This window comes from Oryctolagus cuniculus, chromosome 12 (genome assembly GCF_051225735.1).
Source record: "Oryctolagus cuniculus isolate XC-2025 breed Fujian yellow rabbit chromosome 12, ASM5122573v1, whole genome shotgun sequence".
In the NCBI taxonomy this organism is placed as follows: domain Eukaryota; kingdom Metazoa; phylum Chordata; class Mammalia; order Lagomorpha; family Leporidae; genus Oryctolagus; species Oryctolagus cuniculus.
This window is the reverse complement of record NC_142878.1, coordinates 100182304-100323631: the sequence shown is the minus strand read 5'-3', so window position 1 is coordinate 100323631 and position 141328 is coordinate 100182304. Positions and strand designations below refer to the sequence as shown.

The window sequence follows — 141328 nt, the reverse complement described above, 5'->3', positions numbered from 1 at the left end:
AATGACACTGGGGTCTGAAGGGAGCGACGGGGCTCCTGTCTGGCTGTGGTGTGCGAGTCCCCCAAAGGATCCCGCACTGGGTTCCCAGCACGCTGGTGAAGCTACAGGATGTGGGGCCTGCTGGCTGGTAATTAGGTCACGGGAGCACCACCATCGGAAGGGAGGGAGGCCAGGCAAGCTGGTTCCTGTGAGAGGGGTTGCTCCAAAGTGAGGTCACCCCTGGGCGTGGCCCCTTCTGCACCAGGCCACTGCCCTTTCTGCCTCTCTGCCATGCCGGGGCCCAGCTAGGGGCCCTCCCGAGGCTGAACAGACGGGGCCACCAATCGGTGACTTTCAGCCCCCGGAACTGTGAGCCCCTTTTCTTTATAACATCCCCAGCATCGGGTCTTTTGTTACAGCCACAAAAAATGGACTAAGACACACGGCTGGAGTGGGAAGGCCGCCTGACAGGGGCCAGGCCCTTGATCGAAGATGGTAGCCTCAACTTATAGACAGACAGACAGACAGGGAGCTCCCACCCACCCATTCACTCCCCAGATGCCCACAACAACCAGCAGGGCCAAAGCCAGGAACCAGGAATCAATCCAGGTCTCCAACGTTGGTGGCAGGAACCCATGGCTGCCTTCCAGGGTGTGACAGTCGGCGCAGCTATCCCAGGCACCAGGCACTCCAGTATGGGACACCAGCATCTTGCCCTACGTCTTAACTGCAGACCCAACACCACTGGCTCTGCACTCCCACTCTTTGATCTCTGGCTGATGCCTGACACCGGCCAAGCCCTACCTCCTGGTTCACAGCAAGGAGTGACGAGCACCTGAAAGGCCAACAGGAAAGAAATCTGGTGCACGCCACCGCGGTTTGGCATCTAAAAGTCAGGGCGTTTCATCTCATTTAGCAAGATTTCCTCCACAGTGGGAGCTGTTGTCTTTCTCCTCTGCCCTCCCCCATGCTCAGTGCTTTCCTGGTCCCCCTGCTGCAGGGGGCTGGCACTGTGGTACAGTGGCTTAAAGCCCCAGCCTGAACTGCCAGCATCCCATATGGGCACTGGTTTGAGCCCCAGCTGCTCCTCTTCCAATCCAGCTCTCTGCTATGGCCTGAGAAAGCAATAGAAGATGGCCCAAGTCCTTGGGCCCCTGCACCCATGTGGGAGACCCAGAAGAAGCTCTTGGCTCCTGGCTTCAGATCAGTGCAGCTCCGGCCATTGAGGCCATCAGGGGAGTGACCCAGCAGATGGAAGACCTCTCTCTGTATCTCTACCTCATCTGTAACTCTGTCTTTCAAATAAATAAAAATAAATCTTAAAAAAAAAAAAAAGGCTGCTGCAGGCCCCAGGTGCTACCTTCAGGCCCAACAAAGAGAACGACTCCTCCTGGGTTTCTGACTTTTGTTTTTAAGGATAAGGAAACACCTCGGAAGCCTCCCCATAAGATTTTTTTTTTCCTTCAAGGGGCAAGCATTTGGCGCAGTGGTTGAGGGGCTGTTTGGATACTTGCATCCCTTACCAGTCCCAGCTCCTCTTCCAATTCCAGTTTCCTGCTAATGCACACCCTGGGAGGCAGCCGGTGCTGAGGGCACAAGTTCTGGGGTCCCTGCCATTCAGAGGCGAGACCTGGATGGAGTTCCAGATTCCTGGTGCTGGCTTGGGCCAGCCTTGGCTGCAGCAGGCTTCTGGAGAGTAAGTCTGCCGACGGGACAGCTCTGTCTCTGCCCTTCAGTTCTCACTAGCTACAACTGCATCCGTGTCCACGTGGGACAAACCCCCTGTTTCACGAACATTCGCCCCTAAGCTGGGGATAATGTCAGGAAGGGGGCGTACGTTGCCATCTGCACAAAACCAAGATTCTACTCAAAGAAAAGTGGGGTAGGACCTGTGAAGGCTGTGTGAGGGCAGAGGGGCGTGAAAAGCCCAGCAAGACAATTAATAGGTTTTTAGTAGGTTGATGCAGGCTGGGGAGCGGCTGGGTGTACTGGGGGATGTGCCTACGGGTCATGTGGCCACCAGAGACAAGCGAATTGTGGCACTCAAACAGTAGACAAAGGGAGATGTAGTTGTGGTTTGTAGGAAACTAGTGCCTGATAGGCAGCCCCAGCTAGCAGGAGCCAAGAAGAGAAGAGAAGCAGCATTGGAGACCGAGGTCCTGGCCCAGAGTGCCGGCAGGGGCCCCGCCGCAGGGGGCGGTGTAGCAGGCAGCAGTTGGTTGCCTCTGTTAGGCTGGGTTTGTACACTTCCGGCCAGGTTGATTTTCAGTGTTCCGAAAGAGTGAAGCACTTCCAGGACTTGTTAAAGGGAAGTCAAGCCTGTCAGGGCATTTCACACGGCTCGCCTGAGTTAGGTGTGACGCAGGCTTTGTGGTTGAAGCCTGTTTAATGCTGTCAGCGCAGGCGGGGGAGGGAAGGGAAGGGAGGCGTTTGTGAAACTGTGGGAAGCCGGGTCCCCTGAGGTCGGCCAGAGGAAAGTGACTGTCTCTTTCTCTCTCGCCGATGTGTCACGTCCCAGTGCTGGGCCTCGGCCAGGCATAATTGTGATTTACAGTAGCTGTTTTGTGGTCCTTAAGGACGCGAGAAGAAAGGGAGATTAAGAAACGTCCTCGGAGGCCTTTTAATGAGAGGGAGGCCACTCGCCGGCCGAGAACACAGCTTCCAGGAAACATTCCGCTTCTGGAGTCGCTTTTAAGAAATCGGCAGTGCAGGGGGCCCGGCTGAAGCTGCCAAACACGCGCGTCGGGATGCCTTCCTTCGGAGCCCTTATTGAAGGAGGGGAAGTGCTTTTTATTTTTATTTTTTATTACGATAAATCGACAAGGAGGTGAGAACTGAAAAGACAAGAGCAGCACGTTTTTGGAAGCTAGGAAATAGAAAAGCGCTTACGGCCCCACAGACCCTCGAAGCCGCAGTAGGCAGCGTGTTCCAGATAAAGAGAAGCCACAGGAAACAATAGAGGGAGAGACAGACGGACAACGGACAATAGACAGCTGGCTCAAGGGCCGTGTGGCACCAGCAACCCATTTGGATGCAGGTTCCAGTCCCGGCTGCTCCGCTTCCAATCCATCTCCCTGCGGATGCGCCTGGGAAAGCAGCAGAAGATGGCCGAGTCCTTGGGAAACCCAGAGGGAGTTACAGGCTCCTGCCTGCTGCAGCCATCTGGGGGAGTGAAGCAGTGGATGGAAGGGCTCTCTCCCTCTCCCGGTCACTCTGCCTTAAATCTTTAAAAGGAAGAAGGAACTGGCTCGCAGGCTGGCATAGGAGACTCAAAGGCCCTCAGGGAGGGAGCGCTACGGTATCTGTTGGAAGGCGGGTGGGCGGGAGGAGCCGACGCTGCAGATGAAGTCCAGGACAGCTTCCTCATGGGGCAGGGGCTGCCTCTGTGCTAGAAAGGCTGGCCGGAGCCGTGGCTCAACAGGCTAATCCTCCACCTTGCGGCGCCAGCACACCGGGTTCTAGTCCTGGTCGGGGTGCCGGATTCTGTCCCGGTTGCCCCTCTTCCAGGCCAGCTCTCTGCTGTGGCCAGGGAGTGCAGTGCTTGGGCCCTGCACCCCATGGGAGACCAGGAAAAGCACCTGGCTCCTGGCTCCTGCCATCGGATCAGCGCGGTGCGCCGGCTGCAGCGGCGGCCATTGGAGGGTGAACCAACGGCAAAGGAAGACCTTTCTCTCTCTGTCTCTCTCTCTCACTGTCCACTCTGCCTGTCAAAAATTAAAAAAAAAAAAAAAAAAAAAAAAAAGAGCAGCCAGGACCGTAGCCAGCGGCCCATATGGGATGCTGGCATTGCAGGTGGTGGCTTTACCCACCACACCACAAAGTCAGCCTGACTCTTTTTTTTTTTCCCACTGCTTTCTCTTTCATGGGCTGTCAGGCCTATCCTATTCATTTTAGTTATTAGACTTTATAGTTCCAGAATTTCTCTATGATACTTATGTAAAATGTCCATATTAGCTTGGTTTCCCATGAGTTCTCTCATTGAGAACATGTTGTCTTTTAAATCTTTGAATGTACTCTCCTCTGCATTTTGAATTTACCATCATTTCCATAAAGCCTTTGCTAAACCCAACGTGTGAAACATCTTGATGCCAGTTTCTGTTGAATCCTTGGTTTCACTATGAATCGGGTTTTCCTGTTTCCTTACATATCCGGGAACTTCAGGTTATTTGTTGATCCCCCGTGGAGGCTCTGGATTCTGCCATCCGCTTGACTTCTGGCAGCTGCTCTGTCCCCACGGAGGCCGCCTCAGTCTCCCCCACACACGTCTGTGCATCCCAGGCCTCAGCCAAGAACTCACGGACACCGCGCACGGGATCTCTGCCTCCCCCGCCCGCAGCTCCATCCTCTCCACTCCCAGGATCAGCTGCTCCGGCAGCTTTGCGCCCCTAAATGCCTTGCTGTGCTGTGATTGGAAAGCTGTTCCCCAGGAAAGAGCCAGGGCAATTGTGGGGTGCATCTCGCGAGGCCTGCAGGCTATCCCGGCGCTAGGAATTCCGTCTGAGCCGGACCGCTGACCAGATACGTCTTCATTTTCTCCCTTCCCCTCCTCGTCATCCACTGAGACAAGTTCTGTGTCTGAGAGACGAAGCGGCAGCGAGAGGAGAAAATGGTGCAAAGGTACAGTTTCTCCAGACGCTAAGCCCGTGAAGAAAGTCGGGCTCTCTAGGGAGACCACCCAGAGAAAGGAGGAGTCGACATGTGAGAGCGATGGTGGGGGGCTCAGATTCCCGGATGGCCTCCGCTGTCCCCAGGAATTGTGCTGCTCCTGGGAGATGGCCCTGCTGCCCACAGCGTCTAAGCCGGCATTGCCACCAGCAGTCTCATCACCGTTCTCATGCCCCTGTGTGGCACTGAGGCAGCAGGAAGAGTCCCACGGCCCCCAGCGGAAGTGAGCGGAAGTGGAGGGGGAACGCCCGCCACCCCAGGGCTGCAGGAGCACGGCGATGCTTTGCTGTGACCTGTGAGAGACGGTGTCCCTCCAGCCCACGCCTCTGCAGGACGTGAGCCCTAGAGCACACGCACCCTCCAGCCACACGGAGAGATTAGTCTGCCTCTCTAACAGACGAGAACTCAAACCGTAACTTGCTATGTACAGATAGACAGAAGTCTGTTCATGGCACACCTCAGTTGGTAAGCAGAGATTTGTGTCCCGTGGACGAGGACTTTCCTGCAAGCTGTACGTCCATTATCTTATTTATTAAAAAAAAAAAAATATATATATATATATATATATTTGAAAGGCAGAGCAACAGAGAAAGAGAGAAATCTTCCCACCATCGATTCTCTTCTCAGATGGCCGCAACAGCCTGATCTGAGCCGGCTCCAAAGCAGGGGCCAGGAGCTCCATCCACTTGGGTGGCAGAGGCCCAAGGACTGGGGCCATCCTCCTCCGAGCTCATTTATCGGGAGCCCATTACCTCATCCTCCTCCGGTGACTCCTACGACGTGGAACGCTCATGACAGAAACGTACACCTACTTGGCACCAGGAGTTAATGCGAAGGATCTCAGTCACGTCGTCGTCATCCTAAACCTATGCGGCGTGTCCTGCCAGCTCCACTTTCCAAGTGTGGAAGCTGGAATTCGGAATTGCGAAGTGAGCATGGTATTTAGATCCCAGCCCTCTGGAAGCCACTTTACATCGCTTGCAATCAAGGAAACAAGATCTAAGGGCCTAACAGGAATATCCACAATATGATTTACACAGTGAGTTTCTTTACATAACTTAAGCCAACTCCCTTTTATTTCCCATGACAAACATTCTAAGATCGGATGGATAATCTTTTGAATAAATGTTATATTCTAAGGAGACATTAAACAAAGCTCTGTAGCTGACACTGCTCTTCCTTTCATACTTTGCTTTGGATTTTTTTTTTTTTTTTTTTTTTTTTTTACTGTCCTCTCCTCGCCTCGCTCAGCGCTTGCCTCCACTCTGTCCCATCTGAGCTCAGCTCATCTGAATGCTTTATTCACAATGGATCTGTCAGCTCGTGAATGTTCACTTTTTTAAAAGATATATTCCAATTCTTGGTTGAAATGCGCTGTCAGCATTTTTCCGTCATTCCCTCTGCTTGCTTTAACACAGTAAAACTCTTGGCGAGGGGAACTGGCATTGTGGTTAAGTGGCCATTTGTGATGCCGGCATCCCATTTTGGAGCATGGGTTCGAATGCTGGCTGCTCTGTTTCTGATCCAGCTCCCTGCTAATGCACCTGGGAAAGCAGCAGAGGACGGCCCAAGTGCTTGGGCCCCTGACACCCATGTAATAGAAAGTCAGAGTTACAGAGAGGGAGAGTCAGAGTCCATTTGCTGATTCATTCTCCAAATGGCCACAACAGCTGGGTCTGAGCCAGGCCAAAGCCAGGAGCCAGGAACTCCATCTGGGTCTCCCATGTGAGTGGCAGGGGCCCAAGCACTTAGGCTATGTTCCGCTGCTTTCCCAGGCCTTCAGCAGGGAGCTGGTTTGGAAGTGGAGTAGCTGGGACTTGAACCCGAGCCCTTACAGGATACCGGAATCACAGGCAATGGCTTTACCCGCTATGCCATAATGCCAGCCTTGACATTTTATTTTTACAAAGATTTATTTATTTGAAAGGCAGAGAGAGAGAGAGAGGGAATCTTCCATCCACTAGTTCACTTTCCAAATGCCCACAACAGCCAAGGCTGGGCCAGGTTGAAGCTGGGAGCAAGGAACTCCATCCTGGTCTCAAACATAGGTAGCAGGGGTCCAAGCACGTGGGCCATCGACTGCTGCCTTCCCAGGTGCATTAGCAGGGAGCTGGATCAGACGCAGAATGGCCAAGATCCGCACTGGTACTGCAACACATTGCTGGCCCTTAAATCACATTTTTTTCTGTGAATGCTCTGAAGTATATTCACTTTGTAAATACAAGGTGGAAGGTTAATCATGTTCTCTCCCAGAACTTCTTCCCCCGTCTCTGTTACACAGTGTTACTTAAAGGGACGGTGCCTCAATCCAATTGGAAATTGAGCTGAGTGGGGTGAGTCGCAGCTCCAGCTGGACTTGAGCCATCTGCTTTCCCTGATCTCGAGGACGAGGTCTCTCCTGTGCTGTGAGAGATCTCCCTCCACCTTTGCAGCCCCTGTTCTGGCTCTACCCCAGCACTCAGCAAATACACAACTGGGCAAACAAGACCTCTGTCTGGGGTCTGGGGTTCCTGTAGATTCTACAACAGCCTGCGTGGCCATCAGAGGTTTAATGTAGGGACAGGCAGGGAGCCCGGGTGTTAAGACACCTACATCCCACATTGGAGTGCCTGGGTTGGATACCCGGCTCCAGCTCCTGACTCCAGCTTCCTGCTATTGCAGACCCTGGGAGGCAGCGGTGACAGCTCAGATGACTGGATCCCTGCCACCCACGTGGGAGACCTGGATTGCATGGCACACTTTCAGCTCCAGCCGAGCCCTGGCTGTTGCAGGCCTGTGGGGGGTAAACCAGCAGTCAGCAGCTCTCTTTCTGTTTCTGTCTCTTTACCTCTGTTTCTCTGCCTCTCAAATAACAGAAGAAGTCTAATCTTCGGCCTTGACAAAGGCACTCAGGTTGCAAAAGGCCAGCAAGGCCACCTCACGGAGTTTGGGTGTTTCCTTCTCAGCTCCTGCTGCTTTCTGATACCATGTGTGGGGCTGGCGCTGTGGCATAGCAGGTAAAGCCTCCAATTCCAGTACCTTCACCCCATATGGGCACTGGTTCGAGTCCCAGCTGCTCCACTTCCGATCCAGCTCTCTGCTATGGCCTGGGAAAGCAGTGGAAGATGGCCAAGTGCTTGGGCCCCTGCACCTGTGTGGGAGATCTGGATGAAGCTCCTGGCTCCTGGCTTCGGATCAGCCCAGTTCCGGTCATTTTGGCCATTTTGGGAGTGAACCAGCAGCTGGAAGCACTCTCTCACTCTCTCTCTCTCTCTCTCTCTCTCTCTCTCTGTAACTCTACCTCTCAAATAAATAAATACAACTTTTAAAAAAACACCATGTGTGTCATTTATCCTGATTGTTTGGTTTGTCCTGGTTATTTGAGTGTAACAATGTAACAATGAGTTACCCTCTCCTAGCTGGAAACACACTCCTGGAGGATACCGCTGAGCATGATGGGAGTACCTTCACAATCACCCCTGAAAATCAGAGACAGCTTCTTGCATCTTCTCAGCAAACATCACAAAGACAGAGGACGTGTGGTGGAAAGTTTAATTAAGATCTGTCTCTACCTCCTTGTCTCTCGGTAGTGTTCCTCGTTTGCTCAGCTCCAGAGCGGCTGGGTGTGTAAACACACTTATCTTACTAGAGAGAGCTTTGAAAATGCAATTGTTTGCTGTAATAGGATTTGCTCTTCCTGAAGTTTATAACATACCATTACAACTCCTAGGGTTTTGTAAATTTTTTTTTACAATTTATATTTAATATTGTGAATAGATAACATTATCACATGTTCAAATGTTACCAAAAAAAAAAAAAAAAAAAAAACAAACCACACTAGTCTTTCTAGAACTCTTTCCTTTCCTTTCCTAGTTCTTATCCCCAATAGGGATTCATGATTTTTAGTTTCATTTTAAAAAGACTTCTCTATTTATTTACTTTAAAGGCAGAGTGGCAGAGAGAGAGGGAGAGGGAGAGAGAGAGAGAGGGAGAGGGACTTCCCATCTGCTGGTTCACTCCTCAAATGGCTGCAACACTCGAGACTGAGCCAGGCTGGAGCCAGCCAGCCAGGAACTCTACCTGGGTCCCGCACGTGGGTGGCAGGGACTCAAGGACTTGAGCCACCACCTGCTGCCTCCCAGCATGCATTAGCAGGAAGCTCCGTGGGAAGTCTAGTAGCTGGCCCTGAACCAGGACTCTGATGTGGGGTGCAGGTGTCAACACCAGCCCCTGCAGGAAAGATGAAATTCATGTTCAAGCCAATACACGCAAACATTGTCCCCCCCCCCTTTTTTTTTTACTTATTTGACAGGCAAAGTTAGACAGTGAGAGAAGCAGAGAGAAAGGTCTTCCTTCCACTGGTTCACCCCCAAAATGGTCGCTAAGGCCTGCGCTGTGCCAATCCAAAGCCAGGAGCCAGGTGCTTCCTCCTGGTCTCCCATGCAGGTGCAGGTGCCCAATCACCTGGGCCATCCTCCCCTGCCCTCCCTGGCCACAGCAGAGAGCTGGACTGGAAGAGGAGCAATCGGGACTAGAACCCAGCGCCCATATGGGAGGGATGCCGGCGCCTCAGGCGGAGGATTAAGCAAGTGAGCCTGGGCGCCCCCCCCTTCTACACAAACAGTAGCACACCATGCTGCATGCTTTGCACCTTGAATTTTTGTTGTTGTTGTTCTGTCTGAAAGGGAATGTGTTGGCCTATGGCACTGCGAAGTCCAGCGCTGACAGCACCACAGGACCCAGGATCTAAGGCAGTTGTGTCCAAACTCAGTTTCTTTCCTCCTGCCTGCACGCTTCTCTATGGGGGCCTCATTCTCAGACCGGCTTCCCACTCCCCACACCAGATGCCCCCTCGCAGCCCCCAGCCTAGGAAGACCTCAGTCTGGCAAACCCAGAGAAGGCACACCTGCTACTACGTTCCCAGTAAATCCTAGTACAAGTCCTGGGGAAGGCGCTCATTGGACCAGCTGGTATCACAAGCTGCTCCTGAACCAATCACCAGGGCCAAGCCAGTGGGGTATCTTCACTGGCCCAGCTCAAGTCACATGACCACAAGGGGAGCCCTGGGCTTGAGCAGCCAGTCCCAGCCTGGTGCGAGTTTCACAGGGCGAGAGCTGGGAAGGGCAGCTCCCTAAAGCGATGTCAAGGAGATGTGGGCAGGCCAAACCCACGGAGGGCCGTGGTGCAAGGTGCTGTTTGCACAGTGCTCATTATTCTCGGTGCTTTCCTCTCTGGACGCTGTTGTTTGGTGCCGAACTCACACGCAGCTGAGGCACACGTGGCCCCTGGGACTGGGTCAGCGTGGGGAGGGGTGGTTCCACCTGTGTTCTCACAGATGGTGTGTGCGTGTCACACAATCACAGGGCACCCTGACAGCCCACGTTCCTTCTGGTTCCCCTGGGACACGGCTTTTGTGGTTGCCCCAAATCCTATTTCAAGCCCTCCAACCAAGCCTGAGGCCAAACCTCCAGCCACCTTCCTCACCTAACTCTCACCAGGCCAGTACTTCCCCCGCCCTCAACCTCCCCAGCAGGGACAACCGGGGGCAGCCCTGAAGCCGCACAGCCCACCCGCAGCATTCTAGCCAGCCAGTCCCCAGCTGTGACCCTGCCCTGCCCGGCCTTTGCCACGGGAACTCCCAGACAGGCTCTGGCTTGGCCCTCCCCTCACTCCTTTCTGCCTCTGCCCAAGCCTGCTGCTTCTCCCTGTGGCCCGGGGGGGCAGGGGGCGTGGTGTGCCCCTTCCTCTCGGGAAATGCACGTAAGTGATTCTCCTGTCCACAGCGCTGACGTCTTCTGTGGTCACTCAGTCAGCCACAGAACTGAAAATCCCCAGAACAATGGGGACAGCCGGCACAGTGAGCCGGGAGGCTGCTTCACGGTGGAGGTGGCCCCTGGCCCACTCCTGGCCACGGCTATGGGGAGGCCCGGCGCTGTTGGCACACTTACTCCCTGGCTGCCGCTCCTTTGTATGCACCTGCTGTTGGCTGCCCTGGACTCGCAACCTCGGCAGCTGCAGGACCCTGCAGGGGTCTCCTCTGGCTTAGCGGTGCCATAGCCTATGTCGATAGGCAAAGAAAGACCCGGGCTTTGGTCCCCGGCATGCTGCAGGGATCCATGGGTAGCCTGGGGTGGGGACACTCCCGCTCATGACAGCCACACACAGCAGAGGCTGGAATGTGACTTTAAGGGACATCCCTGGGGGCCCATGGCTTTCTGTTGAGTGAACAAGGGAGCAGGGAGGAGTGCTGCATTCCACTCTGCTGTGACACCTGAGGGAGTCTCACTGCTCATAGGAGAGTTTGGACAACCTGGCCAGGGTGCGTGGGTGCTCCAACAGCTGCTCCTGTCAACGTGCTAAGAGCTTCCTCTAAATTGTTAAAGACATTGCTTTGGACTGAGCTCCTGTGCTAGGCCCCAACGGACCAGACCAAATCAAAATGGAGTCACTCACACTCAACAGCACATCATCAAACTTTTTTTTTTTTTGACAGGCAGAGCTAGACAGTGAGAGAGAGACAGAGAGAAAGGTCTTCCTTCCTTTGGTTCACCCCCCAGATGGCCACTACGGCCGCAGTGCTGCACCGATCCAAAACCAGGAGCCAGGTGCCTCCCCCTCGGTCTTCCTTGCGGGTGCAGGGCCCAAGGACTTGGGCCATCCTCCTCTGCACTCCCAGGCCACAGCAGAGAGCTGGACTGGAAGAGAAGCAACCGGGACAGAATCCAGTGCCCCAACCAGGACTAGAACCCGGTGTGCCGGCGCTGCAAGGAGGAGGATTAGCCTAGTGAGCCGCGGAACCGGCCACATCATCAAACTTTCAGGAAACAGATGAATCCCCAAACAGACTGGTTTTTCCTGAAAACAGGAGGTTCCAGCCTACCTGAGTCACTGCAGTAAGTCCCCTCCGCTTTACCCTAACGGGATCCGAGGTTCACTAATCCACTTTTTCTCCATTGTTCTGTTTCCTGGTTTCCGCTCACAGAGCTCACTCACTGCTCGGCTCTCCTGTTTCCTAGACTGGATGACGTCCTGGTTCATGGGCCGTGAATAAAAGCCAATTAGATCTAAAACTAAGTTCATCACTATTTTCTTTTACACAACTGAATGTTGTAAAATCAGGATGTGTCACCACTGCCCCCTTGGAAGGAGACCCTAGACCCTCTGAGGGTGACCAGGACAACTGGGAAAAGGGGGCCACTGCTCACAGCCCAGGCCCCCTGGGACCCCCGGACGCTTCTCAGATAAACACCGAAGGGAAATGGCCAGGGACAGAGAAAAAGAAAAAGGGAAAACCTGAGCCCCTGGAAACACAAGCTGCTCTCAAGATTTCATTTAAGGGGAAGGAAGTGGGATGGGGAGGAGAAGTTGGGTGGAGGCATGTTGGGGGGACCCCATCCCCCTTTCCTCCTCTCAGCCTGAAGTGGAAACTGAAGCCTTCCCCTGCAGGAGGCAGAAGGCACGAAACGGGGGAAGCAGAGGAGCCTGCGAGAGGAACAGAGACACAACCCCAGATCCAGGGGAGAAAATGAGAAGTAAGTAAATCAATTATGCCTAGAGATACAGCAGGGTAACTCAAAAACTTTCTAGATAATGGAATGGGGGGGCAGAGCCAGTTAAGCCGCTACTCGGGACACCGGCATCCCGTATCAGAGTCAGTTCTGGCTCCTCCGCTTCCGATCCAGCTGCCTGCTGGTGCATCCTGGGAGGTGACGGGTGATGGCCCAACGTCTGCTCAGCCTATTGGGACACTTATTCTGTCTTATGGAATGAAGTGTTGCTTCTTCTTTTTTGTTAAAAAAATTTTTTATGCAGAAGGCAAACAGACTTTTCCATCCGCTGGTTCATTCTTCAAATGCCTGCAACAGCCAGTGCTGCGTGGGCTAAGCCAAGGGACCCAGAACTTGATTTAGCTCTCTTGTGTTGGTGGCAAGGCTTCAAGTACTTGAGCCATCACCTGCTGCATCCCAGGTGTGCGCTGGCCAGAAGCAGTGCCAGGACTCAAGCCCAGGCACTAGGATATGGGATGTGGGCATTGTCACCACTGTGTCAGATGCCAGCCCCCGTTGCTTGATTCTTCAACCTCAAAATACAGCCCATCACGATCTTCGAATTGGGGGCCAGCGCTGTGGCGTATTGGGAAAAGCCACTGCCTGTGATGCCGGCATCCCATATGGGCTCCAGTTCGAGTCCCAGCTGCTCCTCTTCTGATCCAGCTCCTTGCTGATGTGCCTGGGAAAGCAGCAGAAGATGGCCCAAGTGTTTGGACTCCTTCCACTCATGTGGGAGACCCAAAAGAAGCTCCCAGCTCTTGGCTTTGGCCTGACCCAGCCATTAGGGGAGTGAACAGCAGATGGAAGATCTCTGTCTCTCTGTCTCTTTAACTCTGCTTTTCCAAAAAATAAGCAAATCTTTTTTTAAAAATCTTCAACTTGTTGTAATTTTGACAACATATGTGCCCATCACAGCCAGAATTTCAATGATCTACTGGAATAGATCTGGGACTACCTGAAACTAGCGAGGATGGACACCAAACCCAAGGGCCAGCTACCAGATTATGGCCCCCAGCAGTGCTGCCTTACGCTGGGAGGACAGTGGAGGATTTCCACACGAAGAGTCACAAAATCTAATCAAACAGTTGAAATGCGCTCTGGTTTGGGGTCTCCCAGTGAAACATTAATCCTCAAAAAGTGGGTAAAGACCACAGACTGCAGGATGAAGATGTTATTCAGAGAGTGAAGAAGTGAAACCTTCCCTTTTCCCCACCTGCTGAGCCAGCCACAGTGGCCTTCCCCATGACCAAGCACCTATCCGCGAGCCTGCTGGCACTGGCAGCCACTGGCTCAGGACTCAGGTGAGGGAGAGGAAGGCAAACAATCTAACTTCACCTGTCTTATCCTGGCGTCACCTGGTACAGTGAACTGCATGAGCGATCTGGTAGGCTTATCAAAACACACACACACACACACACACGCATGCACACACACACTTACACACATGTATACACACGCACATATACACACACTTGCACACATGTACACATAAAAATCACACACATGTGGGCACACATGCACACACATACACACGCACACAGTTGCACAATGTACACTTGCACACACACACCCTGACTTCGGCCAGTGTGCTCTCAGTCAGGCAAACTTGGGCCTAAGAGGAGCAGAGGCAGCGGGGCCTGGCAGCCACTGTGCCACCCACAGCACGGCCGCTCCCACTCTGTGCTGTGTCTAGGTGATTTTATTTCTTTTTTTTCTTTTTCTTTTTTCTTTTTTTTTTTTTTGACAGGCAGAGTGGACAGTGAGAGAGAGACAGAGAGAAAGGTCTTCCTTTTGCCGTTGGTTCACCCTCCAATGGCCGCCGCGGCCGGTGCGCTGTGGCCGGCGCACCGCGCTGATCCGATGGCAGGAGCCAGGTGCTTCTCCTGGTCTCCCATGGGGTGCAGGGCCCAAGCACCTGGGCCATCCTCCACTGCACTCCCGGGCCACAGCAGAGAGCTGGCCTGGAAGAGGAGCAACCGGGACAGAATCCGGCGCCCCGACCGGGACTAGAACCCGGTGTGTCGGCGCCGCAAGGCGGAGGATTAGCCTAGTGAGCCATGGCGCCGGCCTTGGTTCATTCTGAAGACTGCAACAGCTGGGGCTGGGCTGAGCCAATGCTAGGAGCCAACATCCAGGAGCTGAGAGCTTCTTCCAGGTCTCCCACCTAAGTGGCAGGAGCCCAGATACTTGGGCCATCTTCCGCTGCTTTCCCAGATGCATTAGCGGGGAGTGGATCAGAAGTGGAGCAGCGGGAATCCAACTGGCACCCATATGGGATTCTGGAGTCACAGGCAGTGGCTTCACTTGCTAAGCCACAGTGCCGGCTCCCCACATGCCGGGAGCCAGGAACTCCACCTGAGTCTCCCACACGGATGGCAGGGACCCAAATACCTGAGTCATCACCTGCCCTCCCCCAGACACATGGGCAGGAAACATTCCTCGCTTTCAATTCTGCTTCTGTAGAAGAAATCAACAGGCACTCGCATTCGTACCCCCAGAGGCTCCTTCACCACAGGGCCTTCATCAATCTCTTCTCCTGGCTCCTGTGGTCCTCAGATCCCAGGACTTCTGATGAAGACTGGTGGGGGCATTTGGCCCAGCCAGTAAGATGCCACTTTGGGGGCTGGCACTGTGGCCTAGCAGGTAAAGCTGCTGCCTGCAGTGCTGACATCCCATATGGGCACCGGTTAGAGTCCTGGCTGCTCCACTTCCGATCCAGCTCTCTGCTATGGCCTGAGAAAGCAGTAGAAGATGGCCCAAGTCCTTGGGCCCCTGCACCTGCGTGGGAGACCTGGAAGAAGCTCCTGGCTCCTGGCTTTGGATTGGCGCCATCTCCTGGCTATGGATTGTCCCAGCTTCAGCTGTTGCAGCCATTTGGGGAGTAAACCAGAGGATGGAAGACCTTTCTCTCTGTCCCTCCCTCTCTCTGTCTGTAACTCTGCCTCTCAAATAAATAAAATCTTTCAAGAAAAAAATAATGCCACTTGGGACGCCCCACTCCACATCCCAGTGTCCTACTTCCAGTCCTGTCTCCACTCCCAGTCCCAGCTTCCTGCTAGTGCCCCCTGGGAGGCAGCAGGTGATGGATGGCTCAAGTAATTGTTTCCCTGCCACCCAGGTGAGAGACAGAGAATGGGTACAGTGCTCCCGGTTGTTGTGGTCATTAGAGGATGGGAACTGTCTGTCTGTCTCTTTCTTTCATAATAAATAAATGTCTAGTGTCTTGCCACAATGAATTAGACCACTGCTTGCAACGCCAGCATCCTATTTGATTAGAAGTGGCTGCTCCACTTCTAATCCAGCTCCCTGCTAATATGCCTGGGGAGACAGTGAAAGATGGCCCAAGTGCTTGGACCTTGTCACCCAAACTGGAGACTGGGATGGAGTTCTGGGCTCCTGGCTTCAACCTGGTCGAGCCTTACCTTTTGCAATCATTTGGGGCATGGACCAGTAGATGAAAGATCTCTGTCTCTCTATCTCTCTGTTTTTCCCTTCCTCTCTGTCACTTTGTCTTTCAAATAAACAAATAAATCATTTAAAAAATAAAATAAGCAAGTTATTTTGGTACAATATTTTGAAATCCATACATAGTTTTTTTTAAAACACCATTTTCCATGAACTTTTTGGAGATCCCTCATATGGATGGATTTCAAATTTTTTTGCACAGAACAAACGCCATCTTTTAACCCCATTCTTCCATGGACTTTTTTTTTTTTTAAAAGATTTATTTATTTGAGGTCAGAGTTACACAGAGAGAGGAGAGGCAGAGAGAGAGAGAGAGAGAGAGAGAGAATCTTCCATCTGATGGTTCACTCCCCAGTTGGCCGGATGGCTGGAGCTGCACCAATCCAAAGCCAGGAGCCAGGGGTTTCTTCCGGGTCTCCCACATGGGTGCAGGGGCCCAAGGACTTGGGCCAACTTCTACTGCTTTCCCAGGCCATAGCAGAGAGATGGATCGGAAGTAGAGCAGCCAGGACTAGAACCGGCATCCATATGGGATGCTGGCACTGCAGGCAGCGGTTTTACCCCCTACACCACAGCGCCAGCCCCTCTTCCATGGACTTTCTCAAGTTCCTTCGAAGAGGCGCTCGCAAGCACAGAGGCTGGGATCCTCCATACCCAGCTGTCACGTATGCCTTGGGTCATGCAGACAGCGCCTCACAGCTCAGCACAGCTACTGAAGCCTCCTTAAGACAGGACGCTGCCAAACCTGGGCCCTCACGCATCCTCCCATCCACACGGGAGACCTGAGTGGAGCCCCAGGCTCCTGGCTCCAGCCTGCCCCTGCCCCAGCCGTTGCAGGCATCTTGGGGAGTGAACCAGTGGGTGAAGGTCTCCTCCTCTCTGTCTCTCCCTCTTTCTCTGTAGCTCTGCCTTTTAAATAAATTAGTTAAAAAAGACTGGGCTAGTAGCTGAAAATTGTCCCCTTCAAGATAGGACTCTAGGGATCTCCTGCCTCACAGGTACTCAGAAATGTAAATCACTGTGACGCCACATCACATGTTTGGGGGCCACATCACATGTTTGGGGGCCATCACACATGTTTGGGGGCCATCACACATGTTTGGGGGCCATCACACATGTTTGGGGGCCACATCACATGTTTGGGGGCCAGCACTTGGAGCAGTGGATCAGATGCCACCTGGGATGCCACATCCCACGTTGGAAAGTCTGGGCTCCCATCCAGGCTCTGCTTCCCATTCCAGCTCCCTGCTAACGTGCACCCTGGGAGGCAGCAGGTGGGAGCTCAAGGACTTGGTTTCCTGTCACCCCTATGGGAGACCTGGGTGGAATTCCTGGCTCCTGGCTTCAGCCTGGCCAAAGCCAGCTATTGTGGACACTTGGGAAGTGAGCCACTAGATACAAGATCTCTTTGTGTTTGTCTCTCTCTCTGCCTTTCAAATAAAAGAAAAAAAAAAAGTTTTGAATGACACTAGGTGGCCACAGAGTCAACTGTTCTGTTTTCGTAGACTGTGTAAATGTCTTAGAAATCCATGAATCACAGGGCACCCTGACAGCCAGCGTTGCTTCTGGTTCCCCTGGGACACGGCTTTTGTGGTTGCCCCAAATCCTATTTCAAGCCCTCCAACCAAGCCTGAGGCCAAACCTCCAGCCACCTTCCTCACCTAACTCTCACCAGGCCAGTACTTCCCCCGCCCTCAACCTCCCCAGCAGGGACAACCGGGGGCAGCCCTGAAGCCGCACAGCCCACCCGCAGCATTCTAGCCAGCCAGTCCCCAGCTGTGGCCCTGCCCTGCCCGGCCTTTGCCACGGGAACTCCCAGACAGGCTCTGGCTTGGCCCTCCCCTCACTCCTCTCTGCCTCTGCCCAAGCCTGCTGCTTCTCCCTGTGGCCTGGGGAGGGGGGGGGGGGAGCGTGGTGTGCCCCTTCCTCTCGGGAAGTGCACGTAAGGATTCTCCCGTCAGTGGCTCTAGTCTGTCCAAGCCAGCAGTCACCTCCGTGACTTCAAACCCCGAGGTTTTCAGAGACAGGGGCTGATGTTGTTAAAGTGTATTAGCAGAAAATTCATCATTTTTAATATTTGTCTATTATCAAATCATAATAAAGAAATAGAGAGGACACCTCCATCCACTGCTTTACTCCCCAAAGGCCCCCAAGCCCAAAGCCAGGATCCTGGGACTCAGTCTGAGTGTCTTTCTCTCTCCCACTTCCAAGCCATCGCTTGCTGCTGTCCAGGGCACACACGCCAGGAAGCCGGGATCACAACCCGGGCACTGCGCTATGGGACGTGGCTTCTCAACCTCTCCAGATAGCCAGCCCGAATGTTACCACTTTTAAGTGTACAGTGGCACTGAGGGCACTCACGTTGTTGTGAAACCTTCACTGCTAGCCATTTCCAGAACTTCTTCATCACCCCAAACAGACACTCGACCCATTAGTATCGACCCGCTTGCCACCCCCCCGAGTCCTGGCGCCCACTCTCCTACGTCGTGTCGGAGAATTCAGGGTGCCTATGCTGTGGCCTGTATTACATTTTCCTTCCTTTTCAAGGCTGCATAATATTCCATTGCACTACATGCCACATTTCATTCACCCATTCCCGAGTATCGATGGATGCTTGGCTCTTTCTACCTTTTGACTGTTGTGAACAATGCTGGTGTGGACCTGGGGTACAGATATTGTTCTCCACACAGCAGGCAGAAAGAGTTTTCTAAAATGGAGAACTATTCAAATTATTTCTCTTCTGAATACTGCCTATGGTGAATTAAAACCAAAACAAGATACCTTTAAGTGACTTCCGAGAGCTAAAGTGAAGAGGACTGACAGTTTCAAGTGTTGGCAAGGATGTAGAAATAGACTTCAACATTGGTGGGAGTGTGACATGGTTAGACATCTGCTTTGAAGGGCAGGCATCCAGCCTAGCAGCCGAGACGTCCGTGTCCCACACTGGGGAACCTGGGTTCCATTCCTGGCCGTGGCCACTGACTCCTGCTCCCTGCTAATGCAGGCCCTGGGAGGCGGTCATGATGGCTCAAGTCATCGGGTTCCTGCTGCCCACCTGGAAAACCAGACCCCGTTTCCAGCCCCCAGCTTTGTTCCAGTCCAGCCCTCGATGCAGATACATTGGGGAATGAATCGGCAGATGGGAACTCTGCCTGTCTCTCTCCCTTTCAAATAAATAAATAATAAATACACTTAACCTAAGACCCAGCAATTCCATTCCTAGATATTTACCAAGGAAAAACTCAATTCATTTATTCACAAAAAGACTTGGCAGTTTTATTTATAATAGCCAAAGGGAAACAATTCAAATGCTCATCAATAGATGAATAAATTGTATTGTGTTAATAACTGCATCCTACTGTTAAAAAATACTTTTAATTTAAGCATGACTATCATGCAAACATAAAAATGTCTCAGATTTTATTTAGCTTGTAAATTAATGAGAGATTCAGAAAGATTAGCTGAGTCAAAGGAAAATTCAAAGTCCTACAGGATGATGAATAATGAAATAACTTTGCAAACACTAGCAGAACTGCTCACATCCAAATTCAGATTCCGCTGAATGCAATCTACCTTTTGTAGACAAGAATGGAATTTCTTAAAACGTAGAGTTGTTCTACAGCTCAGAGGCAGTGAAAGGTGGACAGCCCCCACTCAGCCACGCATTTCACTACGTTAACGAATGCCTAAGAAGAGCCTCTTAAGAAAGAAGGTTTAGCTGGGCTCACAGTTCTGGAGCCAACAGGCCAAGCCTGGGCAGCCCCATCAGTCTGGCATCTGATGAGGGTGGAGGGAGGAGGGAAGGATGCCCATCCTCCACGGGGCCTCACCTTATCAAGCCACCATGACTCAGTGCCGGGCTCCACCCCAGTGACTGAACACAAACTAATCAGTTGCCAAGCCCACCCACCCCTCCCTCCTTCAGACGCCACAACTGGATTAAGTTCCCTCCTTAATCCATTAGTACAAGATTCTGGGATCAAGTTCTTCACACATGGTCTTTGGGGAGCACCTAACTTATTATCTAAACCATAACAAATCAAGACATCCCAGAAGGCTACGCTAGACATCTTGGGTTCAGCTGAATACCCTGCAACCTTTTAAAAAACTGCTTCAATGCATTTCACCATTTTTCTCTGTATCACCCAGCAACAGGGGAGAATAAGCTACAACACATATGATAAGGATGTGCTGAGCTAGAAACTGCAGACAAAACAGTACCCACTGTGTGGCACCAGGTCACCCCTAAGGCAGAGAGTGGGACGTCCCAGGAGATTCTTAGGGGGTGCTGGAAATCATTCAAGCTTAGAGACAGACGGACACACATGATTGGTGCATAAACCTCTCAACACACCACCCTCACTCCTACAACATCCTTCCGGCAGGGTGAAGTCTGAACTCAGATCTGGTCCCTGTGGCCTCTAGGTCATTTCTCCCCACACCGCATCTTCCTGACGGTTTCTCAGTTACCTTATCATCTTCCCGGTTCCCTGGCCTTTGAGTCCACACCATACCCCTCACTCGTCTCTCGGGGCTCACGACACCCTCTCTGGAGCCTGCAAACCTCGGTTGTGTGTCCCCCTCCCCCACGTGCTAGGTAGCCAGGTTCTCATGGTTTCACTGTCACTATGAAAGTGCCTTCCTCCACCAGACTGTGGACTTCCCCAGGCAGTTCCCAGAGCCCGGCATACGAACTGCAATAAAGAAGGCAACGAAGTTGACAAACAGAGAGGACAAAAACTAACAGGAAATGAAGGCAGAGTGTGGGGCCAGGGCTGTGGCACAGTGGGTTAAAGCCCCGGCCTGCAGCGCCGGCATCCCATATGGGCGCCGGTTCGAGTCCCGGCTGCTCCACTTCTGATCCAGCTCTCTGTTATGGCCTAGGAAAGCAGTAGAGGATGGCCCTGCACCTGTGTGGGAGACCCGGAAGAAGCTCCAAGCTCCTGGCTTTGGATCAGTACAGCTCTGACCATTGCGGCCATCTGGGGAATGAACCAGCGGATGGAAGACCTCTCTCTCTGGCTCTACCTCTCTCTGTAACTCTTTCAAATAAAGAAGGCAAATCTTAAAAAAAAAAAAAAAATGAAGGCAGAGTGAGAAAGGCCATTTCAGCCCTGCGCCACCCCTTATTTGGGTAGGACGGGTTGACCCTAAGTGTTAGTCACTTGATTCTTCTTGGTAGATCGCTTATTCGCATGCACTATCTCTATTCTGCTTCTTCCTTGGCTGTTTGCTATTCAGAATCTGCTTAATTTGCTATAGAGAAGGGTAGCCCAGGGCGGGGGTGGGGGGTGTAGTAGTTTAACAAGATTGTGTTTTGTTTGGCTACAATCTGCAATGTTTTGTTTTTGCAACATTTAAAGATAGGCAGATTTCACACACACAATGATACTCCAAAATAGAAACCCATTTCCATTTTTTCTTTTAAAAATAAACGTTATTGTGGAGACATCAGGATGTTAGGGGCTACAGGCAGACAGTAAGGTGGTTAGTACAACGTGGTATGCAAATTAATGTCTCCAGCCTCTCAGTTACCCGTCTTTTCTTTTCTTTTTTTTTTTTTTTTTACACTTATTTGCAAGGCTGAGTGACAGGCAGAGAAGTGACACATAGAGAGATTTTCCATTTGCCGGTTTACTCCTCCAATGGCCAAAATAACTGGGCCTGACCCGGGTGGAAGCCAGGAGCCTCGAGCTGTACCGGTGGGCAGCTGGGGCCCAAGCACTGGGCCATCTTCTGCTGCCTTGCTAGACTTTATTACCAGGGAGCGAGATGCAAAGTGGAGTAGCCGGGACTCCAATCAGCACTCGGCTCTGGGCTGCTGGCATCCACAAGCAGTGGCTTAACCCACTGCCCCACAATGCCAACCCCTTTTTCTTTGCATCTGTGGCAAGAGCAGCTAATTCTTGGCATCTGTCATGAGTCTCACATACAGTACACATGGGTTACAGACAGTCCTCAGGCTGTATGTAGGGATCTGCTACGTCGTACCCTCTGGCCTACATCTCCCCATTCTCCCCTAACCACTGTTTAGTTTTCTTTTAAAAAGATTCTGCGTACAAGTGAGCTCAAGCAATATTTTTTCTTTCTGACTTCTTTCACATAGCCTAATGTCCTGGTAATGCCAGGATTCCAGTCTTTTTAGGGCTGCATAATATTCCACTGTGCTCACATACCAAGTCTCTCCAGCCATTGCTAGACCCATAAACACTTGTTTCCGTTTTTCTGGTCTTCTGTGACCAGCGCTGTAATGGACATGGGAGCAAGGCATCTCGACGAGCAGGAACCTGCCCAGAAGAGGGATTGCTGGCTCATAAGGCAGCTCTATTTTAGATTTCTCTGGACAGCTTCCCTTCTGTTTCTAATATTGGCTGTGACCATCGACATCCCCTCAGTGCTTAAAACAGAGAGAAGCGATGCAGGCAGGGTGCGAGGGAGGGACAACGGAAGAAAGTACGATCCGGCCCGCTTTCCCGTGTGGCGACAGTCCGCTGGGACGCAGGCGTGGTTTCCCGCTCTGGTACTGCACCTGTCCCGGGAGGCCCATGAGCCTGCGACCCCTTTTCCCGGCCAATGACAGCTGACAGTCGCTCGTGCACAGGAGTCCGGGTGGCACAGAGGCCAGCCAAAGCCTCAAGGAGAGGACGGTGGGAAGTGGCAAGTCTCAGTCCCCTTCAAACTCCAGGGCTTCCCAACCTTCTCATCGTCGGTCTCCCGCCGCCAGTTTCGCTCAAAGCTTCCACCAACACATAACACACCAAAACAAAGACCCCGCCCAATACCGGAAGTCAGGAGGTTTAATCATGGTCACCTGACCCTCTCATCTCGGCTCTGATTGGGTCTTGGGAGTACGTGCCCCTCCCAGCGCGTACGGCGACCCCGCCTATCAACTGGAGGGGGCGGGGAACAAATGCCAATGTACGACGGTATTGGTTGACATCCTCAAGACGCAGCCAATCGGAGTCTGCTGCCTTCCGGCGCGAAGTGAGCGGGCGCCCGCGCCGGGGCCGTGGTGGCGGCGCGCGGAGTTTGGATCGCGGTTCGGCCCGCGCTGAACCCGCGGGAGAGGTGAGTGCTGCGCGCGAAGCTACGGGCGGGCCGCGGTTTGGTTCAGCTCTTTTACCGTGGCCCTGGCCCGCAGCCGGGGGCCTGGCCGGTCCCTCCGTTCCCTGCCCCGGTTCGCCCGGGCCCGCTGAGTGTTCAGTGAGGCGAGCAGCCTGGGAAGAGAGCGGGGACGCCGACGTCCTCGGACCGAGGGAAACAGAGCCGGGGCGGGCGGGCTTTGCCAGCTCGGGACGTCGGTGGCCGCGCTGGGCCTGCAGCTCCTTATGTTCTTGTCGGCGGACTCCAGATGCCTACCGTGAGGCCTGCCGTGGAGGACGCCCTGGGTCATCCCGGGCCTCTGGCACTGGAGCCCCCGCTCTCCCCCAGAAGGAACAGCAAGGCGCCTTGTGCTTTTTCTGTGACCCTCCTTAGTCACGAGCCCGGCTGTTACTCCGAGTGTGTGTTGTGTGCCACGTACCTGGCTGGCACCTGCTGTCTTAGGCGGGTCGCTTCGCGGATCGCGTGGGTTCGAATCCTGGCTAGCTCTGTGGCGGTTCACACCTTAAACAATGTGTGTGCTTTGGTTTTCGGCTGTCGTCTACTTCCTGGAGCCTTCTTTGTATTTAAGGAGATTGACGTATGCAACGGATGCTTCAAAGAGTATCTGGTGTGTATTTCCCACGCGGATAGGTGGAGTTGGCCTGGGATGGGACAAGAGCCTGACAGCTCCCGGTGCCATGTGGCGTATAAGTAGCCGTCCTTTGCCACGCGTAGATTAAGGGGCAGGAATGGAGAGGCTGGGGGAGAGGGAGGAGAGAGGAAGGCAGTACTGTCCGGGCACTACTACATATAATTAAATTCAGCAACATTTCGTTGACTCGGTTGCTATCCCGTTTGAAAGAATCTTGCATTCTGCTAACAGAAAGAGACCTTCTGGGTAACTTTAATGCCAGTCACCATGAAAGTCACCTTATACATAGAATTTATAATCCTAGTGTTAGCTGGGAGAAGTATCATTTGCCTTCATCTTACCTGGGAGGAAACCAGGAGTTAAAAAATTAGACAGGGGCCGGCACTGTGGTGTAGCAGGTAAAGCCGCTGCCGGCAGTGTCGGCATCCCACATGGGCACCGGTTCAGGCCGAAGCTGCTCCACTTCCACTCCAGCTCTCTGCTATGGCCTGGGAAAGTGGTTGAAGATGGCTCAAGTCCTTGGGTCCCTGCACCCACATGGAGATCCGGAGGAAGCTCCTGGCTCCTGGCGTCGGATCAGCTCAGCTCTGGCAGTTGCAGCCATTTGGGGAGTGAACCAGTGGACAGAAGACCTCTCTCTCTCTGCCTCTCCTTATTTCCTTATCTCTTGCTGTAACTCTGCCTTTCATATAAATAAATAAATAATATTTTTAAAAGATTAGACAGAGATCACAGTATACTGAAAGAATCCACAGGGAGATTTTGCACATTCATTTTAACATTACCCATGAGAGGGTGAGGGAGTAGATAGGGCTGACAGGAGTGAGTGGGATTTTAAATGTATCCAGAGTGTTTTATGCCACTGAAAGAAACAGGGCCAAATTGATATGTATCTTTATATTTCTTTTAAGGGAAGAAAGGATAGAAAAGACCTGTGAAGTAATGCGAGATAACCTTGGGAGTTTAGTGCTGAAAGTCCCAGAGGCCTCCATCACCTGTAGGGTAAAGTCAGCTCCTGTGTGTGGTACAGGAGGCCTCTGAGTGTCCACTGCTCGCCCCGTGCGGTTCCACCCCAGCCTGAGTACAGGTAGTGCTTACACCACTCTTCCTCACAGCCCCAGGCCTGTCCTGCAAGATCCGAGTCAGTGTTCTTGTTGTTTTTAAGATGCATTCATTCATTCATTCGAAAGGCAGAGAGACGGGGAGAGGGAGAGACAGAGACCTTCCCTCCACTGGTCCACTCCCCAGTTGGCTACGATAGCTGGCCCTGGGCCAGCCTGAAGCCAGGGGTGAGGAACTCCATCTGGGTCTCCCACGCGGGTGCAGGGGCCCAAGCGCTTGGGCCATCCTCCACTGCTTTCCCAGGCACATTAGCAGGGAGCTGGGCTGCAAATGGAGCAGCCAGGATTCAAGCCGGTACTGTGATGTGGGATGATGGCATCGTAACACTGGTCCCAATTCAGTGCTTTTGAAAAGCTTCCCTGGGGCCAGCACTGGGGCGCAGTGAGTTAACGCCCTGGCCTGAAGCGCTGGCATCCCCTGTGGGCTCAGGTTCAGGACCCAGCTGCTCCACTTCTGATCCAGCTCTCTGCTGTGGCCTGGGCAAGCAGTAGAGGATGGCCCAAGTGCTTGGGCCCCTGCACCCATGTGGGAGACTTGGAGCAGGCTCCTGGCTCCTGGCTTCGGATGGCACAGTTCGGCTGTTGCGGCCAACTAGGGAGTGAGCCATTGGATGGAAGACCTCTCTCTCTCCCTGCCTCTCCTCTCTAACTCTTTCAAATTGTGGGGAGCAATCCGGACTAGACTAAGTTGCTCGAATTAGGACTTATTCTATGCATCTGCTCTCCCACAATATGGCGCTGGGAGAGAAGTAAACAGCTTCCGCACAGCTGCCTCCAGTTCAACCAATTAACTGTAGGACTTGCTCCTGATTGGAGAGCAGCGTACTCAGCCGAGTTGGGATTGGCGGAGGAGGACTATAAAGGAGGAGAGAAACGGCATGCACCGGGAACATCTATGGGGAACATCTAGCTGAAGGAACACCTGTGCAGCCCCCGAGAAGAGCCGGCCGGCGGTGTGCCGCTCCCCTGCGGAAGTGGGGAATGTGGCCAGGGGGAACTGCCCTTCCACGGAGGTGGAAGGGATAGTAGCCAACCCGGGAAGAACCAGCAGCAAACCCGGGGAGGGCCGAGCAGACGAAAGAACAGCGCAGGGTCCTGTGTTGCTCCTCCACGAAGAGGGGGAGCGACATAATGGTGCCGTGACTCGGATTAGGAAACCTAGCTCGGATAGGAAACCTAGGACGGATAGCAAACTTAAGAGGGAAGAAACGGGAAGAAGTGGGAAATTACCGGAGAGACAGACTAGCAAACAGCCTAGGGAAAAGCCGGACGAAAAGGGTGCCGGAAGAAGCTATTGAAAGCCTAGGCATAGACTCGGATACGGACTACGGGGGGAAGCTGGGAGAAATCTCTAAGGTCGAAAGCGAAAGTGAAAGCTAGAACAAACAGATTCGGACGTGGACTGTGGGGAGAGGCCAGGAGAAATGAGGGAGGAATATCGTTGGAGGAAAGCTTGGGGAAACATACCGGGTAGAGAAAACTGTTAGGGAAATTGAAGCCGCGGGGGGCAGGCCGAGGCGGAAACGAAAGCCACTTTGGGGTTCTCAAGTTAGCCCGGGAATAGGGGGCGAAAAGTTGAAACCAGAAGCTGAGACGTAAGCCAGATTGGGATCCGTCTGATTAGCCCGGGGAGCAAAGGACGGGAAGCCAAATCGTGGGGCGGAGACGTACGCTGGGTTGAATTCGCCAGGCTAGCCCGGGGAACTTGGATTGAATCCTAGTGGCGGAGACGCAAGCTACGCTGTGTTACTCGCGGAAGCCGCCGCGTGCAGAGAGAGCACGGGGCGTGAATAGATAGGGAACGCTGGCGTAGGCCGTGGTTCAGACGCGAAAGGGTTAAGCGTGGAGACCGCGGACCGCGCAAAGCCGGGAAGCCGCGCAGATGAGGCGCGGGCTGAAGCGGCGCAGAGCCGGGAACCCGCCGGCGGGGCGAGGTGCCGGGAAGCCGCAGGGATAAGAGAAACAGAAGTTTTAGAAGTAAAGTGAGAGAAATAGGAATGCTGGCAGACAGAAGTAAAATGGGAGAAATAGAAATGCCCGGAGATAGAGAAATAGAGAAAAATAAGGCTTCCCCACAATGCAACAATTAGGAGGCTTGGATTCGGTCTGCCTGATTTAAGGCGGTAAGCGCCAGCAAAGCTCGACCAGAGTATGAGCTGCAGGTCACCGAAGATAGGCACAAACCAACACTAATAAGTCTCCCCCACAATACGGCAATGAGAAGGCTTGGATTCGGTTTGCCTGATAGGTTTTGTAAACACCTGCAGGCAGTTCTAGCAGAGCAGAGCATGCGCTGCAGGGCACCGAACACAGGCACGCATCAGCGCCTAAAAACCTCCTCACAATGGCGAAGAGAGGACCCGGATTCGGTTTTCCTGATTGATAGGACTTGTAAGAGCCTGTGGCAACTCTAGCAAGTACAGCAGAGTGTGTGCTGCGGGACACCGAAGACAGGCGCGTATCAACGCCAAAAAATAAAAAGAAAGGGGGATCTGTGGGGAGCAATCCGGACTAGACTAAGTTGCTCGAATTAGGACTTATTCTATGCATCTGCTCTCCCACAATATGGCGCTGGGAGAGAAGTAAACAGCTTCCGCACAGCTGCCTCCAGTTCAACCAATTAACTGTAGGACTTGCTCCTGATTGGAGAGCAGCGTACTCAGCCGAGTTGGGATTGGCGGAGGAGGACTATAAAGGAGGAGAGAAACGGCATGCACCGGGAACATCTATGGGGAACATCTAGCTGAAGGAACACCTGTGCAGCCCCCGAGAAGAGCCGGCCGGCGGTGTGCCGCTCCCCTGCGGAAGTGGGGAATGTGGCCAGGGGGAACTGCCCTTCCACGGAGGTGGAAGGGATAGTAGCCAACCCGGGAAGAACCAGCAGCAAACCCGGGGAGGGCCGAGCAGACGAAAGAACAGCGCAGGGTCCTGTGTTGCTCCTCCACGAAGAGGGGGAGCGACACAAATAAATATGTAAATCTTTATATTAAAAAAAAGCTTCTCCATGATTTTCCTGCATCTAAAAAGCCATACAGCTTTTTTTTTTTTCCTAAGATTTATTTAGTTGTTTGTGGGACCAGCATTGTGGCCCAGAGGGTTAAGCCACCACCTGTAATACTAGCATTCCATATGGGTGCTGGTTTGCATGCCAGCAGCTCTAACTTCCGATTCAGCTCTCTGCTAATGCACCTGGGAAAGCAGCAGAAGATGGCCCAAATCCAAATCCTTCGGCCCCTGCACTCACCTGGGAGACCAGGATGGAATTCTAGGTTCCCAGCTTTAGCCTGGCCCAGCCGTGGCTGTTTGTGGCCATTTGGAAAGTGAATCGGCAGATGGAAGATCTCTGTCTCTCCCTCTCTCTGTCGCTCTACTTTTCAAATAAATAAATTTGTTTATTGGGGCTGGCGCTGTGGCATAGCAGGTCAAGCTGCTGCCTGTGACGCCGGCATCCTATGTGGATGCTGCTTTAAGATCTCACTGCTCCACATCCAACCCAGCTCCCTGCTAAATGTGCCTGGGAAAGCAGTGGAAATGGCCCAAGTGTTTGGGCCGCTGCTACCTGCATAGGAGACTGTGATGGAGTTTCTGGCTCCTGGCTTCGGCCCGGCCTTGCTTGGCCCTTGCAGCCATTTGGAGAGTGAACTAGCAGATGGAAGATGTCTCTCTCTGTACCTCTGATTTTCAAATAAATAATATCTTTTTAAAAAACATTTATTTGAACGGCAGAAGGACAGAGAGGAGAGATCTAAGTGCTGATTCATGCCTCACATGGCTGCAACAGCCAGGGCCGCGCCAGGCTGAAGCCGGCAGCCAAGAACTCCATCTGGGTCTCGCATATAAGTGGCGGGATCTCAAGTACTTGAGCCATCATCCTCTGCCTCCCATGACAAATTAGCAGGAAGCCGATGGGTAGAGAGTAGCTGGGACTCGAACCAGAACTCCAGTTATGGCATGCTGGCGTCATAAGCAGTGGCTTAGCACACTGTACCATGACTCCTACCCCTGAAGCCATAAAACTTTTAAGAAAATATTTTGTCAGGTTTATCCCATTATGTGGTAACTATTTGTTGTTTTGTCTGTTTTCTGATCTTCTGGAAGTTCCTTGAGGGTGATAATCATGTCTTGCCTGTCTCTCTACTTCAAAACCCACCACTGTGTCTAGCGCAGAGTGGTCACTGGGTAGATATAAACCGAATGAAATGTACAAGTCAACGAGGGGGAGTTGCTATGGCATAAGAACTTTGTTCTTTACACTGGCAAGGAACTATTCATTTTACTTTGCTGAAAAATTACTGTCTTGGGTGCAGTGATTAAACACCTCCAGCCCCACCTGGAATGCCTGTATCCCGTATTGCCCGGGTTAGAGTCTGGCTTCACTTCCGATTCCAGCTTCCTGCTAATGTGCACCTTTGGAGGCCCCAAGTGGTGACTCAAGAAGTTGGGTCCCCGTTACCCAAGTAGGGAGGTCTGGATGGAGTTTCTGGTTCCTGAGTTTGGCCTGGCCCGGCCTGGCTGCTGTGGGAATTTGGAACTTTAGCCATGGAGCAGGGACCTAAGAATTTGAGCCATGATCTGCTACCTTCTAGAGTGTGTTATCACAGGCTGATTAGGAAGCAGAGGAACTGGTACTTGAACTGGCATTCCAGGATGGGATGAGGCAGCTGAACCCCTTGGCCACAATGCTGCCCATTTCTGTCTCTAAACTCTTCCTTTCAGAAAAACTGTCCTGTATCTGGATTGGGCGTTGGCCTAACAGTGAAGATACTGGTTAGACACCCACATTCCATACCAGAGTGCCTGGGTTCAGTTCCAGCTTCTAGATCCTGGGAGGCAGCAGGTGGTCACTTACGTGATGGGATCCCTGCCCTCAGGTGTAGACCTGGATTGAGTTCCTGGCTGCCAGCTTTGGCCTGGACCAGACTTGATCGTTGCAGGTATTTGGGGAGTGAACCAGTGGGTAGGAACCCTCTCTGTATTTATCCCACCTTCTCTCTCTGTCTCTGTCTCTGTCTCTTTGCCTCTTGAATAAATTTTTTAAAAAGATTTATTGATTTGAGAGGCAGAGTTACAGACAGAGAGAGGGAGAGACAGAAGAGAGAGGTCTTTCGTGTGCTGGTTCACTTCCCAAATGGCCATTATCATCCAGAGCTGGGTTGATCCGGAGTCAGGAGCTTCTTCAGGATCTCCCATGTGGGCGCAGGGGCCCAAGCACTTGGGCCGTCTTCCACTGCTTTCCTGGTCCATTAGCAGGGAGCTAGATTGGAAGTGGAGCAGCTGGGACAGGAACCAGTACCCATATAAGATGCTGGCGCTGCAGGTGGAGGCTTAACTTACTACGCCACAGTGCTGGCCCCTCTAATAATTTTTTTTAAAAATCGTGTATCTTATTGAAGCATATGCTCCATGTCAAGAGAAATATTGCAGTCATAATCCTGACTTTTTTTTTTTTTTTTTTTTTTTTTTTTTGACAGGCAGAGTGGACAGTGAGAGAGAGAGACAGAGAGAAAGGTCTTCCTTTGCCGTTGGTTCACCCTCCAGTGGCCGGCGCACCGCGCCTATCCGAAGGCAGGAGCCAGATGCTTCTCCTGGTCTTCCATGGGGTGCAGGGCCCAAGCACATGGGCCATCCTCCACTGCACTCCCGGGCCACAGCAGAGAGCTGGCCTGGAAGAGGGGCAACCAGGACAGAATCCAGTGCCCCGACCGGGACTAGAACCCGGTGTGCCGGCGCTGCAAGGCGGAGGATTAGCCTACTGAGCCGCGGCGCCGGCCAATCCTGACTTTTGATCACTTAAGCTTTTTTGGTTTTCTTGTGTCGTTTCCAAGTTTTGGCTATAAACTAAGCTATACAGATTTAGCAGCACAGATTTCTTAGGTAGCTTGTAACCATAATGTACTCATAGTTTAGTGTTTTGCATTATGCTTTTCAATGTTAAAACATTACTTGCAGCTACTCAGTCTTTGTGTTTATCATTTATTTTTTAAGTTATCCCCACATTCCTCTTTCCCTCTTGGTTCCACGGCTGTGAACAGGGCTCCGTACGATTAGCTGTGAGATGATTCTGGCCTCTTCAGTGTCTGCATTCCGAGGAGCTGTGTGTCTGCTCTCTAATCACGTGTTCATTGAAATTTGGGTGTGTATTTAATATTAACCCCTTTACTGTTTGTTATTAATTTTTCTTTTAAAAATGTTTCATTGTGAGAAGCAAGGTACATTTAAAAATACATTGTGGACATAATTTTAGGAATATAGAGAGGGGCCAGCAGGTATAGCAGGTAAAGCTGCCACCTGAGATGCCGGCATCTTGCACGGGTCCCGGTTCATGTCCCGGCTGCTGCATTTCCGATCTGGCTCCCTGCTGATGGCGTGGGCAGAGCAGAGAGAGATGGCCCAAGCACTTGGTCCTCTGTACCACATGGGAGACCTGGAAGAAGCTCCTGGCTCCTGGCTTCAGCCTGGCCCAGTGCTGGCCATTGCAGCCATCTGGGGAGTGACCAGGGGATGGAAGATCTCTCTTTCTCTCTCCCTCTCCCTTTCTCCCCCCTCGCTTTCCCCCTCCCTTTCTCTCTCCCTCTCTGTAGCTCTGACTTTCCAATAAATAAATCTTAAGTGTATAATCAAGTTACAAAGTTTAGTTTTACATTACAAATTACACAAATAATAAATGTAAAGACTAAGTATAAAGATTATACTCACATATAAGCTGATCTGGATCAAGAAAGCTAACATTTCTGGTACCCCCGGCGGTGCACCGTCCTCCTCGTAGTCTCCACACCTCATAGGTGACCCTCATCTGTGTGTCCACTAGTAATATGACACTGAACTCCTGTAGCTCCGTTCTGCCTGGTTTTAATTCTGTAGGGGTGATGATACATAGTGGTACTGTATTATAATACGTAGTATGTGACCTACTGAGTCTGTCTTATTTAGCCCAACGTTATGTGTGTGAGATTCTTCCATACTCAAGATATAGGTAGGTTTTTTGTTTGTGTGTGTGTGTGGGGGGGGGGTTGACAGGTAGAGTTATAGACAGTGAGAAAGAGAGAGAGACAGAGAGAAAGGTCTTCCTTCCATTGGTTCACTACCCAAATGGCTGCCACGGCTGGCACTGTGCCAATCTGAAGCCAGGAGCCAGGTGCTTCCTCCTGGTCTCCCATGTGGGTGCAGGGGCCCAAGCACTTGGGCCATCCTCCACTGCCCTCCCAGGCCACAGCAGAGAGCTGGACTGGAAGAGGAGCAGCTGGGACTAGAACCCGGAGCCCATATGGGATGCCAGCACTGCAGCCGGAGGATTAACAGTGTGCCATGGTGCCAGACCCGTTTTTTTTTTTAAGATTTATTTATGTAGCCCAAATGCTTGCAGCCTTAGCTGTGAACCTTGTATGTCAACATTAAAAAGGAAAACAAAACTGGAGACCAAGGGAAGATGAGGAGCTAAACAAATCACTCAATTCCCACTGCTTTCTCTGGACAGGTTCCTCTGACCTCTAGGCTTACGATTTTTCGTTAAATACGCCTCTCTTTAAATAGGGGAGCTACCTTTTAATACTCTTTAGTCCAAGTATAATTGCCACCTGTTTTAAATCTCAAATCTCAAATTATTGGGACCGCTCCCTTAATATCTGATATCCAAAGCGCTTCAATAAATGTTAATTAGGAGAGCACAGAGTAGGAGTGGGCTCCTCTGTAGTCCAGTTTAACAGCGGATGCCCCCAAAACAGGGTGGGGGTTTGTTGTTGTCTTTTGTTTTCAAATAAACTCAAAGAAACATAAAAAAAAAAAAAAAGATTTATTTATGTAAAAGAGAGTTAGAGAGAGAGAGAGAGAGAGAGAAGTCTTCCATCTGCTGGTTCACTCTCTAAATGGCCACAATGGCTGGAGTTGGACCGATCAGAAGCCAGAAGTTTCCTCTGGGTCTCCCTTGTAGGTGCAGGACCCAAGCACTTGGGCCATCCTCCACTGCCTTCCCCGGCCACAGCAGAGAGCTGGCCTGGAAGAGGAGTGACCGGGACAGAATCCGGTGCCCTAGCCGGGACTAGAACTGGGGTACTGGTGCCACAGGCGGAGGATTAGCCTAGTGAGCTGCGGCGCTGGCCAGAATAAGGATTTTTAAAAATAATATTTTCAGGGGCCAGTGTTGTGGCATAGTGGGTAAAGTGGCCACCTTGATGCGTCAGTTTGAATCCCGGCTGCTCCACTTCTGACCCAGCTCTCTGCTGATGGCCTGGGCAAAGCAGTGGAAGGTGGTCTAAGTGCTTGGGCTCCTGTACCCACATGGGAGACTTGGATGAAACTGTATGTTAGGGCCTGGCTCATCCCTAACCATTACCACCATCAGGGGAGTGAACCGGCAGGTGGAAGATCTCTCTGTCACTCTGACTTTTAAATAAATAAGTAAATCTTTTAAAAATGTTTTTAAAGAAGAAATTGATTTTTATTGCTATAGAATATTATATGATTATGCCACATTTGTTTATACATTCTTTTTTTGCCATTTTGCTTTAAATTTTTATTATTTTACTTCTTTAAAGGTTTATTTATTTGAAAGGTAGAGTGAGAGAGAGAGAGAGAGAAAGAAAGAGAACTTCCATTGCTGGCACACTCCCCAAATGGCTGCAACAACCAGAGCTGGGCCAGGCTGAAGCCAGGAGTCAGGAACTGCACTGCGGCCTACCACATGGGCAACTGGGGTTCAAGCACTTGGGTCATCCTCCACTGCTTTCCCAGGTGGATTAACAGGGACCCGGATCGTAAGCAGAGCTGCCGGTGCTTGAACCGAGACCGCTGTATGGGATGCCAGTGTCACAAGTGGCAGCTTATCCTGCTGTGCTTATGACGTGGACCCTTGCTTTAAAATGTTTTTAAAAGATTTATTTATTTATTTGAAAGGCAGAGTGACAGAGAGAGAGAGAGAGAGAGAGAGATGTTCTATACATTGGGTCACTTCCTAAGTGGCAGCAACACGCGGGTCTGGGCCACGCTGAAGCCAGGAGCCAGGTCTCCTGTCTGGGTGCAGGGGCCCAAGCACGTGGGGCATCTTCCACTGCCTCCTGAGGTGCGTTCGTAGGAAGCTGGCTGGGAAGCAGAGCAGCTGGGACCTGACTAGTGCACTGAGCTGGGATGTCGGCATCAGAAGCAGACTTAACCCGCTGCACTACAGTGCCAGCCACAGCGTTAGTTTTAATTTTATCTTACGGTGCTAAGAACACTTACCATCAGATCCGTCCTCTTAACAGATTTTCAAATGTGCGGTGCAGCACAGGCACAGTACAGGTCTCTAGGACTTCCTCGTTTGTGTCACCGCAGCTTCCTACCTTTTGATTTGCAACTCCCATTTCCCCCCTTCTGCTCCCTTGGCAACCACTGGTCACTCTGCCTCTTTGAAGCCAACTATTTTAGTTGCCGCATGTTAGCGGAATCTTGCAGTACGTGTTCTTCCGGGAGAGGCTTATTTCACTTAACATAGCGTCCTCAGGGTTCCTCTTGTCTCATATTGCAGGACTTCCTTTTTTTTAAGGCTGAATAATATTCCATCGTACGTGTATACTACCGTGGAGGAAAACCCACGTTTCCTCTGTGCTGTACCCCGTACCATACAATAAGTCTCTGACTTACGATGGTTTCACTTCACGGTTTTTCTCGACTCTACGATTGCATGGAAGCAGTACACATTCAGTAGAACTTGTGCTTGGGATTTTGAATTTGGATTCCCCCCCCACCCCCGCCCGGAGCGGTGGCAGGCAGCAGGTGCTCTCCTGGCACTGGCTGACGGCAGCCGCTAGTCAGCTCTGCGCTCACCGGGGGAACCTGGGGTGCACTGCGTGAGCGGTGCTGCGTGTGCCGCTGCTCGGTAGGTGGTGGAGTCGGTGCGTTTTCCACCTGAGATACCTGCAGCCTAGGATGTGCTTCCCGTCTCTCCTGGACTCGCGGGTTTCCCCCACAGCAGTTCACTTTGCCCAGACACCTCCTGGGTTCCCTGTAAGTTAACCCGGTTCTGGCACTGTGCTGGATTGCTGTATGGAAAGGGCTCAGTCCCACACGCTGCCTCCCTCCCTTCAGACTCGCATTGCAGTTGCCGGATCCCTGCCTCACACACAGCTTTCCCTCCGTCGTGGCTGCAAATCAGTAGTTCCCAGGACCCCCTTGGGTTTGAGAATTTGCCAGAGCAGCTCACAGAACTCCAGGAGAACCGTTTACTGGTGAAGACAACTCAGGAGGAGCAGCAAGGCGGAGACCCGTAGGGCATGCTGTGTGGGGAGGGCTTGTGGAGCCCCCGCGCCCTCTCTCGGTGCACACCCTCCCCCAGGGTCTCCACAGCCCGGAAGCCCTCCACACCCACCTTGTTTGCGTTTTATGAAGGCTTTGTTGCCTGGCCATTGATGATTAAGTCAGTGCTCAGCCCCCTCTCCCTCCCTGGAAGAAGTTCGTATTTAATTCATTACAAACTGTTGGGTCAGAGTATTGTACATGTTACTGTACTATATAAGGCCGAATTATTCTCAAGTACTTCTTGCTAATATTTGGTTTATATTTAAAATCTTTGCTAATATTTGGTTTACATTTAAAATCTTTGCCAGTCCTGTAGAGGTATGTATAGTAGTACTTCCTAGTGGCTTAATTTCTCTGATTATTCGTGAAGTTGAGTACCTTGTTCTGTTTGTGGGCTATTTCCCCTTTATTGAAATGCCTATTCATGTAGTCTATCTTATTGCTTTGTAGAACTCATTTTTATGTTCTCTATGCTAGATACATGTCAGGGCAAACATGCATACTGAGGACACTCCAAAAAGTTAATGGAAAAAATGAAATTAAAAGATAAGTTTGTGGGTCCGGTTCTGTGGCGCGATGGTTTAAAGCCCCTGTCTGCAGCGCCAGCATCCCATGTGGGCACTGGTTCTAGTCCCAGCTGCTCCACTTCTGATCCAGCTCTCTGCCATGGCCTGGGAAAACAATAGAGGATGGCCCAACTCCTTGGGCCCCTGTACCCACATGGGAGACCCGGAGGAAGCTCCTGGCTCCTCGCTTTGGATCGGCACAGCTCCGGCCGTTACGGCCATCTGGGGAGTGAACCAGCGGATGGAAAACCTTTCTCTCTGCCTCTCTGTAACTCTTTCAAATAAATAAAAAATAAATCTTTTTAAAAAATATAAGCTTGTTTTGTTGCAGAAATTTTTTGAAGTCCATGCATAGTTTTTGTAGTAAACATTTCCTTCAACTTTTTGATGGCTGTGTATAGCCATCTTTTTTTTTTTTTTTTTAAGATTTATTTATTTATTTGAAGGTCAGAGAGAGAGAGAGAGGTCTTCCATCTGCTGGTTCACTTCCCAGTTGGCTGCAATGGCCAGAGCTGAGCCAATCTGAAGCCAGGAGCCAGAATCTTCTTCTGGGGCCCAAGGACTTGGACCATCCTCTATTGTTTTTCCAGGCCATGGCAGAGAGCTGGATTGGAAGTGGAGCAGCCAGGACTCGAACCAGTGTCCATATGGGATGCTGGCACTGCAGGCGGCGGCCTTACCTGCTATACTACAGTGCCATCCCCTTGGCTTTTTAAAAAAGAGAGATTTAATATAGTTTTAGTCAACTGTTTTTAACCTCTTTTATGAAAAATCATTGTGTTACATATCACAGATACTGCTTATAGAGGAGTGAGTTGACGTTGTGGACCTGAGTCTGTCTCCTTTAGGCCGCCTGCACAGTTGGTCTCTGGCCGTTGTCTGACAACTTGGCCTTTGAAATCTCTCCTGCAAGAAGGCTGCTGTGTCTACTGTGGCCCATTATGCCTGTTTCCTTCTGGGAATCTGGATTTCGGCATGCAGAGGGTGCCCACGTGACCAGCCCCCAAGGAGAACCCTGGTTTCTGGGTCTCCTAAGAGCTTCCTTGGGTGGAAACACGTGCCCCTGCAGCTTCATTCCCGCAGGGAGAGAGCACACCGTCACAGGAAGTGGGGTGCCTGCATTCCTGCAGACCCCCAGCTTCGGGTGAGGCTGTGTGATCTGGGCGTCGCTGCAGTAAACCTCGGCTGTGAGTGTAACCACACGCTGAGCCCTTCCAGCGCATTGTGAAGCTTGAGGGCGGCCTCTGAGGATCCCAGAAGCTACGACATTTGTAACGACATTTATAACCCAGTGTTTGGGTCATGTGACCCTCGGAGACCTATGGGGCTGAGCCCTCATCAGCTGGAGCCTGCACTGACTCCAGGCAGTCAGCACTGAGTTGCGTGCACCTGCCTCCCAGGCAGGAAACAACATTGCTAACACCCTGGGAAGCCTCCAGTGTGCTCCTGTCTGTGCCCCAAAGGTAACCAGTACCTTGCTTTCCTTTATATTCAGCATGTCCCAAAAGTCTTACTGCTATTTTAAACTGCACACAAGTGATTCTTAATTAAAACAATCCAGTTTTTTAATTATTTTCTTTTATGTTAATGCTTTTTATGTCTTCTTAAAGAAATCTCTTAGAGATTATGAAGTTACTTGTCTACTATTATTTTGCAGAAGCTTTATTATCTTGCTTCTCATTAAAAAAAATACTTGGAGCCAGCACTGTGGCATAGTGGGCTAAGCCACCACCTGTGGCGCCAACATCCCATATGGGCACTGGTTTGAGTCCCAGCCGCTCTTCTGATCCAGCTCTCTGCTATGGCCTGGGAAAGCAGTAGAAGATGACCTGAGTACTTGGGCCCCTGCATCCATGTGGGAGATCCGGAAGAAGCTCCTGGCTCCTGGCTTTGGATCAGCTCAGCTCCGGTCATTGTGGCCATTTGGGGAGTGAACCAGCAGATGGAAGACCTTTCTTTCTGTCTCTCCCTCTCTGTGACTCTACATCTCAAATAAATAAATTTTTAAAAACTTAAACTCAAGAGACAAAGAGACAGACAGACAGCATTCCCTTCAACTGGTTCACTCCCGTCTACTGGTTCACTTCCCAAATGCCCACAGTGTCTGGGGCTGAGCCAAGGCTGGAGCTGGGCTGACGCCAGGAGCTGGGAATTCAGTCCAGGTCTCCAGGGTGGCAGCAGGAACCCAGTTACTTGAGCCATCCCCACCGCCTGCCAGGGTCTGCGTTGGCAGGAAGCTGAATTCCAGAACCACACCTGCGTACTGAACCCGAGTGCTCCAGGGTGGGATGCAGGCATCCTAACTGCTAGACCAGGTGCCCACTCCCTGCGCTTTACATTTAGATCGGAATACACTTGGGAGTGATCCGTATATGGAGTAAAGCAGGGTTTAACTTTCATTGCTTCCCATGTGGATACCCCCTCTGGTGCTAGGCAGGCTATTTCCTATAGGAAAAACAACAGTAACAAGTCGAGAGGCAGCTCTAAGAAGTTCCCAGAGACAGTGGCTGCACCCAGAGATGCTGGAACATTCTGCAGGTTCTGTCAGGAGAGGCTTGTGCAGACAGTGGACTGAATAAAGAGCCTGGAAACAGGCAGCCAGTTACCAAGAGAAATTCAGTGTGCAATAAAGGTGTGTCTCAGCCTACTGAGACAGAGACGAGTGTTTTCATTAGATGGTATCAGGATCACTCCAGTAGCCATTTGCAAACACGACATTATATCCATACCTCATATCAAACCCAGGGATAAGCTCCAAATGAATCAGAGAGCCAAGGTTTTTAAGTTGACTACTAGAAGAACACAAAGACAAGTTTTCTGTAACTTGGATATGGGGAAAGGCAATAAAAGAAGCAAGCAAAATATATTGACTATATTAATTAAGTTCTTCATTACAGAAAAGACAAACCCCATAAGCAAAGTTAACAGATAAGAAACTAGCAGGGAAGGTTTGACAAATGTCTTAAAGACCTATTATCTCCAATCCAAATTGAGAGAAAAAAATACCAAAATTTTATTAAAAAGGACAGAAATACAAGAGCAGATACAATTTTTAAAACTAATTTAAAAAGATTTATTTATTTATTTATTTCAAAATTCCGAGTTACAGAGAGTGGAGACAGAGAGATCTTTGATCCGCTGGTTCACTCCCCAAATGGCTGCAATGGCTAGGGCTGGGCCAGGCCCAAGCCAGGAGCCAGAGCCTCTTCCAGGTCTCTCAGGTGGGTGCAGGGGCCTAAATATTTGGGCCAGCTTCTGCTGCTTTCCCAGGTGCATTAGCGGGGAGCTGGATTGGATGCAGAGCTGCCGGGACTTGGACCGGCACCCATATGAGATGTCAGCACTGCGGACAGTGGCTTAACCTGTTGCGCCACAGCACCGGCCCCTACAAAGAGTTTTAAGTTGCTTAAATATGTGAGAAAGTGGAGTTTCCCTTGAGTTAGGAATTGCAAATCACAAACTGCCCAGAAGCGCCGTTTCTCACTTCTCAGGTTGCAGTATTCAGGAAGCTTGACAGGAAGCCGCTTGGGTGAGACTGAGGATCGCACACCCGGATAACCCTCGGGAGACCTAACAGACTGCGCACGCATTTGTCCTTTTACCCAGCAATTCCACAACAAGAATATTCTCTAAGGATGCCTTTGCAACAGCAGGAAAGTACAAATGCACAAAGTTCTTTGTCTCAGCATTATCTGTAATTGCAAAATGTTGGGAAACACTTAAGTGTGCAGACAAGAAATTTGTTGACTAAATTGCTACACGATGAAGTACTGCACAGCTGCAAAGAAGAATGAGGGAAATGGGTATAAAGTGGTCGCTAAAATATAGGCAGGAAGGTATAGTGTTTTTAGTACACTACCTTTTATGTAAGAAAGAAGAGGGATTAGGAAACTGTGTGCTGCTCGCTTTTACAAAATCATTGAGGAGGAGTAGGCCAGAATGAATGAAATGATAACCCACACGGGGCCGGTGCTGTGGCGCAGCGGTTTAATGCCCTGGCCTGAAGTACCAGCATCCCATATGGTGCCAGTTCGAGACCCGGCTGTTCCACTTCCATCCAGCTCTCTGCTATGGCTCGGGATAGCAGTAGAAGATGGCCCAGGTCCTTGGGCCCCTGCACCCAGCTCCTGGCTTTGGAACGGCGCAGCTCCGGCCATTGCGGCCATCTGGGGAGTGAAGCAGTGGATGGAAGACCTCTCTCTCTGTCTCTACCTCTCTCTGTAACTGTCTTTCAAATAAAAAAAAATAATAAAAAAAAAGAGCCCCCAGGCGGTAGATGACAAGGGACGGAGTGGAGAAGACTTGTGTGAGGGAAAAGTCTGTAGTTTTGACTTTTGATGGCTGTATGACTATCTTCTGTGGTCAAGAAATCAAATCAAGTCCACAAGAATGGGACAGACACAGATGTATTTCCTGGGATGAACATAATCGCCCAAAGGGCTGGAGAGGACCCATCCAGAAACGTTTGTGTGCGTTGCTGTCTCAGTCAGCTTGTGGCTACTACAACCAGATACCCAAGACAAGCTACTGCTAAAGGAAAAAAGTGTATTTTGACTTAGGTTTTGGGAGTTTTGTAGTCCAGTTTCAGGCCACCCCGCTGGTTCAGTCGTGGGTGAGCTCAGAGGTTGGCAGTAGCAGAGTGTGTGCAGAGGAAGGATCCTATAATGAGCCAGGAAGCAGAGAGGCAGCTGGACCCAACCTGTCCAGAGCCTTTTAGCTCGACTCTGCAGAGAGCTGCCTAGTGAGGGTATGCCCCCCAACCCCAGGCCTTTCTCTTAGGCCCACCTCTCCATGCCACCCATACAGGACCCTCAAATTTAAACTTCTTTTCTTTTAAAGATTTATTTATGCATTTGAAAGACAGGGTTAGAGAGGGGGAGAGACAGAGAGAGATCTTCCATTGGCTGGTTCACTCCCCAAATGGCTATAACAGCAATGGCTGGGCCAGGCCGCAGCCAGGAGCCAGGAGCTTCATTTGTGTCTCCTATGTGGATGGCAGGTGCCCAAACACTCGGGCCATCTTCCAGTGCTTTTCCCAGGTCATTAGAAGGGAGCTAGATCAGAAATGGAGTAACCAGGACAGGAACCATTGCCTATATAGGGTGCCAGTGTCACAGACAGCAGCTTAACCAGCTGGCCCTGGGTTTAAACTTTTTTTTTTTAAATAATTAATTTTGTTTCTTTGTTTGAAAGAGTTACAGAGCTAAGGAACGACAGAGAAAGAGCGAGATCTTCTGTCCACTGGTTCAGTCCAGTAGTTATAATAGCCAGAGCTGGGTCCAACTGAAGCCGGGAGCTTCATCCAGATCTCACATGTGTGTGGCAGGGACTCAGGCACACGGAACATCTGCTGTTGCTTTGCCCAGGATGTTAGCAGGGGGCTGGATAGGAAGTGGGGCGGCTGGCGCCGCGGCTCACTTGGCTGATCCTCCGCCTGCGGCACCAGCACTCCAGGTTCTAGTCCTGGTTGGGGCACTGGATTCTGTCCTGGTTGCTCCTCTTCCAGTCGGCCTGGGAAGGCAGTGGAGGATGGCCCAAATGCTTGGGCCCTGTACCCGGATGGGAGACCAGGAGGAAGCACCTGGCTCCTGGTTTTGGATCGGCACAGTGCGCCGGCCGTAGCGGCCATTTGAGGGGTGAACTGACGGAAAAGGAAGACCTTTCTCTCTGTATCTCTCTCTAACTCTGCCTGTCCAAAAAGAAAAGGAAGTGGGGAAGTGGAGCAACCAGGATGTGTGGGATGCCGGCATTGCAGGTGATGGCTTAAACCACTATGCCATGATGCTGGCCCTCTAGGTTTAAACTTTTAACATGTGCATGAATTCAGGAGCCACATCCCCCATTCAAACCATAGCAAATACTTTGATTATACACCCTTAATTTAAAGAAAGAAATGCAGTTGAATTCTGCACTGCTGTTAATAGGTTTTTGTTTATTTTTGTCTTTTTTTTTTTTAAATGAGAAGAAGTATAGTAGTTCTTCTTCTTCTTCTTCTTTTTTTTTTCACAGATAGAGTTAGTGAGAGAGAGAGACAGAGAGAAAGGTCTTCCTTCCATTGGTTCACTCCCCAAATGGCCACCACAGCCGGCGCCACACTGATCCGAAACCAGGAGCCAGGTGCTTCCTCCTGGTCTCCCATTTGGGTGCAGGGCCCAAGCACTTAGGCCATCCTCCACTGCCCTCCCAGGCCACAGCAGAGAGCTGGACTGGAAGAGGAGCAACCGGGACTAGAACCCAGAGCCCATATGGGATGCTGGTGCCGCAAGCAGAGGATTAACTAAGTGAGCCACGGCACCAGCCCCGAGTATAGTTGTTCTGATACTATTTCCTGTAGTTTAGGATTGAGTAAATGAGTAGGTGTGTGATGTTTTTCCTGGTATGACAGGAGGATGGATCAGTGTGTACACAGAGAGAGATAGATGAGGATACTTCAGAAAGTTTGTGGAATAATGGAATTACAAGGTTAGTTTATTTTGGTGCAAAACTTTTAAGTCCATGTGGTTTTTTTCATAATGCATGTCTTGAACTTTTTAAAGTACCCTCAGAGAAATAGGTAATACATTTTTGTTTCCTAAAACTGACTACTTTAAAGGCCTGGGAACAATGACACTGCAGTAGCAATGCCCATACTTAGTGCCCAGATCTTAGATTTTAAATCAAGTCTCTCGGTGGAGGGGTGGGGTCAGTTCTACGCCTGAGCTCAAGAAAGTACACGCAGCCTGAGAACAGCTTATGCCAGAGGAAAAGAAAATGTCCGATAAACGATGGGAGGATGTCAAAGGACAGAGAAGAAATCACAGGGGAAATTAGAAAATAACCTCGAGACAAACGAAAACAGCAGCACAACATACCAAAGCTTATTGGATGCTGTAAAAACAGCGCAAATTTCTTTGCACCAAAATAAACTTATATTTAAGGGAACTTATAGCTGTAAATGCTTCCCCTAGAAGATCTCAAGTCAACAACCAACCCAACTTTACATTTTAGGAAACTAGAGAAAGAAGAACAAACCTATCCCAAAGCTACTAGAAGGAAGAAAACAAGATTACAGCAGAGATAATCAAAATAGAGAATAGAAAAAAGAGAGAAAATCAGCAAAACTTGGAGTTAGTTCTTTGAAAAGATCAAAAAAAGTGGGCAAACTTTTAGCTAGATGGGCTAAGAAAAACTCAAATAACTAAAATCAGAAACAAAAGATGGGATGTTACAAATGACTTTATAGAAACAAAAAAGGTTTGTAAGGAAATACCATGACAACAGAGAGATAATGTAGGTGAAATAGACAAATTCCTAGAAACACATAATCACCAAGGCTGAATCATGAACAAGTAGGAAATCTGAAGCGACTTAACACTAGCAAGGAATTTGAGTCTGTGGTCGGGAACCCCCAACCAAGAAAACTCAGCACCAGGCGGCTTCACGGTGATTTCTACCCAGCGTTTAGTGAAGAATCCCCCTCAGTGCTCCTTGACTCTTCCAGCAGATCATGTATCTGAGAAGGGGCTAATACCCAGAATAGGTGCAGAACTGCTATCAGGGGCCAGTGTTGTGGCACAGGGGGTTAGGCCACCGCCTGCAACACCAGCCCCATATGAACTGCTCCACTTCCGATCCAGCTCCCTGCTAATGCCCCTTGGAAGGCAAAGGAAGATGGCCCAAGTACTAGTGCCCCTGCCACCACATGGGAAACCTGGATGAGAGCCCCAGGCCTGGCCCAGCCCTGGCATTGCAGCCACTTGGGGAATGAATCAGTGGATGAAAGATCTGTCTCTCCCTCAAAAAGAAAAGAAAAGAACTATTTCAGCTCAAGAAACAAATAATAATAATAATAATAACAACAACAACCAGACTTAAAAATGAGCAAATGGGGCCAGCACTGTGGCATAGCTGGTAAGCCACGCCTTGTGACACTGGCATCCTGTCGTGCGTGTCCTGGCTACTCTGCTTCTAATCCACCTTCTTGCTAATGTGCCTTTGAAGGCAGCGTAAGATGTTCAACTCCTTGGGCCCCTGCCACCCACAGAGGAGACCTGGATGGAGTTTCAGGCTCCTGGCGTTGGCCTGGAAGAACCCTGGCTTAGTCAAGGGGATTTGGAGTGTGAACCAGCAGATGGAAGATCTCTCTCTGCCACTCTGCCTTTCAGATAAATAAATATCTTTTAAAAAGATGGTGGTTGCCAGGGGATGGGAGGAGAGGGAAGTAAGAAGTTACTGTTTAGTGGGTGCAGTTTCAGTGCTGCAAAGTGAAAGCTTTCTAGAGACTGTGAACATACTTAGCAGTCCTGAGTGAACACTGAAAATGGTAATTACGGTAAATTGTGTGCTGTGTGCCTTTAACCACACTGAAAAAGGAAAAGGGGCAAAGGTGCCTCTCCCATTGGCTAAACATGAAACAGTTTTGAGCATCAAAATAAATAATGACCATAATGAATTACAACCCCGAATAAATTAAGTATCCTCACTGATTTAAAAAAAAAAAATAATGGGAGAAGGCAAAAGTTCTTTACAGTAGATTGCCAACTACTAATGTAGAAAGAATGACCTACAAATCATTTTTTAAAAAAGATTTTTGGCTGGTGCCGCAGCTCACTAGGCTAATCCTCCGCCTGCGGCGCTGGCACACCGGGTTCTAGTCCCGGACGGGGTGCCGGATTCTGTCCCGGTTGCCCCTCTTCCAGGCCAGCTCTCTGCTGTGGCCCGGGAGTGCAGTGGAGGATGGCCCAAGTGCTTGGGCCCTGCACCCCATGGGAGACCAGGAGAAGCACTTGGCTCCTGGCTTCGGATCAGCATGGTGCACCGGCCGCAGCAGCCATTGGAGGGTGAACCAATGGCAAAAGAAGACCTTTCTCTCTGTCTCTCTTTCTCACTGTCCACCTGTCCACTCTGCCTGTCAAAAAAAAAAAAAAAAAAAAAGATTTTTATTTATTTATTTGAAAGGCAGAGTTACAAAGAGGCAGAGAGAGAGAGAGAGGTCTTCCGTCTGCTGGTTCACTCCCCAAATGGCTGTAATGGCTGGAGCTGGGCCGATCTGGAGCCAGGAACCAGTAAGTTCGGGTCTCTCACGTGGGTGAATGGGCCCAAACAGTTGGGCCATCCTCTACTGCTTTCCCAGGCCATAGCAGAGAGCTGGATTGGAAGTGGAGCAGCCAGGACTTGAACTGGTGTCCATATGGGATGCTGGCTCAGCAGGCAGTAGTTTTACCTACTATGCCACATTGCCAGCCCCTCATCTTTTTTTTTTTTTTTTTTTAAGATTTATTTATTAGAGTTTCAGAGGAGGAGAGAGAGAGAGAGAGGTCTTCCATCTGCTGGCTCATTCCCTAAATGTCCATAATGGCGAGAGCTGGGCCAATCTGAAGCCAGAAGCCTGGAGCTTCTTCTGGTCTGCCACGTGGGTTCAGGGGCCTAAGCACTTGGTCCATCTTCCACTGCTTTCCCAGGCCGTTAGCAGAGAGCTGGATGGGAAGTGGAGCAGCTGGGACAGGAACCACGCGCACAAGGGATGCCGGCGCCACAGGTGGAGGCATAACCTACTATGCCACAGCTCCAGCCCCTATAATTCTTCAGGCGTGAATCATCAATGGATGCTAAAGGGTTTTTGTTTTTTTTGTTCAGTTTTTTGAATTGATTTCTGGCACCGTCACATTTGGTTGGAGAAGGTGTTGCAGTACGTGGCCGGATTTTGTAAATGACTGTTCTTGAAAGATTGGTGGGCGTCCTGCAATTGTTGGGAGTGGAGTTCTGTGTACCTGGAGCCTGGGTTACTCAGATCTGCTGTGTTACTGACTTTTTTAGTTGCTTGCTCTATCAGTTACTGAGAGAGGTATTTTTAAATCTACAATTAAAGTATTTTCTCTCCTTGTAATTCTGTCAGTTTTGCATCGTGTGTTTTGCAGCTATTTTAGTGGGCCACAGGAATCTAGAGACCTGATTGGTGGACTGGAAGCTGTCATCTTGCAGTGATCCTCTCCATCTCCAGGAAGGCCAGGCTTTCTGTCTCACAGGCTATTGCTTATTTTATTCCTTCCCCCCCACCCCCTGCAGCGTCTTCCTGCCAGTCTGTCTGCACCCTTAATGTTTTAGATGCGTCTCTAGTGAACAGCAAGTTTAAAGCCACATAGCATTTTCCCCCACTTAGGTTGCTAATCTTTATAACCAAGGCAATTGGTTGATTTACATTTATTGTAACTAATAAATACTTGACTTTCAATCCACTACTTTATTTTTGTGCCTTGTATTCTTTCCCTCTGTCTCTCTTGTGTTTAGCTTCCTTTTAAGCAAGGGTTTTTGTCTTTTGCTTTTTTTTTTCTTTTAAAATATCGTTTCATTTCCCCCTTCTAACTAGATTCTAAGTTACATACTGTTTTTCTTTTTCAGTAGTTGCCCAAGAAAGTACAACGTGCACATTTACCTGTTCAGCATCTGAAGCTAATCAGTACCTTTGTGCCTCTCCTGGGGACTAAGCGTACAAAGACTCTACCTCCCACCTCACTTTTGTGTTACTGTGGTTGGAGTTTTTATTTTAGATTTTTTCCATTTTCATTTTATTTCAAAGGCAGAGAGATATCGTCCCTTTAAAAAAAAAGATTTGTTTGTTTGTTTGAAAGGTACAGTAATAGAGAAATAGAGGCAGAGAGGAAGAGATCTTCTATCTGTTGGTTCATTCCCCACATGACTGCAAAAGCCAAGGAGGAGCCAGGAGACCAGGAACTCCATCCTTGCCTCCCCTGTGGGAGGCAGGAACCCAAGTACATGGCTCATCTTCCGCTGCCTTCTCGGGTGCAGGAAGCTAGGTTGGGAGTGGAGCAGCTGGAAGCCGTTGTCGCAAGAGGCAGTTTAATTCGCTGTGCCACAGCACACCCAGCCCCGCCACAGTTTGTACACACATGCACGAGTGGGGCACACACACTGACAGGACGCAAAGCACAGTGCAGCAGTCGGTTCTCCAGTCCCTACAGGGTGCTGTAACAAGGGCTGCGGCGTACCTGCACGGTGCAACAGGAGGGGAGCTCCACGCTCAGGACATTTCTCATGGCCCTGGAGTCGGGGTGGGTCTCCGCGGTTCCCAGGGAGAAGGAAGGCCTTGAGGTTCAATACCCTGAGAAGAAAGACTTCAGCAACAGGGGGAGAGAGGGGAGTGCTTTGCCTCTGCTCCCCCTGGGCCATCTCTGGGGCCTCACTCCAGATCTCGGGGGGTGCACTCACCTCTGGCCTGCGAGCACATTTGCTGCTCCCTGTGACCTTTGCTCACAGGGCTTGGACCAGGTGAGAAATCTGTGGAGCTGGATCCGGGACACTTCTCTTTTGCTTCTCTCCAGTTTACTAGTTTAAGTTATGTGTAAGCTGCCAGTAAATCCACCCATAGAATTGCTTAATTTTGGTTATTGTATTTTTCATTCTGAAAGTTCTTTTAACAAGGGGATTTTTAAAAAATATAGTTTTCGGCCGGCGCTGTGGCTCACTAGGCTAATCCTCCGCCTACGGCGCTGGCACACCAGGTTCTAGTCCCAGTCAGGGTGCAGGATTCTGTCCCGGTTGCCCCTCTTCCAGGCCAGCTCTCTGCTGTGGCCCGGGAATGCAGTGGAGGATGGCCCAAGTCCTGCACCCGCATGGAGACCAGGATAAGCACCTGGCTCCTGGCTTCAGATCAGCGCGATGTACCGGCCGCAGCGCGCTGGCTGTAGCGGCCATTGGAGGGTGAACCAACGGCAAAGGAAGACCTTTCTCTCTTTCACTGTCCACTCTGTCTGTCAAAAAAAATATATAGTTTTCTTTTTCCTGCTGATACTTTGAAGCGTGTCTTGTATTTATCTCAGCATAACATGTATAGATAGCACCTGTCTACCTCTGTGTTGCCAGTGCTCATTCCGGGTGCCTGTGTGCACGGCTGCGTCTGCCGTATCTTGCCCTTGGATAGTCACCTGTGAGAACTGTGTAAGACCTGGGATAAAAGTGTATCCCTCCAGAGAGGGTTTTGCCTTTGTCAAGTGCCTTGGAGTTGGGCTCACTAGTGTATGGCCTGGAGGCCTTTTATTTTAATCACAGGGCTGGTGAGAACTGGTCTGAGGAATGTTGAGCTGTGGTCTCCACGTCTCTGCCCAACCCTGCAGCGATGGGTGACTTTCCTTTCCTGCTGGATTCTGGGAATGGAAGTGTGCTTTGATTTTGGTTGCCCCGAAGGAAACAGCCCCGTGGATGCTTCTTGCTTTGGGCAGGCCCTGACTTGGACTTCCCGCCCGGGGGTGTCCCTGAAGCTGCACAAACTGGTGTTCAGATTCTCAGATGTCCTCAGGATGGAAGCCACTACAGACTCTCCTTACCAAACTGGGTCCGCACGTTCATTCATGACTCCATGAGAACAGCTGGTGACGGACAGAGCCATCGTTCACCCCCTCTCCATTCCTCCTCCGTGTGTGATTGATGTTTTTAGGTGGTGGGAATGGGTGGTGAACAGAGCAAATGTACACCCTCCCCCAAGAGTGCATGATGAAAAACTTCAAAAAAGGACATATGGGAGACTGGTTTTAAGCTCACCCCAGGGAAACTTCATACATTTGGTGAAATAGATTGGCCCTCTTTTTGGGGCAGGGTGCTCGTCCAGGGGGTCCTTAAGTAAACAAGTGGTCAGCAGTGTATATCGGGTCATCGTTGCGAAACCAGGCCGCCAGGCCAATTCCATTATTTTGACTGCTGGCAAGACATAATCCTCTCTCAGCCACCCTGGCTGAAAACTTACTTAGAAGAAAACTGTAAAATCATGACGACCCGAATGACAGCCCCTTCAAAATGCCAGCCAGAACCTAAGAAGCCATTTTATCTGAGGAGTCAGAGGAGTTCCCCTGCCTTGCACACTGGTATACCTTCCGCTGCCACCTGCATTTCCCACACCCATGGGAGAGATTGTCCATGTGACCGGAGCCTCCCAGGGGCCGCCCACGTCCGGGGGCCGCCAGTCCCTACCCCATGTACTGCAGCTGGGAGGAGCCAGGAGGAACCGGCCAGTAATCTCCTTCCCAGTAAATGGCCCTGCAGATGCCACTGAGAGGCCCAAGGGCCCATCTACTATGACGCGACGATCGAGGGACAGCGTACCTTCATATATATATATCAGCCTTTTTCCACCACTGATCTCCTGAACTGGAAAACCATAGCCCTCATTCACCGAGAAACCCATGCCATGGTGGGTCTGACGCAGTCCATCATCCAGGCCCAGAGCCCTCTGAGCCGACTGCCGCAGCGCCTCCTGGCGCCTCCTGGCTCCTCCTGACGCTAAGGAACACTGCTGGTTACCCAGGCTGCCTGAGGCGGTCAGAGAACATGCTGGCTGTTCTCTAAGTGCCCAGGCTCACTCCGTCCCTGAGGAAGATCCCAGTGGGCCCTGATGACACTGGGAGTTCGAAATGCTTGAACCTTTCCAAGAGGCCCTTTTTCGCAGCCTGAAGGAACGAGGGGAAGGCTGTGAATACGAGTGCAACCTCCGAGGACCTGAAGAGAGCCCTTCGGCCCTGCAGCAGCAGAGAATCAACGGACGATCAACACGGCTTGCGTCGGCCTGTCACAGGGAGACCTCAGACGTGAGCTACAGAAGTTGGAGGGCTTTGCTGCCGTGAATGCCAGCCAGCTATTGGGGGTCACCGCAGTGCTTTCAACGGAGATCTGACCAAAGCTTAAAGCAAAAGGCAAATCTGCTTGCCGTAGCCCTAGCAGGACAGTCAGGACCCCCAAGGGGTGCCCTGTCGGGTCCAGGACAAGGCCCAGGGAGAGAGGTGCACCAGAGGGACACGGGTGCCCGGAGGCCAGACCAGGATGAAACCAGAGTGCCCACTGTCACCAGGAAGGTCACTGGGAAAATGAGTGTCCTCAGCAGTTGGGAAAATACCACTCAACACCCTGGGCCCAAGAGAGAGGACGTGTGATCCAGGGACCAACCCTCACAATGACCGTCCGAGGCCCCTGGGAAGACTTTGTAGGTGTAGCCACCAGGGAAAACTAGGAAGCAGGCTAGGACAGACCCCAGGAGCTCATTATCGGAATGACTGTAGGGGGCCGGCCCATTGACTTCGTGTTGGACACTTGAGTAGACCACTTGGTGCCGACCCAGCCTGTGGGCCTCCTTGCACAGAAACTAGCTACTGTCCTGGGAGCCACAGGTCCCCAGGCACATTGCCCCTTCTTCCTGCCGTGCCCATGCAGTTTGGGCAGCTGTGAAGTCATTCACGAATTCCTGTACCTCCCTGACTGTCCTGTGGCCTTAATGAGTCAGGACCTGTTAGGAAAATGGCAGCACCAGATAACTTTCAACCCCCATGGCCAAGCAGCCCTGACCCTGGGAAAATCAGCAGAAACGACTCTCACAGGTCCCCAGGGAGAGGGGTGGTGCCTCTGTAGCCTCTGAGAGGAGCCACAACGGGGACTTGAGCTTCCCTTTTGGGGGCCTGGAGTATGGGCTGAGGGCAGTTCTCTTCGATTGGCCGGAGACATACCCCCCCAGTAGTAGCAGAACTAAAACCAGGGGCTGGACCCACCCACCCAAGATTATTTCATCCCTCACAAAGGCACAAAGTGGAATTCAAAAGCATCTGGAGAGAATTCTGAAGGATGAAATCCTCCAGCCCTGCCAGTCACCTTGGAGCACTCCCCGCCTGCCAGCTCAGAAGCTGGGAACTGACAACTGTTGCAGCTCAGGACCTACGGGCAGTAAGCCAGGCCACCGTTAGCGTACACCCTGTTGTCCCTAACCCCTGCACTCTGCTAGGTCTCATCTCCGCCGAAGCTGCCTGCTTTACACGTGTGGACCTCAAGGATGCCTTCTGTGCCCGCCTGGCCCCTGAGTCAGCCGATCTTCATCTTCCGGTGGGAAAATCCCAAGAACAGAGATCAAGGCCCTTTGGCCTGGACTAGACTGCCTCGAAGATTCAAAAACTCTCCAGCCATTTTCAGCACCACGCTGGCCTTGATAAAAAACCTCAGTGGACCAGTGTGGCCACATGCTACTGCAGGATGTGCACGGGAGGATTGTATGGAGGGAACACGGCTGCTCCTTACCCTCCTGTGGGAGGCTCAAATCCGCCAAGAGAAGGTAAAATGCCTTGGTTTTCACCTGTCCCAAAGACAGCGTCAGCTCAGTCCAGAGAGAAAGCAGACAGTCTGCTCAATTCCAAGCCCTGCGACCCAGCAAGTGTGGCAGTTGCTGGGGCTGTCGACTTTGCAGAATCTGGATTTCCAGTTTCTGTTCTAGCCAAACCCCTTTATGAAGCCACACGGGGGAGAAAGGGAGCCTCTGTTGTGGGAACAGACACCAGAAAAGGCCTTGAAACAGCTCAAGTAAGCCCTCACTATATCCCGGACATAACTAAACCTTTTTTCCTGCACGTGCATGAACGGTGTACAGCAGCCAGGGTGCTGACCCCCAGGCTGGAGTCTGGGCATCGTCCAGAGGCATATTTCTAAACAACTTGACTCTCTCTCAAAGCTGGCCACCCTGCTCCGAGCTTCTGCCACCACAGCCCTCCTCGTATCAGAGGCTGGCAGACTTACCATGAGGCAGGATTTAACAGTCCAAGTGCCACACTTGGTCTTGACCCTAATGGAATATAAAGGGCAATACTGGCTAACTGATGCCCGAATGGTCAGACACCAGGGGATGCTGTGTGAAAACCCGCACATTCGCCTGGAGGTAGTGAAAACTTTTTTTTAAAATATTTGTTTTGTTTGAGAGGCTGAGAGAGAGAGATGGGGAGACAGGGAGCTCTTCCATCTGCTGCTTCACTCCCCAAATGCTTGCAGCAGCCAGGGCTGGGCCAGCCATGTCTCCCACATGGGTGGCACGGACCCAAATGTTTAGGCCATCCTCCTGCTTTTCCTAGGCCATTGGCAGGGAGCTGGATCAGAAGTAGAGCAGCTGGGATGCAAACCGGTGCCCATATGGGATGCCAGCATTGCAAGTGACAGCTTTACCCGCTGTGCCACAACGGCAGCCCGCCCCGGAAGTGAAAACTTTAAACCCAGCGACGACTGCATGTGGTCAGTGTGCCAGAGCACGACTGTACGGAAGGCACGGGTGAGGTGTGTGCCAGCTGCCTGGACCTTCGGATCAGCCCCAGAGCCCAGCGCAGAGTATGTCACCGATGGTGGTAGTTTCTCAGAGGAGGCAAACGCCTCGCAGGATACTCTGGAGTATCCTGCATTCCACCACTGGGGTCAGACGCCTGCCCACGGGAATCTCTGCACAGAATTTGGACGCCGTCATGCTGACCTGAGCTCTCCAGCTGGTGGCCAGAACCCGTGTCGACATCCACACAGACTCCAAGTACATCTTCAAGCACTCTCCATGTACACGGGCCCTTACATATGGGAAAAGGACTAATCCATTCAGGGGAAAGACACTGGATGTGGAAAAGAAAGCTTTGAGCTGTCTGGGCATCCAAAGGAGTGGCTGTCATGTACTGTTGGGGCCATCCAAAGGGGGACGCCATCTCCCCTTGGGGAAATCAAGGGACGGATAGGGACGATCATCTGACTGCTGCCTTGTTGCCCAGCTCCCTAGCAGAATGGGACCCAAACTACTCCCAGCATGAGTTAACCTGGTTCAAAACTGAAAGTGGAAGTTACATCCCCGGTGGATAGTGGGGTGGTGGTCCCTGAGTCCCTAGCCCCAGCTTCTGTCAAGCGGTTCCACCAGGAGACTCACAGCAGCCAGACAGCCCTGGAATCCTCGCTGGGCTGGCACTTTTAGAATATGTGCTGCTGAAGCGAGCGCATGGGCTGGCACTTTTACCCCACCCCCCCCACCCCAACCCTTTCAGCATAGCCCGGGCAGTGTGTGAGCAATGTGAGGTGTGCCCAGAACCCCCACCAGGGGCCCAAGGTGCTCTCCCAGATACAAAGCCTGGGAGGAACTCCATTTGAAAACTTAGTTTTTACTGAGCTCCCTCATGTTCAGGGCTGCAATTTTCTATTGGTTTTTGTGTGCACTTTCTCAGGTTGGGTGGAAGCTTTCTCAACCCACACTGAAAAGGCCCACAAAATGCCCCGGCTTCTGCTAAAGGAAATTATCTCACTTCGGGATCCCAGTCGCTCCTGGATCCGACGGCTGGCCCTCATTCGTAACGGAGGTGGTGCAGATGGTGGCAAAAGGACCAGGAATCACCTGGCAGTTACACACGGCTTATTGGCCCCAGGGCTCTTGAAAAATGGAATGAAGAACAGAACTCTGAAATACAATTGAGTAAATTGTGCCAGGAGACCCACCTACACTGGAATCAGCTATTACCAATAGCTCTGTTAAGAAGTAGGTCTAGCCCTACCCAGCAAACAGGGCTCTCTCCCTTTGAAATCCTTTACAGGAGCCCTTCCCCTACCATCAAGGGAATACAGGGAGATCTAAAAGAAATAGGCAGCCTCACCCCGAGACAGCAGATGCAAACCCTTGAACCTATCTCCCATCAATCATTGGGTTAGGAAACGACTACCCAGGGGCTTAGCAGACACCCATCCCTTTAAGCCAGGAGATGTGGTATGAGTGAAGGAGTAGAATGCTCATCCCCTAGAACCCCTTTAGAGAAGTTCGTTCACTGATGTTTTGTCCAGCCATGATATAGTTAAGGTTGCCAAGGTGGCATCCTGGATCCACCAGAACAGGGTGAAACTGGCCTCTTATGGCCTGGAATGCTTCCCCAGTCCAGCTCTGCCGTGCAAGTTGACCATCCAGAACCAGCGAGCCGTACCCCAAGAGATCCCCAAGGACGACAGCCCTGCTTTAGTCACTCCGGAAGCTGACTAATCTACGCACAGTGGGAGCTTGAAGGACCCACCACCTGGCGGGATAAATGGACCATTCTAACTTTCTGTATCAGTCTTCTCACTGTAGCACACTGTCACCCCTTCCGGGTCTATGTTGCTGTGACTTGAGGCCTTGTCCTCACAGCAGGGTTGATGGAGACTGCTCCAGCCCGCTGGAGCTGTGGTAGGGAGTTTCTGTTAGTGGTCTTCTTCTTGTTCTTTTAAGATTTATTTATCTATTTGAGAGGCAGAGTGACAGACAGGGAGAGACAGAGTGGTCTTCCATCCACTGGTTCACTCCCCAAATGGCCACAACAGCCGGAGCTGGGCCAAGCTGAAGCCAGGAGCTTCTTCCAAGTCTCCTGTGTGTGTGCAGGGGCCCAAGCACTTGGGCCATCTTCCACTGCTTTCCCAGGCCATAGCAGAGAGCTGGACTGGAAGTAGAGCAGCTGGGACTCAAGCTGGCACCCATGTGGGATGCTGGCACCGCAGGCAGAGGCTTAGCCTGCTACACCACAGCACTGGCCCTTGTTAGTCTTTTACCTCTTTTGGGCAGGGTGTTTTGTTGCCGTTGGTTGCATCTGATCTGACTCCCTTTTGTACACCTCAGTTCCTCATCCTGTGACCTGTGTATTCGCATGGCTAGACCGGGCCAGGGTGTTACCACAACCCTACTTTACCATACTCGATTCTCCTGCAAGGGAACAGTCTCAAGGACCTGCAGACATAATAAGACCACCTATTCCATCTGCCAACAAGAAGGTCTGTACGCTTGTTTCGACCCACAGTGCTCAAGTGAGGAATGGCTAGAGGTCAGAAGCTGCAACAGTAAACATCAAATCATTGACCGAACCCAGATCACCAATCCAGAACAGCCAGTGTCAATCTTTGATGTATGTGGGGCCATGGAACACAACAGGCCACCTTACCTGTATGCAAGAAGTACAAGGGCGCTGGTGGAGACCAGCTGCTGCAGTCCATGTGGAGGCCTGTCTTGGGACTGAGAGTACAGACTCAACGACAAGAACACGTGTTGGAAAACCTCAAGTTGTGCCCCTGATTGTCCTTCCTGGAGTTGTGTTTCATGGGCCCCTTGGCAAGGCATAGACAAAACAGCACTCTTGCAAAAGGGTATTGCTGCATCAGACTGTCCCTTAGGGGCCTGCAACCCTGTTAATTTCACTGTGCTCAACCTACGTGACCTTGGATGGGGAAATAAGGGTAGATTGGGATATATCTGTGGATGAGGCCAGGACCCTGGAGTCCTGTTAGACTTCAAGAAAGTTAAGTTCCCACACCAGGCCTCATCTCATGGAGTCTTTCATTCCCTCTGTGAAGAGATGAGAAAAGACTCCCCACCATGTCCATCACAACCCAAAATCTGGTCCTGATCCTGCAGAGACTGTAGCTCGATCTCTAAATGTCTCTTCTTGTTATGTCTGTGGGGGACCTAATACGGGAGGCCAGTGGCCTTGGGACGCTAGGGAACTAGACCCTCGAGCCCTCTGATGAAGCCAAGTCTGCCCTCTCCGCTCAACTGCCAGTTACTCAAAACCTCAATTACTGGGGAAAAAAAACTGTCTCTCCCAGTGGAGGGGGCAGGGAGTTTAACGTTTCAGTTGGAAACCTAACATGCCTGGGCCAAAATTTCTTTAATGCAACCACGCTTAAAAACTCAGTGGTGGGGATCCTCAAATCACACAGAGCCAAATCCCCCCCCCCCCCCCCCCCGTCCAGTTTCTCTAACCACAGGCCTGGGACAGCCTTGCCTCAGACACTGAATGGCTGAACCCCGGGGGACTCTGCTGGCTATGTGGAAGGCCACCTATACTGAATTACCCCAGTACTGGTCCGGATCCTATGTACCAGGAACTGTCCGCCCCTCCTCCTCCCTACTCCCACTGGCCAGAAAAGAGCATTTGGGGGGGGTCCCTCATATACAAAGATCTAGGAGGCCAAAGAGAGCTGCGCACCATACAGGTTGGTGACTGCAAAGGTGCTCGATGGATCCCTGTGCAGAGGATGGGTCCTGTGTGTACTGGGTCCCCGTCTATGTGGTAAACCGTATCATCAGGTTACACGCTATGACTAATGACGCTGTAAGGACTCTCAGCATAGATGCCAGACAGCACACTCAGAGGCACAGTACTCTGTCAAAACCATTTAGCCTTAGACTGCTTGGCTTGCCTCTGATGGAGGAGCTTGTGGAAGATTCAGCGTGAGCAACTGCTGCCTACAGATAGATGATGAGGGCGGGTCATGGAGGAAATCACAGGCCAGAGAGAACCATCGCCCACGTCCCTGTCCAGATGGGCAAAGGCCAGAACCCCAGAGATTTGCCTGGGGGTGGTTCTCCACTTTGGGGGGATCCAGTACCCTCCCAAGTGTTGTGGTTTTAATGTCAGGGGCCTACCTGAGTCTACCTTGCCTGCTGCCCCTGGTTGTAATGTCTGTCTCCAGCCTCATGGAGGCCATGGTGGCACAGGTGATGATGTCATGGAAGCAGAAACCCTTAAACCAGGATGATGCTCCTTCAGGGGACCCGAGCATCAGAGCCGGGAACAATGAAAGTACCGAGGCCTAAACAGTAACTATGTACTCATGGGAAACCCTGTAGCAACCCTGTAGCACTAGGGCATCCAGTCAGAATGTATGTAACCACGTAACTGAAACGGGACACTAGCAGAGGAATCTAAGGCAGCGCGCTGCTGCATTCGGGGCTCACTTTTGCGTGTGAATCCACTGAGCCAGCCCTGGCATGATTAAACTGCTTCCTGCTAAAAACCTCTCTCTTCGAGTACCCAGCTGCAAGAGCAACCCTAGGCAGTATGTGAACAGACGTAAAATGGTGTTTACAGACACAGGCAGCCAGATTTGGCCGTGAGTTGTAGTTTGCCATTTACTGACCTGGAGGATGTTGCTTACTTACTAGTAACGTTTGTTAAATTTTGATTCCTTTCCTTATGTTATTAGGGTTTTCTTACTAGATGTTTAACATATTTTTGAGACTTTTTCTTTTTAAAAAAAATTTATTGACTTGAAAGGCAGTTAGACAGAAGGGGGAGGGGGGAGATACCTTCCATCTGCTGGTTCATTGCCCAAATGGCCACAACACTAGGGCTGGCCCAAACTGAAGCCAGGAGCCAGGAGTTTCTTCTGGGTCTCCCACTTGGTGGCAGCTGCACAGTACTTGGGTTGTCTTGCTGCTTTCCCAGGGGGCTAGACCAGAAGTGGAGCAGCTGGACTTGAACCAGTGTCCATATGGAATGCTGGTGTTGCAGGTGGCAGCTTAACCCACTACGCCCCTGCACCGTCCCCTTTTTTTCTTTCTTTAAAATTTTATTACTTGGGCCAGTGCTGTGGCGTAGCAGGTAAAGCCACTGCCTGCAGTGCTGGCATTCCATGTGGGCGCCAGTTCGAGTCCCCGCTGCTCCACTTCTGAGCCAGCTCTCTGCTATGGCCTGGGAAAGCAGTAGAGGATGGCCCAAGTCCTAGAGCTTCTGCACCCGCGTGGGAGACATGGAGGAGGCTCTTGGCTCCTGGCTTCGGATTGGCACAGCACCGGCTATTGCGGCTATCTGGGGAGTGAACCAGCGGATGGAAGACCACCCCCCCGCCACGCCTCTCCTAATCTCTCTGTGTAACTCTGAATTCCAAATAAATCTTTAAAAAAATTATTACGTATTTGAGACACAGAAGCAGGCAGCTTCCATCTACAGATGCAGTGGACAGGACTGGAGCTGGGAGCTGGGATCTCAGTCCAGGTCTCCCACATGGGTGCAGGGACTCAGTTACCCCTGGGTCTTCGTTGGTGGGAAACTGGAGTCGGGAGGCAGAGATGGGCTCAGACCTAGGGACTCCAGTGTGGAACATGGGCCCGTTGATCACCAGGCTGGCGGTCTATGAAGACGGAGGTGACCACATTTAAGTTCCTTGCATTTAATGTGTGTGAAATATTCCTCCCTGAGGCGTCCAGTGTTCTTCTTCCCCTGTGCTCTTGTCAAATGGATTTTAGAGGCGTTTTTGTTGAATGTGTGAGAGGTTGTTTTGGTGTTTTAATTGGAATTTTGTTAACCCATAAATTTGTGAGGAGCTGTTGCCTTTATGATGTATAGACCTTCTCATCTAAGAACATGAAGTGTTCGTCTGTTTCTCCCAGTAATATTTGGTCATTCTATTCATATCAGTTATGTATGTCCTTTGTTAGGTTAATTGCTAGTTGCTTGATATTTGTCATAGCTATCGTTAGTGGAGTACATTTTAAAAATTGTATTGTCTGGTTATTACTACTACATGAGTGCGTTTGACTGGAGAATTTATATTCATCTTTTATTTAACCACTTTTCTGAAGTGCGTTGTTGTGACTGGTTTTTTTGGATCATCCTAGTATGTAATCAAGTTGTCTACATGAAGTGATAATCTTATCTCTGCCTTCTATTTTAAATAGTTTGCATTGGCAAGAAGGTCCAGTGTGAGGGAAAATGAGAATAGTCTTGATTGGCCCCTGGCTTTCATGGATTCACCCCTAGTGTAAAATACATTATATTGGCTCTTGATTGGAAGTACTTCTAATTCTGTGTTTTAATCTGTTTTTCAGAAATGGTTTGAGTTTTATCAGATATCTTTTAAAAAATGCATTAATAACATGTGCTGCTGTGTGATTCCATAGAAATGAGCAAAAAGAGGGGACCCCTGTTGTGGCACGGCAGGTGGAGCTGGCATCCCGTGTGAGCGCTGGTTCATGTCCGTGCTGCTCCACTTCTGGTCCCGCTCCCTGCTGGTGGCCTGGGAAAGGCAGTGGAGGATGGCCGAATGTTTTTACCTCTGCCACTCATGAAGCTCCTGGCTCCTGGTGGTCTTCAGAGGGGTGAACCAGCAGATAGAGGATCTCTCTCTCTCTCTCTCTCTCTCTCTCTCTCTAACTCTGAATAAATACATCTTGAAAGGAAGGAAGGAGCAAGAAGTTCAAGTACAGCAAAACTAATCTGACAGAAGGAGCACAGGAAGTGCACTGGGTGCTGGGAGTGCTGTATATCTCGATTTGAGTTTTGTTGACAGTTATGTTCCCCAGTCAACCTACTGAGCCATACGCTGGAGCTTAGTGCACATTCCTTCGTCTCAGTAGAAGTATATGTGCAAACCTACTGATCTCATCACATGGGTTTTTATTCACCTATTGCGTTCGTGTTTCCATTATTGGTTTCACTTCATGTTGTACCACCTTCATGTTTCTGGGAGAAGCCATTGTTCATTACAGTTATAAACCTTCTGAGACATCCTTTTTTTTTTTTTTTTTTTTTTTAAGATTTATTTATTTGAAAGAGTTACAGAGAGAGGTCTTCCATCCGCTAGTTCACTCTCCAGATGGCCGCAATGGCTGAAGCTGCGCTGATCCAGAGCCAGGAGCCTCCTCTGGGTCTCCCACGTGGATGCAGGGGCCCAAGGACTTGGGCCATCTTCTACTGCTATCCCAGGCCATAGCAGAGAGCTGGATTGGAAGAGGAGCAGCCAGGACTAGAACTGGCGCCTACATGGGATGCTGGCGCCTCAGGCCAGGGCTTTAACCTGCTGCGCCACAACACCGGCCCCATGAGACATCCTTTCTCTCTTCTTTAACATTGTTTTTTATTTTCTCTTCCAATAAACATTGATGGAGTGCTACACACTTAGCTGTGGATTGCAAAACCAGTAGCCCATATTGCCATAGCACTTACAGTCTGGTGGAAGAAATAGTCCATGAAGTAATTACCAAAGTGAATGTAGAATTATACTTTGATAAATACTGCCTTTGGAGGCCATTTATTAGTATTATTTTAGGAGTGTATTATAGCAGAACTTTTCTTTATCAAATGCTTTGTGTTGTTCTCTGTCTGCCAGACACCATTCTCAGTGCTCCACCAGCGCTCAGTTTGCCTATACCAACCGTGTGAAGTGGGCATTCTTCAGATGAGGGGGCTGAGGTACAGAGAAGTTCAATGAGAGGTCCAAGGACACCTTGCTGATGGGTGGCAGAGCCGGGGTGCCGTGGCGTTTGGCTCTGAGCCCGTGTGCTTTGCCACTGGTAGGCTGCTGCCTCTGTGCAGCGTTTTCCTGAGGGCAGTCATGACCTGGTCGCCGTGGAGGAGGAGGCGCATGAGGCGCAGGAGTAGGCCGTGCCGAGAGGATCTGTGGGAAGGCTCGAGTTCAGGAAGAGAGTGCCGACCACTGCATCACACGCTAGGTGGTCAGGAAAAGTAGAAAAAGGCCGTTGAGGGGCTGTTGTCATGGTGTGGTGGGTGAAGCCGCTGCCTGTGACTCCAGCATCCCAACCAGAATGCCAGTTTGAGTCCCAGCTAGTCAACTTCTGATCCAACTCTCTGCTATAGCCTGGGAAGGCAGCAGAGGACAGCCCAAGTCCTCAGGCCTCTGTACCCAAAAGGGAGACCTGGAAGAAGCTCCTGGCTCCTGGCTTCTGCCTGCTCCAGCCCCGGCTGTCATGGCCATTTGGGGAGTGCACTGGCAGATGGAAGACAGCTCTCTTTTTCTCTCTCTTCCCTCTGTCATTCTGTCTTTCAAATACATAAATAAATAAGTAAATATTCTTGAGGAAGGAAGGAATGTTGAGGTCATTACCATGGAGCTCATTAGTGATCCTGGTCAGGCGGTTGGTGTTGTGATCAGGGTGGAAGCTGGATTTGTGTGGAGAGTCTGATTGCATGTGGGAAGTGGGGAGCAGAGGTAAGTTTTTCACAAAGTTTGACTTGGCCAGGAAGGAGAGAGAATGGGCAGTAACGTTGTTTGGGTCTGTGGTGGTCGTATAATTGTAATTGTCATCTTTTGGTTACTTTTCTCCCAAAGGAAGAGGCTGTTTAAAAGATAAAGGGAAGCTAGTTGAGAAGGGGCCAATTACGCAGCAAAGAAAGATTAATAACAGAGTAGTGTTCTTGAGAAGGCAGAGTACTGGGTGGAATTGACCTTGTTAATCAGGGTCAGCTGGGTCCATGTAAAAGGTGGGTTAAGATCAGGATGCTTGTTTTGTATAATAAATTTGGTGCTTTAAAAAAGGATTTGGGGGGGCCGGCGCTGTGGCGCAGTGGGTTAACGCCCTGGCCTGCAGCGCTGGCATCCCGTATGGGCGCCGGTTGGAGACCCGGCTGCTCCACTTCCAATCCAGCTCTCTGCTATGGCCTGGGATAGTAGTGGAAGATGGCCCAAGTCCTTGGGCCCCTTAGCGCATGTGGGAGACCCGAAAGAAGTTCCTGGCTCCTGGCTTCAGATTGGCACAGCTCCTGCCGTTGCAGCCAATTGGGGAGTGAACCAGAGGATGGAGAACCTCTTTCTCTCTCTCTCCTCCCTCCCTCCCTCCCTCCCTCCCTCTCTCTCTCTCTCTGCCTCTCCTCTCTCTGTGTAACTCTGACTTTCAAATAAATAAATAAATCTTTAAAAAAATTAAAAGGATTTTGGGGCCGGTGCTGTGGTACAGTAGGTTAATCCTCTGCCTGCAGTGCTGGCATCCCATATGGGCACCGGTTCTAGTCCTGGTTGTTCCACTTCCAGTCCAGCTCTCTGCTATGGCCTGGGAAAGCAGTAGAAAACGGCCCAAGTCCTTGGGCCCTTGCAACCACGTGGGAGACTTGGAGGAGGCTCCTGGCTCCTGGCTTCATATTGGCACAGCTCCAGCCGCTCTGGCCATCTGGGGCATGAACCAAAGGAAGGAAGACCTTTCTTTCTGTCTCTCCCTCTTACTGTCTGTAACTCTCTCAAATAAAATAAATAAAAATCTTTTTTTAATAAAGATTTTAACATTCCTCCTTTTTTTTCCTTTTTTTTTTTTTTTTTTTTTTTTTACAGGCAGAGTGGACAGTGAGAGAGAGAGAAAGGTCTTCCTTTTCCGTTGGTTCACCCCCTAATGGCCGCTGCGGCCAGCACGCTGCGCCCGGCGCACCATGCTGATCCAAAGCCAGGAGCCAGGTGCTTCTCCTGGTCTCCCATGGGGTGCAGGGCCCAAGCACTTGGGCCATCCTCCACTGCACTCCCGGGCCACAGCAGAGAGCTGGACTGGAAGAGGGGCAACCGGGACAGAATCCGGCGCCCCGACCTGGATTAGAACCTGGGGTGCCGGCGCTGCAGGTGGAGGATTAGCCTAGTGAGCCGTGGCGCTGGCTGAAAAACATTTGTATTGATTTGGAAGGTAAAGAGAGCTAAAGACAGAGTGGCTGGTGCTGTGGCATCATGCATAAAGCTGCCACCTGCAGCACCAGCGTCTCATATGGGCGCCAGTTTGAGTCCCAGCTGCTCCACTTCCAATCCAGTTCCCTGCTGATGCGCCTGGGAAAGCAGCAGAAGACAGCCCTAGTGCTTGGGAGCCTGGCCGTGTAGAAGACCTGGTGGGAGACCAGAAGAAGCTCCTGGCTCTTGGCTCCAGCCGTTGAAGCCATCTGGGGAGTAAACCGGTGGATGGAAAATCCTCTGATTCTTCCTCTCCTCCCATCATAACTCTGCCTTTCAAATAAATAAATCTTTAAAAAAAGAGAGAGGTTTTTCTGTCTACAGAATTCACTCCCTGAATGTCCACAACAGCCACAGCTGGGCCATGCTGAAGCTGGGAGTTAGGAACTCCATTTGGGTCTCCCATGTGAATGGCAGGGACGCAGGTACTTGAACCATGTCTGCTGCCTCCCAGGGCACGTGCTATTAGCAGGAAGCTGGATTGGAAGTAGAGTAGCAGGGATTCAAACCTAGACTCTCCAAATGGGATGCAGGCATCTCAAGAGGTGGCTGAACTGCTACGCCGAATGCCCGCCTACCCGTGGTTTGCTGCTTCTCGTATCAGTATTGATGATTTCTTATTTTTGTGGGAAAAAATGTTTAATTTAGATTTTAAAATCAACTATTATGCTATGATACTTAATACTTCCATGTGTATCTCTCCTGTGTTCTGTCTTTTCATTATATTTTACTTTTTTCATATTTTATCCTAGTTTTTGCCTTACCCTTCCCACCCCCACCCCCCCCAAAAAAATGACTTCCTGATGTTTTCATTTTCCTGAATTTTTCTTTATTGGTTTCCCTCTCTGCCATTTTCCAAGGGTTCTGAATGTTGTTCTGGGGTTTTCCTCAGATCTTCACTCACAAAACACTCCATTGTCTCCTCTCCTTTGGTCATGCTCAAATAGAGCAGACTTTTACCAAGGGCCATGGATTCCTGGTGGGACTCAGAGGCCCTTGAGACTGATTGTAAAACTGCGTTTGTTTTCATGGACAGAGGGCCTGTCACTTTTGTCAGATTGTCAGTAGAAGCTATGACACAAACTGCTAAGAACCACTGCCAGCTAAGAGTTGTGGTATTTTAATTACCACTATTTAAAAATAGTATAGCAGCAGGTGGTCAGCCCAGTGGTTAAGATCGTCTGTGTCCCTTGTCAGAGTTCCTGGGTTCCCTACCAGCGTCTGGCTCCTGCCCCCAGCTTCCTGCCAATGCAGGCCCTGGGAGGCGGCAGTGACGGCTCAGGTAGCTGCACTCCTGCCACACACTTGGGAGACCCGGAGTGCATTCTGGCTCCTGGCTCCATCCCTGATTGTTGCAGGCATTTGGAAAGTGAACCGGAGGCTGCGAGCTCTCTTTCTCTTTGCTTCTCAAATAAAAAATAAAACTAATGTAGTTTTACAAGGTTGAGATTTTTCCCCCTCTGCCCCAGTTTGCTAAAGATTATACTTTATGCATGGATTACAAAATTTTTTCTGTAATGAAATAAACTTTATCTTTTAATTCCATTTTCCACAAACTTTGAAGTACCCTTGTACTTATAAAAGAATAAGTGGAGAAAACACATTTACGGCCTCCCTGTCCGGGGACTCTATAGAAGCCGTGTTTGATGTTGAATTTGACCGGAGGACAGAGAGCTGCTTCCCTCTGTGAGGCGATGCTGAGTTTCCTAAGGCCGTGATTGCTCCTGCGTCAGGCTCCCCACTTCTGCCCCAGAGAAGGGAAGCGAGTGAGCCCGGCAGAGTCTGGCAGCCATCCCGCAGGCCCCCGCTGTTAGCAGAGGCCTGGAAACAGAAGTATGTGAATGGCATTGAATGTCTTAGAGAGGACTTCTTGGCAGTCTGTCTCTTGAGGTCCTGAAATAGCCATTTTAGGACAACAACGAATAAAAGGAAGGTTTGCCTTAGAGAGGGCAGGTGGTCCTAATTTTAGTGGATCCTAAAACAGTAACTTGAGTTTCATATGTTTGAAAGGAAAGGAATTCTGCTCTTTTGTGCAACATTGTTTTTACCATCCTGTGGTTTTGTGTTTAAGATGTATTTATTTATCTGAAAGACAGATTTACACAGAGAAAAGGAGAGAGATCTTCCATCTGCTGGTTTACTTTCCAAATGACTGCAACAGCCAGTCCTAGGCCAGGCCAAAGCCAGGAACTCCTTCTGGGTCTCCCACGTGGGTGCAGAAGCCCAAGCAGTTGGGCCATCTTCCATGCTTTCCCAGGTGCATTAGAAGGGACCTAGGGCCGGTGCTGCAGCTCAATAGACTAAACCTCCGCCTGCAGCACTGGCACCCCGGGTTCTAGTCCCAGTCAGGGTGCCTGCCGGATTCTGTCCCAGTTGCTCCTCTTCCAGGCCAGCTCTCTGCTGTGGCCCGGGAGTGCAGTGGAGGATGGCCCAAGTGCTTGGGCCCTGCACCTGCATGGGAGACCAGGAGAAGCACCCTACCAGCGTCTGGCTCCTGCCCCCAGCTTCCTGCCAATGCAGGCCCTGGGAGGCGGCAGTGACGGCTTCAGATCAGCATGGTGCGCCGGCCACAGCGTGCTAGCCGCAACAGCCATTGGAGGGTGAACCAACGGCAAAAGAAGACCTTTCTCTCTGTCTCTCTCTCTCACTGTCCACTCTGCCTGTCAAAAAAAGAAAAAAAAAAAGAAAGAAAGAAAGAGAAAAAAAGAAAAAGAAGGGAGCTGGATCACAGTTAGAGCAGCACCCATATGGAATGCCAGCATCAGAGGCAATGGCTTAGCCCACTGTGCCACAACGTTGGCCCCTTAAAAGTATTTTTGATTGCAGGGTTGTGGCACAGAAGGGAAAGCCACCACTTGTGACACTGGCATCCCATATGGACCATTATGCTAATGGCCTGGGAAAAGTGGCAGAACATGGTCTAAGTGCTTGGGCCCTGCCATCCATGTGGGAGACTGGATGAAGCTCCTGGCTCCTGGCTTTGGCTTGGCCAAGACCTGGCCATTGCAGCCATTTGGGAAGTGAACCAGCACATGGAAGATCCCTTTCTGTCCCACTCCCCCCACCCTCTAGCTCTGACTTTAAAATAAGTAAATAAATCTTTTTTTTATTTTACTTTTGTTCTGGTAATTATGCATTTTCTAGCAATAGCCCTTTCCCCATTAGTGTTCTTTTTCTTTTTTTCTCTTTCATTTTTTTGAGATTTAATTGAAAGGCAGAATGATGGAGGAAGCAATCTTTGATCCACTGGTTCACTCCCCAGATGCCTGCAACACCAGGGCTGGTCCAGGCCGAAGCCAAGAGCCAGGATCTCCATCCAACTCTCCCATGAGAGTCGCAGGTGCTCAAGCACTTGGGTCATCATCTGCTGTCTCTCTGGGCGCACATCAGCAGGAAGCTGGATGGGAAATGGAGCTTGCCAGCATCCCAAGTCCCAAGTGGCAACGTGACCACTGGGCCAGGGCCAGACGCCCACCCTTTCTTTGTCACGGATTTGTCTTCCTGTGGAAGAAGCCTCCTGTACTGGCAATACTGTGTGTGTCCTAGTTCTGGGTTGTTTCACCATCTTTCCCCTGATTTCCTCTTCTTCCCATCTTTGGATATGGTTTCCCAGCTTTTGCGTTACTCAGCACATTTTCAAAATGAGCTTTTTGCTGATTTTTTATTCTTTTATATATTTAAGGGAAAAGTATAATTTTCCAAATTATCCTTGTGATTCTGGTGGTGAGTCTAATTCAGAGGTTTAGTTTTAAACTTTTAAGCTCCTGTTGTTTTGTTCCTTTTCTTTCGTGTTACAAAGGATTTTGCTGGTCTCCATTTGTTTTCAGTTAGTTTTCCTCTTGTCACTGCTCTTTACTATTGTTGGTGAACTATATATATATATATATATATATTTTAGTTTCAAACAACTTCGCTGATACTTGAATGGAAGAAGTACTTTCATGTCTCGGCACTCAAGGCATTTCCACCGCAGGATCTGGAGAAGGAAAATCGTATGTTCACATCCATGCTTCAGAGTACAGCTGTCTGGAGGCTGCCGCCTGTGAGGAGTAGCCAGGGAGTTTTAATATTTATTTATCCATCTATTAAGGCAGGCAGGCAGAGAGACCTTCCAGCCACTGGTTCATTTCCCTAGTACCCGAAATAGCTGGGGCTGGACCAGGGCGAAGCTAGGAGCCCCAAAGTCAATCCAGATCTCTCATAAGGGTGAGGAGGACCCAAGTACTCAAGCCATCGTCCGCTGCCTTCAAGAGTACGCGTTAGCAGGAAACTAAATTGGACGCCGAGTAGCCAGGACTGGAACCAGGCACTCTGATAGGACATGGGCGCTCCAAGTACAGCTTCATCACTGGGCCACATGCCTCCTCTTATTTTATTTTCTGATTGATACATAATTGTCATATTTTGGGGGTACAGTATGATAATTTTGATACATGTATACAGTGTATCATGACCAAACCAGGGTAATTAACACACGCATAACCTCAGATACATTCTTTCTCTGTAAACCTAGGTGACCAGTTTAAGAATGAAACACAGTTAATGTGAAGCTTGTGATTTCCACGGATACCAACGAGCGTTGCCAGCCCCTTCCCCTAAGGTGGGTGATATAAGAGTAGGTCTTTGGTGACGGTGCCTGGGGAGAGGGGTTGTCGCCTGCACGTACAGTGAACACTTCTGCCGTTGTAGATGGCAGCTTCTTCGTGCTCCGGTAGTTTTAAGGTGGCCTAAGAGGTGCACTCTGCTGGGCAGGAACGCGGCGACACCAAAACTTGTTCCCCGAGGGACATAAGTGAGCTGGGTGGGAGTCTCCCGTTGGCTGAGACTGGGTGATCGTGAGCCACTGGGCGTCCCTGGTTGGCCTCTGCCCCTGGCCAGTGCGGGGCAGCTCCCTGCTTCCCAGAATCCTGCGGGGGACTCGGTTATTCCTTGTTCTTTGTGTTCGCAGCTTGCGCTGACGTTTCCTCTCATGTCACTCCCCGTCCCATGCCCGCTCTTCTCTCAGGCCAGGGCCCATGGTCCTACAAGCCCTCCCCTAATAGTCCCTTCCTGACGTTTTGGTTCTGTTTCACTGTGTGTGTGGTGGAAGAGAGAAGGGCATCTTGTTACCTACGCGAGCCTTCAGTGAGCTGATGATTCTGCAGTTCAGATGTCACCAAAGCCACCCACTGACCAGGAAGAGCCACCTCATTGCTGCGGGCGCAGTCGGGACAGTGCCTGTCTAATCGAGTCTCCTCCGCCAGTGAGGCTTGGCATCGGCGTGAAGCACCTACCCCCACTGATAACTCTCCTCCCTCACTTTTTAGAATCATGGCTGCCGTTCCTCAGAATAACCTGCAGGAGCAGCTGGAGCTGCACTCGGCCAGAAAACTTCATAACAGGTTAAACCTTTCCAAACCCAAATCCTCGTAAGTATTTTGTTTGGTCGACCTGTCCTAGGCACCGACTGCACCCTGTCCTGCGTGCGACTTAACTTCCCTCCTCCCTTTCTCGCTGAACACACGAGGCAATGAAGCGAGGGGTTCGAGGGTTTTCCCACTTGGCAAGTTCATGCAGAACATGTCTTGGCAGCACCAGCTAATAAATTATCCAACGTCTTTGCTGACATATTTGCTCAGTAACGATTGGTTGCATAAATGAGTGATGAATCTTCTTATAAATTTGGGCAAATAGGTATTTTTCATATTTTAGTATCATTTTACATTTTTTTTCCCAAAGTGTTTATGGCAACCACAGCTCTCCACCCCTGCACCCTCTCCAGGCTGTACGTTCAGAACCTCCCTCTAATGCTAGGCGATGGTGGTTTGTATCTGTTAGCCCTCTGCCGAGACGTGGACACTGATCTGGGCACTTGACTTTCAAGTCACCACTGACCTTGGAATCCTTCATTCCGGCCAGCAGCCAGGACCCTGCCTCCACTGTGTGTCCTTCAGGTCTCAGCATAGCTGGCCGTTTTGACTCTTTCCCTTAAGAGCTTTATCAGAAAGCACAAGTATCCACATTGGTCTCTTCCCTTTTTACTTAACACCATTGCTTCCCTCTGGAGGTGCTGCATTTCAGTACTTAACCAAGTACCACCACCCAGCAAAATACACTAGGGGGAGTGGCCTTGAAACTCTCAGAGCCAAATGGAAGCAGCAGAGTGCACCCTGTGATTTCTCTCACCTGATAAGTTGTAAAATCAGAGAGCCAGCTGCATTCTCTGCTCATTTACTCGTTTATGAGACAATTAATGCACCTTGTCAGAGGAATTAGTTAAAAGAAAAAACTTTCGCTTGACAGAGTTGGTGGGTTTCTTGAAGCTGAGTCCATCTAATTCAGACTTTCCGTTATTTTGCAGAGGTTTCACTTTTAAAAAGAAAGCATCTTCAGGCAACAGCGCATCTGTGACCAGTGTGTCGGCGGCCAGAACGCCTGTGCTGAGTGACAAAGACGTCAACGTCACCGAGGGCTCTTCCTTCAGTGAGCCACAGGCCTGCCCCGCAGGGCCGCCGGCGAGGATCAATGACTTCTTTAAAAACGCCCCTGCAGGACTGCAGAGCAGGGGAGCTGGGAGCACCCCATTACTGCCAGATGTGTCGCAGACCCCACAGGAAGCGTCCTGTACTCCCCGACTCGCGCCAGCTGCAAAGACACCCCGTGACACCGTTTTCAAGAAATTGGACTTCAGCTCTTCCCTAGATTCCCTGGGCGCCCTCAATGGCTGGGACGACATGGATGACTTTGACACCTCTGGGACCCCGAAAGCATTTGCTGCGTCCCCCAGAAAGCCCGTGGCGAGAGTAAGCACGGCTCAGAAGTCAAAAAGAGCCAAGAGAAACTTTTGTAAAGCACAGCTTAAGAAAGCAGACGCCGCCGAGGCTGACTTGACGCCTGCCTCCGCGGCCAGCAAGCCGGTGGAGCTGGCAGGGGCGGGCAAGGGCGACTGCGACGGGGTGGGGGGCGGCGTGATTTGCATCGATGACGACGATGGCCCCGTTTCCCAAGTGCTGATACTAGATTCTCAGGAAAGTCACTCGTTGGAAACTCATTTGGGAGGTGAAAGAGGTAAGAACCACCGTCGTCTCTGGATCCCAGCGTGGCGATGGCTTTCTGTTGGGTCAGGGCTAGGCGATGGGAGCAGCAGGGAGTCTGCTGGAGCTGTGTCTTAAGAACCTTGTGATCTGTTGAGCTGATCTCTGGGCCACATCCTTGAGGCAGGTCGTACTGACGAGAGAGAAGGTTTTATTCTGCTGGTGTTAATTGTATCAATGCCAGGCATAGCTCTGTGGCTTTGTACATGAAGAAAATAAGGTCCGCGCGGGTGGAAATGCCTGGCTAGAGGTAGAACTGGAAAGTGAACCTGCGCCTTTCCCCGGCATACGCCCCTCTGTGGCTCGTTGCCCTCACTGTGCACTGGATGTTGATGTGTGACCTGAGCTAACTGCGCTGAAGTGCTGGCGTGTGGTGTTTCATGCGCGGATACGTTCTGGGGGAGGCATTGTTAGGCGATGTTGTCGCTGCATGGACATCACACTGTCCTTGCCAGACACAGGTAGTGTCGCCTGCTGCACACCTGGGCCTTGTGGAATAGGGCCTCTTGTTAATAGGACGTCACCATCCTGACTGCTGCTGGCAGCCGTGATACAGTGGTAAGCATTTGTATCTTAAACACAGAAAAGGTACAGTAACAGTATGGCATAAAAGGTTGGAGGGGAAACAGAAGAGGTCCTCCTGTGTAGGGCACTTCCTGTGAATGGAGGTTGCCGGCGTGGGAGTTGTCCTGGGTCCGTGAGTGTGAAGGCCAAGGACGATGCTGTCCACTGGCGTAGACCATCTAAACTCTGTGCACTCAGGCTGCGCTGGACTCCTGGCACCTTTTTTTCTTCAATAAGAAATTCACCTTAGCTTACGGTAGTCCTCAGGAGCACTAACACGCGGGGCTCTCATTTCCTGCGTAGCTGGCGTGGTCCTGCAGTGCCACCACAGGGACCTGCCCGAGGCTGCTGTACACTGAACTTTCGATGGGCGCGCGTTGGATGCAGCTGCAGCACCAAATGAGCACATCCATTATCCGAGTGCTGGGGTTCAAATCCTGGCTGCACTCTTGCAGCTTCTCCGTGATACACACTCTGGGGGGCCGCAGTGATGGATCTCTGCCACCCACAAGGGAGACCCACATAGGAGACTTGGGGGGAGGTATGGCTTCTGACTTCCGTCTGCCCCGTCCCCGGACGTTGTGGGCATCTGGGGCGTGAGCCAGCAGTGGGAGATCTCTCTGCCTTTCTGCTTTTCAAGTAAGTGAGAAATAAATTTTGTAAAAAATTAGATGGTACCTAAAAAATGTATAAACAATTAATAAGTGTGATATGTTAAATATATGGACCAATAATGTAGTTGCTTACTACCAAGTATGTGCTGTTAGTAACTGTTTACAGATAGGTACTGTTCCTAATTGTGGGTGCTATATTTTTATACATAGTATATACATATTTTTATACAAATATATTTTATACTTTTTATTTAAAAGGCAGAGTTAGAAATCTCCCATCTGCTGGTTTACTCCCCAAATGGCAGCAACAGCTGGGGCTGGGCCAGGCCAAAGCCAGAGCTAGGAACTCCATCCGGGTGTCAGGTGGGTGGCAGGGGCCAAGCATGTGGGTCATCTGCTGCTGCTTTCCCCGGAGGGCCAGTGGAGAGCTGAATCTGAAGCACAGCAGCCAGGACTTAAAATGATGCTCACATGGGACACAGGCACTGCAGGCAGAGACTTAGCCCCCTGCACCACAATGCCAGCCCCCACAGTGGATTTGTCTACACCAGCATGATCCAAGACCCATGAGCCCCGCAGTGCACTGCTGTGCTGCATATTCTGTTGGCTACAGATGGCAGCAGCTCCCTTGTGATCTTAGGGAACACTGCCACATCTGTGACCTGTCACTGACTGAGACATTGTTAAGTGGCCTGTGACTGTAACGTCACATTCAGCGTATTTCCTGCATAGTTCTTGTCGTTACTAGATTCCTAGAACTTAACTGAGCTTAGCCGAGTGTGGTATAACCTCCCTTGAAGATAACTGTAAATATGAGACTAAAAGTTTTGACCGCCTGAATCCCATCCGGGTTATCCAGGTGAGAGAGGACTCAGCAGGGTTGGTGATGACCAGAACTGTAGTCTAATCAGTTCTGTGGCTGTTGGTAAACTAGAGAGCAAGTCTGGCCTCGTGTTTTCCTGCTCAGTCCAAAGAGCCTGAGGTGTCCAGGGAGCCTCTGCGGCAGAGGCAGCTTACGGTCCAGGCAGCCCCGCTCATACTGTTATCACTCGTGGTTTCTGGGCTTCGCCCTTATCTGAATGTGAGTAGAAAAGAGAAAAGTGGAAATGCTGATGCCAAGTATGGGTGTCAGGATTTAGCGAGAGACAGGCGTGACAATCCCTAAGCAAACCTTCCGCCCAACCCGGCATTCTCTGGACTTCATCCAGAGGACTCTGCAGTTGCTTGTGAAGCAAGACGCCGGAGTGAGTGCAGGAGAGGCCCTGTGCCCAGGCCGCGGCTGCCAAGCGCTTGCCCTAAGTGCTCCGGCTCCAGGCTCTTCTGCCGCATTAACAATCAGAATCACTGGCGCCTTTTTTTTTTTTTTTTTTTGACAGGCAGAGTGGACAGTGAGAGAGAGACAGAGAGAAAGGTCTTCCTTTGCTATTGGTTCACCCTCCAATGGCCGCTGCGGCCGGCGCACTGCGCTGATCCGAAGCCAGGAGCCAGGTACTTATCCTGGTCTCCCATGGGGTGCAGGGCCCAAGCACCTGGGCCATCCTCCACTGCACTCCCGGGCCACAGCAGAGAGCTGGCCTGGAAGAGGGGCAACCGGGACAGAATCCGGCACCCCGACCGGGACTAGAACCCAGTGTGCCGGCGCCGCAAGGCGGAGGATTAGCCTAGTGAGCCGCGGTGCCAGCCTCTGCCGCATTAACGATCAGAATCACTGGTGCCTTTCAACTGTTTTCCTTTAGATCATCCTGAAGACAAGAAGGTTCTGGACACAGTTGAATTGCATTCCGCCGAGGAAGTCCCGTGCATTGAGCTTGAGGACGACGATTACGACATCGACTTCGTTCCACCATCCCCAGAAGAAGAGGTCTCTTCTGCCACCTCTTCCTCCTTAAAATGCTCTAGGTAACATTTCACTGCGGCAGCTCTTGTGCCCTTCACCTGTGGGTGAAAGCACCACTTATACATTTTAGTTAATTAGCAGTATTCTTATTTGTGTTTTGTTTTTTTACAGGCAGAGTTAGACAGAGACAGAGAGACAGAGAGAAAGGTCTTCCTTCCGTTGGTTCACCCCCCAAATGGCTGCTACAGCCGGCACACTGCGCCGATCCAAAGCCAGGAGCCAGGTGCTTCTCCTGGTCTCCCATGCGGGTGCAGGGCCCAAGCACTTGGGCCATCCTCCACTGCTTTCCCAGGCCACAGCAGAGAGCTGGCCTGGAAGAGGAGCAACCGGGACAGAATCCGGCGCCCCGACCATGACTAGAACCCGGTGTGCCAGCGCCGCAAGGCGGAGGATTAGCCAAGTGAGCTGCGGCACCGGCCTAATTAGCAGTATTCTAAAGATGTATCATTTTGTTTTCTTTTTCTTAAAGATTTACTTATTATTTTATTTATTTGAAGGACAGAGTTACAGAGATAGTGACGGGAGTAAAGAGAGAGATGTCTTCCATCCACTGGTTTACTCCCCAGATAGCCACCATGGCCAGGGCTGGGCCAGGCCAAAGCCAGGAGCTTCTTCCAGGTCTCCCACGTGGGTGCAGGGGTCCAAGGACTTAGGACATCTTCCACTGCTTTCCCAGATGCGTTAGAGGGAGCTGGATCACAAATGGAGCAGCCATGATACCAGTGTTGCAGGCAGTGGCTTAACCCATTATGCTACACACTGGCTCCAAGATGTATCATTTCATTATGGAACCTCCAATCAGTTATGTGTAGTTGATTTTTGGCATGATTAATATATTCCTTAAAACACTCTATTTCCAAAATCCTGGTCCTGAAATGACGCAGAGCCTGATTGTTCTTTGGGAAATGAATTAATTAACTGATTTGAAAGGACATTACCTAGAGGAAGGGAGAGAGAGAGCATCCAGGTCTCAAACGCACCTGTATAGGATGCCGGTGTCATAGGCTACTGCTTAACCCGCTGTGCCACAGCGCCAGCCCCTGAAGTGTGATTTCTGTTGGATAACTAAACTAGTGAACCGGTAGAACTCACCTGTCTTCTTTCCTTTCTAAGTTCAGAGAGCCCTATAGAAGTTCTGAAACAGAGCGATCACTCCTTTAGAGTTCAGGTCTGCCTCACACCGGTGGGTGCTGGGCCCCAGGAGCAGCAGGGGGTCACCCGGGGTGCCATGAATCTTGACAAATGCCCTAGGATCCGTCTAGTGCTTTCTCCTGGCCACATCAGTGCCTTGTTGGATGCCTGACTTTTTGCTTTTTTCTTAAAATGTTTGTATTGCACCCATTTTAAATAAGAGTGAAGAAATATTTATAGTCCCACAGTTCCAACAAAACATTTTGTTTGCCCATGTTTGGTTTTGATCCTGCTCCACATGTGGGTTTGATTTTTGCATTGTTGTAATCCATATGTAACAATAATTTCATATTCTGTTTCTTTTAACATTATTTTTTAAACATATTCCATATTGCTGCATGTTCCTGTTCCTTGTAATAGCTACATAATTTATTGAGTTGTCATACCATGAATAACTCTACCTAATTTTTTTTGTTTTTAAGATTTATTAATTTATTTGAGAGTCAGAGTTACAGGGGCTGGCACTGTGGCGCCTCCAGTTAAGCTTCTGCCTGCAATGCTGGTATCCCATATGGGCACTGGTTCAAGTCCCAGCTGTTCCATTTCCAATCCAGCTCCATGGGAATGTAGCTGGGAAAGCAGCAGAAGATGGCCCGAGTGATTGGGCCCCTGCACCCACATGGGAGACCTGGATGGGAGTTCCAGGCTCCTGGCTTCAGACTGGTCCCTCCCTGGCCATCGCGCCCATTTGGGGAGTAAGACAGCAGATGAAAGATCTCTCTCTCCAACTCTGCCTTTCATATAAATAAATCTTTAAAAAAGAAATCCAGTATAAAACCATAATTTTTAATTAGAAAATTTTGTCTCAGAATTCTACTTTAGGAGAATATAGTTGATTCCTCAATGTTAAAAAAGCAGAATTGTCTTTTTCGGTCTTTCCTTCATAGTCTGCCACTTTTTTCCCAAACCTGTTTTTCCAGATGTTCAAATCCCACCTCCTTGGCAGATCTTTCTCTAATTCTAGAAAGTGCTGTCTTTTTAAGATTTATTTATTTGAAAAAGTGATAGAGAGATCTTATATCTACTGTTTAACTCCCAAAATTACCACACCAGACAGGACTGGGCTGGGCCAGGCCAAAGCCAGGAACCAGAACTCCATCCAGGTCTCCCTTGTGAGTGGAAGGTGCCCAAGCACTTGGGCCGTCATCTGCTGTCTTCCCAGACACATTAGCAGGGAGCTGGATTGGAGTAGCTGGGACTTGAACCAGAACTCTGATGTGAGACGTGGGCAGCAACTGTGCCATAACGCTGCCCTGTGTTTATATGTTAATATATTTGTGTGTAATCTGAGGCTGGTGCTGTGGTGTAGCAGGTAAAGCCACCGCCTGCAGTGCCGGCATCCCATATGGGCGCTGGTTCAAGTCCCAGCTGCTCCACTTCCGATCCAGCTCTCTGCTTTGGCCTGGGAAAGCAGTAGAAGATGGCCCAAGTCCTTGGGCCCCTGCACCTGTGTGGGAGACCTGGAAGAAGCTCTTGGCTCCTGGCTTTGGATCGGCGCAGCTCCGGCCCAACTCCCACTCAACTGGGAAGTGAACCATCGGATGGAAGACCTCTCTCTCTCTCTCTCTCTCTCTCTCTGCCTCTGCCTCTCCTTCTCTTTGTGTATAACTCTTTCAAATACATAAATAAATCTTTAAAATATATATATATATTTGTGTGTAATCTGTATGGTTTCATTATTATTACAAACATATTCATATACATATTGGCATAATACAAGAAGTTCTAACTGAAATGCTTCGGAATTTCAGAAGAAAGAGACATTAATAACCTCTCACTGGGGAAAACTGAGTAATGATTAGACTGGGCCTGGAGGAACAGGCGTGTAAGAAAAAAAGTGGAAGTGCAGGGGCCAGCATTGCAGTATAGCAGGTGAAGCCACCACCTGCAGTGCCGGCATCCCACATGGGCATTGGTTCGAGTCCTTCTGCTCCACTTATGATCCAGCTCCCTGCTAATGTGCCTAGGAGAAACAGCAAAGGATGGCCCAAGTGTTTGGGCCCCTGCACCCAGGTGGGAGACCCAGATAAAGCTCCTGGCTCCTAGCTTCAGCCTGGCCCAATCCTGGCCATTGCTGCCATCTGGGGAGTGAACCAGTGGATGGAGTCTGTCTCTCTCTCTCTCTCTCTCTCTCTGTAACTCTGCCTGCCCCCCCCCCCCTTTTTTAAAGATTTATTATTTGAAAGGCAAAGTTACAGAGAGCTTTCATCTGCTAGTTCACTGCCCAAATGGCTGCAATGGCCAGAGCTGGGCAGATCCGGAGCCGGGAGCCAGGAGCTTCTTCCAGGTCTCCTTCCTGGGTGCAAGGGCCCAAGCACTTGGGCCATCTTCCGCGCTTTCCCAGGTGTATTGGCAGGGAGCTGAATCAGAAGTGGAGCAGCCGGGACTTGAACCTGTGCCCATATGGGATGCCGGCACTGCAGGTAGTGGTTTTACCTGCTACACCACAGCACCAGCCCCATAAATAACTCCTTAAAATACATTGGAAGCACAGATTTTGAAATTGGGAGAAGAGAAGGGACAAAACCCCCCAAAACAGACAATGCAGGGCCTGTGAGGAGTGTGATACTTGAGATTGGAACCTGCGGTCATTGAAAGGACCGACGAGAGAGAAAGCTGGAAAGGCCTCTTGGATTCAGGAGGGGGAAGACCAAGGGCCAGCTGAGAGGTGTCAGGACAGGGGCACAGGAAGCCAGGCTCCTCTTTCCTGCCATCTGTCAGGCCAGTTGCAGAAAAAATTATGCATGTGTTCTGATCTGTGGCGTGATTGGTCTAACTTTCTGCTTTGTAGTATGTTGAAGGACCTGGACACCTCGCACAGAGAGAAGGATGTCCTTAGCCCGGCACAAGACCTTTTGTCAAAACCTGAGAAACTCACCCCGCAGGAGCCTGATCCAGAAACCACAGCGGGCTGTGAAGGTACAGAGTGTTTAGATGAGTCACATAATTCAGCTACTTAATTTTGCAAACAGCGTAAGATTGTGTTTCCAAATCTGTGGCTATGCAGCGTGAAATGGCAGATTTACAGATTCTAATGTCACAGAATCATCCATTAGCCAGCATGTGCTAACCTCATGCTCTTACAAGGTACATTCTCTGTCTTGAAAATGCTGCTTGTTAGAAGTATAAAAGTATTTCTTGGGGTTGGCACAGTGGGTTAAGCCACCATCTGCAGTGTGGGCATCCCATGTGGGTGCCAGTTCATGTCTCAGCTGCTCCACTTCTGATCCAGCTCCCTGCTAATACGGCTGGGAGAGCAGCAGAGGGTAGCCCAACTGGTTGGGCCCTTGCACCCATGTGGGGGACCCAGAAGAAGCTCCTGGCTTCAGATCAACACAGCTCTAGCTGTTGCAGTCATCTGGGGAGTGAACCAGCGGATGGAAGGGCTCTCTCTCTTCTGTCCCTCTTTCTCTGAAATTCTGAAATTCTGACTTACAACTAAATAAATAAATCCTTTTTTTTTTTTTTTTTTTTGGACAGGCAGAGTGGATAGTGAGAGAGAGAGAGAGAAAGGTCTTCCTTTGCTGTTGGTTCACCCTCCAATGGCCGCCACGGCTGGCGCGTTGTGGCCGGCGCACCGCGCTGATCCAAAGGCAGGAGCCAGGTGCTTCTCCTGGTCTCCCATATGGGTGCAGGGCCCAAGCACTTGGGCCATCCTCCACTGCACTCCCTGGCCACAGTAGAGAGCTGGCCTGGAAGAGGGGCAACCGGGACAGAATCCGGCGCCCCGACCGGGACTAGAACCTGGTGTGCCGGCGCCGCAAGGTGGAGGATTAGCCTAGTGAGCCGCGGCGCCGGCCAAATAAATCCTTTTTTAAAAATTTCTTTAAAAATATTTCTCATATTGAGCCAAAATTTTCCTCCCTATAACTTTAATCCTTGTGAGATAAATATAGAGCTTCTAGGAGTTTTATTCCTCCCCCTCCCAGGCTAAATATATTGGGTCTTTAAAAAAACATTTACTGGGGCCCACATGTGGTGTTAACCCTCCACCTGGGACTCCAGTATCTCATGTGAATGCTGGTTCATGTCCCACCTGCTCCACTTCCGATCCAGCTCCCTGCTAATGTGCCTGAGAAAGCAGTGGAAGATGGCCCAGGTGTTTGGGACCCTGCACCCACATGGGAGACCCAGAAGAAGCTCCTGGCTCCTGGCTTCAGCCTGGCCTAGCTCTGTCTGTCGTGGCCATTTGAGGAGTGAACCAGCAGTTAGAAGACCTCACTTTCTGTGTCTTTCCCTTTCTTGCTCTCTCTCTCTCTCTCTAACTCTGCCCTTCAAATAAACATTTTTTAAAAAGTGTTTTAGATGTTTACTGCTTAATTTAAAAAAAAAAAAAAAGATTTATTTGTTTACTTGCAAGTCAGAGTTACACAGTGAGAAGGAGAGGCAGAGAGAGAGAGGTCTTCCATCTGCTGGTTCACTCCCAATTGGCCACAACGGTCGGAGCTGTGTTGACCTGAAGCCAGGAACCAGAAGCTTCCCCGGGGTCTCCCACGCGGGTGCAGGGGCCCAAGGACTTGGGCCATCTTCCACTGCTTTCCCAGGCCACAGCAGAGAGCTGGATCGGAAGTAGAGCAGCCAGGACTAGAACCGGCGCCCATATGGGATGCCGGCACTGCAGCAGCGGCTTTTACCCGCTACGCCAAGGCACTGGCTCTACTGCTTAATTTTTTATTCTACTTGAAAGGTAGGGCTACAGAAAGAGAAAGATCATCCACATTCATTCCCCAAATGTCTGCAGTAGCAGGGGATGGCCAGGCTGAAGCCAGGAGCCAAGACCTCCACCTGGGTCTCCCCCGTGGGTGGCAGGGGCCCGAGTACTTGGGCCGTCACCTGCTGCGCCTCAGGATGCACTGACAAAGCTGAAGAGAAGCAGAGTCCCCAGGACGCAACTCTGATGTGGGATGCGGTTCCCCCAAGAGGCAGCTTAACCCTCTGCGTACCGAGAGAGGGAGGGAGAGACAGAGAGAGGTCTTCCATCTGCTGGTTCACTCCCCAGGTGACCGCAGTGGCCTTAGCCAGGCCAAAGCCAAGAGCTAGGAGCTTCCTCTGGGTCTCCCACATGAGTGCAGGGGCCCAAGCACTTGGGCCATCTTCCACTGCTTTCCCAGGCCACAGCAGAGAGCTGGATCAGAAGAGGAGCAGCCGGTACTCAAACCAGCACCCACATGGGATGCTGGCACCACAGATGGAGCCTTAACCTACTCCACCACAGTGCCGGCCCTGGTCTCCAGACCTGTCCTTCTGCTGCTCCCTCCTAAAAGCTGTGGTCTGGATGTTCATTTACAGTTTAATATATTTTGCTTACTCATTTCATGTAGTTCTAATTCATGTTTTACTTTTTATTAAACATTGACTATAAATAACCCAACCATGCTGCAAGTCTTTGAAACATAGTGATCTCTTGTCCCATTCCATGATTCATGCTTCCCAGGGGCACTTTCTGCCTAGAAATTGGTGCCTGTGGGGAGCAATCCGGACTAGACTGAGTTAACTGGAATTAAGACTTATTCTATGCATCTGCTCTCCCACAATATGGCGCTGGGAGAGAAGTAAACAGCTTCCACACAGCTGCCTCCAGTTCAGCTAATAAACTGTAGGACTTGCTCCTGATTGGAGGAGAGCAGCGTACTCGGCGTGTGGGCAGCCGAGTTGGGATTGGCGGAGGAGGACTATAAAGGAGGAGAGAGACGGCATGCACCAGGAACATCTAAGGGGAACATCTAGTTGAAGGAACACCTGTGCAGCCCCCAGAGAGCCGGCCGGCGGTGTGCCGCTCCCCTGCGGAAGTGGGGAATGTGGCCAGGGGGAACTGCCCTTCCACGGAGGTGGAAGGGACAGTAGCCAACCCGGGAAGAACCAGCAGCAAACCCGGGGAGGGCCGAGCAGACAGAAAGAACAGCGCAGGGTCCTGTGTCGTTCCTCCACGAAGAGGGGGAGCGACAGTGCCCTCAGGGCTGGCATTGTGGTACAGCAGGTTAAAAGTTCAAGTCCCTGCTGCTTCAGTTCAGATCCAGTTTGCTGCTAATGCACCTGGGAAGGCAATGGAGAATGGCCCAAGTGCTTGGGCCCCTACACCCATGTGGGAGACCCAGAGGAAGCTCCTGGCTCTTGGCTTCAGCCTGGTCCAGCCTTGGCCATTGCAGCCATTTGGGGAGTGAACCATAAAATGGAAGACCTCTCTCTGTCTCTCCCTCTCTTCTCTGTTACTCTTCCTTTCAAATAAATAAATAAATCTTTTTTAAAAAAGAAAGAGCGAGAGAGAGAAAGAAAAGGAAAGTGGGGAGGAGAGGGAAGGATCGGGTAGATTTGTATTCTTATAGAAATATTTCTGATTTTCTTTCCTTGCATTTTCTCTTTCACTTTTCCTGGGACTTCTATTATTTGAATGTTAGACTTCTATTAGTTATTTTTTCTATTTTCTGTCTCTCTGTTAGGAGATTTTTATAGTTCATCTTTAACTCTTCTGTGGAATATTCCATTTTTGTCTAGTGAATTTCCGTGAGCTCTTTCATACTGTCTGAATTCTCCTTTTTGATATGTGCCGTGTTGTTCTGTGTCATGTGCAGGGCGTGTACGTGCACACGTGTAGTGTTATCCATGTGTTGTTTTGTTTCCTCTGAACTTCTTTTGTTTTGGTCTCTGAGTCTGTTGTTGGAGATGTTCTATCTGATGTCCTGGATGCTTTCCTAAACACCTTCCAGCCTCACGCCGGCCCTTTAACGTGGTTTCCTCCATCCTTATTTTTACACATGAAGATTCAGGAGGGTTGGATCCAGACAGCAGAAGGGCTGGGCCCCGGCCCAACAGCCTGGAGGCCCTTAAACATCCACTGATAACCCGTGAACTCGGCCTTCTCTGTGTCACTCATTTCCACTGATAAAATGGTCAGCGAGGACAGGGGCAAGGACGGTCCTGCAGAATGTCATCAGGCCTCCGCAGCTGACGCCAGTCTGCGCATCATCACTTGTTGTTCAGCGAGTCACAAATCCCCCATGAGGCCACGTTTCTCTCCCTTGTCCCTGTGCGTGCAGTGGACCTGGTCACGGGACTCCAAGAGGCCCCAGGGAAGGGATAGGCCTTGGCTCTAGAGAGATGCAGACCTGCCACTGACACAGCTTCCTCCTCCTCCTCTTCCCCTTCCTCCTCCTCCTCCCCCACACTGTCGCAGGCTCCTTAACTTCTGCACCTGTTCTCCTTCCATAGAATGAGGAAAGGAGCACCTGCCTCGATGTGAGGACTCGAGTGTCAGGTGCCCTGGTCCCTCGGGGAGTGGGGCTCAGAGTGTCAGGGGTGCCCTGGGCCCTGGGTGATTGGGGCTCAGAGTGTCAGGTGCCCTGGTCCCTCGGGGAGTGGTAGCCATTGTTACCTGCTAGTCTAGTAATCCTTTCATGGAAGGAAATACATGAAGATGCCTGGTCTGGTTTTATGAACTCTTAGAGCTCACAAACCAGGTATTCGATAGCATGTTCTAGATTTCCCCTTGAATTGGTATCAAGATCACCAGCCTGTGGCTTTGGGCAGTCACCTTCAAGTGTTTTTGAAAGTTACAACAGTGTGTGTGTGTCTTCGTCTTCACTTTCCTCCACTCCACGGTGCGGGACGCCTCTATCAGTGGCCGGGCCCCCGAGTCCTGCCTTTGTGTCTCCTTGGTCTCCTTGGAGACCTGAGCGCCTTCCTAGTAGCTGGGACTCCTGCGTCTCTCTCTGGCCTGTCAGACACTGCCCAGTCTCCTGTCCATTCTCCTTTCATAGAAAACAGTCACGTGGGGACTTAGCACTTCCACTTTTACCATCACGTACCCCCCACCCATTTCCTCCGTCCCCAGCCATTCTCACAGCTGCTTGGTCCTGATTCCTCTGCCTCCTGCCCCTGAGTCCTTGGCTGTCACTCCGCAGCCAGTGCCTGTTCCTTTCCCAGCTCGGAGCGTTTTCTTCCCTCGGGCTCTCCTGCAGCTCGCCGCACCGGGTGTTCTCCCATACCCCTTAGAGACTAGAGGCGGACAGGGGTCCTCGCTCCCCCTTAGAGACTAGAGGCGGACAGGGGTCCTCGCTCCCCCTTAGAGACTAGAGGCGGACAGGGGTCCTCGCTCCCCCTTAGAGACTAGAGGCGGACAGGGGTCCCTGCTCCCCCTCGCTCCCCTAAACCACCTCTTCTTGACTGCGTCTAAAATCCCAGCTTCTCTGACATTCTAGTTCTCGTCACATGGGTAACCCAGGCCCTGGAGCCAGCTGGCTGGCGTCCTCGGGCTTTCTCGCGTTTGCCTGCTCCCCCTCTTCCCCGGCTGGCTCCTGTCTCAGCCCCGCATTTCCTTCTAGCCTGTTTTCTTTCTTCCTTCCTTCCTTCCTTCCTTCCTTCCTTCCTTCCTTCCTTCCTTCCTTCCTTCCTTTCTTTCTTTCTTTCTTTCTTCTTTTTTTTTCATTCCTTTATGTTGTTCTTATCCACAAGCTGTCCGTTCTTGTGTGGTGACAGAGAGGCCGCCAGCAGCGGTGGTCAAGCTTGTTGAAAGAGAGGTCCTCTTTCACAGCTGGTCTATAAACACTCCTGGAGCTGGGGCCAGTGTTGTGGTGCAGCAGGTTAGGCCGCCACAGGCAGCGGCCAGCATCCCATTTTAGAGTGCCAGCTCCAGTGCAGCTCCTTGCTAACGCCAGTGCCTGGGAGAGCAGCAGACGATGGACCAAGTGCTTGGGCTGCTCCTGCCACACACGTGGGAGACCTGGATGGAGTTCCTGGCCCCTTGCTTTGTCCTGGCCGCCCCCTGACTGTTGTGGCCATTTGGGGAGTGAACCAGCAGATGGAAGATGTGTGTGTGTATGTGTGTCTGTGTGTGTGTCCTTCTGTCTCTGTCACTCTCTCTCTCAAATAAATAAATCTTTAAAAAATAAAAAGGTCTCACCTGTGTGCCCACCGGCCACTTAGGCTAATTGACCACTCCCCTTTGGAAGGGGATTAAAGACCTGGGGCACAGTGAGCCCAGCCCTTTTTTTGGTCCTTTTCCCTTTGGTGCTGGACCCGCTTGCTGCCCCCTTGCCTAATTTAAAAAAAGTCTCCCAGAGCTGATTCCCTTCAGACTGCCTCACACCAGATGCCCATGGAGGGAGTTGGGCAAAGAAAAGCCACGTGCGGTGCTGTTAGTGCTGAAGTTCTTGCCCGTCCAGCCCTTACCTCGTAGTGAATTAAACACAGTAAGCTGCAAGGGCTTCGCGCCTCCCAACAACCGCGGTTACCCTAAGAGCACTGTTAGGAGTGGTCGTGAGACTGAATGGAAATACACTTACGTGTTCTCTGTTCTTAGAGACAGTCTGATTCCAGGCTAATTCACAGGCAGATGAAAGGACGCGTCTGGTTGTCTGTGCTCTTGTTCTACAGTGGTTCACGTTTCACACCTGTGGTCTTCGGAATCTTAAGTCTTTTGTTTCTTTTTTCTTTTCTCTCTCTCTCTTTTTTTTTTTTTTTTTTTTTGACAGGCAGAGTGGACAGTGAGAGAGAGAGACAGAGAGAAAGGTCTTCCTTTGCCGTTGGTTCACCCTCCAATGGCCGCCATGGCCGGCGCACTGCATTGATCCGAAGGCAGGAGCCAGGTGCTTCTCCTGGTCTCCCATGGGGTGCAGGGCCCAAGCACCTGGGCCATCCTCTACTGCACTCCCTGGCCACAGCAGAGAGCTGGCCTGGAAGAAGGGCAACCGGGACAGAATCCAGCGTCCTGACCGGGACTAGAACCCGGTGTGCCAGCGCCGCAAGGCGGAGGATTAGCCTAGTGAGCCGCGGCGCTGGCCAAGTCTTTTGTTTCTAAGGGAGACCTAACAGCACCGTTGCCTTGCAGCTCGGCCGAGCCCCGTGCAGCGGCGGCTGCTTCAAGTGATGGAGCACATCTGCGTGTTAGTCGATGCCATCCCTGCTGAGGCCCTGAGAGCCCTGGAGGGTGGGAGCGAGCTGCTACGCCAGCGGGACACGAGGTACCTGGATCTCACTCCTGGAACGCATCTGACTGCATCCCCCCCCCCCCCCCCGCGTCCAAAGTGCACAGGGCAAATCCTCCGAAGGGTGATTGTCACCAGACTCCGTTCTAAATGGATTCACTCTTCAAACCATTCCTGTAGCACTTAAATTGAAATTTTTTAGATTGAGGGAAAGAGGATACATTTTCCAGGATTTCTGTTGGAAGATACACTTTGTGGCCAACCATTGTAGACAACTGTGTTTAACATGTTGTCCTGTTTTGTCTCTTCAGAAGGAAACTCCTGGCCGAAGCAGATTTTACTAGAAACGGGGCCAGCCTTCTTGGTTCACTGTGGGAAGTCGGGCCTGATTCCCTGGGAAGCCCTGTGGATGGCGAGTCCTGCTCTGTGGGGGATTCTGTTAAGGCGCCAACTTTTCCACACCTCCCCTCAAATTCTCTTTCCAATGGGAAATGTTTGACCACTCCCCCGGGAAAGACGGAATTCTCAGCTCCCACAAAGCATCTCTCCGAAGGACCCTCATTCAGTTCCCACTTACACAAGTCCTTCGTGAGCGGCAACTGGGCTGACACCCCAAGGACGGGACAAAGAAATGGAAGATGCTACTTCCCAGAAAACGTGCTCACCAGCACGGCCGTGAGGGACCAGAGCAAGCACAGGGCTTCAGCGAGTGACACAGCGAGAGACGCCCGGGCCGCCTGTGATGTCGACGACTTTGACATAGACGACTTTGATGATGACGACGACTGGGAAGATATAATGCATAGTTTAGCAGCCAACAAGTCCTCCACAGCTGCCTATCGCCCTATCAGGGAAGGGGGCCCCGTGAGGTCAGCATCGGAGAGAATTTCCTCAGCCAAGACCAGCTGTCTTCCCATGGTGTCCACCGCTCACCGCAGGCACATCTCAGAGTCAGTTCAGAATGACGCGGGTAAGTTTATGATAAATCGAATGCATACATAGTACAGGGAACCAAAACTGTCCAAAGTAGGAATTGTGTAAGAGAAACCACAGCAAGTCAGGGCTGCCTGAAGTCACATTGTTTCTGTGCGAATTTCTACTGATGATATGAATTACAAATCACAGTTTCAAAGGCAAGTTGCTCTTTTGTCTGTGCTGCAGCTGTAGTTTTGTAAAGTGTGTAATTATCACCTATTGTAGTAAAGCTCCGAAGTCGTTTACAAATGTGCCTTTCAAGTAAGGTTCTTTAGTCCCTAAAACAATAGCTCACGAGGGCCAAGTTTTTTATGATTTGGGGATGGGAAAAAGCAAAGATGAATTTATGTGCTGAAAGTGTATATATTTTTAGAATTCTGGATTGATGAGGATTGATTAATTTATGAAGTAGAGAAACTTTTTCTTCCCCGCAAAGATTTGCTTGCTTGTTTATTTATTTGAAAGGTAGAGAGACAGAGACAGAGCTCTTCCATCCACTAGTTCATGCCCCAAATGGCTGCAGTGGCCAAGGCTGGACCAGGCCAAAGCCAGGAGCCTGAAACTCCATCCAGGTCTTCCATGAGGGTGGCAGGGACCAAGCACTTGGGCCGTCTTCCACTGCTTTCCCTGGCACATTAGCAGGGAGCTGGATCGGAAGTGGAGCAGCTGGGACTTGAACCAGTGCTCATATGGGATGCCAGCATCGCAGGTGATCTGTGTCACGGCACCATCCTGGAGAAACACGTTTTATGTCTTAGAATAACTAACTGTGAGGCCGTCTAAGGATGTGGAAGCATTGGGCCTAGAGTCCTTGTCATTCATTCAGCACACACATACTGAGGGCTCACTCCTGTGCGGGTTCTGTTCATACCACATATAAAGCAGTAGAGACGATTCCTGCCCTTCGGAGCGCAGTTTAAGTGAGAGAAATTTTGAGGGGGAGGTGAGATTAGCCATTGTAAAGGCTCCAAGGAAAAGCCAAAATTAATTTAAAGCCTTAACATCAATGCTGTGAAGTTATCGCAGTGTTTCCTGGAAACAAGTTTCTACGTGCAAGGCTGCACGAAGCACAGCACTCCCTCTTTTGCCATTGACAACTTAATACCTCAGAAGTTGCTCTGACAGTTAATGCCGTGACCTTTAAAATAACCATTAATTTATTTTTGTATCGTGTTACAATGTGTCACACTTGACGCTGGCAATTATGTTCGAGAGGACTGAGTGTTGGGGTTAGAGTGGCTGCCAGGACTGGCACGAGTACCTGTCACTCCATGTGCTGAGCCAGAGTTGCGACAGCCAGGGTGCGGAGCAGGGCGGATGTGGGAAATGTTAGGAAAGAGATCTCGGGCCAGGTGACCGGGACAGCTGTGACACCGTGGACAGCGATCAGGGGGCAGAGTCAGATCTAGAGACGCGCTGAGGCGGGGCCCGCAGTGTCGAGACTAGAATTTTTTCCAAAAACCCAGAAGAGAAGATTTTTATTGTTTTCACCTTAAGAGAGATGATAAGTGTTTGAGAAGATATGTTTACCCTGATTGGAACACCGTTGCACGCAATAGGTACTATGCGTTGAGACATCACATGGCGCCCCGTAGACAGTGCACCAGTCAGAAATAAGAAACATGAGCCCCAGGGAGCCCTGTGTGGGCGACTCTGGGAGGTGAATGCTGATGTGGGCTTGTTACCCAGTGCACTCTCATTTCTTAACCTTTGATTGTTTTCCCAGACAAGCCTGCGCAAAGTTTAGCATCTGGAAATCTGAAACACGAGCGTTTCCAAAGTCTGAATTTTCCCCATACAAAAGACATGATGAAGATTTTTCACAAAAAGTTTGGTCTGCATAATTTCAGAACGAATCAGCTGGAGGCGATCAACGCGGCTCTGCTTGGGGAGGACTGCTTCATCCTGATGCCCACCGGTAGGTATTTTTAGACAGGAGTTGGCAGCGACACGTTGGCAGATGTCAAATAAAAGCCTTTAACAGAAGTGCAAAGAACACCTCCACAGTGTCTCTGCCATTGAGGGACCCCTTAACCTCCCGTGGCAGAGGAGGAAGTTGTGTGAGCTCGAGTCCTCTGCTCCCGCTGGCAACGTGGTCGGGTTTACAGCCCTTTAAGATCTTCAACTCAAAGCTCATTGTGTCGAATTAATCCAGAATTTTTCCTTGGCAATTTTTCCTTTTCTCTGAGTAAGTCTGGTAAGTGCAGCAGGTTTGACGCACACTGATGTTGCATGGTGGGTCAACCCTTCAGCTCTGGGGGGTGGCCTGGCTTAGAACACAGCTCTGCTGTGCGGTGCTAGGATGATGGTAAATATGCCTGCTGCCCGGAGAGTCCAGGCGGTCAGGTGCAAAGCAGTGAGCGCAGTGCTTCCTCGGCCCCAGTCTGGGGGAGTCCAGGACTTCCCATGTGCTGCCGCCACTGCTCAGCTTTCCCCACGAAAGCGAGAGCATCTCCCGGGGAGCTGGGGCGGCTCGCAGCCTCTGGGGTTTCAGTCCCATGTGCCTCTCCCTCTGCCCTTTACTTGCTTAGTCACTGACGTCTTTGTTAAATAATGTTGACTGCGTGTCTGGATTTTTTCAAACCATTTTTCAGATTTAAGTGATGTTAGTTTAGATAGTAGCATTTTCTTTTTTTAAAAGATTTATTTATTTATTTATTTGAAAGTCAGAATTATACAAAGAGAGAGAGAGGTCTTCCATCCACCAATTCACTCCCCAAATGGCTGCAATGACCGGAGCTGCACTGATCCAAAGCCAGGAGCCAGGAGCTTCCTCCAGGTCTCCCATGCAGGTGCAGGGGCCCAAGGACTAGAGGCCATCTGCTGCTGCTTTCCCAGGCCACAGCAGAGAGCTGGATGGGAAGTGGAGCAGTTGGGACTTAAACTGGCGCCCATATGGGATGCTGACACTGCAGGTGGCAGCTTTACCCACTGCACCACAGCACCGGTCCCTCCATTAACATCTAATGCCACCCTTCATATATTGGTTTTCTATTCCATTTCTGGATTTCTATTCTGCTGACCTGTCCAAAAGGTATTGCCAACTAGAGTTCTTTTTTTTTTTATTTTAAGATTTATTTTATTTATTTATTTGAAAGGCAGAGTTAGAGAGAGAAGCAGAGACAGAGAGAGAGAGGTCTTCCATCTTCTGATCCGAAGAAGGAGCCAGGAGCTTCTTCCGGTTCTCCCATGCAGGTACAGGTGCCCAAGGACTTGGGCCATCTTCCACTGCTTCTCCAGGCCATAGCAGAGAGCTGGATTGGAAGTGGAACAGCCAGGACTCGAACTGGTGCCCATATGGGATGCTGGCACTGCAGACAGCAGCTTTACCCGCTATGCCACAGCGCCAGCCCCAGGAGAATTTTCAATTTTATTAACTGGATCACTCCCTGTCTTCCATTTTGACCCTGGTTTGGAATCTGAGACGCTCACTGTTGGAAAGGCCCTCCGTGAGGAACTGATGCAGTGACTTTCGGGGCTTCCCAGGTCCTTTAGGGCCTTTTTTTTTAAACCCCCCTAAGAGGGCCAGGACTGGGTTGCAGCCTCATGCCTCACAACCCCCTGCTTTATGTAGTTATTTTGGCTGTATTTGAAAGGCAGAGAGGTCTTCTGTCTGCCGGTTCACTCCCCAAACACCTACAACAACCACGGCTGGGCCAGACGCAAGCCCGGATTCCAGAACTCCGTGCTGGTTTCCTGGTTGAGTGGCAGGGACCCCGGTGCTTGGGCCATCACTGCTGCTTCCCAGGGTGCACATTAGCAGGAAGCTGGGTCAGGAGTGGGAGAGCTGGGCTCAAACCAGGTTCTCCCGCACAGGACGCAGGCATCCCATTTCCTGTCTTAACTGCTATGCCAAATTCCCTTCCGTCAAGGAGGCACTTTTAAGGTTCCTTTTACCCTAAATCAAACTTGTGGTTTGTGTACATTCAAGGCACAGGCCTTCGACCTACTGGTTAAAACACCGCTTGGAATGCCCATGTCCAATATCAGAGTTCCCAGTTCCACTCCTGGTCCTGATCCCAGCTTCCTGCTAAGGCACACCCCGGGAGGCAGCCCGGATGGCTCCAGTGCCTGGGTTCCTGCCACTCAGATGGAAGACCTGTGTTACGTACAGATGCTGTGGGCGTTGGAAGAGTGAAATTGAAAGAGTGAGAAGTCTCTCTCTCTGTCTTTGCCTTTCAGCTAAAATTTGTTAATTAATGAATTTTAAGAAAAACTGAAATCATAGAAGTGCCTTCTGGGTCCTCATAGGAATAGTAAGCCATGTTGTGTGTGGTTTTTAGAACTGCGTATTTTATTACATTCTAACTCTTAAGTGTTGTATGGAAAGTAAGTCTTTTAATCCCTTTATCATGATTTTTAGAGATCCCTTGATTTCCTAAGAAGTTTTTCAAGCAATTTCCATTGCATTTAAATTTCCTGCCCTGATTCTTGCTTTTACTATTTTATGTAACTGTATAAGATGTGCTGAAAGAGTATTTTTACACATTATTTAGATTGGCTGAATAGCTTGCCTCATTTCTGTGTAGCAAGTTGTTGGCACCATGGGCAATATCTCTTGGTGTCCTATTAATATTGTATGTGGCTTCCTTAGTAACTTCTTGCTCTCAAGATAGAACCTGACAGGTATTTTTGCATTGTTTCCCTTTCAGGAGGTGGTAAGAGTTTGTGTTACCAGCTACCTGCCTGTATTTCTCCTGGAGTTACTATTGTCATCTCCCCCTTGAGATCACTAATAGTAGATCAAGTCCAAAAGCTGACCTCCTTGGATGTAAGTTATGACATAAAAACGCCAGTGAAAGCTTGCCTTAGAAACGACTCTGTTGCTGTATTCTGGGTATCTGACAGCATTTTTATGAAAGACCTCATGACTTGTCAGAAAGAATGCACCTGTTGATTAAGTTGTATGGTTGAGCACAAGTTGTTGGAAATTCTGATACAGGCAACCCATGGTTCATAATTCAATCTGATTTTATTCTACAAAAAATGTATTTTAAAAACCTATATTTTGCTGATGTGAATTTTTTTTTAATATAAAAGGATTTCCTTTTCTGCGTCTGCCAGTCAGCATAGTTCTCTCTCCCTTGTATCTTAAAATGCAGCCACATGCACATGCCCACACACATATGTCTTTTTTCCTCAGGGCTGAATTTAAGGAAGGATATGAATGCGTTCCCCTAAATTCTTCATATTGTGATCAACCAAGATTGTTTTCGCGGTTGTGAGTCACAATCTGTCAACAAGACCACTGATTTGGTTTTTCTTCCCAAAAATGCCTTAATACAATGAAGGTGGCCATTGTCCAGGCGTCTGTGATGTTGTGGCCTTTTTAGTGTCATTATGCATTAAAATCCTCAAGATACATTAGCCTTTAAAAAAAAAAAAAGCCATACACTTGGACTGTAATCTCTGGGATGCTAAATTCATATTTCTCCTGTTGAAAAGAGGAAAAGTAAATCAGCCCTAGAAAAGGAAGTGAACAATGGGGAGACTGTTTTGAGTTGTGCTTAATAAGGGTTTTTAAAATATATGCACTGATTATTTGTTATTGTGTTGAGATTACTTCCCCTTTTTTTAAAGGCAGACTGACAGGGAGAGAGAGAGAGAGCTCTTTGATCCACTGGCTCAGCCCCTACATGTCAGCGGCAGCTGGGGCTGGGCCAGGACCTCTACCCAGTTCTCCCACACAGGTGTCAGAGGCTGAAACACTTGGGCCATCATCCGCTGCCTCCCAGGCACGTGAGCAGGAAGCTGGGTCAGAAATAGAGCAAGGACGTCCGTGTGGAATATGGCCACCCCAGGTGGTGGCTTAACCCGCTGCTGCGACGATGCCCACCCCGATTATATCTCTCGAGAGGTCAAATGTATGACCTAGAAAATATGTTAACGCCTAAGAATAAATATGCTCTTAAGTCAGGTTACTGTATAAAATTTGAATCATTTATTACTTTTGTGCTTAGATTCCAGCTACGTATCTAACAGGCGATAAGACTGATTCGGAAGCTGCAAGTATTTACCTCCAGTTATCAAAAAAAGACCCAATAATAAAACTTCTGTATGTTACTCCAGAGAAGGTTTGTATGCATATCATTGTTTTAAATATACTATTAAAGGCTACAAGAAATACTCATGAATGTTTTTAAAATTTTGACGTGTTTTTTGATGTACAGCATAGTGTAAGGAATTCCCTTATAAATTTCACCCAGAACACTTCATTGTTCTTCCTTTCTCTATTTTTCCCCTCAAACATTTGAGAGGAAGTGAAAACCCTAAATACTGCACTGTGCATTTCCTAAGCGTCGGGAATTGTATCCCGGATAATCTCAGTGTGATTAACCAGTCAGGAAATGCACGTGGTTACAGTAACATTAAATGCACGTGGTTACAGTCACGTCACTCAATCTACAAAGTTTGTTCCAGTCTCACTAATGTCCGGATCCATCTCTCTGGAGCCGTTGCACTCCCTGCCTGTGCTGATTCTGATGGTTGTGAAGGCCGCCCCTCAGTTTGCCTTTCCTCCTGATTAGGTTCCCGCTGTTCACTGTTGGCTTTGGCGGGAGCATCTCAGGAGGCACTCAGGGGCCATTCAGCCCATAATGATGTCACTTACCTGGTCACCTGGTTGAGGTGCCCGGCAGCCCTCTCCCCTGCAATCAGGCCTTTTTCCCCTTTTGGCCTTCGTAATGTGCAGGTCCCCTGCAGTGGGGCGCTTTGAGTCTGTGTAGTGTCCTTTGACTCACTCCCTTCCCCAGTCAGTGACGACCGCAATGAATGCCAAATCGTGATTTTCCTTATTTCCAAATTCTGCCGTAGTGGAGGAGCAGGCTTCCCCGTATTCCACAAGCTTCCTGTTTGTATCAGTGCAAACCCAAGCAGTCTTTATTTACTCAGTGGGTTACGGTCAATTAGAAGTCCGCATTCTGATGTTCTAATTGTCCTAGAGGGCACCAGTGAGAGTGCCCTGAGGCCGGCTTCCGTGTCATTTCGGCCTGTCCCTGTCAGGGTGTGGGTGCTAGATGTGCTGGTGGCTCCGGGCGCCGTGGACAGGGCTTCTGCTGTTCTCTCTGTAGATCCAAACGAGCACCCACTCTCTACGGAGATTTTGAGCCCGCTTCAGCTGTGAGAAGGTGACATCATCAGCGCGATGCTGAGTTTCAATGTCTGGTGTGTTTCTGGTCTAGGTCTGTGCCAGCAACAGGCTGATTTCCACCCTGGAGAACCTGTACGAGAGGAAGCTCCTGGCGCGTTTTGTCATTGACGAAGCGCACTGCGTCAGTCAGGTACGTCCGGCTCTTTTGTCTGGAAGTCTCGACACGTGTGTGCCACCCAAAGCAGATGTATTTGTAGAACGGAGACAAACCCACGCTGAGTGAGCTCTCCTGCTATTTCATTGAAGAATAAAGTCGTTCCTAGTATATCGGCCAGTGTTTGCTTTTTATATAAGGAAAGTCCAAACATCCTGAAAAACAGTGTTTTGTTCCAACTAGTGGGGACACGATTTTCGTCAAGACTACAAGAGAATGAACATGCTTCGCCAGAAGTTCCCGTCTGTCCCGGTGATGGCTCTCACGGCCACAGCCAACCCCAGGGTGCAGAAGGACATCCTCACTCAGCTGAAGATCGTCCGGCCTCAGGTGTAAGTTCCTGCAAGTCGGCCGTGGCTTCCCAGAGCGGCTGCGCGTTGAGTCCCCCGTGCCAGCAAACGAGAGTGTCTGGGGCTGGGAACCAGTGTGCTCTCTAGAAATCCCCCAGCGAGTCCTACGTGCAGCGAAGGTCGGAAGCCAGCGCCCTGGGGCTTTGCTTTACTTAGCGAAATGAAAACTAAATCCCAGGGACCACCTTGGAAGTGAGGCTAAAGTGCATGCTGTAGCGGGAACAAGCGAGCGCTGAGTTCCCTCCCTCTGGCTGCCAGGCATCCCTGGGTAAACTTCACCAAGCCAGCTGATGACCTTGCTTTGTCACTTCCCCTCAAACCCGCTCACATCAGTGGTGTTGAGAACACTGCAGAACCAATGTAGAACAGCTTTGCTGCTGTATTTTTATCTCCCCAGCAAGATGCTTCTGGTTTCCACCAAATCCATAATTATTCAGAAACTATGACAGAAAGCCTCCTTGCTTCTGCATCTGGGTTGGGCTGTGCAATTTGTACCCCGACCTGAGATTGTTGAGACAGATGGCATCTTTGTTGGGTTCGTTCACTCAGCAAATATTTCTTTAACATCTGTTGTGTACCAAGGTTAAAGTATTTTTCCTTCTACTTTATCAGCAGGCACTTTGAGTCTGAGGTTACAAACTTTAATGATTCTGGAATGCCCGAAGGAATAACGGCTGAACAGGGTAGTGAAGTGAGTTTTAAAGCACAGCTTTTGTTCACTTGAAAATAAAGACCAAGGGGGCTCTGTAAACGCAGTAAGCAGTGGACCCCACAGCAGGATCTGTCAGAGGGTGGCGAGAAAGCTGGAAGTTGCGTGTGGAGGGAATGTAGGGGCCACGAGATTAGGGTGGCCGTGGCCGCCTTTGCAGAGTGAACTGGTGGCCTCTCAGTTATCTGATCTCAACCAGGGAGTCCAAGCGCTTTGGGTGTCTGCCAGCCTTTAAGTTGTTTGGTTCCAGCCTAAAATATTTTATTGCTAATAGTACTTTCCTATCTTACTGATGATCATACTTGAGTGCAAGAACTTGGAAATGGGATATTTTAATTTAATCTCACTTGGAGAGAAGTGTTTACATGAAATTTTTGGGAGAAGATATTTTTGCTTCAATTATTGATATGTACTGTAATGCTATATTTGAAGTGCCTTGTTTTTAAGTTTATTTATTTGAAAGGCAGAGTTACAAAGAGGAAGGGAGGGAGAGGGAGAGATCGCTAAACAACTACAAAGGTGAGGGCTGGGCCAGGCTGAAACCGGGACCCTGGAACCCCATCCAGGTCTCCCTCGTGGCTGGCAGGGGCCCAAGTACTTGATCATCATCTACTGCTTTCCAGGCGCATTAGCAGGGAGCTGGATTGAAAATGGAGCGGCTGGAACTTGGGTTGGCACTCATATGGGACACCAGTACAGCAAGCAGAGGGTTAATTCCCATGCCATACCAACCCCTATAATGCTGAATTTAAGATGTCATATTATGATTTAAGTTCTAATAAATAAACCATATGCTAAGAATTTGCTTCTACAAGTACCACCTTGGTCTAGGAAATTTTTTTCTTTTTTCTAATGGATTTTTTTTTTTTTTTTTTTTTTTTAGCTTTTCCCATTGGCTTATGCCAAATGCAATCTACTGTGTTTTTATATCTATTATACTACTTGACAGATGCCTGTGGTTAAAAGAAATGACAGGGGTCAGCACTGTGGTCTAGCAGGTGAAGTGCCGGCATTCCATAAGGCACCAGTTCGATTCCTGCTGTTCCACTTGCAATCCAGCTCTCTGCTTATGGCCTAGGAAAGCATTGGAATATGGCCCAAATCCTTGGGTTTCTGCACCTGTGTGGGAAACCCGGAAGAAGCTCTCTCTGTAACTCTGGCTTTCAAATAAATAAAATCAATCTTTAAAAAAAGAAAAGAAAAAGGAATTACATGAATTCCTTTCACCTTTAGAGTAAATTTTCGTAAATGCAGGTTTTGTGATTTATGTTGGTGTGAACACTGCACATGGCTATGTGGAGACTGATAACCTGAACCTCTTCTAGTACTGTGGAGAGGAAGTCTGCCTAGGAAAGAAAATTGTACATTTTCAGACTCTAACATGTGGTGTCTTTTTTGTGACTGGCACTCAGTAAGAATTAACAAGTGAAATATACGGAGGCAATTTGGCAAGTGTGGGTACCACGTTCACATTTGGGCAAGGCTGTTGACTGCATGCTGTACGTGATCCTTCTCCACACTGGGCGGGGGGCGGGGTAAACCCTTGGTGGAAGCAGATCTTGAGGAGTGCTGTCTGCTGCAGTATTTCCCCATCTTCTCCCGTGTCAGAAGAGCCCTTGTTTGTATCAGATTTGCCCAGTGCTGCTGGGTCATGACCCCGGTGACGTCAGTCCCAGGGTTGCCGCCACGGCCCATGTTCCTGTCTTGCTGCCAGTCTGTGATGATGTTCTTCCTCTTTGGGAAATGCAAGAATAGATAATAGAGCAAGGCTTGGTCCCATTTCCTAAGGACCTTCAAATATGAGCCAGGGAGAGCGACCAGTGGTGGCCATAGAAAGCTGACTGACAGAACAGTGACACCTCACAGCTCACACGTACAGGTCCACTGCGCGACGGCCGCGTGCTGTGCAGGACGTTGTGTGTGTGTGAACCTGCTTGTCGGAAGTCTTTTGAGACAGGTACATTCTGTGGGCGAGGAGACTGAGAAACAAGGAGATGAAATCCCTCACTAGCGCCCTGCACCTAGCGGACGACAGAGTGAGCACTTCAGTACCAGCAATCTGCTTTTAAAACCCTTAAGAAGAAAAGTTTCTTTTTATCTACTTGGAAGGCAGAGCAATACAAAGCTAGAGTTCTTCCATCCAGTGGTTCACTCCGCAAAGGCCCACAACAATTTATATTCATCGAGTTACAGTATACAATTCTCTGGAGTTGTGGGTTGTGGTTTTTTGTTTTTTTTTTTTTTTTCAGTTTGTTCTTAAGTTGTTCAACCATCAACACCGTGTACTTTTTAGAACATTTTTGTCTCTCTTCAGAGAGACTCCCTACCAATTAGCAATCAATGCCTGCTTTCTGCTGCCCCCGGCCCCCGGCCCCCGGCAGCCGTTCCTCTGCTCTCTGTCTCCACTCGTTGTTGCCTGTTCCGCACATGTCGTGGGGGTGGAGTCATCCAGGACGGGGCCCTTTCTGCTGGCTTCCTTGGCCGAGCCCATGTGTGGTAACTGATCAGCCTGAAGAATACCAGCCTGGCTCCCAGCACCTGTGCTGCTTCTGTCACCTCCAGCACTGGAGGCTTGCAGTCACCCCACATCCTTGTCCGCACTTGCTCGCAGCTGCCTTTTGAGTTAGAGCTGCGTGAAGTGTGGGTGGACGGGGCCTTCACAGGGAAAGACCAGACTCCAGGCTGGCGTCTGGCATGAAAGTACAGGACAGGCCGAAGGCACAGGGAGTGATCCCCAGGGGAAGTAGAGAAATGCAAAGAAGGGAGGCCCCGCGAAAGGAAGCGGAGGCCGGGTCCGGGGGTCTGGCCTGTCGTAATGCTGGTGCTTGGGTTTAGAGACTGCTCGGCAGGCTTTGGTCTGAACTGATAGCTCTGGCCGTGGAATGGAAGATAGAGAGAGGGAACCAGAGGGCCATCTCGTCTCCTGCTCGTGTCCAGGAAGATGTGGGTGGTGGTAGGAGAAGGAGAGGACAGAATCAGGAGAGCAGAGTTGAATTAACAGGACCGGCAGCTGGCTGAGGAGAGAAAGCTGAGGGCAGCGGAAGTTTATACCAGTTTCCAGGCAGGTGACAAGCACTGCTGACCTGTGGCGGGAGGAAGAGGAGCAGCCTGGACTTGGGGTGTGTGGGGTTTGGGATGTTTGAGGGATGTGTGGAGATAGACAGTGGCCTTCATGCTTTCTTTGGCCCCATGGGAATCCCAGAAACCCATGTAGCCCTTGCACGTTTTCTACCTGACACATAGAATTTTTCAGCTTGAGTTTAAATGAAGAGAGTATGGTCTGTTGCAAGTGTCAAAATTTTTTTAAGATTTATTTATTTATATGAAAGAGTTACACAGAGAGAGAAGGAGAAGCAGAAAGAGAGAGGTCTTCCATCCGCTGGTTCACTCCTCAATTGACCACAAAGGCCAGGACTGCGCCAATCCAAAGCCAGGAGCTAGGGGCTTCCTCCAGGTCTCCCACATGGGTACAGGGGCCCGAGGACTTGGACCATCTTCTACTGCTTTCCCAGGCCACAGCAGAGAGCTGGATCGGAAGTGGAGCAGCCGGGACTCGAACTGGCACCCATATGGGATGCTGGCACTTCAGGTGGCGGCTTTACCGGCTATGCTACAGCGTTGGCCCCAGTGTCAACATTTTTTAAAAGAATTGTAACCTAGCTCTTTACAATGTATCCAGCAGAATATAAATGCAGTCATAATTTTATACCCATTATCAAGCATTTATGAAACATTAAAAGTTTTAACTCTTTCACATATTTTTTTTTTTAATGTATTTACTTGGCTATCGCCGCAGCTCACTAGGCTAATCCTCTGCCTGTGGCACCGGCACTCCAGGTTCCAGTCCCAGTTGGGCGCCGGTTCTGTCCCGGTTGCTCCTCTTCCAGTCCAGCTCTCTGCTGTGGCCCGGGAAGGCAGTGGAGGATGGCCCAAGTGCTTGGGCCCTGCACCCACATGGGAGACCAGGAGGAGGCACCTGTCTCCTGGCTTCAGATCGGCGCAGCGCACCAGCCGTAGCGGCCATTTTGGGGGTGAACCAACAGAAGGAAGAGCTTTCTCTCTCTCTCTCTCTCTCTCACTAACTCTGCCTGTCCAAAAAAAAAAAAAAAAAAAGATGTATTTACTTGAGAGGCAGAATTAAAGAGAGAGAGAGGTTTTCCATCTGCTGGTTCACTCCCCAAATGGCTGCAATGGCCAGAGCTGAGCCGATCTAAAGCCAGGAGCCAGGAGCTTCTTCCAGGTCTCCCATGTGGGTGCAGGGGCCCAAGCACTTAGCAGAGAGCTGGATCAGAAGTAGAGCAGCTGGGACTAGAACTGGTGCCCATATGGGTTGTCCGCACCACATACAGAGGCTTAGCCCACTATGCCACAGCACCAGCCCAGTTGGTTTTTTTTTTTTTTTTTTTTTTTTTTTTAGGTTTATTTATTTATTTGAGTTACAGACAATGGCTGGAGCTGGGCTGATCCGGAGCCAGGAGCCAGGAGCTTCTTCTGGGTCTCCCACACGGGTGCAGGGGCCATCTTCCACTGCTTTCCCAGGTCATTCCCAGGGAGCTAGATTGGAAGTGGAGCAGCTGGGACTCAAACCAGCGCCCGTATGGGATGCTGCTTCACACTCTGTCATATTTTACCTGCAAAAAAAAACTTTGTAAATTTTTTTTAATCTCTTATACCAAGATTTTCTTCTGTGATAGCTGTTGGTGGCACGTAATTGATGGAAACAGCTTAGACACATTTTAGAGATAATCTTCAAGCATGAATTCCAATTGAGAGTTTGTTCCTCACTGATCCAGGGCTTTGTGTTTCCCGTTAGCTCACGAGCCCCTGGATGCATGGAGCCAGCTCCAGTTTCTGATTTTCACAAGTGGGAGCCCTGAGACGTGTTGCCCACATAAAGGCATCTTATTGCAGCAGTAACACTCAATTACTTGAATTCCTTCTGAGATATATGACAAAATTACATCATCATCTGTCACCAGAAATTATTGTTAATGATCTGTCAGCTGACAGCTCAGTTAAGTTCTCCAAATTTTGTAGTAAGCAAAGAGCTGAAAATTATCTGACTGGCAAAGTACTCATTTCACTTGTTCTGGGAAAGACCCCGAAAGCACTTCACCACGCCTTATCTAAAGACCGCTGAATGCTTTTGTCTCTCTTCCAACAAGAACCTTGTACTCTGGATCCCATATATTTGGAAGAGTTGGGAAAATTGAAGTAATGTTTGTTTCCATACACTTTTCCTGATAAGATGTTTTTGACAAAACGCTTTTACTGTGCCTTGTGTTTTTTGGTTTTTGTTTTGTTTTGTTTTGTTTGTTTGTTTTGGACAGGCAGAGTGGACAGTGAGAGAGAGACAGAGAGAAAGGTCTTCCTTCCGTTGCTTCACCCCCACAATGGCCTCTGTGGCCAGTGTACCACGCTGATCCGAAGCCAGGAGCCAGGTACTTCTCCTGGTCTCCTATGCAGGTGCAAGGCCCAAGGACTTGGGCCATCCTCCACTGCACTCCCTGGCCACAGCAGAGAGCTGGACTAGAAGAGGAGCAACCGGGACAGAATCTGGCGCCCCGACTGGGACTAGAACCCGGTGTGCCAGCGCCGCAAGCGGAGGATTAGCCTAGTGAGCCGCGGGGCTGGCCCCTTGTGCTTTTCTTTCTTTCTTTCTTTCTTTTATTTTTTTAAATTTTTTAATTATTTATTTATTTATTTTTTGACGGGCAGAGTGGATAGTGAGAGAGAGAGACAGAGAGACAGAGAGAAAGGTCTTCCTTTTGCCATTGGTTCACCTTCCAATGGCCGCCACAGCTGGCGTGCTGCGGCCGGCGCACTGCGCTGATCCGCAGGCAGGAGCCAGGTACTTATCCTGGTCTCCCATGGGGTGCAGGGCCCAAGCACTTGGGCCATCCTCCACTGCACTCCCGGGCCACAGCACAGAGCTGGCCTGGAAGAGGGGCAACCGGGACAGAATCCGGCGCCCCGACTGGGACTAGAAACCGGTGTGCCGGCGCCGCTAGGCAGAGGATTAGCCTAGTGAGCAGCGGCGCCAGCTTCTATTTTTTTTTTTTTTTTTTTAAGAGCCTTGAGTTTGGTGATGGGTATTGGAGGATTTCTTTTGATATTGTCTACTTTGTGTATTTTTGAGAATTTCTTTTTTTTTGTTAAGATTTATTTTATTTATTCAAAAGACAGAGTTATAGAAAGAGATCCTCCATCTGCTGGTTCATTCCCCAGATGGCCGCAATGGCCAGGGCTGGGCCAAGCCGAAGCCTGAAACCAGGACCTTCAGCCAGGTCTCCTGCATGGGTACAGGGGCTCAAGTACGTGGGCCATCTTCTACTGCTTTTCCGGGGAGGTGTATTGGAAATGGAGCAGCCAGGATTCGAACTGGCACCCATATGGGATGCCAACATTGCAGGTGGCGGCTTAACCTGTTATGCCACAATACCAGCCCCATGGTGTACTTTTTAAATATAGTTTTGTCAAAACTTTGGGAGCAGGCATTTGGCCTAGTGGTTAAGACACCAGGCTGCGACATCCCAAATCAGAGTGTCGGGATTCAGTGCCCAACCCCTGCTCCTGACTCCAGCTTCCTGGGATAAAGTAGTGATGCCTCAAATAATCGGGTTCCTACCACCTATGTGGAGAGTTGGGTTAGTTCCCAGCTCCCACCTTTGGCCCTTAACCCGGCCCAGAGCCGTTTGCAAGCATTTGGGAAATATTCCTCCCCCGCACCGTGCCTCCTGCTCTTAAATAAATGAATAAAAATAAGAGAGATTTTTTTATCAGCACCGCACTGATCCGAAGCCAGGAGCCAGGTGCTTCTTCTGGTCTCCCATGTGGGTGCAGGGCCCAAGGACTTGGGCCATCCTCCACTGCACTCCCGGGCCACAGCACAGAGCTGGCCTGGAAGAGGAGCGACCGGGACAGAATCCAGTGCCCTGACCAGGACTAGAACCTGGGGAGCCGGCGCCGGAGTTGGAGGATTAGCCTAGTGAGCCGCGGCATCTGCCATATTATCTCTTTCAAATAATGAGTAACGACTGCCACCTAACCTAGTTGGCAAAGCCAGTTTTCATTGCCAGACCAGTCAGCCACACACACACGTAAAACTCTGGCTTTGTTTTTCCAATTCACATACACTCTTCTTCTTGGAAAAAAAAATTTTTATTTAGTTGTGTGAGAGGTACAGTTACAGACAGTGAGAAGGAAAGATAGTGAAAGGTCTTCCATCTGCTGGTTTACTCCCCAAATGGCTGCAACAGCCAGAGCTGAGCTGATGTGAAGCCAAAATCCAGGAGCTTCTTCCGGGTCTCCCAGGCAGGTACAAGGGCTCTTGGGCTTGGGCCATCCTCTACTGCTCTCCCAGGCCACAGCAGAGGAGCTGGACTGGAAAAGGAGCAGCCGGGACTTGAACTGGTGCCCATATGGGATGCCGGCACTGCAGGCGTAGGATTAACCTGCGCCACAGTGCCGGCCCCTACATACACTCTTTAGTGTCCGTCCCATGACAACTGCCTCTGTCCCCAGCACCACTGGAGGTGAGCGTGAATTGACTCCATTTTCTCCGTCACTTTCAGGGGATGTGAGTGTGCCGCCCTGGACCTGATGGTGTTTGCCGTTTCTTGTTCTCCCCCCTTCCCCTTTGTGCCTGCCTCCTTTCGCAGAGCGTAACATCTTCAAGGGGTCATCTTCGTCGTCAAATTGGCCAGTTTCACTTATCCACTCATTGACTAATGGGAACAGACTCTTTTTCTTTTCATATTTCAATATTTATTTGAAAGGTAGCAAGACAGGAGGTCTCTCATCTGCTGGTTCATGCCACAGATGCCTGTAACCGCCAGGGCTGCCCCAGGTTGAACAAATCAGGAGCCAGGAGGTCAATCCAGGCCTCCCACACAGGTAACAGGTGACACCCTGGGCTGGAACCATCACCTACGGCTTCCCAGGGTACGTATCTGCAGGAAGCTGGGAGTGTAAGTGGAGCTGGGACTCAAACCCAAGCACTCCAGTATGGATATGGGCGTCCAAGCAGTGTCTTAACCCTGTGCCAAATGCCCACCCCGGTGAGAACTCTCTAACGGGAAATCTGGGAATCCCAAACAGCCTATTTTCTACCAAGGTCTGATTTTGTTACGTGCAATAAACTCTCAGGGCCTGTTTTGGGCATCTCATATAAACGGAGTCGTTGGCTGCTGTGATCTGAGACTGGCTGCTTTCACTTGTTTTCAAGGTTTGTTGCTAAGTAGTGTCCTGCTGTATAGATACACCTCATTTTCTTTCTCTTTCTCCATTCATCAGTTGATGGTGTTGGGTTTTCCACTGCTTGGATATTATAGCTAATGTTCCTATGAACATTCATGTACAAGGGTTGTTTTTAATGCCTTTGAGAGGTGGTTTCTATTTACTTGAGAGGTGGAGACTGGCCTCCTCCCCCAGATGCCCTCGATAGCCTCAGGTGGGCTGAAACCAGGAACTGGAAACCCATGTTTCATGCTGGTTTCAGGGACCCAACTACATAAGCTGCCGCCACTGCCTCCCGGGATCTGCCTTAGCAGGAAGCTGGAGTCAGGAGCAGGGGCTGGAAATCAAGTGTAGGCACTCTGATTAGACACAGCAGACTTTTTTAAGGCTTATTTTACTTATTTGAAAAGCAGAGAGGGAGGGAGAGACAGAGAGAAAGAGAGAGGGGTCTTCCATCTGCTGGTCGAAACAAGCAGGGCTGGGCTAAGGCCGAAACCAAGAGTCAGGAGCTTCATCTGAGTCTCCCTCGTAGGTGGCAGGAGACCAAGCACTTGGGCCATCTTCTGCTGCTTTCCCAGACACATCAGCAGGGAGCTGGATCAGAAGTAGAGCAGCCGGTACTTGAACCAATGCCCATATGGGATACTTGCGTCACAGGCAATAACTTTATAAGATGTGCCACAACACAGGGGCCCTACACAACAGTCTTAACTGCTAGGCCAAACACCCAGCGCCGTTTGTGTGAACGGAGGTTTTCGTTTCTCTTGGGTGTCCACAGGAGTGGGATTGTTGGGTCCTGTGCTGACAGGTTTAACTGTTCAAAGAGCTGCCATGCCATTTTCCAAAGACGCTGCCAGATTCTGCCAGCAGAGGGTCCTGATTCCTCCAGAGGCTCACTGACACTTGATTTTGTCTCTTTTTGACCTGAAGCTTTAAAAAAAATGATAAAGCACTTTTCTGAAGTTAAAGTGTAGTTTAAAATGTGGGGACAGAAGCAAGGCCATGAGTGGGCAGCACTCCTGCTGGAGGGGCTCGGGCACCATTCTCGGCGGGAACCCAAGTCTGCTGCAGTACGTTCAGAGATGGTCTTCATCGCTCGCGCTCCCAGACAGCTCTTCCTGCCGTGACGCCGGAGAGTGATCAAAACAGCCCATGGCCGTAGCCGGTTTTTATCTCCCACCTTTTGGGCCCAGTCTGTTTTCCATTGTCTGCCGTTTCAAACGCTAGAACTCTTAGTGTTTCAGGCATATAAATGCCGTCGTGAGAGATGGTTTAGAAGGATCATTGCAGCCTCGCAAGCTCTCAGCCCCACGCTCCGACAGTGCCAGGGATGAAAGAAGCAGCTTCATGAGGTGCACATCCATCTTCCATCCTCTACCTCACTCTCCCGATGGCTGCAGTTGCCGAGGCTGGGCCAAGCCGAAGCCAGGAGCGTCTTCACGTCTCCAGCAAGGAGCTGGATCAGAAGTGGAGCAGCCAAGGCTCAAACCGGTGCCCTTATGGGATGCAGGCATTGCAGGCAACGGCTTAAGGCCTTATGCCACAGTGCAGGCCCATGAACATCCTAATGAGGGCCAGAATACTCGTGTCCTGATGTTATTTCCTACTGTTAGCAGAAATGAGTGAAGCACGTGAGCTCATGCAGCCCTGTCAGGGGCCTCTGGTGCTTTGATTAACGTTTTACCTGCGTCACTACTACATCTGCGATTGCCTTATTTTTCCATCCTGCTACAATGCATAGTGGTAAATTCCAGAATGCACGGCTGTAGGATTTGTTTATAAGTGAGAGGACACCGTGTCTTTCTTGTTTCAGTAAAATTAGCCTCATGTTTGGAGAGAGGAGAAAAAGTGAGAGGACAGTTGGAGAAGGAAAACAGGGAAGGAGAAGGCAGGGTGTGAGGAGCGTGGACGATCTGCATGCCAGTGCCGTGGCCTTTGCCAAGCCCGGCACGCACGTCCCTTAGTCTCAGACCAGGGGTCTCAGGAGAGGCTGGAATTGGTGGAGAGCTTCCTGAGCCGAGGGCAAAGGCTGGCATTCCTGGGGTGAGACGTGTGTGCCGTGAGAGCCAGGCGTTTGGGCTGGCGTCAGCAAAGGAAGAGAAGGGGATGGGGAAATCGGGGCTACAAGATGGTGGGGGAGGGGTGGGGTGGCGGAAGCGGACAGTGGTCAGAGGCTAACCAACGACACGGGGAGTGGGGACTCGGGGCGAGGTCTGCTGGAGACCCCCCTGCTGCCTGTCACTGCCTCTCAGATAAATGTTTGCTCTGTGATTTTTGTTGTTATTTTATTTGTTTGAAAGGCAGAGATAGAGAGGTCTTCTATATGCTGGTTTGCTCCCCAAATGCCCACAGCAGCAAGTGCTGGGCCAGGCCAAAGCCAGGAGTCTCCCATGTGGGTGACAGGGACGCAAGTACTTAAGACATCACCTGCTGCCTCCGCGGGTGTGCAGTAGCAGGACACTGGAATCGAGAGTGGACTGGACCTCAGCCTAGCACTCCCATAGGGGATGAGAGTGTCCTAAACAGCATTTTAGCTGCTGTGCCAAACAGCTGCCCGCCCAGTGATTTTCTTAATCTCTGCTTCTTGCAGACCGAGCTCTTGGCTTACCTTGTCTTTTCTACACGCTTTCTTCTGCAATCCTAACCTTTTGTCAGCTGGTCCTGTAGATGCTCCCCCCTTGTCACCATCCTTTAACCCTCAGCATAAGTTCAGTGTCTGTGCTATAATCCGCCAGTGACGATACTCGACTAAAGACACCTTGATACAGAGGTTTACATGTGGGAAGTCACTGTTTAGCTTCTTGAAGATGACTGGCTTGGTTTGGGCTGCTGTGATAGGAACACCACAGACTGGTGAGTCAGACAGCTCTGTAGTTCAAGGTCAAGGCGGCTGCAGATCCGCTGTCTGGTGATAGAAGCACCACTTCCTGGCCCACAGGTGGCATCAGGAGTGGGGCACCGGGAGGCGTCACGATCTGTGCCCAGAGGGGCACTGGTCTCACTCATGACTCCACCCCCATGGCCTGATCACCTCCCACAGGCCCTGCCTCCTCGTACTGGCCCATTAGGGTTGAGGACCTGGAGGGGGGGAGCACATTGAGTGCAGAACAGTGGCTCAAGCTGTGTATTCTCATAATAACCAAGCATCGTGTTTGTCTTCTTTTAGGTTTAGCATGAGCTTCAACAGACATAATCTGAAATACTATGTATTACCAAAAAAGCCTAAAAAGGTGGCATTTGACTGCTTAGAGTGGATCCGAAAGCATCACCCATGTGAGTACAGACGTGTGGTGAGTCACGTCGAGAAGTCATGGATGAATGTGTTTTCAGGACCGCAGTAGGGCATGTAAAGTTGCGTATTAGACATTTCTCTTCCCATGTGATAGCACAACTTGCTATTTATAGAGCAGAATATTGCCAACTCTTCTCAACTCTGGAAATTGCAAAATTTCATTTGGTGTGATAACAATAAACCCTAACAAAAAAAATATATTAAGCACTGCCTCCTACACAGCTGTACTCCTGTTTCATTGTCTTTGCTCTGGCTTCTGTCAGGGTCTCTTTGTTTTTGTGCCTGCTCCCAAGCAGGCCCGCCTTGGATTGGATTAACTGCTCTACCATTCACAGCAGTTGTCCGTGGAGCCCCTGCCCCACTTTTCCCGTGGAGAACTTTTTTGGTAAACATTTCTGTTTCCTTTGTTAGGGATTAGTGTGTGTGTGTGTGTGTGTGTGTGTGTGTGTAAACAAACAGTACAGTCATCTACCAAGAGAAAGATGGTGCTCTCCCTGCCAGCCTCAGCTTTGGTTCTACCACAGAGAAGTGACTTTTCATTTAATGCCTTTTATTTTCTGACTTGAAAAATAACCTATGTAGGGGCAGGCGTTTGTCCTAGCACCTGAAACACCAGTTAGGACACTCACCCACCACCCTGGAGTGCCTGGGGTGGACTCTGGCCGCACACATGGGGAACCTGGAGTGCTGTTCTGATTCCCAGCTTCAGCCTGGCCCAGACGTCTGGGGAGTGAAGCAGTAGATGGGAGCCCTTTGTCAGTCTGTCTTTCCCTCTCTGTGTGTCTCGCAAATAAAAAAATAAACAAACATGCATCAACACAACAGTAAATGCTCATTAAAGAAAATTTAGAAAACAACAAAAAGAAGAAGCAAAGACAAGCCTCAGTCAAAACGAGTCACATGTCCACGTTGGCCTATTAGCGCCAGTATTTTTGTCTGCATTTTTCTTCGCACCTGTGTACTCTCTGTGTGTAGTGTTGTGACCTGTCCCCTGCTGTACTTCTGGAGCATTTTCCTGTCACTCATTCATTTTATTCATTTGTTTATTAAGGTTTGTTTTATTTATTTGAAGGGCAGAGTGACAGATGGAGACAGAAAGAGAAAAAAGAGATTTTGCATCTGCTGGTTCACTCCCCAAATGGCTGCAACAGCCAGGGCTGGGCCAGGCCAAAGCCAGAAGCCCAGAACTCTCCCATGTGGGTTGTGGGTGCCCAGACACTTAGGCCATCTTGTGCTGCTTTCCCAGCACATGAGCAGAAAGCTGGTTTGGAAGTGGAGCAGCCAGGACTTGAACCAGCATTCCAGAATGGGATGCCAGTGTCACAGCATAGCTTAGCCCACTGCGCCACAACTCTGGCCCCTCCCTAGCTTTTAGAAACTTAAAAGAACATGTTTAATAGTTATGTACATCTTATTGTACAATTTTCTTTTTAAATTATTATCCTAATGTTCTTTAAAATATTTATAATTTTTAAAATTGTAAGCAAGGATCCAGCACTGTAGTATATTGGGTAAAGCCGCCGCCTGCAATGCCGACATCCTATATGGGCACCTGTTCTAGTCCCAGCTGCTCCTCTTCCAATCCAGCTCTCTGTTATGGCCTGCCTTTCTTTCTTTCTTTCTTTCCCTCCCTCCCTTCCTCTCTTTCTTTCTTTCTTTTTATGTATTTATTTAAAAGCCAAAGTTACAGAGAAGGGGAAAGACAGAAAGAGAGATCTTCCATCTACTGGTTCACTGCCCAAATGGCCACAGTGGCCAGGGCTGGGCCAGTCTGGAACCAGGAGTCTGGAACTCCATCCAGGTCTCCCATGTGGGTGGCAGGGGCCCAGATACTCGGGACTCCTCCACTGCTCTCCCAGACACATTAGCAGGGAGCTGCGTTGGAAATGGAGCAGCCAGGACTTGAAGCAGTGCTTTTTTTTTTTTTTTTCTTTATTTACTTTTGACAGGCAGAGTGGACAGCGAGAGAGAGAGACAGAGAGAAAGGTCTTCCTTTGCCGTTGGTTCACCCTCCAATGGCCGCTGCAGCCAGCGCACCATGCTGATCCAATGGCAGGAGCCAGGAGCTTCTCCTGGTCTCCCATGGGGTGCAGGGCCCAAGCACTTGGGCCATCCTCCACTGCACTCCCTGGCCACAGCAGAGAGCTGGCCTGGAAGAGGGGCAACTGGGACAGAATCCGGCGCCCCGACCGGGACTAGAACCCGGTGTGCCGGCGCTGCAGGTGGAGGATTAGCCTAGTGAGCCGCGGTGCCGGCTGAATCAGTGCTTCTAAGGGATGCCAGGGACAGGTAGTAGTTTAACCTCAGCGCTGGCCCCTACAGTATTCCTGAAGCTCTTGAAGTGTATTGCCATGTGCATTATACAAAAGGTAAATAAGCTGCCTTCTCTTAAAAAAAGAAATTATTTATTTACGTTTATTTGAAAGAGAGAGCTCTCCCCAGTGCTCACAGCAGGCAGGGCTGAGCCCAAGCTAAAGCTGGGAGCTGGAGGTGCCGGCTGTGTCTCCCTTGTGGGTGGCAGGGACCCATGTCCCTGAGCCATCACTTGCTGCTTCCCAGCGTATGCATTAGCAGGAAGCCGGAATCAGAGCCAGAGCTAGGACTCGAGCCCAGGCCTTCTATGTGGGGTGCAGGCATCCCAAATAGTGTCTTTTTTTTTTTGACAGGCAGAGTGGACAGTAAGAGAGAGAGACAGAGAGAAAGGTCTTTGCCGTTGGTTCACCCTCCAATGGCTGCCGCGGCTGGCGCACCACACTGATCCGATGGCAGGAGCCAGGTGCTTCCCCTGGTCTCCCATGGGGTGTAGGGCCTAAGGACTTGGGCCATCCTCCACTGCACTCCCGGGCCACAGCAGAGAGCTGGCCTGAAAGAGGGGCAACTGGGACAGAATCCGGCGCCCCGACTGGGACTAGAACCCGGTGTGCCGGCGCCGCAAGGTGGAGGATTAGCCTAGTGAGCCACGGCACCGGCGCTAGTGTCTTAACCGAGGCACCAGACACCTGTCTCGGCCTCCTGGTTTTCAAGCCGGCGTGAAGCAGCCCCGGATGTGCCCAGGCCCCCCGACACGTTGTGCACAGGAACAGGGTTCAGAGTCGCGTCTTGTTTCCTTGGCGTGTGTATTCATTGCTGGAGTTGTTCTACGTGTGCTCTTCCTCTCCTTCCAGAACACTGCAGCCAGCCATGCTGTTACCGTGCGAAAAGTCCTCATTTCTCAACCCTGTTTTGGTTTCCGGCAGATGACTCGGGGATAATTTACTGCCTCTCCAGACGAGAATGTGACACAATGGCTGACACGCTGCAGAAAGACGGCCTTGCTGCTCTTGCTTACCACGCCGGCCTCAGTGATTCTGCCAGAGATGAAGTACAGCACAAGTGGATTAATCAGGATGGCTGCCAGGTAACTGCTTTTAAAATAAAAAAAAATTTATAGTATACTCATACATGCAACCTTGCACGTGCAAAATGCAAAGTGGTTTTGTTTTTTAAATATTCATTCACTCATTTGAAAGGCAGAGTGACAGAGAAAGAGAGGGAGAGACGTAGAGAGATCTTCCATCCATGGTTCACTCCCCAGATGGCTACAGCAGCTGGGAACTCCCACATGGCTGCAGGGGCACAAGCACTTGGGCCATCTTCCTCTGCCTTCACAGACCCGTTAGCTGGGAGCTGGATCAGAGCGGAGCAGCCAGGACTCAAACCAGCTTAACCCGCTGTACCACAACACTGGCTCCTGCAAACTGCTCATGCCTTCAAGGTAGTGAACACCAAAGACTGCAAGTCAAAAACAGACTTCGGGACTTCCAAGTTGCTTCTTTCTCTAGCAAAACTTTTTCTTTTATTGAGGCATAATTCCCATACCATAAAATTCATGCTTTTAAAGTGTGCAAGCTAGTGGGTTTTGCATCGTCATAAGGTTGTGTGACCATCACCACTACCATAATTCCAGAACGTTTTGTCACCCCAAAAAGCAAGCCCATACGCATTAGCAACTTTCTCCACTTCACAGCCCCTTTCAATCGCTAGTCTTCTAGCCACTGCTAACCTATCTCTAGACTTTCACGTTCTATTCATTCATTTATTTTTTTTTTAAGATTTATTTATTTATTTTAAAGTTAGAGTTACACAGAGAAAGAAGGAGAGGCAGAGAGAGAGAGGTCTCATCCACTGGTTCACTCCCCAGTTGGCCGCCACGGCTGGAGCTGCACCAATCCAAAATCAGGAGCCAGAGCTTCTTCCAGGTCTCCCACGTGGGTGCAGGGGCCCAAGGCCTTGGACCATCTTTTGCTGTTTTCCCAGGCCATAGCAGAGAGCGAGATCGGAAGGGGAGCAGCCGGGACTTGAACCAGCGCCCATATGGAATACCGGCACTGCAGGCCAGGGAGTTAACCGGCTGTGCCATGGTGCTGGCCCCGTGTTCTATACATTTTATATAAATGGTATCATACGCTGTGGCCTTTTGTGACTGATTTCTTTCACTTAGCATAATGTTTTCAAGGTAGTACACACTGTAGGGTGTCAGCACTCACTCCTTTCCTTGGCCAGATACCGCACCGCCCTGTGGATAGACCAGTTCTTTTATGCATCCGCTCATCAGCTGATCCACCCCAGGCTGGTGGAGAGTGAACAGTGGTTCTGTGAAGTCACCTGTGTTTCTGTTTGTGGGTCACGTGGTACTGCTGTGCTTAACACTTTGAGGAACTGCCAGACTGTTTTCCAAAGTGGCTACACAGTCTCACCTCCCACCAGCAGAGGGTGACGTCCCTGCCAGTCCACCTTCTTCTAACCAGCACTGGTTGTTGTCCATCATTTTTAGCATCTGTCCAAGTGGCTGTGAAGAGGTATCCCACTGTGATTTTGATCTTGCATTTCCCTCAGATCTGAAGATGAGGATCTGTCTCTGAAGGTGACCGATTTGCCTTCACCCAAATAGATTGAGAGGGAAGCTGGGAACACTCGAGGCGTCCTGTGCTGGGAGATGCTGGCCTCGGAGAGATCCCTCCACAGGCAGGGGTGAACGTGAGCTAACAGTTAGTGATCATGTGGAGCCTATGAACATTTCTCAGCTCAGGAAAAATAAGATGCTTCCCCTGAATATTCAGGGGAAAAATATCTCTCAAAATTGATTCTAATAATTCTTAAAACAGAAGAAAATCCCAGGGGGTATCAGCCTAGTATCCCCAGAAAGATGTAAGAAGACTTGGCCTATCGAAACAAGGGGCCGGAGCTGTGCCATAGTGGGTAAACCTGCGGCGCCAGCATCCCGTATGGGAGCCGGCTGCTCCACTAGTCCCAGCTGCTCCACTTCCCATCCAGCTCCTGCTAGTGTGCCAGGGAAAGCAGCAGCAGATGGCCCAACTCCTTGGGCCCCTGCACCCACTTGGGAGACCTGGAGGAAGCTCCCAGTTCCTGAATGGCCTAGGTCCAGCTGTTGTGGCCAAGTGGGGAGTGAACCAGCACATGAAAAATATTCTCTCTCTCTCTCTCTCTTTTTCTCTCTCTGTCAATCTCACCCTCTCTCTCTCTTTATAACTCTGCCTTTCAAATAAATAAGGAAATCTTAAAATAAAAAAAAAAGAATGAATACATGAAAGAAACTAATACAGATAAACTAAGAAGATTCCAGGCTGCGATGAAGGGGGAAACTAAACTAGTTTGTCAAAATAACAAAACCAAAACGGCAGAATTATGTGCCAAGCACAGTGCAGGGCTAGCGTTGTAGCACAGCAGGTTAAGCTACCACCCTCGACACGCATCTCACATGCATATGAGCAGGAAGGGAGTGCTGGTTCCAGTCCCAGATGCTCCATTTCTGATCCACCTCCCTGCCAGTGCCTCTGGGAAAGCAGCAGAAGACAACCCAAGTCCTTGGGCCCCTGCACCCACATGGGAGACCAGAATGGAGCTCCTGGCTCCTGGTTTTCAGCTTGGTCCAGACCCGCATGTTGCAGCCATGTAGGGGGTAAATCAGCAGATGGAAGATCTCTTTCTCTCTGTCTGTCATTCTTTTAAATAAATATCTTTTTTTTTTTTTTTAAAGAAATCTTTAAAAAAAAGGTTTTACTTATTTGAAAGGTGGTGTTACAGAGAGATCGTCCATTCGTCAATTCACTCCCCAGATGGTTGCAACAGCCAGGGCTGGGCCACGCTGAAGCCAGGAGCCAGGAGCTCTGTCCAAGCCTCCCCCGTGGGTGCACAAGGACTTGAACTGTCTTCCACTGCTTTCCCAGGCACATTAGCAGGGATCTAGGTGGGAAGTGCAACAGCCAGGACCGAAACAGGAACCCATGTGAGATGCCGGCGCTGCAGGCCACGGCTTTACCTGCTACGTTGCAGCACCGCGCTGCCCACTTTATTTTAAGACACAAATGGGCTAACGGAATTGCAGATAACCGCACAGTGAAGTAGTCATTGACTTGAGAATGCGAGAAGGGAAGAAGAGATAAACACTGAGATGGGAGGAATGAAAATGATATTTGTTGGCAACAGGAAATAGAGATTCAGCCTAAGAATAGTAAGTGTACCCAAGGAAAAAAGCAGGGTAGTTGAAACAGATATGGTAGTCAGATGTGTTATAAATAAATACGTAACGCGTAACCGGCGAGTGTTTGCCTCGTGGCTAACATGCCGGTTAGAGCACCCGCGGGCAACACTGGAGGGCTTCAGTTCACTTCCTTGCTCCGGCGTCCTGCCAGTGCCAACCCTGGGCCCTGGATTGAGTTCCCAGCTCCAGTGGCATGTAGGGAGTGAGCAAGCAGTGGGAAGCTCCCCCGCCCCCGCCTTTCAAAAAAGAATTTTTAAGTTGAAGCAAATATGTAACAGAAACAGAGGAAGGCTGGGACTGAAGACGTTCGCAGCCAGCGCTCGGTCGTGTGTGTTGGAAACAGCAGAAAGGCATTTTCATAAATGCAGAAACATGTCACTCAGTTATCGTTACTGAAATAGTTACAGATGTCAGTCTATGCATATTAATGTACCCATTCAACCCGACTTCCTGTGTAGCCCCCTCTTTGGCAAGCTTTTCTTAAAGCTTACCTGGAAGAATATTCAGGTGAAAATAAACAAAATAATTTGACAAGCAACACTGAACTGTTTTATAGAATAATGTATTGCTTGGTTCTAGAATGAAAAATAAAGTCAGTTAAAATTGTTTGAAGGAATTTGGCAAAAAAAAAAAAAAAACTCTAGTTGGCAATACCTTATGGACAAGTCAGCAGAATAGAAATCCAGAAATGGAACAGAAAACCATATATGAAGGGTGGCATTAGACGTTAATGGAGGGGACCGGTGCTGTGGTACAGTGGGAAAAGCCGCTGCCTGCAGTGCCGGCATCCTATATGGGTGCCAGTTCCAGTCCCGGCTGCTCCACTCTGACCCAGCTCTCTGCTGTGGCCTGGGAAAGCAGTGGAAGATGGCCCAAGTGCCTGGGCTGCTGCTGACTTCTTGGCTTCGGATTGTCCCAGCTCCAGCTCTTGCTGCCATTTGAGGAGTGAACCAGTGAATGGAAGACCTCTCTCTGTCTCTGTCTCTGTCTCTCTCTCTGTCTCTCTCTCTCTCTGTCTCTCTGTCTCTCTCTCTCGATAACTCTGCCTTTCAAATAAATAAAATAAATCTTTTTTAAAAAATGAGGAAGGGGAAGAGTATTCAGCTAGTGGCACTGGTTACCTGGGGAAGGGAATCATTTTAGTTTCTTACAACAGGTAAACTATAGAAAAAGGAAGGTATTTTATGCTACCAAGTGGAGGAGACACTGAGCTTATAACAGTCCCAAAGGAAATCATTGCGAGAAATGATTGGAAAACAAAACACTGCCATATCGTTAAACAAAAGTAAAAGGCAACAGCAGACCAGGAGATAATCTTCAAAGAAAACATCTGAGCTTGTCACAGCTTTGATAAGAAAAACACGAGTTAATTAGCCCAGGCTATAAACAGATGTTGGAAATGAGGAAATAACAAATGTTTTGAACAGTTCAACTTTGCTAATCAAAGGAATTCCAGTGTGAAAGCAGCAGGAGGCCACTTTTCACCTGAGCTGTCGGTGGGCCTGCTGTGCGAAGCCCCTTGCATGTTAGGGTCAGGAGCCCCATGTTGGGCGTGGGATACACGGGCCAGTGTTGAGCACGGAGAGACGGAGGAGGCCCTGCCTGCGTTACGTTCAGTGTGTGAGGATGTGCAGGGGCTAATCACGGGGCAGATGGGGGAAATGGGACTCAGAAATGGCATGAAAAGAGAAAATGGAGGAGGAAAGAAGGAGGAGATTAAGTTAAAGGAAGTAAGAGTTCGACAAGGCCAGTTTTCCGAGGTACAAGACAGAATGAGCTGTCCCGGCAGCTTGGCCTGACTTAGAGCCTGCAGCCCAGGCCGCGGCCATCGCGGGTGTTGACAAGTGTGCCCACTGTGGCAGCTCCTCTCTTGGGCGCTCACAGGTACTGAAATCATGTCATTAGCCTCAGTCTGCCTGCCAGACACTTCAGTTGCTTTTGAAATACTCTTCTTGCAGTGGCAATTCATTTTTTTTAAGTGCTAAAAAAAGGCATGCAGCTTTATTTGTATAGTGTAATTTTGCCTGGAGATATAGCATTTTGATCTGGGTTAAATAAGTCCTAAATTTGCAACTGAAATGGACCGTCTGGAAAACTGGTTTATCAAGCTCTTGAAATTTAACCATCACCTTGCTTCTAGTAAGTAATCTGGCCAACATCCGCAGTCCCTGGCCTTTTCTTTTCTTCTTTCCTGTACTTCCCTGTCAGTATGGCGAGCTCGCTACTCCTACCCCTGTGCGTTTCCATGAGAATGGCACAGGCTGTGACCTTGGAGTCGGCTGATGAATGCAAGCTGCTGTAGGACCAGCTGGTGCCCTGCTGACTGCTGGGGAGCCCTGGGGCAGGCGAGGGCCCTTGTTCTGAGCCGTGCAGGGGCTCGCGGCAGCCCGGGGGCCAGCCGGAGCTCCCTGGCAGCGTGTTGCTTGCGTCCCCTGACCTGGAAGTCTCGCCTGTGTGAGCTCACCACTCCTCACAGATACGGGGAGGGGGTGAACACGGTGGCCCCCATGGCGGTGCCGACTCACCCAGGGAAGTGCCTGCCACACCACGTGCTTCTCTTCACCTCCCTGGGTCTTAATAGAATTGCAGGTTATCAGTGTGAAAATCTATTAGTCACGCTAACCCGCTGGTCCAAGTTAAGATATTGGATCGTCACGTGGAATGTGTTTTAAAGTAAAAGAAGAGGTTGAGCTGTGGAAAGCATCTGTGACTAGAATGTCCCTTTGAGTCTGATAGCTTCTCGCTCTCCCTGCAGGTTATCTGTGCGACCATCGCGTTTGGGATGGGCATTGACAAGCCCGACGTGCGGTTTGTGATCCACGCGTCTCTCCCCAAGTCTGTGGAGGGTTACTACCAGGAGTCTGGCCGGGCCGGCAGGGACGGGGAGATCTCCCACTGCGTGCTCTTCTACACGTACCACGATGTGACCAGACTCAAGAGGCTGATACTGAGTAAGCCCCAGCATCCTGGCCTCCCGCGCTCGGGGTCAGGGGCGCTCCTGCCCTTGTGTTCCTCTCACTCCATTGTCCTTGAATAGTTAGAGAAAATCGGTCTTCGTGTGGATTGGAAGTTATACTTTATTATAAAAGTTGTACTTTTTTTTTCGCATAAAACTTGAATAGTGCAGTCTTGTACAAGACAAACAAATTTCCAAGCCCTGTCTCATCTTCTCCCAAGAAGTCAGCCCCCGTTACTGCTTTCCTTTATAGCCTTTCAGACACATCTTTCACCCACATCTCTGCATCTAGTGCATCTTTCAAACGTGCAAGGAGATGAAAAGGAGAAAATGATGAGCTCTCGTGCATGAGACTGTAAGATAACAACAGGCAGCAGAGCCGAACCCGCCAGACGCCACCTCCTTTTGCCCTCTCCGCATTCAAGACAGACAGTGTCATCTGTTTGTTTACCTGTCCCAAATGCGTAAAAAAGCAAATGGGATCATGTGATGCGTGCTTCTTTATGTATGTATACTTTTTTATGACCTGTTTTTCTTTCAGTCAACACTAAAATGTAATTGTTGCTCTGATCAACATGCATAGTTTGACTACATTTAATTCTACAGTATGGTTGTTCCATGCTACTAAACCAATCCCTTTTAATAGATATTTAGGTTATTATTTCTACTGGTATCACCAGTGCAGTATTAAGCATCTGTGTACAGATGTCGCTATCCTGTGTATATAAGATAAGATATATAAGATAGGCTGTATAAGACATATATACCCTACGTATGTGAGATAAACTTCAAGACTTAGACTTGGCAGAGTCAGAATGAACACATTTTATTTTATCCTTGACCCCTTTTTCTACTGGATTGTGATCATTAAATAGAGTGACTCTTTGCAACCACTTTTGAATTAACTCCGGCGGACACCCTGCACATGGGAAAGGCCACGTACCGTGTGCGGCGCCTCATTCCCTCGCGTGCTCCTGAGAAGTAGCTCAGAAAGGTAGAGTCAGTGCCGGGAAGAGAGCAGGCTCAGAGGGCACTCCACTGCTCCAGGATCACCGATAGAACCGATAGAAGCGGGAGCACTTGGAGTGATGGCGAGCAGTCACCGCAGCGGTGGCTGTCTGGGTGATGCACCTGTGGCACTTTGTGTGCTGTTTGAAAAGCTTTGTGTGTATCAGTCCTAAAGGCTGACACTCGGTGGCAGAGCTCTGAGAGAACCCAGAGTTCATGTTTCTTGTGCTATACTCATACCAAAATGATTGTCAGTGAAAAAAATGACCTGTTTGTGTTTTTAAACAAAACCTCTTTAGGTGCCCCCCCCCTTCACAAAATGGTGTGACTTTTAATTTTTCATCTTCGTTATGCAAAAGCAACACCAGTAGAGTCTCGAATTTGCCTCTGTTCTTGGGCTAACGATCCATGATGCAGTACGCCCCGGGCAACGTTGTGAACTGCAGCTCCCACTCACCCCTGAGATCACGGAACGAGCCCGCACTCCATGGTGCGCTGTGTTGCCAAGCCAGAATGTCCTGTAGGTTAGGTGTGTTGAATGCATTTTCCACTCTGCATATTTTCAACTCACAGTGGGTTCTTGGAATATAACCCTTAGTCAAGGAGCATCTGTATTGAGTTAGCTCCAAACAATTAAATCAATATTTAGAGTCTAATAACCTAGCAACCATGTGAAAAAATAATACTCATAAACTGGAATAAAAATAATGTTTTAATTTTATTCTTAAGTAACCACAATTGCTTAAGAAAGCATGTACCTGCGCTTTGCACACCTTGGAATCCAGTCAGATGCTGCCACACTCAATTCCTGTTTCACATTAATTTTCCTGTTTTTATCATGGCAACAGCTGCCAAAAATGCAGCTGCACGAGGCGACCCTGGAAGGAGTGTGGCACAGTCTAATGTCCAAGCCATTGCTGCCGCAGACTCGCGGAGTGGTACTGAACATGCATTGGAGTCTTCTGCTCCTGGGAGCTCTCTGCACACCCCAGGGCTTGCTGGCCCACCATCTGGGGGCCACTGGTGGAGCTACCTGGCCTCGGGTTCTCGGGCGGTGCACGCCCCTGCCTTGGTCCTCGCTCTCTTGCCCTGTGTCCGGTTCAGTCTGTGCCTCTCTGATAAATACAGTAAATGCAGGGCTAACCTTGATCATTGAGGATAATGAAGATTAGTGTTTCCATTTGAAAAAAGAGGAATTAGCATTCCTATAACATTAAAACCTTGAGAGATGAACATAAATGCCCAGTGAGTTACAATATAGGGTGACGACATGCTGGCCGCCTGCTGTCCTGTGGTCGCCTCGCTGTTTGAAGCTGTATGAACCTGTTCTGATCCTGTCCGGTCTCCCTGCTGCAGAATGTGTGTTTCACTGTGCTCTTCATCTCTTTCAGTGGAGAAAGATGGAAACCAACATACGAGGGAGACTCATTTCAACAACCTGTACAGCATGGTGCATTACTGTGAGAACATAACAGAATGCAGGAGGATACAGCTTCTGGCTTACTTTGGTGAAAATGGATTTAATCCTAATTTTTGTAAGAAATACTCGGATGTTTCTTGTGACAATTGCTGTAAAACAAAGGTAATGCAAGAAAATTCTGACTTCTTGATAATTAAGGAAATTGCCAAGGTTCTTTTTTTTCTTCTTGTGATTTAGGAAAGCTAATATACATTGAGTGCCATAGGTGGGCCCCAAGGGATTGAGCAAGAGAAAGAGTGCTTATGTGAAACAGAAAATTTTTTTAAAGATTTATGGGGCCAGCATTGTGGTATAGCAGGTTAACCCTCTGCCTGCAATACTGGCATCCCATATGGGTGCTGGTTTGAGACCCAGTTGCTCCACTGCCAATCCAGCTGCCTGCTAATGTGCCTGGGAAGGCAGCAGCAGATGGCCCAAGTCCTTGGACTCCTGCCACCCACGTGAGAGACCCAGATGAAGCTCCTGGCTTCAGCCTGGTCCAGCCCAAGTCATTACAGCCATTTAGGGAGTGAACCAGCAGATGGAAGATCTCTCTGTCTCTCCTCCTCTCTTTGTAACTCTGCCTTTCAAACTAAATTTATTTGTTTGTTTGAAAGAGTTACAGAGAGAGATTTTTCCATCCACTGGTTCACTCCCCAAATGGCTACAATGGCTGGGTCAGGCTGAAGCCAGGAGACAGAAGCTTCCTCCAGTCTCCCATGTGGGTGACTGGGGCCCATGCACTGGACCATCTTCCAGTGCCTTCTCTGGCACATGAGCAGGGGGCTGTATTGGAAGTGGACCCAGGACTTGAACCAGCGCTCACGTGGCATGCCAGCGTCACAGGCAGCAGCTTAACCTGCTTGCGCCACAGTACCAGCCCTGGAAATAGGAACGTTTTAAAGTAGTTTTGTGCAGTATTTTTTCTTTAGAATTAAAAACCTCTAAAAAATGCACTGGACATCCACCTGTCTAAATGTGCACTGGTAATTACAGGATATTTTAGAAAAACTAATGCATGAATATCCAAGAAGATCCAAGATAGGCAGGTGCAGCCTTTTAAATTCAATTCTAACCTATATTTAAATATCTCTTTCTTCAAAGAATGTATTAGTGTGCTGCACGTTTGAATTCAAATTAGTTAAATTACTCCATTGTTTCTTTACAAAAACTATAGACAACAGTGGTAATGGCTTCTGGGTGCACTCCCTGTCATCTGTCCTAAAATAACCTTGGGAGGTTGTGAAATGTAGTCATCAGCTACTTACTGTATCTAACCTGGTAATTCTGCATTGTATTGTCTACTGTACATGGCTGTGTACTGAACATTTTCTTTTTTAAAGATTTATTTATTTACTTGAAAGTCAGAGTTACACGGAGAGAAGATGAGGCAGAGAAAGAGAGAGAGAGAGAGGTCTTCTGTCCGCTGGTTCACTCCCCAGTTGGCTGCAATGGCAGGAGCTACGCTGATCCAAAGCCAGGAGCTTCTTCCAGGTCTCCCATGCGGGTGCAGGGACCCAAGGACTTGGGCCGTCTTCTACTGCTTTCCCAGGCCATAGCAGAGAGCTGGATTGGAAGTGGAGCAGCTGGGACTTGAACCAGCACCCACATGGGATGCCAGCACTGCAGGCAGCGACTTTACCCGCTATGCCACAGCACCGGCCCCGTAAAGAGCATTTCACAACTGGTGTATTTTTTAAAAAATCCAAACAAGATGCAGAAGGTTCATAGGTGCACGTGGTGTGGGCCAGTTCACAGGCTGGAGGGGAGACACAGGGGTGTGTGTTCATATCAGTGGAATACTGTGTGGTCAGTATCATTACAAAGAGACGCAACACTGGCCAGAGCAGAAGATAACTCACTCTCTCTCAGTGTGAACTCTCCCATCTCACCTTGTAAGCATTGCTGATCACCTTGCTCACCCCACACATTGGTGTTGAGCTCCTGCTGTGTACCAGGCACTGTCCTGGGAATCGGAACAAAATAAAACCCTCACCCTCGTGGAGCTTACTGTCTCGTGGAGGGAGGTCAGTTACAAACTGTGTGCAGGATACTTCAAAAAGTTGAGGGGGAGCAGGCCAGTGTCCCACAGCGGGTTGAGCTGCTGCTTGCAGGTGGCAGCATCCCATATGGGCGCCAGTTCGAGTCCCAGGTGTTCCACTTCCAGTCCAGTTCCCTGCTAATGTGCCTGGGAAAGCAACGGAAGATGGCTCAAGTGCTTGGGCCACTTACATGGGAGACCCAGATGGAGTTCTGGGCTCCTGGCTTCAGCTTGGCCCAGCCATTTAGGGAGTGAACCAGCCAATGCAAAATCTCTTCTTCTCTATGTATCTCCCTCTCTGTGTGTTATTCTGCCATTCAAATAAATAACTCTTCAAAATAGAAAAAAAAAAAGTTAATGGGGGTGAGGTGTTTGGCATGGTGGTTAAGTTGCCACTTGGGATGTTTGCATCACGTATTAGAGTGTCTGGTTCAAGTCCTGGCCCCAGCTTCCTGCTAATGTATACCTTGGGAGACAGCAGATAATGACAAGTACTTGGGTCCTTGACATTCATGTGGGAGACTTGGATTGAGTTCCAGGCTCCTGGCTTTGGCCCGGCCCAACCATGGCTGCTGTAGACATTTGGGAAGTGAACCAGCAGGTGAAAGATCTGTCTGTCTGTCTGTCTGCCTTTCAAATAAAATGAAAGTAAATAATTATTTCTTAAGTGCATAGAAAATGGAATTAAAATATGTTTATTTTGGAGTAAACAGTTTGAGATTCATGCATAGTTCTTTCATAATACAGATTTTTTTTAATGAATTTTTTGGAGACCCCTTCATATGTATGGATTTCAGATTTTTTTGTACCAAAACAAACTTGTAACTTTTTCCACCAATTTTTTAAAACTCCCTCGTATACACTAAATGTATGTTCCAGGACAGGAGCTACTGAAAAGCACAGCACAGTAAGGAGACAGGAGTGACGGGTGTGTGCAGGTGTGTGAAATCTGAGCCGAACGTGAGGGAGGAAGTTGGCTGAGCAGCTGTCTGGGTGTGGGCAGGAGCACTGGCTAGAGCAGAGTCCCCCAGGTGAGGGGGGACAGCGGGGAGGTTGTGCGGACGAATAGGATGACGCGTGGCGGGTGGGGTGGGGTGGCCGTTTGGCAGGGAAGCCAGGAGCTCGTCCTGGGGCATGTGTTAGAGTCGGGAATTGTGAGAAGAGGAGGATGCTGGTGTCTATGAACTGAAGGTGGGTGGTTTGCACACAGGTGATGTTTAAAGCGAGATCAGATGAAATCCCCAGGAACACAGGTTTAGACAGAGGAAAAGAGCCAGAGACTTAGCCCTGGGACAGCAGGTTGAGGAGAAGAGGAAGGACTAGGAAAGGAGACGGAGAGAGCCGAGGAAACCGTTCTGTAGAGGAGAGCGGCTGCTGAGCCTCGGGCAGCGAGCGCTGGGAAGTCGCCTGCAGGCTCAGCGTCGCTGCAGAGAGCCGCGGCTGTCAGGCCAGCAACTGCTGGTGTGCTGACCGGCACGTGCCTTCGCGGGAAAACTCGCGTGCGAGCAAGAGAGAAGCTTGCTCTGTGTCCTTGAGTGGGAAGGGGGTGGGGTCCAGCGTAAAAGGCGAAAGGCTGGCTTTGGTTAGGCACAGGGGCAGAAGCCGGCTGGTGAGTAGACACGGCCGTGGGAGGTTGTGAAAGCTCTCTCCTGGTCCCCTCCGTCCTCACGTGGGAGGCAGAGTCACCAACTGACAGGAAAAGGGAACAGATTGAGGAGAAATGGGAAATAGCCAGGGACAGCGGTCAGTCGGGCAAATATTTCAGGCTTTGCGACCATGTGATCTCTGTCCAGCTGCTCCGCTATTGTGCCCCAGAGGCAGACTGAGCCATGCAGTCTTGTCCCGTGCCTGGGCTTTAATAAAGCTTTATCAGCGTCCAGCTGATGGGCTCCTGGTGCAAGAGGGGGAGGAGTGAGGCCGGTTGTGGTACAGCAGATGCAGCCGCCTCGGGGACACCCACACCCGCGGTGGAACACCCACACCCGCGGTGGAACACCAAGTTAGTGCCTCGCTGCTCTGCTCTCAGTATAGCTCCCAGCTAATGCACCTGGGAAGCAGCAAGTGAACGCTCAAGTACTTGAGTTCCTGCCACCCATGTGGGAGACCCAGATGCAGATTCTGGCTCCTGGCTTCTGCCTGACCCTGTCTCAGCTGTTGTGGCCATTTAGGGAGTCAACTAGTGAATGAAAAATCAGTCTCTCTCTCTCTCTTTCAAACAAATAACTTTTTTTAAAAAAAGATTGATTGATTTATTTTAAAGACAGAGTTATAGAGAGGCAGAGAGAGAGAGAGAGAGAGAGAGTTCTTCCATCCGCTGGTTCATTCCCCAGATGGCCGCAATGGCTGGCCGGAGCTGAGCCAATCTGAAGACAGGAACGTTTTCTGGGTCTCCCACGTGGGTGCAGGGGCCCAAGGCCTTGGGCCATCCTCTACTGCCTTCCCAGGCCATAGCAGAGAGCTAGATCAGAAGTGGAGCAGCCAGGACTTGAACCAGCACCCAAATGGGATGCTGGCACTGCAGGCGGTGGCTTTTCTTGCTTTGCCACAGCACTAGGCCCACAAATAACAAAAGCTTTAAAAAGAGAGAAAGGAGAAGTGAGGCGTATGACTAGCTGAGCTTTGTGGACACGTGTTGAAATTAAAAATACCCTCCGTGGTTGTGAACGTTTGTCCAGCCAGGGTCAGCCTCACTGGGATCTAATGTGATGCAGTGACCCAAAGGCAGTGTTGAGGAGTTGGAGCTCAGGCTGCGTCAGGAGGACATCTGAGGCTGAGGGTCAGTGGATAGGCAGTCGGGGGGTTGCTGGAGTAGGAGTCCTAGAGGGCAAGAGTTGGAACTGCAGGGCGCAGTGGTCTGAGACTGAAGGGGTTGTGTGTGGGCCAGGCGATGGCAAGAGGCGCGACCTTGGGAATGAGAGGCTGACGTGAGTAGGGCAGAGGAGGCCAAGGGGCCAGAGTGTTGGGAAGTCACCTCTTGTGCTGGAGCCAAGTGGATTTGGAGTGACGGGGTGTGCCTTGATCATTCGATGGGGCCTCGGAGTCTGCCAGTTGTTCAGATAACACAGATAACGGGTTTATCTCCGGTTCGGTGGAGTGTGGCAAGTGAAGGGGATAAAGGCAAGGAGACCTGCATATGCGCAGAGGAACAGAAGCGTGAGAGAACTAGAATAGAGAAGGCAGAAAGATCCTGGGAGGATGGGGCTTTAAGGAGTGGGCAGTGTGTGAGGGCAGTGAGAAAGGGCCTGGCAGGAGGTGATAACAGATGACTGTTTACAGCACTAAGACCCAACAGCGGTCTGGACTCACAAATCTGAGTGATGGTGGGTTTTTTCATCTAGGAAATGTGAAAGAATTTGTACACACACACACACACACACACTGCATGGATTTCAAAGCAGTTTCTACACCAAAATAAACTTATCTTTCATTCCATTTTCCATGAACTTTTTGAAGTGCCTCCTGTTTGTCTAGCCAAGGGGACTGCCAGGTGGTTGTCGGCAAACAAGCTGTGTATCTGGGAAGCAGGGCTAAGCCAGGCGTCCTGGAGTGCTAGTTATTCTAGAACTTGGACGACAGCACACATCCAAAACTTCCGTGCTGTTTAGTCTGGAAGTGGGTTATTGTGAGTCTACCACTGTTAATCTGAACGCTTGTGACCCAAGGCTCATTATCTGAATAGCAGCAGAAGGCAATCTCTCTGTATTCGCAGGACTTTAAGACAAGAGACGTGACTGACGAGGTGAAAAACATCGTACGGTTTGTTCAAGAACATAGCTCATCACAGGGGGCGAGGCCAGCGAGGCCCCTGGGCCCCTCCGGCAGGTTCACCATGAACATGCTGGTCGACATTTTCCTGGGTGAGTCGTCTGGGGCCTGTGCGATGTGCATCAGTTGAAACGCAGCGTCCAAAGAACGCCTTACAAGTAGAGAGAAAACAGCTCTTTCATCCATGTTCTTGTGGAATCTTAAGAGTTGCCAAATGAAACCTTTTGGGATAACAAAAGAAAAGCAGTTTTTACAAGACATGATTGATAGAAGTCGCTAGGATGGGGAGTTTTCAGATGAAGCCGACAAAGCCGGTGCCTGTTTGTTAGCCTGGGAGAGAGGGCCGGGGCCGCCTGGAGGGCCTCCCCTCCCTGGTGGCAGCCCGAGCGTCAGTCGGTCGGCTTTTCTGCTTGGGGCCCTATTAAAATAGTAATAAGGAAATCAAATGGGGATAAAGTCCCTAACAACACAGAGAGCGGGAGAGACCATCAGATTAGAGGTTTTCACCTGTTGGAAAATGGAACAAAAAGCATCAGAACCACCAAGGTCGTGCAGGACAGGATCACGGTGGAGAGGGGGCCGTCGGCTGACGAGGCGTGAGGTCCAGCCGTCCCGAGGGCAGGCGTGAGACCAAGGGGGCCGAGTGGGGAGAGGGGCAGTGGAAAGAAAGACGGCCGTGCTTCAGGAGCTGCACAGTTACAGCCCGAATGGATCCTGACTCACAGCGAGGTGAAGACGCAGGGTAGCCACACCTGCTAAGGCAGGAGGCAGATTAATCACATCTGTGAGGGGTTGGTGGCCCTGGGGCCTTCCTATGGGGGGCGGGGGTGGAGAGGAGGGGAGAGGGCACGGAGGGAACGTGAGTGAGGGCTTTCGGGAAAGGTGCACGGCCCCTAGGAGACTAGACGGGAGAGCTGGTGGTTTTGTGATGGCGTCTGTTCCAGGGTGGAGAATTCTCGCCTCGCCCGTGACAGGCTCAGCCCTGCTGCTGTTCCTGGGGGGATCCTGACAGCCGAGTTCTTCAGGGAGGCCCTGCTTTTCAGCAGATAGAAGATTTCATGAACTCAAATGCCTTCTGCTCAAAATCATTTTCACAGTAGCATATCCCGGACCCCTTCGGGGACAGTCCTGAAGGCTTGGAAAGAATGAAAAAGGAACTAACAATAGGCAGGCACCAGATTAACATCAGCAACCTGGAGACACAAAGGCCAGGAAAGTGAGCATTGTGATGGCGCAGTGAGCGCCGGGACTAACCGTGGGCCCCGTGATCACCACCCGGCGGCCGGGCAGAAGGTGTAGATCCCAGCCAGTCAGCAGACAGCTAAGAAAATGTTTATCCATAGCAGTGAAAAAGCAGGTGTTACTCCCCGACAGAAATAGGAGACGGGCACTCAGAGATCCCAGGCAGATTGCACAGGAGGCCCAAGATGAAGCGCAAAGCCAGGGAGTCCACAGGTAGCCCTGACCGCGGACCGCACTTGACCGGATCAGGGCAGAGAGTAAAATGTTCATCTCAGTGACGTAACCACAAAGCGCAGTAAATAAAAGGAGTATGGGGGAAGCTTGGGGTGCTGTGAGAATGTCTAACAGATGGGTACAGAGTGCTCTGACGTGCTGTCATAGGTACAGTGCGGTCAGGACACCACTTGGGATGCCCACGTCCCATACTGAGTGCTGCTTCAAGGCCTGGCCACGCCCACTCCAGCTTCCTGCTGAGTGTGCTTGGGGGGCAGCGGGTAACTCAAGTACATGAGCCCTTGCTGCCCATGTGGGAGACTCGGACGTAGTTCCTGCCTCCTGGCCCAACCCTGGCTGCTGTGGGCATTTGGGAGTGAATAAGTGGATAGAAGATTCTCTCTTTCTCTCCCTCCCCCCCTCCCTCTCTCACTTCTTTCTCCCCGCCAACTCCCCGTCCCCTGCCTTTCAAGTAGATGAGAATAAATAAGTAAACATTAAAAGAAAAGGTTGTCTGTTTCATCCCTCTTTCTCAGTTTGCCTTAGTGGCTGGGTCGATGGGTGGCACCCAGCCCACCTGGACCAGAACAGCCATCTCGGTTCTCTGATGGTCAGAGATACTAATCACTTGCAGAAAGAAAAACCTGAATAATTCAGCATATGGCCAGAAGCCATCCGAGGTTCGCATTAATGAATTATTTGGAACTCTATTTTCATATGGAGTTCAAGCTTTACAAAATAACCATCAGGTCTGAGGGGCTTCCCCACCACAAGGCTTTCCAAGTAGGTTGTTGTCATCTAAGCAGTGAGGGTGGTGAGGACAGCGACGCAGCAGCCTGGGTGGGGAACCAAGGCCCCCGCCCGCCCGCACTGCTGTCTCCTCTCCTGGAGCGTCTCCTGGGGTCCTGTTGTGTTTTGGAATTTGCCTGGCCTTCAGTGGAGGTGACAAAAAGTATACACTAAAGTACTTGAATTGTAACTCAGTAGCAGTTCTAATAACCAGAACCAGAGAGAGTGTTGTCAGCAATTTTTTGTAAGTAGATCACTATCGCACCTATAATAGGTAATCACACACAGCACAGCGATACAGCCTATTATAAACTCTTTGATTTCTTTGCTGTGTTATAATTGTATACACTGCTGTGAGCACTGGTTCAAGACCTGGCTGCTCTACTTCTGATCGAGCTCCCTGCTAATGTGCCTGGGAAAGCAGCAGAAGATGGATCAAGTGCTTGGGCCCCTGTGACCATGTGGGAGACCCAGAAGAAGCTCCTGGCTTCTGACTGGCTCAGCTCTGGCTTTTTCAGCCATTTGAAGAGCGAACCAACAGATGATATCTCACTCTCCTCTCTCTCTCTCTCTCTCTCTCTAATGTTGCCTTTCAAATAAAATAAATTTTTAAAAAGGAAAAAGAAAATAATTGTATATGCTATAAATATAACATTATTTAATGAGTCAATTTAATAATGCTGCAGTCTTTGATCAGTGTATATTATAAGATGAGGAGGGGCTGGCACTGTGGTGCAGCAGGTTAAGCCACGGCTTGGGACACCCACATCCCATGTTGGAGGGCCAGTTCTCTGCCTCTGGTCTGGCTCCCTGCTAATGCACCTGGGAGGCGACATGCCTTCCATGTAGGAGACCCAGATGGAGTTCCTTGCTCCTGATTCAGGCCAACCCAGATGCTGCAGCCTCTGCGGAGTGAACCAGCAGGTGGAAGATTTCTGTCTGTCTGTCTTCCCACCAGCAGTTACCCCCCTTCCCTCTTTCTCTGTCATTCCGCCCTCCAGATAGATAAATAGATCAAATAAATATGAAGAAAAAAGAAAGATGAGGAGGAGCCTGTGAGAGTTCCACTCGATGTCCTCATTTTACAGAACTAAGTAGTTTCTGGTTGTGCTGTGACTTTCCCTGGGGAACAGATAATCTAATTCTGTTTGTCCAGATGCATCCGAATGACGTCTCAGCCTCCTGCACGCGGCCGATGCTGCGCCTGCCCTTACTCATCCAGCTTTCTGTACCCTCTCCTTAGGGAGTAAGAGCGCAAAGATACAGTCAGGCATATTTGGAAAGGGTTCTGCTTACTCCCGACACAACGCCGAAAGACTTTTTAAAAAGCTGATACTTGACAAAATCTTGGATGAAGAACTGTATATCAACGCCAACGACCAAGCAATCGCCTATGTGATGCCTGGAAATAAAGCCCAAACTCTATTAAGTGGGCATCTAAAGGTATGGTATATTAAATGTTTATTATCTCACAGCGAATCGGCCAAAATGTATTACTGCACGGTGCAATGTCTTTTCCAAAGCCTAGAGATCCTGAACCTCTACATACTGTCCTGTTTGAACACATTCCGTTCTTAACTTGGAAAGAGATTTTAAAATTGAGCCCACATAATGCACACCCGTCAGAATGAGCAGGTGATCAGATCACTCCGTCCTCGTGTGCTGGTTAGGGCAGCGGTCACCCGGAGGCTGTCCTGGGCGCGGCAGGTGCCCGCGTGGCCGCGATCCCCACCTCCCTGGTAGGACAGGAGCAGGGAAGAACGTGTGCCCATAGTCCTAAAGGAAAGGCCCCGGGTGGCTCGGGTGTGCACGTACCCACTCCCGTGACTTCCTCTCCCTCTAAGGTAGACTTCATGGAGACAGAAAATTCCAGCAGTGTGAAGAAACAGAAGGCTTTAGTGGCAAAAGTCTCTCAGAGGGAAGAGGTGGTGAAGAAGTGTCTGGGGGAACTCACGGAAGTCTGCAAGTCGCTGGGGAAAGTGTTCGGCGTCCACTACTTCAACATTTTCAGCACTGCCACCCTCAGGAGGCTTGCAGGTAGGCGCCGACGCGTCCCCGTCACGTGGCCAGCCTTCACCTTGCCAGGGGACTTTGTTTTTTAAGTGACAAATACATCTCAGTCTGTGTCTCTGGGTTACAGACTCAGAGAAACCTTCTACACTCGTTCTTGAGAGAAAGTGTAGTTTTGGGGGGTCAGCGTCGTGGCATAGTGGGTTAAGCCATCTCCTGCGACGCTGGCATCCCCTCTGGGTGCCGGTTTGAGTCCTGGCTGATCCACTTCAGATCCAGCTCCTTGCTAATGCACCTGGGAAAGCAGCAGAGGATGGCCCAAGTGCTGGGTCCCTGCACCTGTGTGGGAGACCAGGAAGAAGCTGCTGGCTCCCAGCTTCAGTGTGACCCAGCCCTGGCCATTGCAGCCATTTGGGGAGTGAACCAGCAGATGGAAAATCGATCTCTCCATCTGTAACTTTGCCTTTCAAATAAATAAGAACAAATCTTTTTTAAAAACTGTAGTTCTTTAAGATAGGTAGATGATAGATAGATGTTTGACATATAATACACAGGGCTGGTGAGTTAAGCTGCCTCCTGTGACACTGGTATCCCCCTTGAGCGCCAGTTCAAGTCCTGGCTGCATCACTTTGGTCCAGCTCCCTGCTAATACACCTGTGAAAGAGGGGAAGATGGCCCAGCTGCTGGGGCCCCTGCACCCACATGGGAGACCCAGTGGAGGTCTGGGCTCCTGGCTTTGGCCTGGCCCAGCCCTGGCCCTTGCAGCCATTTGGGGAGTGAACCAGTGAATGGAAGATCTCTAACTCTGCCTTTCAAATAAGTAAATAAGTCTTTAAATTATATAAAGTAATAAGATATCTGTATGAAATACTTCATTGTTGAGAGATCTGTGGTGTAGTTTTAACTTAATACTTGCCCCTAAAGTTGGATGTTAGCCTATGGATAACTGAAATCTCTGAAAGCGGAGGCCACTTGGCCGTTGATGCGATCCCCTGCCTGCCTCCCCGCGTGTCCTGTGCGTGTCTGCGATGCAGGCCAGGGCCCTGTCGGGGAGCTTGTGTTTATGCCCTGAGCCCCGACCGAGACCACTGCTGTGTCCAGGGAGCAGCCGCTCGCTCGTCTGGGTTCTCTACACAACTCCGGTCACACAGCCCAGACTCTTGCTAGTAAAGGCCTGGAAAGTGAGTCACTCACGTGGTTCACTGGCCAGTGAGCAGCCCGCTCTGCTTCCTTCCTGTGCTTTCGTAATCATCGCCTTCTGTCCGGTGCCTCCCACTCCTGCCACCACCAGCCACCGCCGTGTTTCCTCCAGGCCCCAGCCACTGCCACTCGATGAACTCTTAAGGGAAACAGAATCCTGCTAATTAAACTCCGACTGTTTTTATTGGAAGAATCATTTTGGACTTAGGCATATAGGCCTAGGTTTTATATGAAAAATGCATTGAGTCAAAGTCATTGGTTTAGGTGTGCGTATGAACTCCTGTTCAAAGCCCGACTCTCCCGAGTTGCCTTTGGACTCGCTTTTCCCTGTCTTTGCTTTCCCTGTGTCGTCATGGACGTTTTCCTGAGTCACACGGCGTCTTCAGCCTCCTCCAGCATTTGCTGAGTTCCCCATGATGTGTTCACGTCGTGGGATTTGGGGACACAACTGCAAGTGTTCATGTCGCGTGCAGTTGGGGTCCAGGCTCAGCATCTGGGTCACTGGGTGGGACTGGAAAGGGTTACAGAAGCTGACCCTGGGCTCACTAACAAAAACAGCACCTGCTTCTTGTCTGCAGGTTGTGCAGCGCCCAGTCTGGCTTCCCAGAAACCCTGGGCTGGTGGCTTAGTAACGGCCGTCTCAGAGCTTTGCTGCGGTCACTGTCACTGTCTTGATGCCAGCGGCTAATGTAGCCTTCTGAGTGCAGCGGCCCTGTAGGTCTGGTCACAGCCAGCACGCAGTCCCCACATCACAGGCAGTAATGGCTCAGAGCAGCTGCCATTTGGCCATCAGGGATTGGAAGACTCCTCTCGGCTTCTCTGAGAGGCTCACGTGGAAAAGCGTGCGTCCGGCAGTTGATGGAACGCGGTGTTTTCCTCCAGGGCTGTTAGTGTGATTCCTCGCTGGTGTCTCCTCACCCCCAGACGCGAGCATTGAACATCTTACTCCCTTCTAAGACCACAGCAGCGCTCCGGGTGCAGCACAGATCCCACCAAGGCTGTCACTAGCCCTCCAGAAGCCTCTGCTTTGTCCACAGCAGGGCTGTGAAAGTCGTTCATTAGAAAGGATGTGAGATGCGCCCCTTGCTCACGTCAGTACATAAGGACTGTACCTCCTCTCTCCCACCGCCATTGCACCAGCCGGCAGAGCTGCTGCACGTCTACCCACGATGCCCTGTTCACTCCTCCTCGTTGACTCTGTAGCCGAGGCCCCCACTTCCCGCTCTTCCCTCCCCACGCAGCAGCCAGAGTGACCGTGGTCAGCCCCAGGCCTGTTGTGCCGTGTCTCTGCAGGGGGCACCTGGCTGCCTGCTTGTTGTAAGGGGAGACAAGTGTGGGCCAGGGCAGGGACAGTTCGGTGATGCCTCCTCGGGCAGGCTGTGCGGGGAGGAAGCCAGAGCTGGCAGGGAAATGTGGGTGTTCTCGTGTAGAGGGTGCACACCCTTGCAGCCAGAGGCGTCTGGTAGCAGGGAACGCGGACAAGGACGGGGTCTGCTTGGGCTGCACTTCCCAGAGCTGCCCTCTAGGCCCGCCGCCGCCTCCACACTGCCAACTTTGCCTCCCACGCCCAACGCTCTGCGGGCAGTTGGCTCTCACCAGATGTGCCGGAGGGTTGAATGCACAGGAACTTAAATTCCCAATTTTGGGGCCAGCTCCATGGCGTAGTAGGCTAAGCCTCTGCCTGCAGCACCAGCTTCCATATGGGCACTGGTTCGAGTCCTGGCTGTTCCACTTCTGATCCAGCTCCCTGCTAACGCACTTGGGAAAGCAGTGGAAGATGGCCCAGGTGCCTGGGCCCCTGAACGCAACATGGGAGACTCGGGTGAAGCGGCCATTTGGGGAGTGAACCAGCAGATGGGAGACCTTTCTCTCTGTCTCGCCCCTTCTGTGTCTGTAACTCTACCTCTCAAATAAATAAGTAAAAATTCCCAATTTTATGCCTTTGCACAGAATCTTTATCTTCCGATCCTGAGGTTTTACTTCAAATTGATGGCGTGACCGAAGACAAGTTGGAAAAATATGGCGCAGAAGTGATCCCAATATTGCAGAAGTACTCCGAGTGGACGCTGCCAGGTTCGGTGTCCCGGCGCGCGCGCACGTGTGTGCGTGTGTGTGTGTGTGTGCGTGTGTGTGTGTGTGTGTGTGTGTGTGTTGAGAGGTGCGCCTCCCTGCATTAGAGCCCGGTGGTTTCTGAATGGAGTCCCTGTGGCCTGCACCTCGTCAGCCCCCGGCCTGCAGCAGGCCCAAAGGGGTGCAAATTCCTGAGTTGCTCACGGCACCCGAGCGGGGCCTGTGGGCCAGAGGTTGCTGGTTCTGGTGAGGCAGGTGCCTGTGTCGTCAGGAACCCAGCACCCGTCCCAGGCCTGCCACGCTCCCCCTGCAGCCCTTGGCAGCCCCAGTGCCTTCCGTCCTTTTCTGAGAAAGGAACACGTCATCTGCTGTGCTGTCCAAAGATAAAGCTTACGAGCGCAGTGGAAGCATTTTGGGGAAATGAGTGTGCAGTGGGAGAGGGCTGCTATTATCAGTGTCACCGAGGCCTCCCCGGGGGTGGCACTGGCCGCCCAGCCATGGAAGGCACCGACCAAGGGAACTGAGAGCCAAGAGCGGTTTGGTGCGGAGATACTGGGCGCGCAGGGCCCTGCTGCCAGCTGACATGTTGCCCTGCGATGCGCGCAGCGGAGGAGCCACGTTCTAGAATGCACTGGGGTAGGGGTGTCTCGGGGATGAGGAGGAGCAAGTGTGTGTTTCAGCCTCTCCTTTATTGTGCATTAACAAGGTGCTGCTGCTTGGTAATTACCCCACTAAGAGCCCTGCTGTGGCCTAGTGGCTGAGATGCCCACGTCCCACATCAGAGGGCCTGGGTGCCGTTCCCGGCTTCCTACCAGTGCAGGTTCCGGGAGGCAACAGAGGTGGCTCAGGCAATTGGGTTCTGCTATCCCGGTGGGAGTTCCCGCCCCCAGCTTCAGCCAGGCCCAGCCCCAGCCATTAGGGACATTTGGGGAGTGGCCCAGTAGGCAGGAGCACTCTCCCTTTGTGTCTGTCCTGCCCTCTGTTTCTCTTTGTGTCTCTCTGTCTCTCAAAAAAGAAAAGAAAAAAAGAGAAAAAAAAAAAGCCTTGCTCTGAATACATTTGTCTGCATCAGGCCGACCCGAGCCGCGGCCGCTGCTTGGCGGAAGCCACCCGGCATGAGCTCGGCTGGTTTGGTGTCATTTAATCCTCACAGTAGCCACCTTCCAGGTGAGGGGAGCGGGGCTTTTTCATTGTCTGAGTTACACAGGTGGGCTGGCATGGCTCTGCAGACCCCCACAGACACCGTGGACTGCTGAAATGTCACTCCCTGCAGGCAGTAGGCGGGCGTAGGGCAAACCTGACCTGCCTGGAAGCAGGGAAATGGAGAGGGGCCACTGTGTGCCCTCGAGGGAGGGTTCGTGCTCTGTGATGCCAATAGCTATGAAAACTGGCTTTGCAAACAGGTGCTGTCTCCCCTGTTGCACGGAGCCGTGGAGACACAGTTCACGTTTCCCTCGCCTGTTCACAATGCTAACGCAGGCTGCCCGACCCTGATCTACCCAGCCGCTAATAGGCCCCAGCAACAGTGCGAGCCGGCCCTGGGGTCTCGCTTCTCCAAATCGGTGAATTGGGACTTCCTCTCATGGCAGACAAATGACCTTGAGCACTCGGGGCCTCTGTGACCCTTTTAGTCCCTACTGACTTGTGGGCTCCCATGGTGGAAAGACCTGGGCATCAGCGGGGCCCCCGGGCTGTGTGGGTGTTCACGGAGCCCCCCGGGGTCTCCCGTAAACCTGTGCTCTGTCCACCTGCAGCCGAGGACGCCTCCCCGCGGCCGAGCCCGCCCAGCCGCAGAGACTCGGGCCGCAGCGCCCCCGAGGCACCGGAGGAGGACGCACCCGTGTCTTCCCGCTACTTTGCAAACACGGCCAGGAACGAGAGGAGGAAGCGCAAGCTGCCAGCCCCACAGAGGGCCAAGAGGAGAAGGACCAGTCACGGCGGCTGCCCGGCCAAGGGGTAGGTTCTGTGCAGCACAGGGGCAGAGGACAAAGGGCCACAGAGCCGCTCTGGCTCGCTTTGAAGCGGTTATTAGAATAAGCCGCTGTGAAACATTGCCTCTCCCGTTAATGGAGTGATGACTAAGGCTTGGTGTGAAACAAAAGCGTTGCTTCAGATGTTGAAAACACGAGTGTCTACTGCTAACTGAGTTTACTGTGACTCAAGTTTTCTCGGTTGTAAACTCGTCTCCAGTGCTGACCCTACCTTAGACATGTTTTTGTTTGTTTTGAGTAATGGCCCTACTTATAAGTTTTTCCCTCCTAATATAAATCATCCGTGGCTGAACAACGAACAAAGGGTTCAGTGTCCTTGCGGCTTCTGGGACTGTCAGCACTTGCCACCCCACTTCTGCAGCTGCCGTGGGGTGTGAGCACCCCGAGGCCCGGCGCACCCCTGCCCCCGGCAGTGCGGCCTCCCGCCTCAACAGGGCCAGCCGGGCCTCCTGTCGCACCCTGCAGGCCCCTGGGCCGGCACACGGCTGCTCCGGGCAGACCTTCCCTTGCCTCCAGCGGCGCCCCTGTCCCGTCTGCTGCCTGCGCACGCGCACGCTGCGTGCAGGTGCCCGGGCGGGCGGGTGGGCGCACGGCCCCGGCGCGCTCACGGGATTGGGACAGCCAGCCCCGGACACCTCTGCAGGCGCTGTGTTTGCTGCTGCTTTCCCTCCTGGGTAATAAACACCAACAGTTGAGTGAGAGAGGAGAGAGGAAGGCCAGTGTGACCACACTGCCGCGTTCCCAGTCCGTCAGCGGACATGTTGTATGTGCTAATCCCCCGCAGCGTTCAGAGCTGAAAGTCTTGGTAAATGTTAGTTTAATTCTGTGGTTTCCAGTGCGCAAGCGGCCGGCAGATCTCGGTGAGGCCTTTTATTTCCTCCGTTTATTCCTGCGCTCTGGGGAATGCTCGTCGCGCCGTGGCTCGCACGAGCAGGCCGCCTTCGAAGACATCTGGCCACCTCCCCTGGGGCTCTGGCGCAGGAAGCAGAGGCCTGGGCCGGGGAGGGCTGCTCAGGCGGCGCTGCCCACGGCGCGAGGACCCCACAACGCAGGCCGTGATGGCTCCGCCGTGAGTGGAGCGCCTGGCCACGTCACCTAGACCCTGGCCTGCGGGCTCGTGGTCCAAAAGCCAGGCGACTTTGCCGTTAGCCCGCGTGATTAGCCTGAGACCAGTAGGTTGCCTCATTAACCTCCCAGCTCTGCGAGGTCTCCCAGCCCCCAGCCTGCCTGTCGGGTCGGAGTTCCTGCCGCCCGCGGAGGTGCGCATCTCCCTGACCCACCACAGCCAGATGCGTCTCGGCCCGGTGGGTGCCGTGGAGGCGGCTGCTGGCAGCTCGGCTCTGTAAATCAACATAAACAGCGGGCTCTCTCGGGGCCTCGCTTCTCAGCAGGAAGTCGGCACAGGGAGCCTCGAAGCCGCTTCTCTGGTAGACCTGGGAGACTGCTGCCGAGCGAGTTTTAGATGTCAGAAACCCTCTCCACCCAGCCCCGAGACCCCAGCCCCCGAACCCAGAGCTGGGAGGCCGGCCACGTGGCGCCCTGGTGCGCGGAGTGGACGCAGCCTGGCGTGAGGCTGGGTGTGGGAGGGGCAAGGGAGGTCTGGCTGAGGCTGCCCGCCCCAGGTCCCTGTAAACACGCCGGCCCTCTGGGCCTTGTTTGCTCTTTGTCTGACTGGGGGAAGAAGGCTGCTGTCTTAGGTCAGCAAGGGAAGGGGGTGCTGGAAGGCTCCGTCCCAGGCTGTTCCCTGCGCGTGAGGGCAGCCAGTGGGAGGGGAGAGCTGGCGGGCCGCAGAGCCGCGTGTAGGCGCAGGAGCTGTGGGGAGGACGTGGCCCCGCCAGAGGCAGCCAGGCCGGGGAGGCGGGCCGTGGCCGTCCCCGGGGAGCCACAGCTGCAGCCCGAGGCTGGCCAGGAAGGGGCTCGGCTCTGCTCCTGCTGGCCGCCCAGCGGCTGCAGCGGCCAGGTCAGGAGCGGGAGCCCAGCTCTGTCCTGGCCGCACTCGCCGGCTCGCTGGCCACTGTGTGCAGCAGGGACGCCGGCGTGCCTGACAGAGGGCTCGCCGCCTCTATTTGGAGGCTGTCTGCAGTGAGGGGCTCCCGGCCCATGGGCAGTGGGAGGTGCTGGGTGCAGACTGCGTCCTGTGGCTTGGTCACAGCCCCGGGAGGAAGAGACAGCGCTCGACATTTTCGGGTGAAGGGCAGCTGCCTGGGGCCCCGGGGCTGGGCAGGGAACGCAGACTGGCGGGGTGTGTAGCTTAAGGGAAAGAAGGCGTTCGCTTTAGCTCTTAAAAAAAAAAAAAAAAGTAGTTATTTATTTGAAAGGCAGAGCTACAGAGAGGAAGAGTGAGAGAGAGAGGGGTCTTCCATCCACTGGTTCACTCCCGAAATGGCTGCCAACAGCCAGAGCTGTGCCGCTCTGAAGCCAGGAGCCAGGAGCTTCCTCCAGGTCGCCCACCCCGGTACAGGGCCCCAAGGACTTGGGCCAGTTTCCACTGCTTTCCCAGGCCATAGCAGAGAGCTGGGTCTCTCGGAACTGGGTCTCAAACTGGCGCCCCTTAGGGATGCCAGCACTGCAGGCTGAGGCTTTACCCACTCCGCCACCGCGCTGGCCCCTTGCTTTAGCGGTTACTTTGGATTTAAATTTTAATTTTCTTTCTTTTCTTTCGTCACATTCTAGGGGGTCCACCGCCCGCAGGAAGCCGCCCTCGAAAACCAAGCCGTCCTGCGCAGCCCCGCGCGGCTCCCCTGCACCCACGGGGCCCGGGAAGCTGGGGCTGCTGGCCCCGCCCAAGCCCGTGAACCGGCCCTTCCTGCGGCCCTCGTTCGCCGTCTGCTAGCACCCAGCTCGGCTCCCCACAGACGACGCCTGGCGGCACCGTCTCTAAATTCTACTCGCATCGTGCCTGTGTAGACGAATGCTTGGGTGGTCTTCTTTTTAAAATAAACGTTCTCTTTTTAACAGCATGTTTGGCCTTTGCATGCCAGGGTGCCCGAGAGAGGCAGCTCCGGGCCAGGAGACCCAGCCGGGGGCACTGGGCAGCCACGGTGCCCTGCAAAGGCAGGACAGGGCGTTAGAGAGCGCCAGAAACCATGAGGGGGAGTCGGGGCCACGGGCGGGGCAGGCGCCCCAAGTGTGTGACAAACGAGGTGCCCCCAGCAGGTGCTCGGGGCCACGGGCGCTTGTGCCGGGCACCTCCACGCCACACTGGAGGGCCGGAGCTCCACGGACACCCTGGGGTCCCTCACCATGAGGAAGCGGCCATCAGTTTCCGCCCCTTGACCTCTGGCATAAGGTCTGGGTCACAGGCCTCCAAGAGGGGTTGGCTGGGAGCCGTGGGGCCGCCCGCTCAGCTGTGGGGACAGCACTGTTAGCAGCGGGGGCCCAGCCTTGGGTCGGGGCAGACTCCAGGCGGAGCCGGCGGCCGGACAGGACCCTCCTGAAAACCCAGCCTGTTTCCTGAGAGGCGCCGGTCATCGTCCAGCACACGCTCGGCCCCCGGGCCCGCCCGGCACCTCTCACAGCCCCATGCCAGTCACAGCCGCTCCCGCCACTCCAGCAGGGGCCCGGGGCCCGGGGGCCTTTGCCTCCCAAAGTCAGGCCTCACACGCAGCTCCTGGAGACGCGAGGTTGGAACAGGCACAGAGATGCCGGCTGCCCCCCCGCCTCGGCCTCTCCAGGCACCCTGGGGACACAGCTGCGGCCACGCAGAGCAGCCCCAGGAGGACAGAGGCAGGCCAGCAAAGATGAGTGGGGACAGCAGCGCTGCTCCAGGCTGGGCCCCACGCGAGCACGGGCCTCACCCCACTTCGGGAGGCCCCGGGTCCGGCCCTGCCCACACTGCAGAGCTGACACGCAGGTCCCTGCTCAGAGGACAGAAACTCCCAGAATATCCACTCCGTCAGGCCTTCCTACAGCCCTGGGAGGCAGGCACAGGATGGTGCCCTTTTTAGTGCAAAAGCCCTAACTCAGAGAGGTTATGTAACTTCCCCAGATGCACAGCGAGGAGGTGAGAGGAGGTGACGGTAAGTAGGTGACACACATCCGCATTTGCCCTGAAGAGTCCACGCCTGCCATCCTGCCCCAGTTCAGACAGAAACCTGAGAATCCATCCAGGTCTCCTCCCTGACAGCCAACCCCGGGGGCACCTGCCGTTCCCACTGGGGACCTGGGCCCCCACTGCAGCTCCGGGGATGGGCTGGGGTTTTCCGCAGAAGCAGCCCAGCTGCTCCAGGCCCCGTGATTCGCACTCCCACGGCGGTGGAGCCACTCCTGGGAGACTCCCGGAGGCCCAGCCCGGCTCTGGCTCTGAGCAGCTGCCTGGCTGGGGGAGTGGGCGGCCTGGGCTCCCACCCAGGCAGACGCTGCTGGGGGCGCCGTGCCGAGGTGGCCATGGTGAGATCCCCAAGGGTGTCCAGCAGCCACTTCTCCCCAGGGCACAGCCACGGTCCCAGGCAGGCTGGTGCGATGCCAGGGCAGCCCCCCAGCCCCCGCCCCGAGGTTCAGGCCAGAGTCCATGCGTGCAGCCCTGGGCCAGATTCAGAAAGCTGCTTTCCTACAACGCGCTCTCCGCCTCTTCCCACCCCTGCCAAGGCTCTCCCTCACTGCACTCCTGTTGGCAAGAGACAAAATGGAGGTGGGGGCCTAGACCCCACGGCCCCTGTGCTGGTGCCTCCAGGGAGGGCACAGCCTCCCCGGAACAGGGCCTGAACCAGGTTGCCGTGGCCGGCCAGGTGGCATGGATGGGGCTGGGGGCGCTCAAACACGCCAGAAGATTTGAGTTCTTGGGGATACCAGGATTCACCCCAGAGGACCTCTGTTCCCGGGGGCCCTCCACCAGCCCCGCCACACTACCATCCACCTACTGTCCCCGCCAGAGCCACGTGGCCCCAGGCAGGTCAGGCCTGGGCTGGAGAGGAGCATGCAGGGCCCCGCTTCCCGCAAAGACGCAGATGAGGGTGGTTACTGGCAGAAGCAGATGAGGTGGCACTGGGGGATGGAGGGAAAGGGGCAAGTGACAGTCCCAGGGCCTTCCAGGGTTGGGCCAGACAAGGCTGGTGGGCATGGGAAGGGGCTGTGCACACGAGACTGCGGTGGCCCAGTGGCCTTAGACAGGGGTCCCAAGGTCCAGCCATCCCCGTCACCTGGGAGAAGGGGCGTGGAGCCTGCTGGGTGGGTGGGTAGATGGATGGATGGACAGATAGATGGGGATATGGATGGCCGTGAAGAGTGGCTGCATAGACAGGGAAGGCGCCACCATAAAGGCATCTGCCCAGACGTCCCTCCCAGGGGGGATGTCAGGAGGGCGGGGACACGGCCCCGGATCAGACTCAGAGTCCTGCAGCCCGACTGACCGAGCCAGGCCTGTGGGGGCAGCGGCACCGGTCACTCAGACGCCTCCCTCTGTGCCACCTCTGACTTCACCAAGATCCTTGAGTGTTTCCTTCCTCTCGGCCTCCGTAGTCTCCCAGGTTCTCCTGCTCTGTGTGTCGAGGGTTTCGGTCCGCTGGCGCCCTGCTAGTGCTGGGGCAGCGTGTTTCTTGGCCTCAGACTTTGCAGGTGCGCCCTCCATCAAGTGCCAAGGTCTCTACAGTCCCCCAGCACCTGTGTCCGGGTCCCCTTTCCGGCTGGTGCATCTTGAGTGTACTCCCAGGTGTACCCGGATGCCGGAAGGCTGGATCCAGCCCGGGGCGGAGCTCCCACCCCAGCCACGAAGGCCCTGGGCAGTGGTGCCCACGCTTGCGTCAGCCTCAGTCGCCTGGCACCAGCGGAATCAGCCTCTCTCCTTTCTTTTTTAATTGATGTGAGAGGCAGAGAGACAAACACGGGTCTTCCATCCTCTGCTTCACTCCCCAAATGCCTGCAACAGCTGGAGCCAGGCCAGGTGGAAGCCAGGAGCCAGGAGCCATGGGAGTCTCCCACGTGGGTGGCGGGAAGCATCACTTGCTGGCTCCCAGGGTCTGCCCTGGCAGGAAGCTGGAGCCAGGAATCCAGCTCAGGTACTGGGGCGCGGGCATCTTGCAAAATGCAAAATTGCAAAATGCAGTTTCCGGAGCAGCAAGTCCAGGGTTGGGCGCCAGTTCCAGTCCCGGCTGCTCTACTTCCGATCCAGCTCTCTGCTGATGAGCCTGGGAAAGCACCCGAAGATGGTCCAAGTGCCTGGGCCCCTGCACTCCTGTGGGAGACCCGGATGAAGTTCCTGGCTCCTGGCTTCAGCCCAGCCTTGGCTGTTGCAACAATTTGGGGAGTGAACCAGCAAGTGGAAGATCTCTCTCTCTCTCTCTCTTTCTCTCTCTCTCTCCCTCTCTCCCTCTCTCCCTCCCTCTCTGCCTCTGCCTCTCCTCTATAACTCTTTCAAATAAATAATTTTTTTTTTAAATGAGAGCTCTGGACCCCATCATTGCTGAAGAAGCCCCACTGGGCTCCATGCTTGCGAGCCCTGGCGCCGCAGGGCGTGCAGGAAGGTGGATGGGACGGCCTTGTGCAGAGCTTAGCCACGCACCCAGCGCCCTCCCAGCCCCACAGTGAATGCCACAGAGGGACTGGGCCGCAAGACGCAGAACCGCCGTCCCCAGCGGGCGTTTTGCCGCGAGACTGGAGGTGGAGGAAACAGGAGAGATCGAGTGTGAGTGATGTTTCCCAGGCCAGCCGGCCTGCGGGATCGAGCGAGGTCATGTTACCCCCGGGCCTGCCTGTGAGCAGAGTGCTGGCTCCCGGCTGGACAGGGATGGGGGTGGGCGGGGCTCCAGACATCAATGTGCAATGGAGGTTTTCTAGAAAAACAGTTCCAGGGGTCATGGTTGGGCGCTGTTGATAAAGCTACCTGTGATGCCAGCACCCTTGTAAGCAGACCCCAGGGAGTCCCGGCTGCTCCACTTCCCACCCAGCTCCTTGCTAACGCGCATGGGAGAGCAGCAACAGGAGACTGAAGTCCTTGGGCCCCTGCACGCCTGTGCGCCCCTATGGGAGACCCAGTTCAGTCCTAACTGTTGTGGGCATTTAGGGACTGAACCAGTGGGTGGAAACTCTGTCTCTCAAATATTGTGGGATTTTTTTTTGAAATTTTGATGTAAAAATTCGGGAATCCATGTGTAGTTTTTTTCAAAGCACAAATTTTTCATGAACTTCTCAAGAGCCCCCGTGCAAATGTGCTGCGAGTATTTCCCGGGAGCGTGGCAGGTGCCACACACTCCCCCCGGGGGACACACGGGGCGGGGGGGGGCACGAGCAGCCCCCATTGTGGGGGAGACTGGGACTGAATAATCCACAGGACGGAGTGGGGAGGGGAGGGGACATTTCCAGGAGTGCTCCCAAGAGGGGCTGGTGGTGCCCCCAGCAGGCTGAGCGGCCGCCTGTATCAGGGGTATGTGCCAGTTCCCGTCCTGGCTGCTCCACTTGCAATCCAGTTCCCACAGCAAAGGATGGTCCAAGTGCTTGGGCCCTTGTCATCTACGTGGGAGACCTGGATGGAGCGCCAGGCTCCTGGCTTCAGCCCTGGCTGTTGTGGCCATTTGGGGAGTGAATCAGCGGATGGAAGACCTCTCTCTCTCTCTGTCTCTTCCTCTCTCTCTGTCACTCTGCCGCTTATATAAATAAATAAATCTTTAAAAAAAGAAATGTCCCAGGGAGAAATTAAACCACAGGTTTAAGGTAAACAGTGAGGTTCCTTTTCCTATCTCTTAAAAAAAATGCGCTAATAAAATACTGGTTACCTTGTGGCATGGGTCTATTCTGAGCGTGCCCACTGAGTGACTGGTGCCGCCCCGGGCCTGAGCTGTGTCCTCAGCGTGGTGCAGCGCTCTGGCCCCACTGCTTGTCCCCTTTCGCATCTGAATCATCGAGTCAGGTCTGGACCCAGACGCTCCGCTCCTGGCTGGCTGATGTCACCAGGCCGCCCCACCCAGGACGCGCGGGGCAGGTCACGGTGGGAGGGTCAAGCTTGAGGTCAGTCTCTGACCAAACTGTGCTGGCAGCTCCCTCCCGGACGGATGCGGCCGGACCCGACACCTCCCCAGCCCCCAGCCCCCAGCCCCGATTTCCTGCCCGCTCCCGAAGACCAGCATGTGTCCGGAGGTCACCAGCGAGCCCCCGAGCAGGGCGGGGCCAGGACGCGGGAGGCGGGGCCACTCGGGGGTAGGGGGCGGGGAAGGTCGGGGCGCTGGGTCTAGCAGCAGCCCTCCTGCGAGCGCAGGGTCGGCGTTCCCCGGGAAGGCCATGGCCAGTTCCTCCGCAAGACCCGCAGCAGGAACGGGGCTCCCCACGCTACACACAAGGTCCTCCCTGCCCTCGGGGGTGGGCTCCCCTAGTCCCAGGCCCCAGATCTGGAGTCAGCCTCGCCAGTTCTTCCAACCTGTCTGGCGCGCACGTGCTGTGTGACCTTGGGCAGGGCACGTCGCCAGTAGGAGGCTGGGGATCAGGTTTGTGCACCCAGGTGCACGTGCCATGGGGAGCAGTGTCCAGCGCACGGGTTCCCCTCAGCAGAGCTGCGTGCCCTCGATCTCACGGCTCAGGGTCAGGCCAGGCACACGCACCCACGTCCCTCCGGCTGGGGAGGCACAGGTCCCGCCCGCAGCCCCTGAGCTTTGGCGGCATGGGCCCTGGGGTTTGTAGGCTTCAAAGGGGCAGAGTGAGAGGAGGGTGCAGGCGCAATTGTTTGAAAGGAGGGGCGTGGACCCACAAGCCAAGAAGACCAATGGGCGCGTTGGAGGTGCCGGCCCCTGGCTAGGCAGAAGGGGCCTGGGGCTCCGGGTGTTGCAGGGGCTGGAAAAGACCTGTAGCGCCGTAAGGGCGGCCTCAGCGGGGGCTTTCGCAGGCCACGGAGCAGCAGACCGAAGCCACACGGCCGCATGCGTGTCCGTCCCCCCCCCCGGAGACCCACGCAGCCCGAGGCAGAGAAGACTTAGGGAGCCAGTGGCCCGCGAGTGGGAGGAGCAGGAGCCGCGGAGCAGGTGCGCCCAGGGCGGTGTCAGAGAGGCGGCGTCCTGGCCGCGGGGGCCGCCCAACACCTGGAGCAGAAGCCGGCGGAGGAACGCCAGGAAAGGCAGAAGCTGGGGCGGAGCCTGCTGGCCGTGGTGCTGGGCGTCCGAGAGCCAGCAGGAGCTCAGAAAAATCCCTCGGTTTTTCCGCAAGCCACGCCCACTGCCGGGCCCCTGCAGGGGCAGGGACTTCCCAGACCCAGCCTTGTGCCACCTGGGAAAGCGGACATGGAAGAGGCCAGAGGGCACAGCACCGCTCAGCAATGAAATTCAGCAAACGGCTTAAAAGAGTGCTTTTACGAGTACTAATAATGTTGATTATTTTTTAAAGATTTATTTATTTATTTGAAAGGCAGGGTTATAGAAAGGCAGAGCCAAAGAGAGAGAGGTCTTCCATCTGCTGGTTCACTCCCCAAATGGCTGCAACAGCCGGAGCTGGGCCAATCCGAAGCCAGGAGCCAGGAGCCAGGAGCCAGGAGCCAGGAGCCAGGAGCCAGGAGCCAGGAGCTTCTTCTGGGTCTCCCATGCAGGTGCAAGGGCCCAAGCACTTGAGCCATCTTCCACTGTTTTTCCAGCAGCGTTAGCAGGGACCTGAGCCGGCGCCCATATGAGATGCCAGCCCTGCAGGCGGCGTCTTTACCCGCTATACCACAGCTCCAGCCCCTATTATTTACTGTATTCTGCTCGAAAGGTAGAGCGACAGAGGGACAGAGAGATCTTAAATTCTGCTGGCTCACCCTACCCCACCCCTAAAATGACTGCAACAACCAGGGCTGGTCCAGGTCAAAGCCAGGAGCCTGGAACTCCATCCGGGTCTCTTATGTGGCTGGCAGGGGCCAAGGTGCGCATTGGCAGGAAGCTGGATCGGAAGTGGAGCAACTGGGACTCCCACACAGGATATGGGCGGCCGGAGCAGCAGCCCAGCCCTGAACAGCACAGAAGGCGTCCAGCTTCCTGTTAATGCAGACCCTGGGAGGAAGCATGACAGCTCAAGTTCTTGGGTTCCTGCCACCTTCACGGGAGACCTGGGTGGAGTTCCTGGCTCCTGGCTTCAGCCCAGCCCAGCCCCAGTCACTTAGGGCATTTGGGGGAGCGACCCAGCATAGGAGAGCTCCTTGTCTTCCTTTCTCCCGGCCTCTCTAACAGGTAATAATTAAAAACATAAAAATCTCACCCTTGAAGTGCTTGGCCCAGTGGGTAAGACACGGGTTAGGTTGCCCGGATGTTCAGATGCGCCAGGCTGAAGCCAGGAGCCAAGAACTCCATCCGGGTCACACTGGGGTGTCAGGGACCCAGCACTTGACAGTACTTGCTATTTCCCAGGGTGCACATAACAGGAAGCTGGAATTGGGATCAAGGCTGGACCTCGAACCCAGCGCTCCGGAATGGGATGCAAGTGTCTCTAGGGGCGTCTTAACTGCTTTGCTGAATGCCTACATACACACATGCACATGCATGCACACGCACACGCATGCAGACACGCAGGCACACACACATGCACACCCTGCAGATGGCTCTTCTGAGCAGCCGGAGTCGAGAAGCGCTGCGTTTTAAGCTGTGTGAGTCACTGACACTTTAGTGTAAATGAGCTTTGCAGGAAGACGGCCACAGGACCGAGAGTCTCTGGAG

General features: G+C 51.3%; 1 protein-coding gene across 4 annotated transcripts; it reads left to right on the top strand.

Moving 5' to 3' along the window:
* Nucleotides 1-22531: 22531 nt before the first annotated feature.
* Nucleotides 22532-133690, top strand: BLM (BLM RecQ like helicase). Of its 4 annotated transcripts, none has more exons than XM_051834324.3 (24): nucleotides 22532-22706; nucleotides 53721-53872; nucleotides 65832-65918; nucleotides 66625-66726; nucleotides 67659-68365; nucleotides 71306-71468; nucleotides 75449-75576; nucleotides 82481-82613; nucleotides 82889-83547; nucleotides 85279-85470; nucleotides 88205-88323; nucleotides 89513-89626; nucleotides 90734-90832; nucleotides 91040-91188; nucleotides 103320-103426; nucleotides 106682-106842; nucleotides 112742-112937; nucleotides 115342-115532; nucleotides 121160-121307; nucleotides 124703-124902; nucleotides 125304-125496; nucleotides 128620-128742; nucleotides 130494-130695; nucleotides 133404-133690. In XM_051834324.3, the coding sequence occupies exons 4-24, from the start codon at nucleotides 66629-66631 to the stop codon at nucleotides 133561-133563; spliced, it is 4242 nt and encodes a 1413-aa protein (XP_051690284.2). In that variant the 5' UTR covers nucleotides 22532-22706; nucleotides 53721-53872; nucleotides 65832-65918; nucleotides 66625-66628; the 3' UTR covers nucleotides 133564-133690. The 4 variants fall into 4 exon arrangements, 3 of the variants coding, with proteins under 3 accessions (XP_051690284.2, XP_089166866.1, XP_008273539.2); XM_089310740.1 differs by lacking the exon at nucleotides 53721-53872 and adding an exon at nucleotides 30480-30627; XR_011381053.2 differs by lacking the exon at nucleotides 53721-53872 and having other exon boundaries at nucleotides 125308-125496.
* Nucleotides 133691-141328: the final 7638 nt, after the last annotated feature.

What these genes read in the sequence shown, in the direction of transcription:
- BLM (XM_051834324.3), top strand. Translation starts at nt 66,629, where the DNA reads ATGGCTGCCGTTCCTCAGAATAACCTGCAGGAGCAGCTGGAGCTGCAC. An exon ending in AAAAGCTGACCTCCTTGGAT is followed by an intron (nt 88,324 to 89,512) that starts GTAAGTTATGAC and finishes TTTTGTGCTTAG; the next exon opens with ATTCCAGCTACGTATCTAAC. An exon ending in TATTAAGTGGGCATCTAAAG is followed by an intron (nt 124,903 to 125,303) that starts GTATGGTATATT and finishes TCTCCCTCTAAG; the next exon opens with GTAGACTTCATGGAGACAGA.